This window comes from Mobula hypostoma, chromosome 24 (assembly GCF_963921235.1).
Source record: "Mobula hypostoma chromosome 24, sMobHyp1.1, whole genome shotgun sequence".
In the NCBI taxonomy this organism is placed as follows: Eukaryota; Metazoa; Chordata; class Chondrichthyes; order Myliobatiformes; family Myliobatidae; genus Mobula; species Mobula hypostoma.
In genome coordinates this window covers 17,942,432-18,086,610 of record NC_086120.1, presented here as the reverse complement: position 1 = coordinate 18,086,610, position 144,179 = coordinate 17,942,432, and the positions used below count along the sequence as shown (strand labels likewise).

At 43.7% G+C, this 144,179-nt stretch overlaps 2 protein-coding genes across 6 annotated transcripts; both read right to left on the bottom strand.

The window, feature by feature from the left end:
* Positions 1-11,027: 11,027 nt before the first annotated feature.
* Positions 11,028-38,268, bottom strand: LOC134337377 (complexin-4-like). Its single transcript, XM_063032338.1, has 3 exons — positions 38,081-38,268; positions 17,220-17,307; positions 11,028-11,246 (listed from the first exon to the last, which is right to left on the bottom strand). Exons 1-3 carry the CDS (start codon positions 38,266-38,268, stop codon positions 11,028-11,030), a joined length of 495 nt encoding a protein of 164 aa, XP_062888408.1.
* Positions 38,269-59,475: 21,207 nt separating this feature from the next.
* matk (megakaryocyte-associated tyrosine kinase) lies at positions 59,476-143,906 on the bottom strand. Of its 5 annotated transcripts, XM_063032672.1 has the most exons (14): positions 143,157-143,331; positions 121,023-121,142; positions 99,008-99,070; positions 97,529-97,642; positions 96,404-96,519; positions 94,182-94,401; positions 88,043-88,136; positions 81,426-81,491; positions 78,532-78,631; positions 73,562-73,646; positions 71,734-71,807; positions 68,298-68,493; positions 67,188-67,274; positions 59,476-61,281 (listed from the first exon to the last, which is right to left on the bottom strand). In XM_063032672.1, exons 3-14 carry the CDS (start codon positions 99,014-99,016, stop codon positions 61,099-61,101), a joined length of 1,344 nt encoding a protein of 447 aa, XP_062888742.1. In that variant the 5' UTR covers positions 99,017-99,070; positions 121,023-121,142; positions 143,157-143,331; the 3' UTR covers positions 59,476-61,098. The 5 variants fall into 5 exon arrangements, with proteins under 5 accessions (XP_062888742.1, XP_062888744.1, XP_062888745.1 ...); XM_063032674.1 differs by lacking the exons at positions 121,023-121,142; positions 143,157-143,331 and adding an exon at positions 143,856-143,906; XM_063032675.1 differs by lacking the exons at positions 121,023-121,142; positions 143,157-143,331 and adding an exon at positions 143,809-143,826.
* Positions 143,907-144,179: the final 273 nt, after the last annotated feature.

Genomic DNA, 144,179 nt, shown 5'->3' with positions numbered 1-144,179 from the left:
TTCCTTTCTGTTGCCTCCCACCCTTCTTAAATAGCAGAGTAACATTTGCAATTTTCCCATCATGCGGAACAATGCCAAAATCTATCGATCCTTGAAAGATCATCATTAATGCCTCTGCAATCTCTCTTACTACGTCCTTCAGAACCCAAGGGTGCATTCCATCAGGTCCAAGAAATTTATCCACCCTCAGACCATTAAGTTTCCTGAGCACCTTCTCAGTCGTAACTTTCACTGCACAAACTTCACTTCCCGGACACTCTTAAATGTCTGGTATACTGCAGATGTCTTCCACTGTGAAGACTGTTGCAACATACACATTCAGTTCCTCTGCCATCTCTGCATCTCTCATTACACTATGTCCAGTGTCATTTTATATTGGTCCTATATCTACCCTCAGCTATTTTTTACCGTTTATATACTTAAAAAAGCTTTTAGTATCCTCTTTGATATTAGTCACTAGCTTCCTTTCATAATTTATCATTTCCTTCTTAATGACCCCCTTAGTTTCCTTCTGCAAGTCTTTAAAAGCTTCCCAATCCTTTACCTTCCCACTAGCTTTGGCTTCCTTGTATGCCCTCTCTTTTGCTTTTTCTTTGGCTCTGACTTCACTTGTCAGCCACGGTAGTGTCCTTCTTCCCTTTGAAAATTTCTTCTTATTTGGAATATATCTGTCTTGCACTTCCCTCATTTTTTGCAGAAACTCCAGCCATTGCTGCTCTGCTGTCTTTCCTGCAAATGTCCCTTTCTAGTCAACTTTGGCCAGTTCCCCTCTCATGCCATTGTAATTTCCTTTATTCCACTGAAATACCAACACATTGGATTTTATTCTTTCCCTCTCAAATTTCCATGTGAACTCGATCAAATTGTGATCATTGTTCTCTAAGTGTTCCTTAACCTTAACTCCCTTATCACGTCCGGATCATTGCACAACACCACATCCAGCACAGCCGATCCCCTAGTGGGCTCAAGCTGTTCTAAAAAGCCATCCCTTAAACATTCTACAAGTTCTCTCTCTTGAGGTCCAGTACTGACCTGGTTTTCCCAATCCACTTCCATGTTAAAATCCCCAACAATTATCATGACATTGCCTTTCTGACACGCCTTTTCTATCTCCTGCTGTAATTTGTAATCCACATCACAGCTGCTGTTTGGAGGCCTGTATACAACTGTCATTAGGGTCCTTTTACCCTTGCCATTGCTTAACTCAACCCATAGAGACTCTACACCTTCTAATCCTATGTCATCTCTTTCTAATGATTTAATATTATTTCTTACACACAGAGCCACACCACCCCTCTGCCTACTAACCTATCTTTCTGATACACCATATATCCTTGGGTGTTCAGCTCCCAATGGCAGCCATCCTTTAGCCAAGTTTCAGAGATAGCCACAACGTCATATTTGCCAATCTGTAGCTGAATTTCAAGATTGTCCATTTTATTCCTTATGCTGCGTGCATTCAAATGTAACACTTTCAGTCCAGTATTTGTTGCTTTTTGATTTAACTGCACCACGCCTCTATTGCCCTGTAACTCATCCCACTGGCTGTGATTAAGCCTCATCTCCTGCCTGTTCTTTCTATAATCTCTGTTGTATGCTATCTTTGATTTATTTCTGTTTTCCCCTTCCTCAACCCTATCACTCCGGTTCCCATCCCCCTGCCAAATTAGTTTAAACCCTCCCTATTGGCTCTTTTAAATGTGCCGGCTAGGATATTGGATCCCTCTGGGTTCAGGTGTAACCCATCCTTTTCGTACAGGTCGTACCTCCCCCAGAAGAGGCCCCAGTGGTCCAGGAATCTGAAGCCCTGCCCCCTACACCGGTCTCTCAGCCACACATTTATACGCCCAACCATGCTATTCTTGCACTCGCTAGCACGTGGCACAGGCAGAAATCCTGAGATTACTACCCTAGAAGTCCTGCTTTTCAGTTTCCTACCTAACTCCCTGAATTCTCTCTTCAGGACCTCATCCCCTTTTCTACCTAGTCATTGGTACCAATGTGTACCAAGGCTTCTGGCTGTTCACCCTCTCCCTTCAGAATACTCTGCACCTGATCTGAGACATCAGGTATGCTGGCACCTGGGAGGCAACACACCATGCGGGTATCTCTATCAGGCTGACAGAACCTCCTGTCTGTTCCCCTCACTATGACTACCGCACTCCACATCTTCCTCTTTCCCTTCTGCAACATGGAACCAGGCTCAGTGCCAGAGACCCAATCGCCTTAGTCATGCTCTGTCAGGTCACCTCCCCTCAATAGCATCCAAAACAAGATACTGATTACTGAGGGGGATAGCCACAGGGGTCCTCTCTACTATCTGAGCTCTTCCCATCCCTTCCCTGACAGTCACCCACTTTTCTAACTCCTGCAGCCTCAGGGTGACTCACTCCCTGTAGCTCCTCTCTATCTCCGGTTCACTCTCCCAAATAAGCTGCAGGTCATTGAGCCGCAGCTCCAGATCCCTAACACGGTCTCTCAGGAGCTGCATCTCGGTGCACCTGGTGCAGGTGTGGCCGTCTGAGAGACTGGAAGATTCCCAGGATTCCCACATCCAACACTCAGAGCAAAACACTAACCCTACCAACATTAGATTAGATTAGATTAGATTATGAGGACACGCAGTCCTCTTTTATTGCCATTTAGTAACGCATGCATTAAGAAATGATACATATTCTTTTGGTGTGATATCACAAAAACACAGGACAGACCAAGACTGAAAAACTAACAAAAAACACATAATTATAACATGTAGTTACAACAGTGCAACAATACCATAACTTGATGAAGAACAGGCCATGGCACAGTAAAAAAGTTCAAAGTCTCTCGAAAGTCCCACATCTCACGCAGACGTGAGAGGGAAGAAAACTCTCCCTGCCATGCCCGACCACAGTCCGACTCTGAGTCATCCAAAAACTTCGAGCCTCCGATCAGCCCTCCGACACCGAGTACCGAGCACCATCTCTGTCTGAACGATTCGACCTCAGCCTTGGTCGCCAGCAGCAGGCAAAGCCGGGGATTTTGGGGCCTTCCCCCCAGAAGATTCTCAATCGCCCACTAACAGTGGCAGCGAAACGGCGTTTCACGTCTGTCTCCATCAAATCAGAATTGTCCACGGCCCCTATTTAACAGAGAGAATATCAGTTCACCGGAGAGCTGCGCGTGCTGCGTCACGCCGCCATCTTCTCCTCCAGCCATGCTTTCTATTCCTCAAAAAAATGCAAAGAGAAACCAAAAACGAAGATCACCTACCCACTTACCTCACCGTAGCTCACTCTCGCCAAAGCCTGAATGAGCCAAAGCCTGTCTCTTCTACTCTCACCACTGGCCTACTCCCGACAGTGACCACTCCACTTATCCCTTCTGTACTTACATTTAGTTTATCGAGCTCATTTGCTGCTGCTGATAGGCCCTGCACAATGGACTAATGCCCGCGAAGCTCTCGTTTTAAATAACCACCTCTGAACTGAGAGAAGCACTTCTTCGTCAAGCTTAGTTGCCGCCGCACAGTTTTTGAAAGTTGCCTTATGTAGGGATTGAAACCTGTTGGACCATACAAGATGAGAGCTAAAGTGTTGAAGGTGCTACATGCTGGTCATCTATGCAATAGTTCAAAACTTTGTTGGGTGGCCTGAGATACATCAGCAGATTCAGCAGCTTGCCATGTACTATTTGGGATGCCAACATGTCCAGAAGATGCCAAGAGCAGTGCCTTTCAATCCCTGGAATTGCCTGCATTGCCCTGGTAGTTCTTTATCCCAGTCATTTGCTTGCTGGGTTATGTCTTTTCACCCTGAAGCATTAACCACGGACCCAGGGAAAGTGTTCTCCGTCACTGAATAGCTCCGACTGTGCCCTCTCAAACAGCTACTGTGCTTCCCAGGCTGCTCCAACCTCTACTGCAGTTTCGACAGGAACTACCGCCAAGCCGCCACTACTCTCACCTCCCTCAGCAAATCACCTACCTCATGGAAAGCCTGGTCTGTCATTGTCCATGCTCTCAAGGTGTTCAAGAGACGTTTCACCACTGCCATCTGAAGCCCTCTGGTCCTTTTGTAGTAAAGGTGGATGCAGGGGCCATCCTTTTCCAGCAACACACCCTTGTGCCTTCTTCTCACACAGATCCAACTCTACACAGTGCCATTATATATTAGGAGACAGGGAGGTACTCACCACTAAATGGGCCTTGGAAGAATGGAGACATTAGCTGATGGGAAACACCGAGCCCTTCCTGATCTGGACTGACCACCAGAACCTCATATCCATACAACAGACCCGCCAACTCAACCCACGTCAGGCTTACTGGGCCCTCTTCTTCAAGCAATTCCACATCACCATCTCCTACTGACCCGGCTCCAAGAACACTAAGGCAGACACCCTGTCGTGACAGTTCAGCCCAGCTGAAATGGAGATCGACCCTCAGCCCATCATTCCACACTCTCAGATGCTCGTTTAGGGCCTTGAGAACCTGCTCCACCAGGCCCTATAGCATGGGCCTGCGCCGGCCGACACATCTGACAACCACATGTATGTGCTGGCGGCCATGCACTCTGGGGCACTGCAGTGAGCCCACTCTTCACCCCTCTCTGGCCATGTGGCCTGTATACCATGTGGCGCTTTAATAAAGAATAATATAAAGGAAAGCTCCAGTTGCGTGGCAACGAAGGCTGTGTGCTGTACCTGGCTGACTGGGAAGGGAATGGCCCAGATGACAGGTCTTGGCTGTCATCCAGTTTCATCAGTGATGGAGAGTCTCATCAGCTCATTAAGGAGTTCCACCAGACCCATCCAGATAATCTTGGGCTGTCAGGTGCCAGCTGTAAGAGTGAGGGTGACCTGTCAGCCCTACACAGGCAGGCACTTCTCAGTCTCCACCCAGCCAACAGGAGTCACCTGCCAGTCGTTTCCAACTCATCACCTGCAGCCTATTTAAACCCTACTCTCACCTATAGTCCTTTTTCGCCCATGGAACCAGCCAGCCTCAACCAGTTGCTTCTAGCCTTCAGATACTTTATTGCCTTGTCGTGTTAAGTATCTGCTCTCTCTTGTTTTGTTATTTTGCAGTTTATTAGTAAAACGTTGTTTACTGCTACATCGTCTCCACTGCTCTGCTTTTGGGTCAAGTCTCCTCTATATTTCATGACAACTACATGTTCTGTTGCTGCTCTACAGTGAGAAACCATAACTAGGCCATTGTTAGATTGGTTCATGGCTTCAAGGTGCTGTTTTATGAGGCAATGCCGCCAAACGAGGACTTTTTTTCTCTTTCACGCTTCTCCCTTTGCTTTCCTGAAAGTGTAAACAATTGCTGGGAGCAGGTTACACTGACTCCACACCCATGAGGTATTGGTTATGTGAGAGTTCGAACTTCAAATTTCACTGTGATATTGACAATGAGCAGCATCAAATACCGAGAGCACACAGTATGTCTGGATCATAATCTGAATTGTAGCCTTGTATTGACTATAGTCACACATATTGGACTAGGGCTGTGTAATATATGTAGATTCTTGTTATAACTGTATGTAATCTCAGGAATATAAAAAATTTCAAAGTTGAGAACTGCTAAACTTGTAAATTCCTTACCCTCCACCAAATTATGCATGAGTGCCATGACGTGGTGTCCTCGGCTTTGCTTGTTGCTTGGCGGCCGGAGCGGGTTCGAAGTGCTCGGCAGAGGATGGTGCTCGGTGCTCAGTGTCGAAGGGCTGATCGGAGACTCGAAGTTTTTGGACGGATTCAGGGTCCGCTGTGGTCGGATGCTTCCAATGGTGCTGCACCGGCAAGTTTGCAGCTCTTGGAGGTTCATGGCAGGGAGAGTTTCTCCCTTCTACCGTCTGCGTGGGATGATGAGTCTATCGGGACTTTGAGACTTTTTTTACTGTGCTCATGGTCTGCTCTTTATCAAATTACGGTATTGCTTTGCTCTGTTGTAACTATATGTTATAATTATGTGGTTTTGTCAGTTTTAGTCTTGGTTTGTCCTGTGTTTCTTGTGATATCATTCTGGAGGAACATTGTATCATTTTTTAATGCATGCATTTCTAAATGACAATAAACAAGGACTGAGTGTCCTCATAATCTAATCTAATCTAATCCAATCTAATCTAACCTGATGGCTCTGTGATATTCTTTTGTAGGAACTGGGTGATTTGCATATGCACCCTCTCTGTAACGTGTGTTTGCACCTTTCCTACATTTCACATCCAAATGTCAGATTTGTCTGGTGCTTTTAACACATGACCTATATAGGTTGTTGAAACCTTCTCTCACCTCTGTGGCTAGAGTTTTTAATTTCATTTTTATTCCAACTGCTTCTTTGCCATTCTCTCCGCAAGATTTAACTGAACTAATCTCAATCACGCTCTGCATCTTCTAGGAAACTCAACAGGAGTTTAACCATTTGTGGAATCTGATATCATTCTGGAGATTAGCCATGAGTTTGCTAATCAATGTCTTGTTAAACTAATTTCTTCATTCTTTTGAGAACTTCACTGATTTTCTTTGCACCATTTGATGTTTGATTATATGCAGAAATACTGTAGGAATAGGATTAATACCATTTTGTTTCAAAATACTCATAAAAGTCAGAATCAGATTCAGGTTTAATATCACTGGCATATGTCATGAAATTTGTTAACTTTAGCAGTACAATGAAATACATGATTAAAAAAGCAGAATTACAGTAAGTATATATATATGTCTATTAAATAGTTCAGTTAAAATAAGTAATGGCAAAAAAAACAGAAACAAAACTGTAGTGAGGTAGTGTTCACGGGTCCAATGCTCATTTAGGAATTCATATGGCTGAGGGGAAGAAGCTGTTCCTGAATCACTGAGTGTGTGCCTTCAAGCTTCTGTACCTCTTTTCTGATGGTAACAATGAGAAGAGGGCATGCCCTGTGTGGTGGGGGTCCTTAATAATGGCTGTCACCTTCCTAAGGCACTGTTCCTTGAAGATGTCTTGGATACTACGGAGGCCAGTACCCATGATGGAGCTGACAAATTTTACAAGTTTCTGTAACTTACTTTGATCCTGTGCTGTAGCCCCACCCACCCCCATACCAGAGGGTGATGCAGCCAGTCAGAATGCTGTCGTGGTATGTTTGTAGAAGTTTTTGAGTGTTCTAGTTGACAAACCAACTCTCCTCAAACTCTTAATGAAATATAGCAGCTATCTTGCCTTCTTTTTTAGCAGCATCAATATGTTGTGTCTAGCTTAGGTCCTCAGTGATGTTAATGCCCCAAGAACTTGAAATTGCTCACTCTCTCCACTTCTGATCCTTCTGTGAGGATTGGCTTGTGTTCCCTCATCTTACCCTTCTGAAGTCCACAATCAGCTGTTTGGTCTTGCTGACACTGAGTGCAAGGTTGTTACTGCTGTACTACTTAACTAACTGATAACTAACTCGCTCCTTCTGAAATTCAGCCAACAATGGTTGTATCATCACCAAATTTACAGATGGCATTTGAGCTGTGCCTAGCCACACAGTCATGGGTGTAGAGGGAGTAGAGCAGTGGGCTAAGCACACATCCCTGTAGTGTGCCAGTGTTGATTGTCAGCAAGGTGGAGATTTTAATTTCAATCCGCAAGGATTGTGGTCTTCCAGTTAGGAAGTTGAGAACCCGTGGCAGAGGGAGGTACAGAGGCCCAGGTTCTGTAGCTGTTCGATCAGGACTATAGAAATGATGGTATTAACTGCTGATGTGAAGTCAATGAACAACATCCTGACATACATATTTGCATTGTCCAGGTGATCCAAGACTCTGTGAACTGAAGTGTGAACTGTATCCTGTCTATGTTGTACCTTTCTCAGGATTGCTAACAGCACCATCTAGCTGGAGGTAATTCTGCATTTAACCAGTATTTCAGGAGTGATTGATGGTGGGAGAGAGGGAAGGGAGGGAACGTTGACTCAGACCATGAGAGGCCTGCATCAGGCATCTTTATGCCTTACAAGGCGCAGATTGGAAGTTTATGTGGGGCGCCACTCCTCGTACAGACTAGAGCGATGGTGACAATAAATATATCAACTTCTAGAGTTCAAACAGAATATACGAAACAAAACTTAGTGCTGAATAGATGTTTATTTTTTATTATTTTCACAATGGAAATTAGAGAATATTGCAAAATAAAACCCCAATCAAATGAAGAAATTTGCTGTAAATTAACCTGTACTAAAGAATTTTGTTATTCTGCAAATTCAAATCCTCTCTAGTTTCCAATTTCCCAATTTAGACTGTTTCTCCTGAGCTTGGGGTGAGAGCATTAACAGTGAATAATCTCTTCCCTATCACCTTGCCAGAATTACGTTCAGTTATTCATTGACTTTCCCCTTTTCATAACCGCTGCATGGCCAGGGCATGGGATAATGTTACTGGAGAGTCTTGTGCACACTGAATCAAATTGCTTTCTGGCCCAATTTATTGTCAATGGTAGGTCGGGGAGGAATTAAAGCACTCTGCTGCAATACCACATTACCTGATGTTCATGATTATCAATCTGATGTTCAAGCCCCATTCTGGAATGAGGGATCTCAAATGCATTCCACACATGATCCATACAGTAGTATTCAATGAAGTCAAGGCCGACAGGCCAAAGAGCAAAGCTTTCCTCAGACCCATGCAAAGATACACCATTAATGAGCAAGGGGAGATCTCCAAATTTATTTTCCCTATTGAATTTTTTATTCATGTGTGAGATGAATGTAAACATGGATAACTTCACTCACCTTCACTCTGAACTGATTCCACAGCCTTTGAAGTCATTTTCAAGGACTCTATAACTCATGTGTCAGTATTATTTATGTACTTATTTATTATTATTATTATTATTATGTGTTTTTATTTGTATTTGCACAGTTTGTCTCTTACACATTGATTGTTTACCAGTCTTTGTGTATATTTTTCATTGATTCCATTGTACTTCTTTGTTCTACTGCGAATGCCTGCAAGAAAATTAATCTCAGGGTAGTATATGGGTGACATATACACACTTTGATACTTTGATAAAAATTTTGCTTTGAACTTTGCTGGCAAGTTTAATATTTAATACCTATTTCCAAATGCTCATGAAAAGATGACGAGGAGCTGCCTTTGTGAAGGTGCTAAGGGCCTTGAGGTGAATGCAGTCCTGATGCTGATACCAGGTAGGGAGTTCCAGGATTTAGACTCAGTGATGATGAAGGGACAATCATGCATTTCCAAGTCAGCATATAACTTGTTTCTTTAATGCCCTAGTCTTTCCAGTTGGTAGAATATGTGTGTTTGGGAGTCTAGCTGCTGCAGTGCTTCCAGTCAGTATACACTGATACCACAGTGGTGGAGGTGGGGGAGGGGGGTGCGAGAAGGAGTGAGGAGGGGCTGTGTAAATGCTTGGGACAGTGATCAGGATCCACTGAAATGAGTTGCTTTCCAATGTCTGGTGTTGAATTCATGAATGTTATTGGAACTTAAGTTTGCAGGCAAATGGAGAGTTGCAACCATGGCAACCCTATTAAATATCAAGGTGAAGTCAAGAGGCCATTGCCTGACACCTTCGTGATACAAACACATTACTACCTCACATACCATGAGTAAAGATCCCTTTATGAAGTAAACTTGCTCCCTTCTCATTTTTAAATTGCTCTACTGTGCACTGAGGCATTGTTTTTATGAATTGTAGAAGCACAGATCTTATGGGAGGCAACATTGTGGGAATGATGTCTGGGGCCAGGGCCCACGATGTGGAGTACTGCCACGGTAAGAAGGCTGGGTTAATCGGAAAGATTGGTGAGGTAATCGTGAGCTGCAGTTTTAATTAACTTCTGATTTCATGTGGCATCACATCAAATTCTAAACTCATGAAGTCATTGTCTGGTTGCTGTCCAAGGTGTTTATTTTATGAAGTGATATGCCAAGTCAATCCAGGTCCCTGTTCATTTCCTTTGTCAACCTTGTATTCCACAGAAGGTTGCCTTGGTGTTGTAATGAAATGTAACAGGAGCAACTCTGAATTTTTCTAATGGGCAGCAGTCTCTTTTGTTGGCCATAGTACAATGTGATGCTGGAGAACAGACCATGATCTATATGGTCAACTGTCCTTTCTAAAGAGCTGTAAATTATCAAAGGAAATGAAAACCGAGAGACAAGCAAGTCCATAGGTTTTAAGGTCTTGGAAAAGACAGAGTTAGGGTTTGAGACAGTGGTTAATGAATCCCAACTTAAACAATGGAAATGTAAGGATGTGGTACATGTGACCAAGACACCACACACTGAAGCAAATGAGCAAGCCTTCCTTCTTGCTGAGTTAGGACTATCAATTTGAAGTGCTTATAATTACCCTCAGCCCACATGTGCTTAATTAGGATTAAAACAAAGCCCACCCATGATATCTGTAAAGAGCAGCCCTCTCACTGAAAAGTTTACTGTGTGCATTAGCTGAGCAGAGTTTTAGACTTGGCAGTGTTGCAGCCTTGCTTCTACCCCACCGAGGCCCCAAAATGCCACTGGCTGCTTCAGGAAAAATTGACTACCGTGTGGATACTACAACCAACCTTCCAGTCCGAAACTGTCGGTGTTTCTGCTGGGATTTGTTCTATCTGTATGGGAAAGTTTTACTTAAGATCCAGGGAACTGGTGCAACTTTCAATTCTGGCAAAGCAAACTCAGGCTGGGTAGAAGATGGAGTGCTCTCCTCTCTGTAACACTGGCAGTTACATCAATAGTAATATTGATAGCGTGATTGGAAGAATTTCCATTTGGTTCCACGGGTGTAGAGTGTACACTCAGACCATTTGCATGTTTCTGCTTGCCTGATAGATATGGAGATTGTGTCAACATGGGCAAGCAAAGTCCAGGGAAGTGAGATGCAGATTGGCTTAGAGATCCTCCCCAGATATCTGGAGAATAAACAACTAAAGCATAAAGACTGTACCAAGCAGTGTCAATGCCTCTGATTTCATTACTTCAATAGGCCTCATTACAAGAAACATACTGATGAGGAATTCTGATCCGATGGAGTCAGTGTCTTACAGATTTAACCAATGTTACATCACAGAACATTTCTCCTCAGCTGTCTGTTTCATCTCAGTGAACGTTTCCTGGGCCTTAACCTTGAGGGTGTCGAAGTCCATGTTTTGAATAGTCCCTAGGAATGAATTGTTAGCTTCTTCTTCTTCTTCATCCTGTTGCACCATCTTTGCCAGTTCCTCAGGCAGGTCTACCTCGCCCCCTGCCATCTGCAGCTGACTCTCATCCTTGTCGTTCTAAGTAGAAAACAAATAAAGGAAATTAAATCTTGCTAGCCCACCACATCATTTCCAGCAACCTCCTCCACCTCTTTGTCCATCCAAAGATGAAAAGATGGAGAATCATAACTGCTCATACACTTGTATTCTTCATACATGATAAATGGGGGGCCTGCACCACAACCGGAGACTGTCCCTTATCTATTGACTTATGTGAGTTGTTTGATATCGTCATCCCTCTTCTCTGAAACTTTAACTGTCATACAGACAGCACAACAACCAGCCACAATGAGATTCTCGGTCTGAGTGGCCCAGACCGAGAATCATGTTGCCAGCTGTATCGCTTTACAGGGATTTCGAGCTCAGCCGATCGCCCAAGATTGTATTTTCTAATAGAGTTAACCAGAACTCTGGCTGAGTTGTCTTTGAATTTTATGACCAGCTGTTGAGTGCTTCACTCTTTGTGACACTCAGTATTTATTTATTCTACTTAGTGACACAGTGCCGAGTAGACCCTTCTGCCCTCTTAGCGATGCTGTCTAAGCACCCTCTCAATCCCGATTTTACCCTAACCTAATCAAGGGACAATAGACAATCGCCAATCACCCTACTCGGTACGTCTTTGGACTGTGGTAGGAAACTGGAGCACTGGGAGAAAACCCACACATTCTACAGGGAGGACGTACAGACTCCTTACAGAATGGCACCGGAATTGACCTCCAAACTCCGGAATGCCCCGAAGTATAATAGCATCGTGCTAACCTCTACACTACCATGGGGCCCTTTGCTTGCTGCATGTCTACCATATTTCCTGGGCTGTACCTGTCTCCATTGGCCTTCTGTCAATATTGCGCCAATCACCATAAGTTATCTTCTGCAGAGTAATGCTTTTACTCTTTGTCACTTTTATGTGACAGTGGTCATTCGGTCATTCATCTAATGCAGGGGTCCCCAACCTTTTTTGCACCGTGGACCGGTTTAATACTAACAATATTCTTGTGGACTGGCCGACCTGGCGGGGGGTGTTAATCACGACCGGAATATAGGTGATAAGACAACTATTAGTGGCTAATACACTCAATTTTGTTTCTAAAAGGGTTTATCTAACGAATTTAATATTAAACTCACAGCGCATATTTTCCTCGCATGAATATAGTGATAAGTCAATTATAATTCATAAGGGGGTTCCTTATGTCCAGTCTATTCCACAATTTAGTTTTCGTTGCATTCATTGCAGAAAACCCCGCTTTGCAGAGATATGATGTTCGAAATGGAAGCAACGTTTTCAGTGCTTTCATGGCTATCTCAGCATATTCAGCCTTGACTTTGATCCAGAATGCCGGCACAAATGTTATGTCAAACATACTTCTCAACCCACCGTCACTTGCAAGCTCAAGGAGTTGATGAGTTGATATTCTTCCTGTGCTGACGTGGCTGATTCACTGGGGACATTCACAAATGGGTCACGGACCCATTCCTTTGCACATCTTGGGTCATTTGCGGTTGGGAAGTAACGCTCGAATTCTGTCGACAGCAAAGATAGGTGTTCGTGCATCAGCTGTGAGCCTCAGTCTCTCCCAAATTCCCAGCTAATGTTGGGAACATGTCAGATATGCCCCTGTCCACTCGCCATGCCCACAGTTCCAGTTTGGCTGTGAAAGCAGACACTTTATCTGCCAACTTGAAGACAACTGTCATTCCCCCCTGAAATTATTTCATAATTTACTGGCATAATTTACATATTACTATTTAACTATTTATGGTTCTATTACTATTTATTATTTATGGAGCAACTGTAACGAAAACCAATTTCCCCTGGGTTAATAAAGTATGACTATGACTATGAAGTGACAAATTGAGTTCATTGAACAGGTTGAAGATGTCACACAGATAAGCAAGTTTTGCTATCCACTTGTCGTCACTGAAGTGTGCTGCTAGTGGTGACTTTTTTCCTGAAAGGAATCTCTGTAGCTGCTCTCTTAGCTCAAAAACCCTGGCCAGGCCTCTCCCCCTTGATAGCCACCTGACTTCAATGTGTAGGAGAAGGCGTTTGTGCTCTGCATCCATTTCCTCGCAAAGCTGCTCAAACAGACGTGAGTTAAGGGCTTTTGCTTTGATGTGATTGATAACTTCAACAATGTCACTCAATACGCTGTTAAGATCAGGTGACATTTTTCGGCTAGCCAGCATTTCCCTGTGCGTGACACAGTGTGTAGACTGGCATTCAGGAGCAACTTCTTTGACTCGGGTAGTGAAACCAGACTCATTAAGCCGTTCCAGTAGCTGTGCTTCAATGTCCTCCGCTATGTCATCGATTCTCCTTGAAACTGTGGTAGCTGAAAGAGAAACCTGTGCCATCTTGTTAGCTGCAGCTTCTCCCAACCGTCCTTGGCAGCAGGCAGAATCAATTCTTCACCGACAGTGAAAGGCTTCTTAGCCTTAGCAATGCAGCTAGCCACTAAGTACGATGCTCTCAGAGCAGCAGCATTTGTGGAGATGGTGGCTCTCAGCACTTGCTTCCGTTCCGCTTGCTCACGTTTTTTCTGCTCAAAAAACTCAACGGGTTTGTCTTTAAGTGCAGGGTGCTTGGACTCAAGGTGCCGAAGCAGATTTGAGGGCTTCATTGCCTCATTAGACAGCTTGTCTCCACATATTATGGGGAGCAAGGACATGGCAGACCAATTGAATAATTACTTTGGTTCTGTCTTCACTAAGGAGGACATAAGTAATCTTCCAGAAATAGTAGGGGACAGAGGGTCCAGTGAGTTGGAGGAACTGAGCGAAATACATGTTAGTAGGGAAGTGGTGTTAGGTAAATTGAAGGGATTAAAGGCAGATAAATCCCCAGGGCCAGATGGTCTGCATCCTAGAGTGCTTAAGGAAGTAGCCCAAGAAATAGTGGATGCATTAGTGATAATTTTTCAAAACTCGTTAGATTCTGGACTAGTTCCTGAGGATTGGAGGGTGGCTAATGTAACTCCACTTTTTAAAAAAGGAGGGAGAGAGAAACCGGGGAATTATAGACCGTTTAGCCTAACGTCAGTGGTGGGGAAACTGCTGGAGTCAGTTATCAAGGATGTGATAACAGCACATTTGGAAAGCGGTGAAATGATCGGACAAAGTCAGCATGGATTTGTGAAAGGAAAATCATGTCTGACGAATCTCATAGAATTTTTTGAGGATGTAACTAGAAGAGTGGATAGGGGAGAACCAGTGGATGTGGTATATTTGGATTTTCAAAAGGCTTTTGACAAGGTCCCACACAGGAGATTAGTGTGCAAACTTAAAGCACACGGTATTAGGGGTAAGGTATTGGAGTGGGTGGAGAATTGGTTAGCAGACAGGAAGCAAAGAGTGGGAATAAACGGGACTTTTTCAGAATGGCAGGCGGTGACCGGTGGGGTACCGCAAGGCTCAGTGCTGGGACCCCAGTTGTTTACAATATATATTAATGACTTGGATGAGGGAATTAAATGCAGCATCTCCAAGTTTGCGGATGACACGAAGCTGGGTGGCAGTGTTAGCTGTGAAGAGGATGCTAAGAGGATGCAGGGTGACTTGGATAGGTTGGGTGAGTGGGCAAATTCACGGCAGATGCAATTTAATGTGGATAAATGTGAAGTTATCCACTTTGGTGGCAAAAATAGGAAAACAGATTATTATCTGAATGGTGGCCGATTAGGAAAAGGGGAGGTGCAACGAGACCTGGGTGTCATTATACACCAGTCATTGAAAGTGGGCATGCAGGTACAGCAGGCGGTGAAAAAGGCGAATGGTATGCTGGCATTTATAGCGAGAGGATTCGAGTACAGGAGCAGGGAGGTACTACTGCAGTTGTACAAGGCCTTGGTGAGACCACACCTGGAGTATTGTGTACAGTTTTGGTCCCCTAATCTGAGGAAAGACATTCTTGCCATAGAGGGAGTACAAAGAAGGTTCACCAGATTGATTCCTGGGATGGCAGGACTTTCATATGAAGAAAGACTGGATGAACTGGGCTTGTACTCGTTGGAATTTAGAAGATTGAGGGGGGATCTGATTGAAACGTATAAGATCCTAAAGGGATTGGACAGGCTAGATGCAGGAAGATTGTTCCCGATGTTGGGGAAGTCCAGAACGAGGGGCCACAGTTTGAGGATAGAGGGGAAGCCTTTTAGGACCGAGATTAGGAAAAACTTCTTCACACAGAGAGTGGTGAATCTGTGGAATTCTCTGCCACAGGAAACAGTTGAGGCCAGTTCATTGGCTATATTTAAGAGGGAGTTAGATATGGCCCTTGTGGCTACGGGGGTCAGGGGGTATGGAGGGAAGGCTGGGGCGGGGTTCTGAGTTGGAGGATCAGCCATGATCATAATAAATGGCGGTGCAGGCTTGAAGGGCCGAATGGCCTACTTCTGCACCTATTTTCTATGTTTTCTATGTTTCTATATCACACACAGGGGGCTTGGAGCGTGCGAGTCACCGGTCGCAATAAAGCCATATTTTATGTACAACTCGTCGTATTTTCTGTTGTAGGAAGCTTTCTTTTTTTTGCAGTCTCGCCCTCAGCTGTCTCTGTGTTATCATCATCATTAGGCCTTTTATGTTCCCTACCACAGCGGTCCCCAATCACCGGGCCGCAAAGCATGTGCTACAGGGCCACGAGGAAACAATATGATTTGGCGATATGAGTCAGCTGCTCCTTTCCTCATTCCCTGACACACCCACTGTTGAGCTTGAACGCACGCAAGGTCATTATGCACGCGTCATCCATGTCAGCGTGGGAAGGAAATCCAACATATCTCTGCAATGAATGCAACGAAAACTAAATTGCCGAATAGACTAGACATAAGGAAGCCCCTTCCAGTATCGCTGTCTCCCATCACCCCTCGATAGGACCGTCTTGTTGCAGGGAAACAAGCCCAAGGCTCCCACTGATTCAGTGATATTGGTGTGTTGCAATGATTTTATATGTTCATACGAGGAAAATATGTGCTGTGTGTTTAATATCCAAACGTTACTTAAAACGTTATGATGCTATTGACTTATAAGTGACTTATATAACCATATAACAATTACAGCATGGAAACAGGCCATCTCGGCCCTTCTAGTCCGTGCTGAACACTACTCTCACCTCGTCCCACCGACCTGCACTCAGCCCACAACCCTCCATTCCTTTCCTGTCCATATACCTATCCAATTTTTCTTTAAATGATAATATCGAACCTGCCTCTACTATTTCTACTGGATGTTCGTTCAACACTTACTTCAAGCTCCCCTAGTAAGTGACTTATCACTATATTCATGCGAGGAAAATATGCGCTGTGTGTTTAATATTACATTCGTTAGATAAACCCTTTTAGAAATGAAATTGAGTGTATTAGCCACTTATCATCTATATTCCAGTCATGATTAACACTACCCCACCCCCGAACAGAATCGCCAGAAACGATTTGTAGGAAAAAATCGGCATGTACACGTATGCACACTGGTGCCCGCGCAAGGCTTCATGGTCATGGTAGTCTTTCTCTGGGTAAACACAACGTATTTGATGGTTGCTCTTGTCCGTTGGCCGGTCCACAAGAATATTGTCAATAATAAGCCGGTCCGCAGTGCAAAAGAGGTTGGCGTCCCCTGCCCTACCACCTTTTCTAAAGAAACTCTCAAGCGACGTTTGTTTTTCACTCATCAAGTAGTTGTAGGTTAATGATCGACTGATGGCCTCGCGTGGGTAATGACCTCGCGTGCATTCAAGTTCAACAGTGTGTGACAGGGAATGAGGAAAGGTGCAGTTGACTCATATCGTTTCCTCGCGGCCCCGTAGCACATGCTTTGCGGCCCGGTACTGGTCCGCGGCCCGGTGGTTGGGGACCACTGATCTAATGTATGACACTGAGTTGATTTCCTGCACCCCTTGTGCCCTGGTTCAGTCCATGAGTCCTATTCATGACAACGATATCCATTCAAGTACCCCACCCTTGGTGTTTACTACCTGTGATCAATCACTCCTACCTGTGGTAGACGGTATTTCTCCCTCATGTGCAGTCGAACTGTTGCCCTTTCTGCTTTTCTTTGGGTAAATGCGTTGTCTCGTTCCATTCTGGAACAGGAAGAAAATTATATTTTAAGTCACTGAATCCAAAGCTTTGTTAGGTGCTCAGCTTCTTTAACCTTTTACCCGAGATTAATGCCAAGGAGATTTGGTGAGTTTGTTTTTTGGACTTTTTGGGAAGACTTGTTTGAGGATGCAGTGGGTTAGACTCTCACTGCTGGAGGCTGCTTTCATGTCAACATATTTGGCTCAAGTTAATAAAATTGCTCACAAGCTGTTACTGATCCAAAAGTGTTTGTGTTGCTGGGGTACAGATCTACCACGGAATAATCGAATGGCAACATGGCATACTCCATCTCTATGGGCAGTCATTGGGATACTCTGCACTGAGGCCATGGCTCAGTCTTAATGTAGATTTTTTTAAGTTCATTTCGATGGTTTTGGAGACAGAGGGCAGTTAGGGTTTAGAGATAGGGATGTTGGGGAGTTAAGAGGTCAGGCCGGCGTCTAGGCTCCACACTTGAAGGCCAGCGACGTGGACCAGTGATGAACAACATCTGCAGTCCAGCCCTTCAATCTACACTTAAAGGCCAGTGATGGGGACAGGTGACGAAGGACATCTGGAGTCCAGGCCTTAACTCTGTGCTGGAAAGCCAGCAATGTGGACGGCTGATGAAGGACATCTGTGAATATTGGGCCATCCCAGATCTATAGATCCCTGGGTCAGATGTCCATGTGAGCAGGAAGCACAAGGGTCGGTGAGTCTGTGAGGCTGGTGTCTGAGCCTGGAGTTCAGGGTCTTGTTACCAACTAGTTTGGGGTCAATTCTGAAGATTGAAGCCCAAACATTGTTTGGAAGTCTGGCGGTCTGCCCTAGCACATCATTAGGTTGTGTTGGGTGTTAATGTAAACAAAAAAATTCACGTAATGTTTTGATGTACACATGATAAGTAAATGAATCAATCTGGCTATAGTTGAGCCGAAGAAGAAAGTGTAAGAATTATAAGAATTAGAATTATGATTGAATGTCCTCCTGTGAATTGTCTTCTTTATTTCATTTCATATCTAGGAAAGAGCCACTTGGCAGATTCATGAGAGGTGAGGATTACTGTGAACACATACCAGTAAGTGACAATTTTACCAGGGAGGGCATCTTTCGCAGGCTGTACCTGTCACAGTTGCCCTGTTGTCAATACCGTACCGATGACTATAACAGTATTTCCTGTATTGTAATTTGTTCTTGTGTGTCAGTCACATCTTGAGCCTCAGTGTTACTGCATCAATTGCATCCATCTTACTTGTGACATCCATCTGATTTATTTCACTTCTCTTGTGAATGACAATGAGATCAAGTTCCTTTACCTTTCAAGAATGTGACGTTATTGATTCAGTGCTACTATAAACATCCAAATGAGACTGGCGACCTTCTGCAACATCCAAACTCCTAGCCAGGTCCTACAACTGGTGTAGAGCACGCGTGTCTTTATTTAATGGAAAGTCCACAAGTACATAATGATGGTGATGAGTACACCGTGTTTAGGAGACAACAGACATACCTGGAAACTGGTCTGTCTGAATACTGATCATTAGCTGTGAAAATGGCCCTGGGATGCCATAAATTGGGTGCAATAAGTTCCATATGCTGTCTGCACATTGGCTTGTAATTTTTGGGAAGAACTAGAAAACAGGATCCTGAAAGCTTATTTTGTTGACAACTTACTGCTGCCAGTTGTGGGACTAGGACAGGGCCCCAAACTCTCAAAGATTCAAAAGGTTCAAAGATTCAAAGCACATTTATATCAAAGAATGTATAAATTATACACCTTGAAATTTGCTTGCTTACAGGCAGCCACAAAGCAAGAAACTTAAATAACCCAATGAAAAACACAAAAAAACAAAAACCACTGTGCAGAGAAAGAGAGAGGGGAAAAAAGAGACAGTAGAAGCAAGCCGACAGTGTTCTGAATCAGGCTGAGTCCCAGACAAGCAGCGGAGTGGGCCAAAGCCTCAGTCCCCAGTTTTCACACCGATGTGGCAGAAACGCACAGCAACCGGATCAGTTCACAGCCTCATCACCATGGAGAAAGGAACGAATGTTCACAGGAGAGCGAGCAGAATCAGCCCGGCCCTTGCCTCCATACCCAAAACTTGGGCCTCCAATCTATGTGGGCCGATGTTTAAATTGTTCAAGCACTGGGTAGTGCCACCGTTCAGGACCCGAATCCAGGCGCCTCAGTGCTTGGGCCACCCCGCCCAAAGTTCTTTGTGATTTCACCAAATCAAGCTCCTAAATGATTCTCTCCTGCGGAGTTGGTATGTGTATCGGGCAGTGCACGTGCACAGAACAGGGAACCATCTATGTTCACTTCCTCATGCCTTGGAAAAAGTGCCAGGCCATTCATTCCACAGTCTGCCTGCAGTCTGTTTGTCCACGGATCAGTGCCTGTAGATGTATCAGTGTGCATTTTATCATTCATAGGAATACATATATACTTTTGACAGCCTGTCAATACCTGTCCCAGTAAAGGAAATACATTACCATTTTAATGTGCTGCCTTTCAGGATGTCCCAAAGTAACTTTCTACCAAGTAGTGTGGACACTTTTGAAATGTTGGAGGTGTAAGTAAGGGACATGTTATAACGTGGCTGAAGGATAAAGGTCACCCAAGATTCACCTGCTCCTTTTCAAATAGATGCCAGGGAAAACCAAACACTGATTAAAAAGGTCATCAAGAAAGTCCCTGAGAAACAGCTAACTCCGAATGCCTGGCAGCGTCAGGAGGATCAAGGATCAAGGATCAAGGAGCACAGAGCCCCCTGAACTAAAGTTATCAACCTCAAATGTCTCAGGTGCAGCTGGTTGCACTTTCACTTCTAGGGAAATGCAGGTCTCAGTTCCACTACAAGGCCTTGAGCAAAAGAATTGATTGTCATTGGGATATGGAAACTGAGAAGGTTCAACTCTGCACTTCACTGTAAGCTCAGGTGTAATCATATGGGTGAGGCCTGATTTTCTGTGGAGGACACATGAGATTACTGTGGTATTACTTGAAGAAAAGGGGAATTAGAGTGGCTTGTAGACAATCTCCATGGGCACTGCAGAACAGATGTCCATAACTTAAGGCACCTTCTTTAAAGCTTATCCCCATCAACTCTTCTAAAGGATGTTCTGGTCATTATTACATTGCTGGGCACAATTTAGCCACTGCATTTCGTATATCACAAGTGACCGTACTCAAAGATGTTGGCATAGTCACCAGGGAATAATTCTAGAGCTTCTTACTAGCATGAATTCTTAGGCAAATGCTTAATTTTAAATATATCATTGCAATATTCACAAGCAAGTGTGTTGTCCCTCATCCAAAAGAATTCTAGGCCAAGTCCAATGGGAAGTTTTGAAAGACATGAATATAACTATAAAAATGTAGTCTTATATTCATTCAAAGGATTTCATTAGAAGATCAATTGATTTCTATCTCCTGTACTGAGAGCATAATGGGTAGTTCATAGGATCTGGTGAGGAACGAAGGTATGCACAATGAGCCAGCACAAGGTATTCATTTAGTTTGATGGTTCTATGCGAGTGCAGACAGTGATAGTGTTGATGGTGGAATATATCTGGTGGTGCTGCTTACCTGGACATGCCATATACCATGAATGTCAGTGGTCTCTCGTGGTCAGAGGAGAGGGAAAGACTGAGATAAGTGGGATGGCGTATAGCAAGTTACACAATTAGATCAGCTGAACTGGTTGTCCAAAAGCTCACCGCAGGTTCGTACTGGTGTACCTCACTTCTAGCTAATAAAGGGTTCTTAATCCATTTCTGGCTCTGTTTGCTGTTTGCACTGTAGGATGGAATGTGTGGCATACCTGAATATTGATATGCGAACAAAGAGTCCAAGAATCATGCAACACAGGAACATCAATTTTGCTCATCACTTGTGCCAACCATCAAGTGCCTGTCAGTATTAATGCTAGAGATTATACGGGGATATTTACCAGCCCCTACAGAGGGGGCTCACTGTCCTCCCTCAAATACACCCAGAACAACTAACACACACTGGTTCTGGAGAAAAATACATTGGCTTGGAGATATTTTGTGAGGCGCGAGAACAGAGCATTGCTGAAACTGATCGCAGGAAGTCCAAACTCTGCAGCAGGCAAGGAGAAAATGTCTCAGAGGCCAAAGGTTTCCTAAGGTTCAGGAAGTCAGTAAACCTGCTGACTGGGAGTGTAACAACAGAATAGATGTAATCGTGTGAAAGGCAAAATGTACCACTGATACTGCTGTGGGCAAGCAGACTGTGGAATGAATGGCCTAGCACTTGTTCCAACCATGAGAGGATGAGCACAGAGCAATCTCAGCTCCATCTGCGATGCTGGGTGTAATAGACAGGGCCAACTGAAAAGGCAGGAGGAGTTGGTCGATGGTGAGAGATGTAACAGGTGAATAAAAACCGAACAAGGATGGCGTGAGCGCAGAGAAGATGAAAGGGCAAAGTGTCACCACTTAGGGGGTGAACAGGACAACATGGCAACTCAAGTACTGACAGGGATTTACGAGAAACCCGGAGCACACAATAGAGGTTTCCGTGTGTTTGGTGGCACATGATAAAATTGTACAAAGTCAGTATGTTTTCCTGAAGAGGAAATCTTCCTTGACAGATCTGATGGAGTTCTTTGAGGAGTAGCAGTCAGGATAGACAAAGGAGAGTCAGTGGATGTTGTTTACTTGTATTTTCAGAAGGCATTTGACAAGGCGCTGCACATGAGGCTGCCTAACAAGTTAAGAGCCCCTGGTATTACAGGAAAGGTGCTAGCATGGATAGAAGATTGGCTGACTAGCAGGAGGCAAAGAGTGGGAATAAAGGGGACCTTTTCTAGTTGGCTGCCAGTGACTAGTGATGTTCCACAGTGGTCAGAGTTGGGACCACTTCTTTTCAGATTATATGTCATCGATTTGGATGACAGAATTAATGGCTTTGTGGCCAGTTTTCCAATTGATAAGATGATAGGTGGGAGCAGGTATTGTTGAGGAAGCAGGGAGTCTGCAGAAGGACTTAGACAGATTAGGAGAATAGACAAAGAAGTGACAGATGGAATATAGTGTAGGGAAATAAATGGTCAAGCACTTTGGTAGAAGGAGTAAAGGCATAGAGTATTTTCTAAGCAGAGCAAATTCAGAAATCAGAGGTGCAAAGGGACTTGGGAGTCCCTGTGCAGAATTCCGTAAAGGTCGACTTGCAGGTTGAGTTGGCAGTAAGGAAGGCAAATGAAATGTTAGCATTCATTTCGAGAGGACTAGAATATAAAAGCAAGGATTTAATGCCGAGGCTTAATAAGACGTTATTCAGACCACACTTGGAATATGGTGATCAGTTTTGGGTCCCTTATCTAAGATAGGATTGCTGGCATTGGACAATGGCTCACAAAGGTGATCCCAGGAAATGGGACTACCTTAGACAGGCATCCAGGTTGGCATGGACCAGTTCTATCAAAGGGTTTGGTTTTGTGCTGTATTACTCTATGACTGTGATTCCTCTACACATCCAGCAGAAAACACAAAGGGAGCGAAAGCAGAAATTTCTGGAAACATCAAATATCATACAGTACATGTGTAAAGAAAAACTGTCAACATTCCAGGTCAGTGACTTGTCATCAGAACTGCAGTAGTGAAATAACTAGTCAGTTTTATATTGGAAGGGATGATGGGAACCTTACGGAGATTATCATGGTAGCATCCATCCATTAACTGAATGGTACCATGATCTAGATCACCTTGATCTCCATCCTAATACAGTTGTTCCCTTGCTCTCTCAGCCCATCCTTCTCTCTGCAATGGAAAACAGACCTATTTCTTCACTTTTTCAGTTCTGATAAAGGGTTGTTGACCTGAAATTTTAATTCAAGAGGAATTAATGTACCTTATCATAATTTAAACATTGAAACAACATTCCCATTTTCAATAATGAATCAGCAGAGTGATGTCAGTTTTAACTTTATCGCAGGTGAAATGAACAGTAGGCTGTGCTGATGGTAACTCCGTTATGAACTGCATGCAGCAGATTTAATAATTTTCCAAATAATTTAGAAATCTATCCGAACAGTAACTTCATAATGAAACATGGGGTGAAACAATGGCCCAGCAAGTAGTGCAGATGGTTTAAAGCTCCTGCACTACATGTTCAGTCCTGACCTCTGATGCCGTCTCTGTGAAGTTTGCTCACCCTCCCTACGACCACATGGATCTTACCTTGTACTCTGGCTTACTTCCACATCGCAAAGATGAGCTGATTGTTGGGGTAATTATATTGCCCCTAATGTGGGTAGGTGGTAAAAGGAATCAGAGTGGAGTGGATGGGCATTTGAGAGAAAATCAGTTTCAGGGAAATAAATGAGATTGACAGGGCTGCTCTGAGAACCAGCATTGACTTGATGGGCTGAATGGCCTTCAGCATTGCTAGAAAGGAAATATGAATGCGAAATACTGAAGGACTGATTCAAATAGAAAAACAGCTTGTATTATAATAGTCAACAGAAATGCCAATTAAGCTGTCTACACAGAGTGAATGATATTATGAGATAAACTTTAGCCTTAAGATTTAAACTTAAGATCAGTTGTTTAATGACCATAAGCATACGGCAAAATCACATTCAAAAACACTTAGAAAAAACAATGAAGTCTTTCTTATACTAGTATTTCAGTTCACAGTACACACATACACAACAACCTGAAACCAGTCAGGTATACTGTAGGTCTTGACAAGTGTCGCCTTCACTGAAAGGTCAGATGGAACACAAACTCAACAAGCTAGAGTAGAGTGAAGTCTAAATGAAAGTTACTTAAAGTGAGCAGGTAAAACTGTGCTATGGATGGTCCCAAGCCCAGCTGCAGGCGGAGGAGGATTGGGCATCAGGCCAGTAATGCTACCCTGTAAAAAAAGCCAGTGTTACAGAAGCTCCAAAGAGCTCCTCCCTGGGAGATGAAGGAGAAGATGAGCTATACTTTGGATAACTCAAATGATTGACTCAGGACATAGGACTCTGGCGAGCTGCTGTTGGAGGCATGTGCCCCAATAGGGTGGTGGGCTTCAGAAAATAAGTAAGAGTGGGTGAGGATAACAAGGGAGGTACACTAGGCACTGATTATAAGGGTGGCACGGAAGGAGGCTATTTGGCCCATCAAGTCTTTCCTGGCTCCCAGCAAAGAAACTCAACCAGTCCCATTCCATTCTCTCTCTGACTTCCCTGTCATCTGCTGTCTCATATCCACCCAGCCGCTTCCCCAAATCCTCCTGCATCCCTACAGGAGAGGTAATTTCACAGTAGCAGTGCGCCTTTGCGATGTGAGAGGAAACCGGAACAATTAGTATGACGCCACATGGAGAAGATACAAATGCCTGCGGTTGGAGTTAAATTGTGAGGGCATGAACTGCATCACTGTGTTGCCCCAGCAGTAGGGAGTTCTAAACACCTGCGTAAGTCTCCTAATATATCGAAGCTGTAATTGTCATACATGTCAAGAATATCTTTTTTAAAGGAAGGAAGTAGTGTGATCTATTTCCACATAAATATGCTTATGAAAGATATTTTATGTGGAGGAGTGAATCATGGTATGAATAACTTTAGCCCACGTTGTACAATTGCTACTATTGGTGCTTCCTGGAGAACACTGTAGACACTGCAAGAAGATCCCACAGGTTGAATGTGAGTTGAACTAGAAGTCAGAGGTTCAGGATGAAAGATGAAAGGGGAATCTGAGGGGAAATTTCTTCGCTCAATAGGTAGTGCGAGTATGGTAAGAACTGAAGAATTGGTAGATGGGGGTTCAGTTGAAACATTTAAGGGAAGTTTAGATAGCTACATAGTGGGAGGGGTTTGAAAGGATATATCAAGGTATTTGTAGATAGGACTAGGCAGGAAATCAGATCAGCATGGATTAGATGGGCTGAAGGGCCTGTTTCTGTTCTGTAGTGCTGCATGACGCTATGACACTAAGTGGCTCACAGACAGTCTCTAAGTTCAGTACCCAACAGAAGACTGTGATCTGAGATATTAAGGCTGTGTCCACCTCAAATTTGCAAGACTTCACGTCCAAGATTGATAGATAACCATATGATCATTTTCTGAGATTATAGTTAAAGGATTAAGCATTAAGCTGGACTTTCAGAGAATTACCCTTCTCTCTGAATTGGGTCATAGATCCACCTAAAAGCCAGACAGTGGCTCAATTAAAGAAATCATCTGAAGCAGCATCAGTTGACAGCATTTTTCCTCTGATACGGCAGGCTTGACTTCATACACAAAATGATAAACGTTTGCTGATTGAGAAAGCATGCACTGCATCTGGATAAATTGGAAATAAGAACACCAAGACTGGTTGGGTTATTCACCTAGATGCGATGAAATAATCTGTATGGACCGAGGGCAAAACAAAGTTTTTCACTGTACCTCGGAATGTGTAATAATAAACCAATTCTCCAAATTATTGGCCATTTTACATGCCTCTGTGGTTTGATGAGGTACATGTATTCTAAGACCTTTTAACCAAAATACTGGATACTCCTGCGTGGTAACACTTAGTATGTTGATACTGCAAATAAAAAAAAGATATTGCTGATGAATATATTCATAGTCTGGGCAGTTCATCTGAGGGTAGAGTTTGGCTTTATCTGTTGTCTCTCCCTCTCCTCATGCAGAGCCTGGTCATTGGCTGTGTGTCACAGGTAAATCCTGCTAAAGCTCTTTCACCCTAAGCCGTTGCTGTCAATGTTTAGCCTCAAATCCTGGATTGCACTAGTTACCTGGCTTCGTAAAGTAGAAGGTTACTTAGCCCAGTTTGCTGGCTCGATCATTACCACATTTCCTCAAATACAGGTTGCTCTTTTTGAACAAAATAATTGAAGTTGTAGATGAGATCTAAACAGGAATTAGATCCAGTTCTTCACACCGGAGAGAATCAAACCTTGAAGAGTAATGTTGTAAAATATTGCATGATATTAAACAATATTGTGTCACATTATGTCATATTGCATTATATATGGCAGCATACAGTATATGATAAATATCCCTGAAGGGAACCCTGTGCTTCCAGCTACTCTGTGTGACACTAGTGTGTGTCATCATGTTGGACTTTGTACAGAGTGCCATAAACAAGGCAGCAAATTAATGGGAACTTCCAAGTTGTGCGCCCAGAAAAAGGAACAGTTCACTCAATTACCTAACAGCATAACACCTTCATTCTCTTGTTCTCCATGGCTTTCCCACTCCTTCCCAGAAGGGAGCTAGGTAGAAAGCTGAAAAGCAGGAGCTCCAGGGTAGTAATCTCTGGATTGCTCCCTGTGTCACGCACGACTGAGGGTAGGAGGGTATAGGATGATTTGGCAGGTGCTGAGGAGGTGGTGCAGGAGGCAGGGCTTGATCTCGTCTGACCTGTACAAAAGGGATGGGTTACACCTGAACCCAAGGGGGCAGATTTGCTAGATCTGTTGAGGAAGATTTAAGTTAATTTGGTAGAGTGATGGAACCACAGTGATAGGGCTGAGGATGATGCAGCTGGTATACATAGAACATAGAACATAGAACATAGAATAGTACAGCACAGTACAGGCCCTTCAGCCCACAATGTTGTGCTGGCCCTCAAACCCTGCCTCCCATATAAGCCCCCACCTTAGATTCCTCCATATACCTGTCTAGTAGTCTCTTAAACTTCACTAGTGTATCTGCCTCCACCACTGACTCAGGCAGTGCATTCCACGCACCAACCACTCTCTGGGTAAAAAACCTTCCTCTAATAAACCCCTTGAACTTCCCACCCCTTACCTTAAAGCCATGTCCTCTTGTATTGAGCAGTGGTGCCCTGGGGAAGAGGCGCTGGCTATCCACTCTATCTATTCTTCTTATTATCTTGTACACCTCTATCATGTCTCCTCTCATCCTCCTTCTCTCCAAAGAGTAAAGCCCTAGCTCCCTTAATCTCTGATCATAATGCATACTTTCTAAACCAGGCAGCATCCTGGTAAATCTCCTCTGTACCCTTTCCAATGCTTCCACATCCTTCCTATAGTGAGGTGACCAGAACTGGACACAGTACTCCAAGTGTGGCCTAACCAGAGTTTTATAGAGCTGCATCATTACATCGTGACTATTAAACTCTATCCCTCAACTTAAGAAAGCTAACACCCCATAAGTTTTCTTAACTACCCTATCCACCTGTGAGGCAACTTTCAGGGATCTGTGGACATGTACCCCCAGATCCCTCTGCTCCTCCACACTACCAAGTATCCTGCCATTTACTTTGTACTCTGCCTTGGAGTTTGTCCTTCCAAAGTGTACCACCTCACACTTCTCTGGGTTGAACTCCATCTGCCACTTCTCAGCCCACTTCTGCATCCTATCAATGTCTCTCTGCAATCTTTGACAATTCTCTACACTATCCACAACACCACCAACCTTTGTGTCGTCTGCAAGCTTGCCAACCCACCCTTCTACCCCCACATCCAGGTCCTTAATAAAAATCACGAAAAGTAGAGGTCCCAGAACAGATCCTTGTGGGACACCACTAGTCACAATCCTCCAATCTGAATGTACTCCCTCCACCACCACCCTCTGCCTTCTGCAGGCAAGCCAATTCTGAATCCACCTGGCCAAACTTCCCTGGATCCCATGCCTTCTAACTTTCTGAATAAGCCTACCGTGTGGAACCTTGTCAAATGCCTTACTAAAATCCACATAGATCACATCCACTGCACTACCCTCATCTATATGCCTGGTCACCTCCTCAAAGAACACTATCAGACTTGTTAGACACGATCTGCCCTTCACAAAGCCATGCTGACTGTCCCTGATCAGACCATGATTCTCTAAATGCCTATAGATCCTATCTCTAAGAATCTTTTCCAACAGCTTTCCCACCACGGACGAGTAGATGAAGTGGGCATTGAGACCATCTGGAAGGACAGGCAGATGATAGGGCAAAATTGCAACCAGTGAGATCAGTTGAGATGTTACATGGGGACAAGATTGAAAGGGGTGACGAATACAGGACTGAAGGTGTTATATTTGAATGCACACAGGAAACGAGAAGGTAGGTAAGCTTGTTTTACAGTTAGAGATTGATAGGTATGATGTGGGCATCACTGAGTAGCGGCTGAAAGAAGATCAGAGTTGGAAGCTTAACATCCAAGGATACACATTGCATCGAAAGGATAGGCAGGTAGCAGAGGGCATGGGGTGGCTGTGTTGGTAAAAAAATGAAATCAATGCTTTAGAAAGAGATGATACAGGATTGGAAGACATAGAATCCTTTTGGATGGAATAAATAAACTGCAAGGGTAAAAAGACCTTGATGGGAGTTACATACATTTCTCCAAACAGTAGCCAGAATATGGGCTGCAAACTACAATGGGAAATAGAAAAAACATGTTAAAAGAACCATGTTACAATAGTCATGGGGAATTTCAACATGCAGATAGATAGGGAAAATTAAAGTGGTGCTAGGTCCCACAAAAGGGAATTTAGAGAATGCCTACTTGATAACTTTTTAGAGCAGCTTGTGGTTGAGCCCACTAGGGGAAAGGCTATTCTGGATTGAGTGTGGTATAAAGAACTGGATTTGATTAGGCAACTTAAGGTAAAGGAACCTTTAGGAAGCAGTGATCATAATATGATAGACTTCACCCTGTAATTTGAGAGGGAGAAGCTAAAGTCAGTTGTATCAGTATTAAAGTGAACTAAATGGGAATTATAGCAGCATGAGAGAAGAGCTGCCCAAAGTGGATTGGAAGGGGACACTAGCAGGGATGATAGCAGAACAGCAATGGCTGCAGTTTCTGGGAGAAATTAAGAAGACACAGGATAGATACATCCCAAAGAAGAAGTTTTGTAAAGGTAGGATGACGTAACCATGGCTGACAAGGGAAGTCAAAAACCACATAAAAACAAAAGAAAGGGGATGTAACAAAACAAAAATTAGCTGGAAGGCAGAGGATTGGGAAGTTTTTAAAAACCAACAAAAGGCAACTAAAAAAGCCAAGAGGAGGGAAAAGATGAAATATGAAAGTAAGCTAGTGAATAATATCAACGATATTTTCAGATATACAGTATAAAGACTAAAAGAGAGATGAAAGTAGATATTGGACCACTGGAAAATGACACTTAAGAGATAGTAATGAGGGACAAGGAAATAACGGATGAACTAAATAAGTATTTTGCATCCATCTTCACCGTGAAAGGCACTAGCAGTATGTCAGAATTTCGAGAGTGTCGGGGACAGAAGTGAGTACAGCTGCTATTACTAGAGAGAAGGTACTTGGGAAGCTGAAGGTCTGCAGGTAGATACGTCAGCTGGACCAGGTGGATTAGGTAGTAATGAGGGGACAAAGAAATGGCAGATTAACTTAATGGGTACTGTACTGTGCAAGACGCTAGCAGTGTGCTAGAGGTCCAGTGTGTTAGGGAGCAGGAGTGAATACCATTGGTATTACAAAGGAAAAAGTGCTAGGCTAACTCAAAGGTCTGAAGGTGGAAGATGGACTACATCCCAGAACCCTGAGAGAGGTTGCTGAAGAGATAACAGATGCATTGGTCATGATCTTTCAAGAATCACTTGATTCTGACATGGTCCCGGAAGACTGGAAAATTGCAAGTGAAACTGAACTCTTTAAGAAGGGAGGAAGGCAAAAGAAAGGAAATTAATAGGCTAGTTAGCCTAACGTCAGTGTTTGGGAAAGTGTTGAAGTCTATTATTAAGAATGAGGTTCCAGGGTAGTTGGAGACTAATGATAAAAGAAGTCAAAGTCAGCATGGTTTCTGTAAAGGGAAATCTTGCCTGGCAAATCTGCTAGAGTTCTTCGAGGAAGTAACACGTGGGGTGGACAAAGGAGAGCAGTGAATGTCATTTACTTGGATTTTCAAAAGGCATTTGATAAGGTGCCCCACATGAGACTGCTTAACAAGATAAACATAGAAACATAGAAAACCTACAGTACAATACAGGCCCTTCAGCCCACCAAGCTGTGCCGAACATGTCCTTACCTGAGAAATTACCTAGGGTTCCCATAGCCCTCTATTTTTCTGAGCTCCATATACCTGTCCAGGAGTCTCTTAAAAGACCCTATTGTATCCACCTCTACCACCGTCGCCTGCAGCCCATGGTTTTACAAGAAAGATACTGGCATTGGTAAAGGAATGGCTGACAGGCAGGAGGCAATAAGTGAGAATAAAGGGAGCCTTTTCTGGTTGGCTACCAGTAACTAGTGGTGTTCTTCAGGGGTCAGTATTGGGTCCGCTACTTTTCACATTGTTTTTCAGTGATTTAGATAATGGAAATGATGGCTTTGTGGCAAAGTTTGTAGATGATATGAAGATAGGTGGAGGGGTAGGTAATGCTGAGGAAGCAACGTGATTGCAGTAGAACTTATACAAATTGGAATAATGGACCAAAAAAAGTGGCAGATGGCATACAGTGGTGGGAAATTTATAAAAATGCATTTTGGTAAAAGGAAAAATAGATCAGACTGTTATCTAAATGGGGAAAAGGTTTAAACATCAGAGATGCAGAGGGATTTAAGAGTCCTTGTACAAGACTCCAAGAAGGTTAATTTACAGGTTGAGGCTGTGGTAAAGAAGACAAATGCAATGTTGGCATTTATTTCAAGAGGAATAGAATATAAAAGCAAGGAGATAATGCTGAGCCTTTATAAGACACTCGTCAGGGCTGTACTTGGAGTATTGTTAACAGTTTTGGGCCCCACATCTTAGAAAAGATGAGTTGTCATTGGAGAGAGTCCAGAGGATGTTCACGAGGATGATTCTGGGAATGAAGCGGTTAACATAGGAGGAGCATTTGGCAGCTTTAGGTCTGTACTCATTGGAATTTAGGGGGGGGAATCTCATTTAGTCATAGTCATACTTTATTGATCCCGGGGGAAACTGGCTTTCGTTACAGTTGCACCATAAATAATAAATAGTAATAGAACCATAAATAGTTAAATAGTAATATGTAAATTATGCCAGTAAATTATGAAATAAGTCCAGGACCAGCCTATTGGCTCAGGGTGTCCGACCCTCCAAGGGAGGAGTTGTAAAGTTTGATGGCCACAGGCAGGAATTACCTCCTATGACGCTCAGTGCTGCATCTCGGTGGAATGAGTCTCTGGCTGAATGTACTCCTGTGCCCACCCAGTACATTATGTAGTGGATGGGAGACATTGACCAAGATGGCATGCAACCTACCAAATGTTTAATGGACCAGATAGGGTAGATGTGAAGATGTTTCCTCTGGTGGGGGTATCTAGAACTAGGGGGCACTGCCTCAAAATTGAGGGGCGACCTTTTAGAATAGAGGAAAGCAGGAATTTTTTAACCAGAGAGTAGTGAATCTGAGGAATGCTCTGCCACAGACTACAGTGGAGGCCAAGTCCATGAGTATATTTAAAGCAGAAGTTGATAGTTTCCCAGTTGGTCAGGGCATCAAAGGATGTGGTGAGAAGGAAGGTGAATGGGGTTGAGTGGGATCCCGGATGAGCCATGATGGAATGTTGGAGCAGACTCGATGGGCTGAATGGCCTAATTCTGCTCCTACTTCTTATCTCTTATGGATACACCACAGGGCTCTGAAAGTGGTAGCTGAAGAGAATGTAGAGACATTAGTAATGACTTTCAAGGATCACTAGGTTCCGGCATGATTCCAGAAGACTGGAAAATAGCAAATGTTACTCCATTCTTCAAGAGGAGAGAAAGGCAGAAGAAAAGAAATTGTGAACCAGTTAGTCTGACCTCAGTGATTGGGAAGATGCTGGAGTAGATTTCAAAGGATGAGCTCTCAGAGTGCTTGGAGGCACAGTCAAAAATAGGCCAAAGTCAGCATGGTTTCCTTGAGGGAAAATTTTGCCTGACAAATGTGTTGGAATTCTTTGAGGAAATAGCAAGCAGGATAGGCAGAGGAAAATCAGTGGATGTTGTGCACTTGGATTTTCGGAAGGCCTTTGATAAGTTATCACACATAAGGCTGCTTAACAGAATAAGAACCCGTGGTATTCCACAGGAGATACTAGCATGGACAGACGATTGGCTGATTGTCAGGAGACAAAGAGTGGGAATAAAGGGAGCCTTTGCTGTTTGGCTGCTGGTATCTAGGGGTGTTCTGCAGGGATTGGTGTTGGTGTTTATGTTACCTGTCGATGATTTGGATGATGAAATTGATAGCTTTGTGGCCAAATTTGTGCATGATATGAAGATAGTTGGAGGGGCAGGTAATGTTGAGGAAGCAGAGAGCCTACAGAAGGACCTAGACAGATCTAGAAAAGTGGTAGATGGAATAGAGTCGGGAAGTGTATGGTCATGCTCTTTGGCAGAAGGAACAAAAGCATAGCTTATTTTCTAAACAGGGAGAACATTTAAAAAATCCAAGGTACAAAGAGACTTGGGAGTCTTCGTGCAGGATTCCCTAAAGGTTAACTTATAGGTTGAGTCAATGGTGAGGAAGGCAAATGTGTAAGTATTCATTTCAAGAGGACTAGAATATGCAGCAAGGAAAAATGCTGAGGCTTTATTAGGCCCTGGTGAGGCCTTACTTGGAATCTTGTGAGCAGTTTTGGGTCCTTTATCTATGAAAGGATATGCTAACATTGGATAGGGTTTAGAGGAGTTTCACAAAAAATGTTTCCAGGAATGAAAGTGTTATCATATGAGGAGCGTTTGATGGCTCTGGGCCTGTACTTGTTGGAGTTTAGACAAATATGGGAGGATTTCATTGAAACACATTGAATGTTGAAAGGCCTCGATAGAGTGGATGGGGAGAGGATGTTTCCTATATTGGGGGAGTCTAGGACTAGAGGGCACAGCCTCAGAAGAGAGGGACTTCCATTTAGAATGGAGATGAGGAGGAATTTTTTTAACCAGATGGTGGTGAATGTGTGGAATTCGTTGCCACAGGCGGCTGTGGAGGCCAGGTCTTTGGGCATATTTAAGATGGAGGTTTGCAGGTTTTTAATTACTCAGGGCATGAAAAGTTACAGTGAGAAGGCAGGAGAATAAGGTTGAGAGGGAAAATAGATCAGCCGTGATGAAATGGCAGAGCAGACTCGATGGGCCAAATGGTCTGATTATGTTCCTATCTCTTATGGTCTCTGCTCCAAGCTTGAAAAGGTAACAATTCCACGATTCGTCTCCTCTCTGGCACCAAGTCCACCCCTCAATGCCTGGACAGAGAGTGTTAGCAGACGACTTCAGCACTCTTTTCATTGTAGCTCAGCCTGCTCGGTCCTTCCTTCCACAAATGTGGCTGAACCTGCTTCCACTTCTTTCTTTTTTCTCTCTTCTGTTTCCAGTTTTGGATTGTCATCTCGACAACTTACATCTGCCCCTCAGTCCAGGCATTTCCTCTTGCTCTCTCCACTTCTCCCCACCCTGCAACTTGCCGTGATCGTTCTCTCAATTTTGTCTTTTGCTGAAGAGCCCTCGACTGGAAATATTCACTCTACTCTCAGATGCTGCTTGACACACTGAGCATTTCCAACAATTTCTGTTTTAGTTTTGTATTTCCGGAACCTATAGTGTTTTTGTTTCAGTTTTTCCTTTAACTGATGTTTGCCTATATACGGCTGTACTCAAAGGCCACACTTTTTATTCAGGATTTGAATGGGAGCCTCAAATTATCCTCACCTGAGCCACTGAGACCAGTTTGTAGAGCCCCACTTGGCACCGAGAGATAACATGGAAAATGCAGGACATTAAACTGTTTACGTAGTGATTTGTCATATTGGTGGGGTTGGAGAGGAAATTAGGGGATGTATTGGGATGTATTGCATACCGAAGCTGCATTAAATGCAATACCAAAATTTTGCAAAATGTTATGTTTTCCACATCCTTCACCAGAAAGGGATGGAAGATGCCGTTCCATAAACTTGCAGCCCAGGTGTGGGATGGGTATAGTAGGAGGAGCTATCCCAGCATTTGACAAGCAAGTCAAAGAGTCCTGTCAACCAGCAAAGCCAAAAGTTCCACTGAAATTTTCTTTCTTAGAACATAGAAACATAGAAAAACTACAGCACAATTTTTTAATTTACTCTTGCCCATTGTGTCCTCTACTTGGCAACTGCCGCTAAGAGCATACAAAACTGGAGCAGAACCGAGATGGGTTGACTGTACCTTGTCCTCCTTTCCCAGGGTCAATGGTAGATCATGTCTCATCAGCACTGTATTGTGCTCCATGCTACAAAACTAGGCTGAAGATCAACTGTGGTAGGTAGGACAGCTGTTGCAAGTCCATTACATGTTCAGAGAGTCTTCTCAAATGCTTCTACGGAGTTGACTCTGAAACATTTTTCCACCCAGACTCCAGCTCGTGTGTGTGTGCATCCACCAGCTACAGCCTGGGTCTCCCAGACCTCAGGAATGTGACCCTGGGTTTGCAGCAAAGTCCTTGTAGGCCTGATAAGTTTCCTTAATTATCAGGGACTCCAGAGAGAATCAGAGAGTCAATAACACTTAGAAAACTTGTAACACTGAAGGAAGTTATGATGGCTGAGAAAGGGCTCCCCAGTGTAATTCTGAGTTCAAACACTGGGCCTGTTACCTTGCTCCTCAGGTGCATATCCAAGTACCACTTAAGTGTGGTGGCTGTTTCTGTTTGCACTACCCAGCTCCTGACTCCTACTCCCTCATCTCACAAACTACAGTAAGCCTATGTCCCCTACCTTCTGGTATGGGACTTTCCGTTTCATCTAAATAGGACCCTCAGAATTTTAGACATCTCAATTAAGTCTTTTCTTCAGTCATAAACAATCGAGCTCAGTTTATCCAATCATTGCTCATACTTCCACAGCTACAACTTAAAAGGATTAAAAACATCATCATATATTTCCACATTTACATGTGTACTCACACAGCCCCACATCAGAGCCCAGTCAAACTCAATACAAAACCACAGAAATGTCAGCTTATAAGAAGATCTATTGCTGCTCAGTTTAAGCACTTTCCAGTTTGAGCTTAAATTAGGCAGGCTGCACTATCCAGGTTACAGCCCATTATGTAGCAATCACAGTCTGCATAAAGTTTGCAATATGTTTGCTATCGTCCAGGTAGAGGTTGATGGGAGTAGGCAGCTTAAATGGTTTGGTATGGACTAGATGGGCTGAAGGGCCTGTTTCTTTACTGTAGTTGTCTTTGATTATGACCAAGATAATACAAATATTGCTATGGTAATTCATCATTCAGGTGTCTTGCCGTTCGGCGTGGGCGATCATGTCTCTCCATCCATCACGGTCCCTGACCCTCCGAATTGTAGTTGTTGTCTCCCCTGTTTCTAACCATGATGTTATTCCATCTTTCATTTTCATTCTCTGTCTGCCTCTGCTTCTTTTTCTTTCCAGCTTTCCAGTTGTAACTAAATGTTCTAACGTCTCTCTTCGCATGATGTGTCCAAGGAATTTTGATTGCTGTTTTCTGATTTTTTTTAAGTAATGTACGTTTTGTTTTCGTTCTCTGTAGAACTTCTTCATTGGTTATCCTGTCCGTATATGATATGCATAGCATTCTTCTGAGGAACCACGGCTCTGCTGCATTGATTCTTTTTCCATTGCATTTGTGATGGTCCATGACCCGCAGCCATACATTAATATAGGAAGAATGTAGCAGCTGAGAGTTCTAAGGCAGATGTCAATTGCTATTTTCTTGTTTGTTAGGATGTTTCTCATTTCTGTAAATGCTGTTCTTGCCATTGCTACGCTTGCTTTTATGTCTGTTTCACATTTGCCATCAGATGTTACCCATCATCCAACGTACTTGAAGCTGTGAACTTGTTTCAGGATTTCATTTCCCAATACGATCCTACAGTTTGGGATGTCAGGTTTCTTTGATATTACCATTGCTTCAGTTTTCTTTTTGCTATGGTAATTACCAGACAATATTTCATCAGTGCTGTCTGACAGATAAATATTTATTAGGACTGATGGATAAATGTTCTTGGAAATAGTGCCAAAGGACTTCTTACATCCATTTGAAATGTTGAAAGTTCCACCTGAAAAACTACACTTCTGACAATGCAGCACTCCCTCTGTATTGCTGCAGCCTAGATTTTGTTCTTAGGTGCTGAAGTAGAAATTAAATCCACAGATGTCTGGCTGACAGACACCTAAATGTGCTGTTGTGTGAAGAAAAGGTTGGGTATGCTTGCATCATATGGTGTAGTTAAATGCTCTCCAGCAGATAAAGTTATTCATTGAAGGCGAGCAGTGGTTTTCATTTACTGATGAGAGATTATATTAATGTAAACATTATTGCAACTATATACAATGTGTCACCTCACTCCATTCTGTTACTTGAGGTATTTCAAAAGCACAATGACCTAGACAGTGTAACTGCGCACCTATTAAGGTAAACACATTTCTTGGGGTGTGACTACAGCTGCTGGATCATGGGTCTCTTTCTCGTGAGCAACCCCAGTTTAAGAGTGAAGGCAAGACACACAGAGGGTGCAAAGGGGAAGGGAGAGGTGAGGCTTGAAATTCCGGAAGCTATTAGAGAACTGGAAGTAAAGAAAAGGAAGGGCTGGAGAAGAGGTAGGGTTGCATAAATTTAAAAAGGTGGAAAATAATGGCTTCACAATGTAGAATAGTGGAAAAGTATGTATATTTTGGTTAAAAGGAATAATCCAAAATGCCCACTGGGTCACTGGCCATTTTAAATCTGGAATCCAGGGGCGGGGGTGGGGGGGGAGGAAATCAAAGAAGTATAGTCAATGTAAAACTGAAATGCAAAGTAAATTTACATGAAGAGAATTTGAAAAAAAGATTAACAAGACCTGATCTTCTATTTTACATTTGATAGCAGAAAGTATGCATCTTTAGAAAAACATGTCAAAGGCTTTTGCAAATTAGTCCAATTTATTAACTCCAACACAATTTATTAACCTGGATGATTTTATGATTTCTCCCCGCTTTTGTAACTAGCCATCCTCACACGCTACTCAAGCGCTCCCTGACATACAGCATCACAATGTGTCAGCTGTCCTCTAATGCCTTAACCGAATAACCTGGTATGAGGGTCATTTGGCTTTTCAACAATGACAGGCACCACAGCTGACCCCGATTCTGTCCACTCTGATGTCTGCTGTCACAACTTTTCCACTGGAGCTACTGGCAAATGGTCAGAAGTGAGAAACCCGGCTGAATCTTTCCCCTCCTCTAGCCCAGGGTCACTCCTCTCATATATACTGTAGTCTCAGTAGGGGACTGAAGCTAAGGCTGTCCTTGTGGTTCCCTTTCCTCAGCACTCTAGCTGATACATTCAGTGCTTTGGTTATTTCAATCCTGGGAAGGAATGTGGTAATCCTTGCTATACTGAATGCTTAACAGACAGTTTTCAAACAGCATGGCCTATAATGGTTGTTAACCCTCAGGAAGTATGGCTGTGTACCTTTAAGTTTGGATTGTGATATTTACAACTGAGTAGTTCCTCATTTTTGTAATTTAAAGTGTGTTTCTCTAGAGTTCATTTCAGTGGTCACTCTGTGCTAATTCTAGGAGGACATTAAGCAAACAACATTCATTCCAGTTAACAGAGTACAGCAGGCAGTCACTCTATTCCCTGCTTTCACTTTTTTTTAAAATTGCATAACTAATGATAATGTGTGCTCTCTACTCCTTACAGAGAAGGGATTCCTAAGAATTAATAGAAAAGTTTAGAATTTCATTAACACATTTAATTTTGATACTGTTCGTTTTGTGTGCACAGACTTACATTATAAAAATCATCCTAGTTTGTCTTCCCACAACTTTACACTTTCCCTTTCAATTCCTTCTACTGTGGTAGCACTCACTTTTCTTCCAAAAGTTGCCGCTGATATTCCTCAAACTCTTCCCTGGTCATTCCAGTGCTTTGCGGAGTTGGCTTTCCATCTCCCTCCGCTGCTTTCTCCTCTTCTCCTCCTCCTCCTCCTCCTCCTCCTCCTCCACCTCCAAGATCTTTTAATTTCCCACTGATCATGGTTTTGAGGAAGAATGTCATTTTGGCAGAAACTGGTCTAATTACAGGGAGGGAAAGCAAGCTGGTGTTGCCTGGAACAGAGTGCGCGTGAAGGATGGATAAGCCTTGGGTGTAATTGGTAGACATCGAGCTAAACGGCTTAAATCATTATAAGATGCCACAGTGAAGTATTGGGCTTTCTTCACTGCTCTGATCTGTTGGCCCATTTTCCCCTGTTAAAGGAGGTACAGCATTTCTGTTTGAGAAACGAATCCCACAAATAATGAGAGCTTGCTTTCACGTTTGTAAGACCTGTCCAATTGATATTTTGTGACATTAAAATGAAGCAAATAAATGCTTATTATTTGAAACAATCCATGAAATATTATTAGAGGGTACATAATAAAAATTGTTTCTATTGGAACATGGCATAGATAGAATGCACAGCTAGCATCTTTTTCTCTGAGCAAGGATGTCTCATATTGCAAGGCATTAATATATGGAGACAGAGGACAAGTCAGTGGAGATGTGCAGAGCTAATTTTTTACACAGAGTGTGGTGGGTGCCTGGAATCTGTTGCCAAGGGTGGTAGTGGTGCCATGTTCTATGTATGTGTTCCTGTATTATTCATCGAGCAATGTAACAGTGCACAAGCATGTCTGAAACAAAGTCAAGGTAGAGTGGTTTCTGTAAATCTGCAATGGAAACAGAAAATAGTCGCAGATCGGTCAGCATTTGTGAAGGGGAGAAACTGAGTTAATGCTTCGGGGCTACAACGCGTTAGTGAGGAATGCCGTTAGGGTATGTGAAGAAACAAGAAAGGGAGCAGGGAAAGATTGAAGGGAAGATAAATCTGTTATTGCTATAAACAATGGAGTAATCAAATAATATCTGTTCTGTTGTGCTTATCCGCTATTTTATATCAAAATAAACTTTATTCATAATTTTAAAATTACAAGAATAAACAGTGCAATGCTTTTTCATCCTTACATTCATAGTCAATACTTTGAGTAATGTTCTATACATTTCTTAAAACCGATGGACTGTTGCCACTCATGAGGCCCTCTGGGGTGGTGCATGTTGTTGTGTGAATGAAGTCACTGGAGAAAATTACTGGTAGATACAAAGCAGCCTCTTTATTTGATAAAACAAGGTACAGCAGGCATCATATGGGTGTTGCTTTCAGTTGAAAGGTCTGCTGGCCCAATGTGGGGCTCCATATTTTATGTGCTAAACATCAAAGGACAATTCAATATTTACAATATATGGACGATGCTTTCTTTGAAACTACGCTCAAGTTTCACACTTCCTGATTTGCATCCACACCACAGATATTTAAATGATTTTTAATCAGTATGGTCTGGTGTGGGATTCACAGTTTTTTGGAACTGCACTCCAAATTAAATTCACAAGACATATTCAGAATGAAGACTGGTAGCCCAAAGTCAATTGCTAAATGTATATGTCCTAAACCCAAAAATTGCTCTAAAATGCACTACTACAATAATTAAGGAGATTCCTCACCCCTCCCTCTCCAGTGGTGGAGAACCCCATACTGTGGTCCTTTCCCACCACTTTTCACTTTAACTGGGCACTGGATACCAGTCAGGTTGTTCTCTTGTCTATTCCTAAACTCTTGATATTCCTTGCTGAAGTGAAAAACTCATTTAATACATCTGAGCTATTTTCATACCTGTAATCTTCACTAATACCCTAATAACTCTATGCTATATCTCTTCCATCTAGCCGGCTGGTGGCGTAGTGGCATCAGCACTGGGCTTCGGAGCGAAGGCTCCCGAGTTCGAATCCAGCCGGCTCCCTTGCACGCTTTTTCCATTCGTGCTGGGTTGAGCATCGAGCTAGCAACTTGGCCTCATAAAAATAATAAAGCCTGCTATAAAAACGCCATCATTACAGCGTCCCGATGACTCCACTCGGAGTTAAGGGCTTTCTTCTTCATATCTCTTTCATTGATTTTATATCCTCCAATAGCTCCAAAGTTTACATCAGGATAAACTGAAAGAAGAGATAGTAAGAGATTTGAAAGTGGGAGGGAGAGGGGGAGATCCAAAATGATAGGAGAAGACAGGAGGGGGAGGATGGAGCTAAGAGCTGGAAAGTTGATTGGCAAAAGGGATACGAGGTTGGAGAAGGGAGAGGATCATGGGACGGGAGGCCTAGGGAGAAAGAAAGGGGGAGTTGGGCATGCACATCTGCTCTCACCCCATTCTCTTGCCACCCCACTAGGAATAGGCTGGGGTGATATACTGCGTCTGGTGCTCCCGATGCGGCCTTCTATATCTTGGCGAGACCCGACGCAGGCTGGGAGACCGTTTTGCTGAACACCTACGCTCTGTCCGCCAGAGAAAGCAGGATCTCCCAGTGGCCACACATTTTAATTCCACGTCCCATTCCCATTCTGATATGTCTATCCACGGCCTCCTCTACTGTAAAGATGAAGCCACACTCAGGTTGGAGGAACAACACCTTATATTCCATCTGGGTAGCCTCCAACCTGATAGCATGAACATTGACTTCTCAAACTTCCGTTAATGCCCCATCTCCCCTTCATACCCCATCCTCTCTTTCTTTCTTTCGTTATTTATTTATTTATCTCTCCCTTTTTTTTCTCCCTCTGTCTCTCTCACTATAACTCCTTGCCCATCCTCTGGGCTCCCCTCCCCCTTTCTTTCTCCCTAGGCCTCCCGTCCCATGATCCTCTCATATCCTTTTTGTCAATCAACTTTCCAGCTCTTAGCTCCATCCCTCCCCCTCCTGTCTTCTCCTTTCATCTTGGGTCTCCCCCTCCCCTTCCCACTTTCAAATTTCTTACTATCTCTTCTTTCAGTTAGTCCTGACGAAGGGTCTCGGCCCGAAACATCGACTGTACCTCTTCCAATAGATGCTGCCTGGCCTGCTGCGTTCACCAGCATTTTTTATGTGTGTTGCTTGAATTTCCAGCATCTGCAGATTTCCTCATGTTTGCGTTTTTAAAACTCCAAAGTTTTCCCATTTTCTGCTTTCTATTAACCTTAATCCAAAACTCTGGTGCCCATGTCCTAATCTGCACCAAATCATATCAACCTATCACACACTAAACTTCCCTGGCTCCACTGCTTAAGAACCTTCCATTAATAATCCTCACCATCAAATCCCAGTTGGCCTGACCCTCCTCTTTCTGTAATCTCATCTAGCCATGGTTTCTGAATATCACTCTCTGCCTCCAATAGTAGTAGTACTGCAGTCACTCGAGTCAAGTATGATCTTCTCCTAAGCGGTTTGCAGGATGTTAGGGTGGTTTCCATGAATGAAGAATGCCCATGCGTGACCTTGTTTAATGTGAAAAGGCTGGGCTGTATGGGCAGCCTCCATATAATCCTAGACAGAGCGGGGTCAGGGTCCCAGGACATGGAATGCAAGAGAACTGGGACCCCTCACTGCTACAACTTTATCTCCATCTTTACTGCTGTTGTGATATATCATTGTCTCTGCCAGCTCCATCAATGAGGTTGTGGTTGGATTGCACTTTGTCTAGAACCTCTCCCTTTGATCTTACCGCCATAGGTGACCTACCAGGAGCTAAGCGCCAGGTAGCTAGACTGCAGACGGCATCGCTCTCGGGGTCTCAGGAACTCACAAGGCTCTCCACCATGAAAAGGCGACAATCCTCGGAGAGGTACTTCCTCCAATACGCCTCTGGTGACCTTCCCCTGATGCCCAAAACAATGGTGTCTTACCCTACCCAATTTCCTCTCTTCCTTCAAAATCCACCTTAAAATCCATCTTTTTGATCAGCTTTCTTATCCCCTTATTTGCCTCAGTGCAATTTTTTTTGTTTCATAAACCGCTGTAAATGTCTGGTTGGGGACGAGTCCTCCAAAATGAGCTAGGAGAAGGGTAATGTTAATTACATTTATTGTGATATGGACTACTTTTGGTGGCCATAAAGAAATTTTCTGAAGTGTTTTCCCCAAATTGATCTAAATTTAATCTCAATTTGCAGTTTTCCCAGCTCATTTCAACCCCGCTTGCCAAGGTGGGAGGCAGTGTGGTGGACCAAATAAACTAACCTAAACCCAGTTTCAACAAGGGATCAGGGGGGCTGTTCCTGTTATCCTTCACACAACAGAACTAGACCATACACATCATAAAGCCTTATTCTATGTTTGGACCGTGCTGCAATAACTGAAGTCAGGCAGCAATCTGAAATAGCTTAATAAGTGAATAGGCCTGAAGGCACACACTTGGTGATTCAGGAACATCTTCTTCCCTTCTACCATCCATTTTTAAATGGACATTGAACGCATGAACACCACCTCACTGCTTTTTTATTTGTTTTTTTTTTACTCACACTATTTATTTCAACTTAACTATATAATAGACATATATATATACTGTAATTCAGTTTTACTTCTCTATATTTGTTTATCATGCATTTCATTATACTGCTGCTGTAAAGTTAACACATTTCACAACATATGGCTGGTGATACTAAACCTGATTCTGATTCTGAGCTGCTACCACTGGGCAACAGGTACAGGAACCTTAGGTCCCACACCACCAGGTTCAAGAACAGTTATTACCCTTACCCTGAAATCCCTGTTATCCTGAGCCAGGGTCACCAGTACTCTGAACTATTCCGCACCTACTGACTCTCTTTCAAGGACTCGACAACTCATGTTCTCAGTATTGTATTTTTTATTTGCACAGTTTGTCTTCTTCTGCACCATGATTGATTGCCAGTCATTGTTTACGTATAGTTTTTCCTAAATTCTATTGTATTTCTTGTAAATGGCTGCAAGAAAATGAATCTCCAGGTAGTACATAGTAACATAAACGTACTTTGATAATAAATTTACTTTGACTTTGACAATGTTATTTATCAACTAAGCAGTAAGTGTTCCCATTCCAGGTCCTGCAACAGGGAAAACTCGACAATTAAACCCCTAAAAACTGGCATAGCCAGGACCTGTGGTGCTGGACAACTACGTGTTCTGGGCTTTTATATGTCATTTCTGTCAATAAACAATACACTTTAATTTTTCTTTTGGTTACGTAGCTGTGTTAGTGCTGTGTAACCAGGTAAGTTTAACTGGAGTGGGTAAACTGGGACTTGGTGAATGGAAAAGGGAAATGGGGTGTCCTGATCAAGGGTCTCGACCCGAAATGTGGACTGTATTCTTTTCCATAGATGCTGCCTGGCCTACTGAGTTCCTCCGGCATTTAGAGTGTGTCAATGGGAACCAGGTGAGTGGGAAGAGAAAAAGTCGAACAATTCTTGGTGAGCCACTGGGATTTTTGAATTGTCAGATAGTGGATTAATGGAGTTTTACTGTACTTTCGAAATGAGTACTACGTTTGTAGATTGGAATTGAAGCTGAGTTGCCTTCCACCATTTTTTATCCATGTCATCCTCCAGAGTACTGAGCTCATTATCCAGGCTGATTCTCCGACACAGTGCTGACTGTGAACCTACCCGCTTCAGTAAGCCAAAACTCTCTCTGCTCTGAGGAACATGGGCCATCTTGCAGTGCCATTTCAACAAAGTTTAAAGTTCATTTTAGTTCTTTTACAGGTCTGCCCAATGCTTATCGAGCATCTCCAAAGTCAGATTTTAATATCTCGTTATCATAAGTGAGGCATTACTGTGCACAAAGTAGCTGTGAATTTCCTATATTAGAAGAGGGACTCACATTTCAAACTCACCTACTGAAGTGTCAAGCGACACACATCAACGTTGCTGGTGAACACAGCAGGCCAGGCAGCATCTCTAGGAAGAGGTGCAGTCGACGTTTCGGACCGAGACCCTTCGTCAGGACTAACTGAAAGAAGAGCTAGTAAGAGATTTGAAAGTGGGAGGGGGAGGGGGAGATCCAAAATGATAGGAGAAGACAGGAGGGGGAGAGATGGAGCCAAGAGCTGGACAGGTGATTGGCAAAAGGGATATGAGAGGATCATGGGACAGGAGGCTCAGGGGAAAAGAAAGGGGGAGGTGGGAAGTCCAGAGGATAGGCAAGGAGTATAGTGAGAGGGCCAGAGGGAGACATAGGAAAGCGAGAGAAAAAAAAAAATAAAATAAATAAATAATGGATGGGGTACGAGGGGGAGCTGGGGCATTAACGGAAGTTTGAGAAGTCAATGTTCATGCCAACAGGTTAGAGGCTACCCAGACGGAGTATAAGGTGTTGTTCCTCCAACCTGAGTGTGGCTTCATCTTGAATGCAGAGGAGGCCGTGGATAGACATATCAGAATGGGAATGGGATGTGGAATTAAAATGTGTGGCCACTGGGAGATCCTGCTTTCTCTGGCGGACAGAGCATAGGCGTTCAGCGAAACGATCTCCCAGTCTGCGTCGGGTCTCGCCAATATATAGAAGGCCACATCAGGAGCACTGGATGCAGTATATCACCCCAGCCGACTCACAGGTGAAGTGTCACCTCACCTGGAAGGACTGTCTGGGGCGTTGAATGATTGTGAGGGAGGAAGTGTAAGGGCATGTGTAACACTTGTTCCGCTTACAAGGATAAGTGCCAGGAGGGAGATCAATGGGAAGGGATGGGGGGGACGAATGGACAAGGGAGTCGCGTAGGGAGCGATCCCTGCGGAAAGCAGAGGCGGGGGGAGGGAAAGATGTGCTTAGTGGTGGGATCCCTTTGGAGGTGGCGGAAGTTATGGAGAATAATATGTTGGACCCAGAGGCTGGTGGGGTGGTAGGTGAGGACCAGGGGAACCCTACTCCTAGTGGGGTGACGGGAGGATGGAGTGAGAACAGATGTGCTTGAAATGGAGATGCGTTTGAGAGCAGAGTTGATGGTGGAGGAAGGGAAGCCCCTTTCTTTAAAAAAGGAGGACATCTCCCTCATCCTGGAATGAAAAGCCTCATCCTGAGAGCAGATGCGGCGGAGATGGCGGAATTGCGAGAAGGGGATGGCATTTTTGCAAGAGACAGGATGAGAAGAGGGATAGTCCAGATAGCTGTGAGAGTCAGTAGGCTTATAGTAGACATCAGTAGATAAGCTGTCTCCAGAGATAGAGACGGAAAGATCTAGAAAGGGGAGGGAGGTGTTGGAAATGGACCAGGTAAACTTGAGGGCAGGGTGAAAGTTGGAGGCAAAGTTAATGAAGTCAACGAGCTCAGCATGCGTGCAGGAAGCAATGCCAATGCAGTCGTCGATGTAGCGGAGGAAAAGTGGGGGACAGATACCAGAATAGGTTTGGAACATAGATTGTTCCACAAAGCCAACAAAAAGGCAGGCATAGCTAGGACCCATACGAGTGCCCACAGCTACACCTTTAGTTTGGAGGAAGTGGGAGGAGCCAAAGGAGAAATTATTAAGAGTAAGGACTAATTCCGCTAGACGGAGCAGAGTGGTGGTAGAGGGGAACTGGTTAGGTCTGGAATCCAAAAAGAAACGGAGAGCTTTGAGACCTTCCTGATGGGGGATGGAAGTATATAGGGACTGGAAATCCATGGTGAAAATAAAGCAGTGGGGGCCAGGGAACTTAAAATCATCAAAAAGGGGAGATAAAACCGTGTCGAGGTATGCAGAAATGAGTTCGGTGGGGCAGGAGATAGAAATGGGAAGTGCGGGGTGTGGGAACTGTAAGTTTGGTAGCAGTGGATGGGAAATCCCCTGAGTGGATAAAGTCGGTGATGGTGTGGGAGACAATGGCCTGGTTCTCCTTAGTGGGGTCACAGTCGAGGGCTAAATAAGAGGAGGTATCCGCGAGTTGTCGCTGTGCCTCGGCAAGGTAGAGGTCAGTATGCCAGACTACAACAGCACCCCCCTTATCGGCGGGTTTAATAATAAGGTTAGGATTAGTGTGGTGGGAGTGGAGAGCAGAGCGTTCTGAAGGAGTGAGGTTGGAATGGGAACAAGGTGCGGTGAAGTCGAGACGGTTGATGACCCGTCGGCAGTTAGCAATAAAGAGATCCAGAGCAGGCAGAAGACCAGAGCAGGGTGTCCATGAAGAAGAGGAGGGTTGAAGACGAGAGAAGGGGTCATCGGTGGGGGTGGAAGAGTCCTTGCCGAAGAAGTAGGCTCGGAGATGGAGACGGCGGGAGAAGAGTTCCGCGTCATGGCGAACGTGGAACTCGCTGAGGTGTGGGCGAAGGGGGACAAAGGTGAGGCCGTTACTGAGGACAGAGCGTTCTGCCTCAGACAGTTGAAGGTCAGAGGGGATGGTAAAGACCCGGCATGGATGAGAAGTGGGATCAGAGGGGGGAGGGGGGAGTCTGGGGGTGCCAGTGGGGAGGGGAGGGTTGAGGTGAAAGGAAGATGGAGCCTCTGAGGGTCCAGGAGCTGACGGTGGTATGTGAGGGAGACGGGGTTGCAGAGTGGTGGTGGGGGAAGGGGAGATGGCAGTCACGATAGCGGCACATAAAGACCCGGCCTGGAGTTCAAGGCTGGAGTTGCAGTTGGTGGTTGCTACTTAAGTGTCAAATACTTTGGGATGATACAGGGAAGTGAAATATGCACTTAAATTCATTCTTCCCTTCGTGGTGACACACCAAGCTGGAGGAACTCAGCGGGTCACAGGAAACATCTATGGAAATGAATAAACAGTCGACATCTCAGGCCAAGACTGTTCTTCAGGACTGGAAAGGAAGGGGGAAGATGACAGAATAAAAACGTGATGGGAGGGGAAGGAGGATAGTGATGGGTGAAGCCAGGTGGGTTGGTAAGGTAAAGGGCTAGAGATGAAGGAATCCATAAGAGAAAGGGAAGAAGGAGTGGACCCAGGGGGTGGTGACAGGCAGGTAGGAAGAGGTAAGTGGCCAGAATGGGTAATAGAAGAAGAGAGGAGGGAAACAGTTTTTACTGGAAGGAAAACTCGATATTCATGCCATCAGGTTGGAGGCTACCCAGATGGAACATAAGGTATTACTTCACCACTCTAAGGATAGCCTCATCATGGCACAAGAGGAGGCCATGGACTGACATGTCAGAATGAGAGTGGGGTGGGTGGAGCTGAGGTGCCCGAAAGAGCAGTTCCTCGATTTATGACAGGTCTCACAGTTGTAAAGGAGGCCACGTCGGGATCACTGGACACAATAGGCAACCCAGCAGATTTGCAGGTGAAGTGTTGCCTCTCTCGGATGGACCGTTTGCGGCCCTGATTGGAGGTAAGGGAGGAGGTGTAGCATTTTGGTTGTTTGTCGTGATGTGCCGGGAGGAGGATTAGTGGGGAGGGATGAATGAACAAGGAAATCACAGAGGGAGCGATCCCTGCAGAAAGCGGAGGAGGGGTGAGGTAAAGGTATGTTGTTTTGGTGGTAGGATCCCTTTAGAGATGGTGGAGGTTGCAGAGAACGCAACTTGTCTCCAGAGATGGATACAGAGAGATCGAGAAAGGGGAGGGAAATGTCCGAAATGGACCAGGTGAATTTAAGGGCAGGTTGGAAGTTGGAGGCAAAATTGATGAAATTGATGAACCTAGCATGGGTGCATGATGCAGTACCAATGCAGTTGTCAATATAATGAAGGAAGAGTTGGGGAGCATTACCAGGAAAGGCTTGGAACATGGTCTGTTCTACGTAGCCAAAGAAAAGGCAGGCATAGCTGGGATCCATGTGGATTCCAATCGCTATTCCTTGAGCCTGGAGAAAGTGGGAGGAGCCAAAGAAAAACTGTTGCGGGTGCGGACCAGTTCTGCCAGATGGAGGAGGGTGGTGGTAGAGGAAAACTGGTTGGTTATTTTATTGGGAAATAAGTGGAGAGCTTTAAGGCCTTCTTGATGGAGGATAGAAGTGCACAGGGACTGGCGAAAATGAGGCGGTCAGGGCCAGGTAATTAAAAGTTAGTGAGGAGATCAAGAGCATGAGAAGTGTCACGGTTGTAGGTGGGAAGGAACTGAATGATGAGGGATAGAATGGAATCGAGCTATGAGAACATGTCTTTTGTGGATCTTGAGTAGGAGGTAGAAGTGAGCAGTTTGGGGAAAGGTAACTATGAGTTTGGTGGCAGTGGATGGCAGCTGCCCAGAGTTGAAGAGGTTAGTGATTGTGTTGGAGACAGTTTTTTGATGGTCCGGTGTGGGGTCCTCTTAAATGGGTAGATATGAGGAGGTACCTGAGACTTGTCATCTGGCCTCAGCGCAGTAGAGGTCAGTTTGCCACACTACAACATTATCCCCTTAATGTTCACATGAAGGTGACCATTCTGGCAAGAAACTCTGCCATAGTCATCATAAAGACAAGAGATCCTGTAGATGCTGGAAATTGCCGCGGCCCAAAACATGGGCTGCTTATTCCTCTCCATTAATGCTGCCTGACCTGCTGAGTTCCTCCAGCATTTTGTGTGTGTTTCTCTGCCATACTCATCTCTTGTTTAAGATAGCAAGTCACAGCTATCATTTTCAATCCAAGAAGTTATTAAATGGTTACAAGGCCCTGTGGTATCCAAACCACCCACAAACCGATGAAGATAAAGAAGGCTATTGTCATGGCTTCTACCTGGGCTTACTGCATAGCAAAAAAAAGGCAGCAGTGTGGCAGGCTTGGACGCTCAAAGTGCATTCCTGTCTGAGTTCAGCCAACTCAGCAAAGACTGGCTTGTAGTCCCAGAGCCTTTCTGATGTTAATATCATATCGAAGTTTTCCACTAATAGAACCACTGCAACTGACCGGTACTGTGTAATCCTACCATTTGCATACTGTGTTAATGGGTTGTCGTAGTTTAAAATGATTTGATAGTAGTATGGCCTAGATTCTTCATGTTGAGCTCAGTGGATATGGAACTGGAGGAAAAATAGTTGGATTCTCCCAGATTTTTAAACTTCAATGAAAAGAAATGATGTGATCATTGCAAATAAATCAGCAGCTACATTTCCTACAGACTATATCTCAAAAGTCTGAAAATGGAAAAAGGTTGCATTCAACTGTGGTATCTTCTTTACATCTGTCAAAATGTAATTGATTACAATGAGTACAAGCAAATCAGCAATCTCAATGAAGAAAATCAGAAATAAAAACTCTCTTTCTCTGACGCAGGCAATGTGAAATCCCAGGGCAGAAAGGTGTACACAAAGACACCTCTCAAGTCCTACGAGGCCCAATGACAGATGAGCAATAGAGGAGCTTGGGAAATGTTACTGTAAAGTGTCAACTCAGAAGACTAGTTCGACTCTAGAGATCTGCTCTTTTATCTTATCTTGGTAAGATTCAGATTGGGACTATGTTTAAGGCTTTGATCCAAGTTTCTTCTAAATGAAAGCCTGCTTAGATACTCAAACGTGATCTGAGAGCCACCAAGTTGAGCCTGAACTGTGAATGGCTATTCCAAACTCAACCTAACCACAGGCCATTCCAAACTCAACCTGACCAGGGCCATTCCAAACTCAACTTGATTACAGTCATTCCAAACTCAACTGGACCACGGCCACTCTAAACTCAACTGGATCACGGCCATTCCAAACTCAACTGGACCATGGATCTTCCAAATTCACCCTGACAATGTCTGTCCCTAACTCAACCAGACCATGGCCATCAAAACTCAGGCTGACCACAGCCAATACAAACTCAACCTGCCAGTGGCACTCCAAAAGTAAATAGATCGTGGCCATTCCAAACTCAAACTGACCAAAACCAATCTAAACTCAATCTGTATTAGCCACTACAAATGTGACTTAACCCAGCCCAATCACAGTCGACCTGAACCTGAGCAGGGAACAGGCAATTCAAACCTCAGCCAAGCATGACCAATCTAAATGTGACGTAACCACAGCCAACTCTAACCTAATTTTTTGAATACTTGACTCAAATGTATTAACATTATAAACATAACAACCTTAGACATGCCCTTGATCTGCTTGACAATGAAAGACCAAATGTTGATGAAGAACAGAGGATACTCATTACTAACTAGTCCATGCTGAGCTGGATAAAAAGTCCTGAACTAGCCAGCACACCATGGCCTGATGCCACTCACGCATATATTTATGTCCTGCTGGTCTTGGGTCGAGTAGCCAAGCCTTTTTTCAAAGGCTTATTATAACTCATCATGTGAAGTGAACAAAGCTGTACATGGTACTCTAATTGAGATTGACCACCTTATTCACGGACACAAGTGCAATCTTTGTTTAAGGATCAATTGTCCTTTTGACTACAGTTAATGCTCGTGAAGCTTTAGAGAAATACCCAGATTCCCACCTGCTTAAAAGCAATATGCACATTTGACTTTAACTTACATGCAGAATTTATTCCATGTTAATCACCATTCTGCTCATCATGATTCTTTTGGCAACAAATGTAAATGTTCTATTATTTTTCACCATTCTGTAGTAATTTTTCATTATTTCACTATCTACATTTTTGCACATTGAATAATTTTAAGGTCAAACAAATAAGGAATAAAATAGACACTAAGGGATAAAAAACAATTTTGGCTTAAAAAGCTACTCAATAGCCCAGATGGGTTTCCATGGTGATGTCAGTGTTGGAACTGGCCAGCTGCAGTTCCCAGTCTGGCCATGTTTTTGATGCTGTTAGCTAGTCTCATTGCCTTTAATCCTATGCAGAGTTCCAGGTTTTGAATGGCTGGGACGTTAATATATGAGACAGTTCCTCAGCCAATCATATCCAGCTGCAAGGTGTTTGTTTTGGAGGAGATGGAGGAGATGGAGGAGAAGTAAAAAATGATTTGAAAAGATTTGAAGTTTCAAAATGAGACAAGTTTCAGTGCATGGGAGTACAGTGAATGAGCTGGAAGGTGAACTCAAAGCCGAATAAAGAGCAAAAATTAAGGGCAAAAGAGGATGAAATTCATGGGAAGAATGCAATTGAATATTTTTTATCTCTTATGTGCTGTATTTGCAATATTAGGATCAGCATTCTTAAAGATTAACCCATTCTTTGTGTCTGAGGAGATTGATACTTTAATGTCAAAAGGCTTGAGCTGAATCATAACAAGACCATAAAACATAGAAGCAGAATTCAGCCTTTCGGACTATCAAGTCTACTCTGCTACTTCATCATGGCTGATCCATTTCCCTCTTAACTCCATTCCCCTGCCTTCTCCCCATAACCTTTTACACCCTGACTAATCAAGAATCTATCAACTGCCATCCTAAATGCACCCAATGACCTGGCCTCCACGGCCACCTGTGGCAGCAAATTCTACAGATTTTCCACCCTCTGACTAAAGAAATTATTCCTCATCTCCATTCTAAATGGAAATCACTCTATTCTGAAGCTGTGCCCTCTGGTCCTAGGCTCCTCCACCAAAGGAAACATCCTCTTCACATCCACTCTTTCTAGGCCTTATGATGAGATCACCCCTCATTCTTCAAAATTCCAGTGAGTAAAGACCCAGAGCTTTCAAGGGTCCAGATGTATGAGTATTTGGATAGACATGGACTCATTAGGAATAGTCAGCATGGCTTTCTGTGTGGTAAGTCATGTCTGATCAATCTTATAGAGTTTTTTGATGAAATAACCAGTAAAGTTGATGAAGGAGAGGCATTGGATTTTGTTTACATGGACTTTAGCAAGGCATTTGACAAGGTCCCACTTGGGAGGTTGGCTGCCATTCAAGATGACATAGTAAATTGGATTAGACATTGACTTTGTGGGAGAAGCCAGAGTGGTACTAAATGGTTGCCTGACTACTGGAGTGCTGCAGTGATCAGTACTGGGTCCATTGTTTTTTTGTCATTTATATCAATGCATTGGATGATAATGTGGTTAACTGAATCAGCAAGTTTGCAGATGACACCAAGATTGGGGTGTAGTAAACAATGAGGAAGACTTTCAGAGCTTGCAGCTGGAGCTGAAAAATGGGCCGAAAAATGGCAGATGGAATTTAATGCAGACAAGTGTGAAGAGTTGCACTTTGGTAAGACCAACCAAGGTAGGTCTTACAGAGTGAATGGTAGGACAGTGAGGAGTGCAGTAGAACAACGGAATCTGGGAATACAGGTCCATAATTCTTTGAAAGTGTTGTCACAGGTAGATAGGGTCGTAAAGAGAACTCTTGCCGCTTCATAAATCTAAGTATTGAGTACAAGAGACGAGATGTAATGGTGAAGTTGTAGAAGATGTTGCTGAGGCCTAATGTGGAGTATTGTGTGCAGGTTTGGTCACCTACTTACTAGAAGGATATAAATGTTGAAAGAGTACAGAGAAATTTTACAAGGATTTTGTTCTCTAATCCTGATTTATAAGGAAAGTTTGAATAGGTTAGGACTTTATTGCTGGGAACATAGAATGTTGAAGGGAGATTTGATAGAGGCATACAAAATTATGAAGGGTATAGCTAGGGTAAATGCAAGTAGGCTTTTTCCACTGAGGTCGGGTGGGACTACGACTGGAGGTCATGGATAAAGGTGAAAGGTGACAAATTTAAGGGGAACATGAGGGAAAACTTCTTCACTCAGAGGGTGGTGAGAGTGTGGAACGAGCTGCCAGCGCAAGTGGTTAATGTGAGCTCAATTTAAAGGTTTAAGAAAAGATTGGACTGGTACATTTTCGTTAGGGGTATGGAGGACTCTGGTCTGGATGCAGGTCAATGGGAGTAGGCAATTTAAATGGTTCAGCATGGACTAGATGGGCTGAAGGGTCTGTTTCTGTGCTGTATATTTCTGTGACTGTCTGACTCTATTCCCTAGTGCGCTCATCCACAAGCTGCTCCAAAAAGCCATCTTGGAGGCATTCCACAAATTCTCTCAAAATCCATGGAGTCAGAAATTTCTGTAAAACTTAAAGTTCAAATTATGTTAAAACAAGTGGATGGATATTCCATTACAAATTGTAGAGATAAGTAACATGCTCATTATACTTGGTCTGACTCGCTCCTTAACACACAAAATCTCTCTCATTGTTTGGTTACCTCTCTACGCTAAAGCCTCTGCAGATTTCCAACACTGCCCATTAACCCCAGGCCCTGTTACTTCTTCCTGAACATCCCTCCAAGAGCTTTACTAACTTGTTTCCTTCTCTATACTATTTTGCCTGCATCTTGCCCCTATCCTAATTAACCAACAATGCCATTTCATCTTTCTCTGCTTAGTGAAGAATCTTGTGACAGTTTATTGCATTTAGTAAGTCAGTAACCCAAGGAAAGAATTTTAAATCATGGAATTGTATTCCAGAGGGACATCCCATCACTTAGCGAGCTTTATGCTTATATTCAAAGAGTTTTTGCATTGTATAGCACATAGGCAGACTCCTAGGCTCACCACCTACTACCTATTGAATGCTGGTAAACCTGTAGCCTTCAATATCTTGTTGATTCAAGTTCTTATCTAAACTCTTCCTAAATGTTATGAGAGAACCTGCTTCACCATAAACTCATTGCAGAAAGATTCTGGAAGTGCGAAGGAAGTGGATTCAATAAGAAACTTCCAAAGATTTTTGAGGATGAGGAACCTACAGGTTACTGGCAAAACCTGCTAATATGGATATAACCTCAACTGTTCTCTCAATGAGCCAGCCGAGGTACGCCAGCTGTTCACTGGTTTCTGAGCTGTAAATTTTAGAGATTCTATTTCATGATTCCAAATATAATGTACAAATTTACATGCTTGAATAATTACCAGTAAGTACATATTATATATTTTTCTGAGTTAATACAGGCCATGATCTGGATGAAAAGAACAAACTGAGTTACTATAAAATAGTTAATTGCTTTCTAGGGTCATGCTGTGGTTCAGCTGAGACAACGGGAATAAAAGGAATTTTATAGAGAGGTAGCAAGGCTCAGTAGAAACAGTGTAAGCGGAGAGGAGTAATACAGGGATTAGACACAAACTCAATCATTCGAATAGCTGAGATGAATACGAGTACTGATTGGAATCTAAGCTCTTGTCGCACTAATCCTTGCGCATAAAGAATACAAGATTGTTTTCAATGAAAGCGCAAGGAGGGCTTATTTGACCGGTTATATTATTTTATTATCAAATTAAATCACTAGATAGTGGTATTGGATTGCTGATTGCAGACCCTAATTGCAGTCAATGTTCAAGGAAGTTAAAAAGTACTTCTATTTAATTGTGAGTCTCCCAGCGCTCCCACAGCCCAGGAAAGAGGCACTATTAGTTCAGGGAAGTAGTGCAAAGTGTGTACTGCCAACCTTTCATAGTGTGAAACTTTATAATAATGCTGCAGTTTCTGCATCAATGGAAAATTACTTCAGTTTTCAAAGGGGCAGATGTGGCAGTGTAACTGTGCTATTTTGTTATTGGTTCAAGGGCAAGTTGACGTGTTTGGGAGCATGTAATCTCCTCAAAGCGCTGGCCTCACAACCATTTTGCTCCACGCCAGCTGGAACGTAATTTTTGTACAAATTTTCTCCAGCTCCTCTGCTGATGTCCCCCAATTTCACTGGGATGTAGGGTCCTCAGGAGCCTCCCACAGGCATCCACTCTCCAGCTGCAGTGGGAAACCAAGGGTGCACAACTTAGCTCCGTAGTAAAATGGAGACACAAGTGACTGCAGGTGCTGGAATCGGGAGCAACAATCAACTGGAGGAACTCCAGTTCATTCCCAATGGAAACTGGAGATATTTTCAATATGGCAAAACTCTGATAATCTGACACCCTCTGGGACTTTGGTGGTGTCATCCCAGCAAGTATTCCAGACTATTGGAAATGCTCCTACCAATAGCCAGACACACTTATTTAACTTGTTTTTGACACAGTATATTATAAAATAATAAACTTGATGAGATTAAAGAGCATAAGACAAGAGCAGAATTAGGCCATTCAGCCCATCGAATCTGCTCTGTTATTCGATCATGGCTGGTTTATTTTCACTCTAAACTCTATTCCCCTGCCTTCTCCCCATAGTCTTTGATACACTTACCAATCAATAATCTATCAACTTCCACTTTAAATATACCCAATGACTTGATCTCCACAGAAACACCCTCTCCATGGTTTCTCCATTTAGACCATTCGATATTCAGTAAGTTTTAGTGAGATCTCCCCTCATTCTTCTCCCTCTCCAAGCCAACACATCCTTTTTTCAGTATGGGGCCCAATATACTCCACATGTGGTCTGAGTAATGCCTTACAAACCCTCTGCACCCCAGCGCATATCCCTGACTCCTGGTGTTCCCGATCCGGACTTGACTCTTGTTGCCGACTCGGGCAGAATTCCAGACCCCACCCCACCCACAGTTCTCCTGCACACCCTGCTCACATTCTGGATGCCTGGCTCACATTCCAGACTAAAGAGGGAGCCAGGTATCAGACCACCAGGATTTCCAAACAATCGGATGCTGGATCACTGGATTTTGACTGTACCTCATTGTTTGATGCGCATTGTCTAGAGCTCTCAGGCACTCTAGTCAAAGACAACTAACATGAAGATGTACAGAGCACTCAGACTGATGAGGAATTTAGGCTTACATAAAAATGCCATGGTATTGTAGCCTTGTGGGTAATGGTGAAAAGAGGGTTCAAAGGAAGTTCATGAAAATGATTCAGGAGTAAACAACTTGTCATATGAAGAGCGTTTGATGGCTCTGGGCCTATATTCACTGGAATTCCGCAGAATGAGGGGTGACCTAATTAAAACCTATCAAATGGTGAAAGGCCATGACAGAGTGGATGTTTCCTATAGTGGGAGTGTCTAAGACCAAAGGACACAGCTTCAAATAGGAGGCATCCTTTTAGAACAGAGATGAGGAGGAATTCCTTTAGCCAGAGAGTGGTGATTCTGTGGAATTCGTTGCCACGGGCCAAGTAGAGGCCAAGTCTTTATGTATATTTAATGCCGAGGTTGATAAGATTCTTGATTGGCCAGGGCATGAAGCCATGGGGGGTGGGAGGGGGAGAAGGCAGAAGATTGAGGCTGAGAGGAAAAACAGATCAGCCACGATGAAATGGTGGAGTAAACTCGATGCGCCAAATGGCCTGATTCTGCTCCTATATCTTATGGTCATATGGTAATGCAACCAAGGGAACTCCACTACCCCAATCCCCAGCCAGTGTGAACATACACAGTACATCATTCCTGGCCATTATGCCCCAATTCTGCAGCAGTCCACCACATTATTTGCAAATTAAACTACAGAGGGCCTATTTGATTAGAACATCATCTACTGACACCATGGATATTGACACCATACATGCACGAGGCAAATTCCTGCACAAAAGCCACTCAGCCAGAGGAAGTATAAAGAAGTTATTTGACTTACTGAATGATGTTTACGATGCCAGTTCCTAGTTGGAGGAACCATTTATCAATAAGCAGTAATGTGTCAACTCTCAGAGGATCTATCCTGGGCTCAACACATTGATGCAATCATGAAGAAGGCATGGCAGTGGATATACTTCATTAAGCATTGAAGAGATTTGGCATGTCACTAAAGACTCCAGCAAGTTCCTACAGATGTTCTGTGGAGAGCATTCTGACTGGTATGGAGGCTCTAATGCACAGGATTGAAAACCATTGCTGGGGATGGTAAGCTCGGCCAGCTCCATCAAGGGCACTAAGCTTTCCCTCCATTGTGAACACCTCCAAAATGGGGTGCTTCAGAAAGGTGGCGTCCATCATTAAAGACACTCACCGTCTAGGGCATGTCCTCTTCTCTTTATGCCCATCATGGAGGAGGTTCTGAAGCCTGAAGACTCACTCTTAACATTTTAGGAACAGCTTCTTTCCCTCCACTATCAGATTTCTGAACAGTCCATGAAGCCATGAACACTACCTCCCTCATTTGCGCTCTTTTTGTACTACTAATTTATTTAATTTTATATTCCTCATTGTAACCTATAGTCATTTTAATTGCACTGTCCTGCTACTTCAAAGCACTAAATTTCATGACATTTGAACATTGAAAACCAAAATGCCAACGCACTGAGTTTTTGCTGCGGCCTTACGTTGGGGGGTTCTACACGTGTTGCAACAGAGGGACTGGGTCATTGGCTGCTGCACCCTCCATCAAGGTGAATTTCACAGTTCAGCCACTGAAGTTGCCCTCCGGCTTTTAAACCCTGCACAAGCCCTTTGCAAAGCTGGTGCCAGACCATTCCACACTTCCTGACATAGCGTGCAAGCTTTCAAACATGTAGATCTTGCTGGTCAAACTTCTGAACCGCTTGTCCCAAAGAAGGGCCCATTCAGTTCTCAGCAGCACAGTATTAGCCCTCTGTGATTAGTACTGTTTACATACACTCGCTGAGTGTATATTTGTAGTCCTCTGCTGCTGTGGCCTGTCCACTTCATGGTCAATGTTCAGAGACGCTCTTCTGCACACCACTGTTGTAACTCATGATTACTTGAGTTACTGTCGCCATCCTGTCAGCTTGAACCAGTTTGGCCATTCTCCTCTGACCTCTCTCATTAACAAGGCATTTTCACACACAGAACTGCCTTTCACTGGACTGGATGTTTTTTTTTTAAGCTTCCCACACCATTCTCTGTAAACCCTAAAGACTGTTGTGTGTGAAAATTGCTGATCAGTGGTTTACGAACATACTCAAACCATAGGTCTGGCACCAACAATTATTCAATGGTCAAAGTTACTTGGATCACATTTCTTCCCCGTTCTGATGTTTGGTCTGAACATCAGCTGAACTTTTTGACTACTTCTGCATGCTTTTATGCATAGTGTTGCTGCCACACGATTGGCTGATTAGATATTTGTATTAACCAGCAGGTGTACATAATAAAGTGGCCATTGAGTGTAGTTTGAGGAGTGAGGTGACTTCACTGCTAACAGAGGAATAATACAGTGGCCGCTGTATACATCAATCACTTAAATTCAAATACAGCAGGACGATTTAGGAATTTCAATCCTTTCTTCCCCTCCTTTGTTGAGTCCATCTCTCTTGTATGGAGCTTTTATAATCAATCAATGGCACTCTCAACACAGCTATTACTGCTACTGTTGACAGCTAAACAGGTCTTATAGCATGTTATTATTATAAAAGGGCTACCAAGTAAAAACTGATCATGTTTTTTTAAATTCAAAAGGAATTAATACCACCTTCTCAGGTTGAGAACCTCTGTTCTAGACATATAATCACTCATTAGCATTGGCAAGGCTTGCGCATGTGCCAGTTAAGGCCATTTTGATTGTCCCAACCACCCCAGTCAATATGACTACGGTTGATCTCCCACACTGTGCACAGAGTTTCCAGGGTAACCAGCTGCCATTTTGTCCTGGCCCTTTGCTTACAGTGGCACAGTCCCTGCCAGGGAACCATCACACAAATGTTGACAACACACACAAAATGCTGGAGGGAGTCGGCAGGTCAGGTAACATCTACGGAAATGAATAAACGGTCTAAGTCTGGTGTTCCGGCAACTGCAGAATTACCTGTGTTAATGCAAATGTTGATATTTCTCCTGTGCTTTTTGTTCAATTACTTTTGTTTCTTAAGATGCAGTGTTTACTATGGACAGGCTGAAGTTATACCAAGTTGTGCCAGCTTCTAGTTTCATTCCATTAGCTTTTCTCACACTCATCAGCAAACTGAAAAACATCTTTATTCATCGTGTTTTCTTTGTTGATTTTCTCTCCGTCTATGATGCTGCTGCAATTACTTCACTGTATCTGTACCTCATCACACATGCACATATAACAATAAACTCATCTTAATTTGTAAGATAGAACATAGAACAGTACAGCTCAGTACAGGCCCTTCAGCCCACAATGTTGTGCCGACCCTTAAACCCTGCCTTCCATATGACCTCCACCTGAAATTCCTCCACATACCTGTCTAGTAGTCTCTTAAATTTCACTAGTGTACCTGCCTCCACCACTGACTCAGGCAGTGCATTCCACGCACCGACCACTCTCTGAGTAAAAAACCTTCTTCTAATATCCCCCTTGAACTTCCCATCCCTTATATTAAAGCCATGTCCTCTTGTATTGAGCAGTGGTGCCCTGGGGAAGAGGCGCTGGCTATCCACTCTATCTATTCCTCTTATTATCTTGTACGCCTCTATCATGTCTCCTCTCATCCTCCTTCTCTCCAAAGAGTAAAGCCCTAGCTCCCTTAATCTCTGATCATAATCCATACTCTCTAAGCCAGGCAGCATCCTGGTAAATCTCCGCTGTACCCTGTCCAATGCTTCCACATCCTTCCTATAGTGAGGTGACCAGCAATGGACACAGTATTCCAAGTGTGGCCTAACCAGAGTTTTATAGAGCTGCATCATTACCCTGTGACTCTTAAACTCTAGATATCTACAGAAGCATGGTTTTACATGCAGCCAATGCAGACTTTATAGATAAACACAAAGACAGCTGCTAGAACATGGGAAGTTATTTTACTGAACCCATTAATTCTCCTGCTTGTGACTAATTGTGCACATTCTGTGCATACATCCCTTATTCACATACTGTACACTACATTCATGGATAATTAGGCTCACATCTAAGATTGTAAAACTAAAATCTGTGACAGTGAGGATGGGATTAGGGGCAGGGAAACTAAAGGTCTAGGAAAATAACATTAATATGCAGGACTGTATGACTGGGCGCTCAGGATAGCAAAATGGAAATCGAGCCCTGTGAAGTTGGGCTCGGGATCATCAAACTGCGGTCAGCAATATGGGTCAACGACCTCCAGAAACAAAAACTAAGGCTGAAAATGAAAGGCAAGAGTTGACTTAAAGCATAATGTCCTCACTGGGGTATGTGAGTCAGTGCAACTTGCTCCCGCAATTTGGAGAGCTCTGTGTTAAGGCAGTTGGCAGATGGCACACGTCATTCTCCTGCTAAATATGCAGAGTCTGTGGAATCTGTTGGGGGAAAGGAATTAGCAACGTTTCATGTTGAAATCCTTCATCAGGACTGAGAGTCCTGAGAATGGGTGCAAGAGGACTTAGAGTCCTGAGCCTCCTCAGTCTGGGTGCAGGGCCTTGACTGGAAACATTAATAATTTCTCTGCTACCCCACCTCCCCTCCAAACACAGATGCTGCTCGACCCGTTGAGTTCCTCCAGCATATTGCTTGCCGCTCCAGATTACAGCTTCTGCGGTCTCTTGTGTCTCTTATGAACAACTACAATGTAAATGGGCTGATAATTGGGTTTTACAGTTGTGCCTGCAACAGAGCAATGGATGGATGACTGTAATGAAATGACCCGTTGAGAACAAAAAAAAGGGTTGAAACAATGGAACAGTGCCAACTTTAACAAAGTGTTGGAGTGTCAGTCATAGCAAGATGGTTAGTTCAATGTTGTCTGTAATGGGCTGTTACCAGATTGGTTAGTACTGTCTGTAATGGACTGAGGTTGGGACAAACTTTGTTGGGCTACTCATGAGGTAGTGAAATGCTTACTTTTATAGACTGGTGCAGTTGTGATGTAAGAGGCTGGTGCATTGCTACCTGTAACAGATCATTACACTGCTGACACCGCAGACCGCTGCTTTTCCGACTACAACAAATGACTGCAATTCTGGCTGTTATAGGAAGGTGCAGTGCTACCTGCGATGGCAGGTGTCCGGCCAACAGCAGCAGAGGCGGGTTGCTGACTGCCACGCCCATTGTGGACTGATTGCAACAACTTGAGGTGGTTGGGTCCACTGGTGAGGAATCTTTAGCGAATCACTGCAGCTGCAGGCTCACACCTGCTTACAGAGCCCCTGCCGGTCCCCAGACTTCCGACCTCACATGAGAGTAATGTTTTCCCAAGACCAGCACAGAGAGAATTTGAGCAAGTTCTCAAAGGACAAAGATACAATTAAACAAATATGAGAACCATCAATCTGTGAATTCTAGAATCTAGCAGGCACAAGGCATTTTCATTTATCTCTTTTTATATATATATACATAAAATCAATAACTAATTATCCTGTATCATTGCTCAGTTGAACCAACAGTCTTGAAAGCAACCCATTTTGGAATGTTAGTTCAATAAAAACTATGAAGGCAATTTAACAATTCCAAATTGTCCTTCATATTGTCTTTACATCAAACATATTCTGATTTCCTTCCTTCTTTTTCCAGTTTGTCTTTGAGTTTTTTAAAGGTGGGACGTTTCCCGGGATCGTGTTCCCAGCAGGATTTCATCATATCGTACACTGGGGTGGGGCACTTATCTGGTGATTCCATCCGGTACCCCTTCTCCACTTTTTCCGACACATCGGTCAGTGACTAGGAGGAAACAGAGAGAGCATTTTGTTATCTTGTTTCAGGAAACCAGGTCCACATTATAGACCTTAAATAGTCAATAGTCATACTTTATTGATCCCGGGGGAAATTGGTTTTTGTTACAGTTGCACCATAGATAATAAATAGTAATAGAAATAGTATTAGTAATATTACTATTAGTAAATAGTAATAGTCATAGAAATAATAAATAGTAATAGAATAGTAATAGAAAATAGTAATAAATAGTTAAATAGTAATATGTAAATTATGCCAGTAAATTATGAAATAAGTCCAGGACCAGCCTATTGGCTCAGGGTGTCTGACCCTCCAAGGGAGGAGTTGTAAAGTTTGATGGCCACAGGCAGGAATGACTTCCTATGACGCTCTGTGCTGCACCTCGGTGGAATGAGTCTCTGGCTGAATGTACTCCTGTGCCCACCCAGTACATTATGTCGTGGATGGGAGACATTGACCAAGATGGCATGCAACTTAGACAGCATCCTCTTTTCAGACACCAACGTGAGAGAGTCCAGTTCCATCCCCACAACATCACTGGCTTTACGAATGAGTTTGTTGATTCTGTTGGCGTCTGCTACCCTCACCCTGCTGCCCCAGCACACAACAGCAAACATGATAGCACTGGCCACCATAGACTCGTAGAACATCCTCAGCATCGTCCGGCAGATGTTAAAGGTCCTCAGTCTCCTCAGGAAATAGAGACGGCTCTGACCCTTCTTGTAGACAGCCTCAGTGTTCTTAGACCAGTCCAGTTTATTGTCAGTTCGTATCCCCAGGTACTTGTAATCTTCCACCATGTCCACACTGACCCCCTGGATGGAAACAGGGGTCACCAGTACCTTAGCTCTCCTCAGGTCTACCACTAGCTCCTTAGTCTTTTTCACATTAAGCTGCAGATAATTCTGCTCACACCATGTGACAAAGTTTCCTAGCATAGACCTGTACTCAGCCTCATTTCCCTTGCTGATGCATCCAACTAAAGACAGCACCGGTGCCTGGGTAAGTGATGGGCAGCATGAAGAAGATGGACTGAAGGGTCTGACTCAGTGTTGATGACTCTGACACACGAATGGCTTGGAATTTCATAAGGAAATAATGACTTGTGGTGAACTGAGACAATTAGAATATCCCAGCAGAAGAGACGGGCATTTCTTGAAAAAAAAGTTAACTTGAGCTTTTCCTGTGTGATGCAATATGCCAGTGATGCTGCTGCGGGTAAGTTTTTCAATGCACCCATGCATTGACACACCAATGCATATGACAATAAACTGGTCTTTGGCTTTGACTCAGTCCAAAAAGCCCATTGCAATTTTCATAGGTAGTGAGCGTGTTGTGCTTATCTGTACATTGATATCTTGTTGTGGGTGTGAGAGGGAGATTTGGAACGTTATGGCTTTGGGAAATTCAGAGATGTTTTGGGGTTGGGGAATTGGGAATCAGGGAAGTATTTCAGTGGGCTGGAGTCTGAGTCAGTTGGGAGCTGGGCAAGTGAAATCAGTGTGGGAGGGTGTTGTTAGACTTTGGGATTTGTCCTGCAGAACTTCCCAAATGGAAGTCTAAGGCTGAAGAAGCATTATGAAAATGTTGTAGAATAACTAATGATGAAGACTCATTGGAACAAGGTTGGAAAAGGATATTTAGAACACTCCAAAAGACTTGTTCCAAAGGGAATGAAGACTCCTGACCTAGTGCAGAAATCCATCAGGTTTGCAAACTGACACCCAGTCAGTTTCCAGGTTGATGCAAAACAATTTGGAAAAGGGCGTGAAAAATAAATGTTAAAATGCTGCAGATGCTGGAAATCCAAAATAAAACAGAAAATACTAGAAATACACAGCAGGTCAGGCAGCGGAAAGAGAAACAGATTAATATTTTAGGTTGGAGATCACTCATCAGAATTAGGAAGGGGAGAAAAGAGCTTGCTTGTTAAACTGGAGCGAGTGTCTCTGACAGCAGAAAACTGGTGTGACTGTGGTGATAAGACTGATGGGTGAAGGAGTGGAACAGGAGCCTTTAGAGTGAGAACATAAGTAGAAGAGAATAGACAAAAGGAGGCAAGGGTTATAAAGTAAAGAGTAGAAAGAATACAGTTTCCTAAAGCTAGAAAATAGTTTGAACTCTTTTAATTTAATGCAGTGTTATTTGGATGGAACAGCAATTGGAATGCTTCAAGTTTTAGTCATGCAGTCTTACAGCATGCAAACAGGCCCTTTGGCCCAACTCACCCAGGCTGAAAGTGTTACCCAACGAGATGGTCCTATATTGCAGTGTTTGCGCCATAACCCCCCAAATACCTCCACGTACCTGTCCAGATAGTTTCTAAACGCTGCTAATGAGCCGGCCTCAGCCACTATTCCGGGCAGTTCATTCCAAACATGCACCACCCTTTGCGTGAAGAAACTGCCCCTAACGTCCCTTTTAAATGTCTCACCTCCGATCTTAAACCTATGCCCTCTTGTGTTAAGCAGCTTCTCCCTGAGAGAAAGAATATGTATTTTCAGCCTGTCTATGCTCTTCATGATTTAAAATACCTCTATCTGGTCACCAACCCCACTCTCCTATGTTCCAGGGAATAAAGTCCTAATCTATGGAACCTTTCCTTGTACCTCAGTCCCCCAAATCCAGGCAACAGTTATGCATTAGTATTATACATTAATACATTAAGTACTTATACATTAATATTTATACATTATGCACGTTATATATTAATGCATTCAGCAGATATGGGTGAGAAGAGCCAATGAGTATGGTTCCTTTTAAAAATGACGAGAAATAAAAGCCTTGGGCAGGACAGCCAGGTAGGATGGTCTCCAGCTCTCCAGCGTGATTCCTTCTGAGTAACACATTAACCTCTAGTTGCGATTCTGGAAAGAGCAGTTCCAATTTAGCAAGTAATTAAGTGTCACATGAGGATAAAGAGAGGGGGCTTGCAGGTGGGGGAGGATAATAGGGATTACAGGCAGGAAGTTTTAATTCCATAGCAGCAGTGCTGCCAAGAGCACTCTGAGCTGAGAGCAGGCACTAAACAGGCAGCGAAGCTGAAACACATTCACCGCAGTTTGGTTTTTAACTCATCAAAAACACCCTGTATTTGACAAACGATTCAGGGATTGAGGTGGAGGTACAAGGAGCTTTGCATAGGCTCTTGCATTTGGTTACATTATTTTTCTGCCTGATACTACTTAGTGCCATAGTCGCTTATTTGGACCTTTCGGCCCATCACATCCATGCTGACCCTTTTGCCCAGCGACACTAATCCCATTAGCCTGCATCAGGGCCATGTCCTCCTATACCTTGCCTATTTAAATGTCCATCTAAATGCATCTTACATGTAGGGATTGTATCTGATTCCACCAACTCCTCTTCAGCCTATTCCAGATATCAATGGATCACTGTGTAAGCCACTCCCTACATCTACTTGTAAAGATGGAAATGAAAAAGAGAGTGTAAATATCTATATATCTGAAATAAGACAACTAATCGTGGAAAGTCTGAGATCTGAAATGAGTCAATTTTGAGATTAATCTCTTAATTAAAAGCCACACAGGACACATGAACCCCAACTTCATCATTCAAACAGTATGAAGAGTTGAAGAAGGAGTAAACTTCAATGTAACACTAATGTGCTAGTTACATTTCCCCCTATATTGAGAATTACTGCATGGTAAATTTGCGCTGGAAGTGTTTGGTTTTATGAAGACCAGATTTGTCACCTCTGTCCAAACAGAATGATTTTCTTCAACAATGTGAGGCTGAGTGGTCATCCAGAACATGAGCCCTAGCTTTCTGTGCAGATGTAACACACCTGGCAGGAACGGGCAGGTTAGGGACAACTACTTTATACACTGTTCAATTTAAACACCAAGTATGAACTTCAGGTGATGGGTGAAGCTTAGAGGCAGAGGGATGAAGTGGAGTTGGGAAGTTGACTAGTGAAAGAGACAGAAGGCCATGAAAGAAAGGAAAAGTTGAGGGAGGGAGGGGGAGACAATGGGCGGGCAAGGAGATAAAATAAGAGAGGGAAAAGGGGATAGGAAATGGTGGGGGGTGGGAGGCATTACTTGAAGTTTGAGAAATAGATGTTCTTTCTTTTTTCCGTAGCCTTCTGTCTCTTTCACCAATCAACTTCCCAGCTCTTTGCTACATCCCTCATCTGTTGCCTGGTGTTTTTCTCTGCCTTCCCCCCACTTTCAAATCTACTCCTCAGCTTTATTTTCCTCCAGTCCTGCCAAAGGGTTTCAGCCCAAATTGTCACCTGTGCTTTTTTCCACAGATGCTGCCTGGCCTGCTGAGTTCCTCCAGCATTTTGTGTGTGTCACTTGGATTTCCAGCATCTGTAGATTGTCTCTTGTCTGTGATAGTATAAATGTCATAGGGTGAAAAATGAGCGATTGACTAGAAACCCCTCCCTCATTCCTGTGGCTGGGTTAGTTTAAAATCAGTGCCTTTAAAACAGAAAGTGCTGGAAAACTCAGCAGGTCAGGCAGCATCAGTGGAAAAAAGAGTCAGTTCTACTCAGCAGTAAGTTCTCAACCTATTGTTCTGCTTCCCCCTCTTCCTCGAGATATCAAACGTGCTTGAAACTCTCATCCCATTCCACCCTGACTATTCCCGTCCTCCGCCTATCTCAGCTGTGCTCTTCATCCGTCCCTTATTCCACACAACATTCGCTTGGCTAATCACTTATCAGTATCATCTTCCTGTGCTGGTAAATAGGAAGATTCCCATTCCTGCTCAGAGTAGACTATGTTGTCCAAGGATCAAGGACCAACTTTATTCGCTGTATACATTTACATGTATTAGGAATCTGCTGTGGTGTGATGGTGTGACATGCAACTAAAACATCATTCAGCAACTATAATAAAGATTTATATAAAAAGTAAACTTAGAGGTTAAAGTATGGATATGCAATAAAATATACATATCTGTGGAATGCTCTGCCAGAGACTGCAGTGGAGGCCAAGTCCATAGGTATATTTCAAGTGGAAGTTGATAGCTTCCTGATTGGTCAGGGCATCAAAGGATATGTTATTTTCACTGGTAGGTGAGACTACAACTAGGGGACACAGCCTCAAGATTCGGGGGAGTAGATTTAGGATGGAGATGAGGAGGAACTGCTTTTCCCAGATAGTGGTGAATCTGTGGAATTCTCTGCCCAATGAAGCAGTGGAGGCTGCCTCAGTAAATGTATTTGAGACAAGGATGGCTAGATTTTTGCATACTAGGGGTATTAAGGGTTATGGGGAAAAGGCAGGTAGGCAGAGAGGAGTCCATACCCAGATCAGCCATGATCTTATTGAATGACAGAGCATGTTCAATGGGCCAGATGGCCGAGTCCTTCTCCTATTTCTTATGTTCTTATGGAGAGAAGGCACATGTATGGATTGAGTGGGATCTGGGATCAGCCATGATGGAATGGTGGAGCAGACTTGATGGGCTGAATGGCCTAATTCTGCTTCTACATTTTATGGTCTAAATACATCAATACCAGCATTATGTAAACAGCATTATAAGAGGTAGTTTAAACTGCAGTGACTGAGGTAATAGACCACCACAGGTGAATAGATTTCCCTCTTACTGCTGCTTAGTGTCTGCACCCAGTCACGAAGAATTTCAGTCCAACCAGCAGGTCCATCTGACACGCAGACCCGTTCTTTCCTTTCAGCTGCTGACGAGGATCTACAACTAGACCTTTGCAACTGAAGGAAGATTCTGTTTGATGCTGCCCGCATACTGATCAGGAAGTGGGGAGTGGCTTTGGGAGAAAACACAGGCAGCTGTTTGCCCTCCAGTGTGCTCCAGTAAATGAGTTAACAATGATTTCGGAGAGAACAGCATCCTGTGTGGATACTAAAATCTGGCTCATCATAAAGCAGACGGAGTAGGCTCACCAGCTTCGGGTAGGGTGCTCGCCCGTATGAAAACAGCTCCCAAAGAAGAATTCCGTAACTCCAGACATCTGATTTGGTGGAGAATTTCTATTTGAAGGAATCAGAAAAGTTATTATGGATATTACCGCCCTCTTGATAATTACAAGTGAAATATTGTTAAAATCTTAGTCTAGGAAACAAGCCAGTGGGCCCTTCATTCGCTCTCAGATTGGACACATTCAAGGACGAAGCCCTGTGGGGCTTAAGTGTACAATTCAATCAGGGGAACGGATAGAGTTACCAGGGTCCCGGCAGCTGTCACTCCATTTGCTCTGTGTGCGCCCAGACCAATCTCTCCACACACAATAGATGAATGGAGCGCAGTTCAGAAAGAAGGGGAGAGGGACAGGCGAAGAGTTAGAATATTCCACGCCTGACTGTAATTTAGAGGAAATCCTAGATGAAGGCTGTTGAAAGGACGCTGGCAGGTTTGAAAAGATTGAGGTGCAACCATTGTAAGGTTAAGTGTCACTATTGAAACTCCCAGGTGCTACACTTAAGGAGGAATTTTCTCATTGATTATTGGAGAGTCTTGTTTTGCTACGCAACACCACATGGATCTAAGGTGGAACCTAGTGCTGTGTAGGGACAAAGGATGATTTGCCTGACAATTTATGCCTGCTGCCTCCACAAGTCAGATATAACTTTCTCAGGACACTGCATTTTGCCCAGTGCACGAACGCACGTGTGCGCATATGCGTGTGCGTGTGTGTGTTGGCATGCATGTGTGTGAGCGAGCGTTGGTGTGTGTGCAACACACATTCATGAATGGCATCCCCTGCACATGAGTGTTTGCATACATATACAGGGATTTCTTTGCTGTGCCTCTCCACCCCCCCCCACCCCACCTACAGCTCAGTAATCAGTCGTTATTCGCTGGCTAGGCTTGTGTGTGAAAAGGTCAAAGAAATGAGGTACGAGAGCTCAGTTCATTGATCTCAGAGTAAAGAGGGGTGGGAATATGTAGGAAGAGTCTATTCCTGCACTGACAGGCCATGTGTAGCAGGGGGCTCCATCCACCCACTGACCAGTCTACAAGCTTTGACTGCGGACTCGCCCTCCCGTCCTTACGTGATGCTTCAATGCTTCTGGCGCCGTCCACTTCACCGGCAGCTTCGCCTGGTCCTGAGTGCTGGACACCCCTTTGGCCAGTCCAAAGTCACTCACTTTGGCAATGTTTTCCTTTGAGACAAGAATGTTCCGAGCTGCCAAGTCTCGGTGGACAAGCTTTTTCGATTCCAAGTACTCCATCCCTTCACAGACGTCACTGGCCATAAGGAAGAAATGGGAGGGGGAGAGAGAGAGTGCACACATTTCAGTTACTGAAGGGCTACCACAGCTTTTAGTGTCATCAGGAAAGCTGGAGATTAATTCTTAACACTGCACTCTCCGCTCTGACATCCATGCACTGACACTTGGCATCTGGGCTGATGTGGTTACGAACTAGATAAAACCCACAGATTTCTGTTTGTTAGTTTTAGTCAGATTAGTTGCAAATTCTGAGGTTAGCTTGACCCTAGAGAGAAAATGATGGCTTGAATTCAATCCAGTCTCTGATCCGTAACTCCTGTTACACACTGGGCACACCCATAGCTGCCAGTTGTCTGGACGTTCACAGGAGGAGTTAACAATGGGGAAGGCAGATCCCCATGGACCAAACTTCATTGAAGATCCCTGCCTCTTGATATTAAGTGAGAGAAGAAAGTGGAATTCGTCTCAAGGCCAGGAGGGAAACACCTAAAGCCATCTCATTAGGATGTCAATGTTTTGCCATAGGCTGAACTTTGACCTCCATGTGTTGACTATTGGCCTCTGTGGACTGGCCAGCAGCTGCCAGAAATGCCACCACGAAGCAAGGGTTGTGGAATGATATGAAACGTGGAATTGGGAGGGGAATTGTAAGAGACTTCAGATGGATACAGAGGGGCTGGTGCGAAGGATGGATGCGTACCACAAGGGATTGCACATAGAGCAGCACAATGCTTAGAAGGGCTTCCTATACTTAAAAGCACAATTCTAAAAGGGGTAATGAAAGACGGGTCTGGTGTATATCACATAAATTGTTGAAAGTGGCAAGAGAGATTGAGAAAATGGTTATAAAATATAGTTTTGTATCTTGGGCAGAAAGCAACAGATAGGAAGTCCCGACAAACTTTTACTAAACACCAGTTTACTCGCAAATGAAGCATGTGACCAGTTCTGGGAGCTACAGTTTAGGAAAGATATAAAGACTTTGGAAGCAGACATCCATCCTAATATTCCATCAGTGTGGGACTTTGGTTACGGTACATGAATAAATGGGAGAAGCTGGGCTTATACTGGTTAGAACAGGGGAAGCTGAGAGTTAAATCTGACAGAAGTATCTAACATCATGAAAGATCAAGACGGGAAGAAAATGTTCACATGGATAGATAGATTTGGAACCAAAGGAAATAAGATTGGCAAAAGAACAGAAATCATATGAAGGTTTTTTTTTATTCCCTTATGTGATGTTTCAGTGCTCTGGTGTGATCCTCTTTATTGGGGAATGGTGGAGGCAGATTCAAGTGCGGTGTTCAAGAGAGAATTGGACAGCACATACTCAATCAGTCAAGTTACCTCTTTGACTGGGATACTTTTTGTGATTCATCTTCCAGTCGCAGCTTTCACCATCCAGGCAAAATCCATTGAGGTAGTTTTGAAGTTGTACATTTTTATTTTCTTTAATTACATTTGTATATTCATTATAAGTAGTATTGAAGAAGAGACAATGTTTGATTGTGTGGGGTCAGGTGGTAGAACTACCAGGAATATGTCATAATCATACCTTTTCCTAAACTGGAAATTCATTCATCGATAAAAGATCTAATTCCCAAAGAGGGTGCATGAAAACAATCTTAAACCAGCTGTTATTTCTAATTAGCCAGAACGAGGAGAAGGCAAAGTTAGGAAGATAACCTTCATCAACTGCCTGCTGAGTAGGTTCAGTGGCTCTTGATTACTGCTCAGGCAAAGAACCCTTTCCCTGGATGCAGGGAGCTACCTCCTACCAGCAATCCAAGTAACAAGGGCAATGGTGTCTTCTGTTAACACACTTCAGCACACTTGCAGTTCTGGGCATCTTCAGGAGATTCCCAGAGGAAATGAGCGCTCTTTAGAAATTGTTGCCATAGTTTGCTGTGGTAATGAAGATTTTTAAGGTAATGAGGCAATTGGTTGCTTTCCATTAAGGCCCACAAAGTTACAGTCACCATTAAATAATCCACTAATTCTGCAGTCAACTAATGTTCTGTTTAATCCCAGTCTATTTCTGAACCACAATATTGAATTCATATAGTTATAATCATCAGTTGTTGATAGTTGGACCATGGCAATTGCGGACAAATGAGATTTGATCCGATAGGCAGTCTGGTTGGAATGGAGGTGTTGGGCTAAATGGCTTGTTTCCAAGCTGGATGACTCTGTGACTATTTGAGCAAAATTCAACTATGGTTCAGTCAAGTCCAACTACAGAGACTTGTGCACAAACCCTAGGCTGACAGTCCAGCTTTTCCTCAGTACTTCACTAGGTATCAAAGATGCTGTTTTGAGAAGAAGAAAACAAAAACAAGACTCTCTGAGGTAGATGTAAAAGATCTCAATCTTCCTTTGGTGTCCACCAAAGTATCCTGATCAATATTTATTGTGTGACAATATTATAATTATTTGGTGATTGCAATGATGCTATTTATGGAACTTGCTGTTGGCAAATGAGCTGTCACATTTTTTACCCAGTGACTACCTTTCATTTTATTGGCTGTGAAGTACTTGGGAAGTCATGAGTTTGTTAACGCACTATAAAAAGTGCATTATCAGAGGAACACAGGAGCAAAAGTGAGCCATCTGGCCTCTGTAACATGCCTAACATTCAATGTGATCGTGGCTGACTTACCCCAGATCATAACGCCTCCTCTTTATTTTATCCATGTCCACTTCAAATATATCCAAAGATCTGCTTGCACAATTCTCTGAGCAAGAGAATTCTAGAAATTCTGTCTTTCTAAGAATTCAGATTTAAATGCCCAGCCTCTATCTTGTCCTTAAATCCATTGAGACGAATCTCTAACGATCATCTTTCATGTGATTTATTGGTACTCTTTGAATAACACTGGACTTTCTCTGCATCCTTTAATGCCAGCAGTAGCCCAACCAATAATTCCCACACATTGTATGTTTTTACCGGAGATTTACCAATTCACATCTACACACTGATTCATAAGTTTATTTCAGGCCTTGTAATGCCATCATCAATGGGGATGGTCCATTTTATTGGTTTGTGCTCCTTTGGAAACATTAGTGTTGGCATTTCCAAATTGATGGACTCCAATCAAATCCACCTTAACCGATGTGCCTATACCATGGCAGTCTAGGCATAGACCCGTGGGAGATGGTGTTTATGAAATTGCCTTAAATCAATCAGTGTCTGAGCAGAGGAGAGAACGCAGAGAAGGAATGAGGAAAGTGGAGCAAAATAGAATTTGGAACTCACAGCCCAAATTGGATCAGCTCTTTAGTTCTGATGACCGACCTTCCTCTGGTTCTCAAGTAGTTGACAAGGTTACCCTGGACAAAAGTAGAGAAAAGAATTTTTACAGATGTTGAAACTTTCCCACTGGACATTTGGTTCATTGCTCCTTGGAGCATCCTGTATGCAGACAGGTGGCCACATGTCCTTGTATTACCTACACTGACTTTTAAATATATTCTACTGGCTATGAAGCACCTTTGGGCATGAAAAATGAGATTAAAATCCAAATATTTACACTATTGAAAAATCTAAGCACTGTTTACCTCAGCACTGAAGTTTAAGCAGGGCCTTGGATGAAAGTCCTACTAAGGAGTAAATCTGATTGCAATGCAGTGACCATTTCTGTGGATAAGAGCTGCATTTCAACATCTGAGCCCATATACCCATCTAATGTTGCTGATATACTAATCAAACTCTGTTCTTTCACCAGGTTAAAGGCCAAGATTATGAATCTAGTTACTGCTCATAAATGTGCTGTGATACACGTTGAACCCTTCCTGTTTACCATTGTAACCAGAAAGATCATCACCAAAAGGTTATTCTAACTACTTGGTAAAAAGATAACTTATAGACCTGGTACCTTGTTTGATAAGCACCAAATAAGGTTAGATTTTTTTTTCCTACTTAAGGGGTGAATGGCAAATCAACAGATTTGTAATTTTCAGACAAACAAAAAAAAAATCACAAAATCGTTGAATTTAGAATTTGAAACTAGCAGAAAGGTCAGTAATGGAGACACAAGAGATTGCAGATGCTGGAAATCTACAACAACACACTCAGGCAGTACTGGTGTAAAGAAATGGATAGTCAACATTAAAAGATGATAAATGAGGCTAATTCAGGAAGTCAATAACAAACAGTCCGCAAGAGGAACTCAGCAGGCCCCATGGCCTCTGTAGGGGAAAGGAATTTCCTATGATTCGTGCCTTCCAGCAGGTTGTTTGTTGCTCTAGATGCCAGCATCTACAGTCTTCTGTGTCTCCAAAGGAAGATCAGTTTGATGTGGATCTAGTACTGGGCTGAACTCCAGAGCTGCTAAATTCTGGAGTTTATTTTGGGGTTTGTAACATCCTCAAAGTATGGGGTAAATCCACACATGAAAGAGTGAGTTTTCAAGACACTATCTGAATCAGAATCAGGTTTAATATCACTGACATATGTTGCGGAATTTATTGATGTTTTGTGACAGCTGTACAGTGCAATACCTAAAAATTCTATAAATTACAATAAGAAATATACTATGTGTGTGTGTATATATACAGACTATTTCATATATATATATATATAATAATTAGTACAAAAAGAGAAGAAAAATAGTGAAGTAGTATTCATGGGTTGATTCATTGTCCATTCAGAAATCTGGTGGCAGAGAGGAAGAAGCTGTTCCTAAAACATTGTGTGTGCACCTTCACACCCATTGGTTGATGTTTGACTGGAAAACATGAAGTTTTTGATTCCAAGGATAATGTTTCAATGTTGGATTTTCTTTAAGAAAATAGAACAGACTTGATAGGAGTGGGTAACATTTAAGGCACTTTCAGAGATTTGAGGAAGAGAAATTGGCAGAATGATGGTTTTTCAAAATCCTTTCAGGAAACTTGCATAGGATAGTCTCTCATCTGCATTAATTATCTGGATCTAATATTCTCACAATAAATCTCTTCCTGACAGATTCCAAGTTACAGTGTGGGGCAATAGAATATTTTAAAAAACTACACTGTCTTTATATGACAAGGCGATGGTAATCAAAATGGGATGTAGACATGAGAGTAGAATAAAGAAGTCATACCTTGCTCATGAACTCAGTCACGATGTACAACCCATTGTCCACGATAACTCCTAATAATTTCACCAGGTTCTTGTGCTGCAGTTTACTGTTAAAATAGGAAGTGAAATGAGATTGTAAAATCTTCCTCTGCTGGGTCTGTTCTCTGACAAGTTGTTTTATGTCAGGGAGAAGGAAGAATAAAACACAAGCTTTCTGTTCCTGGTCTTTATTCGGTGTATGAACAAATAGAAGAAAGGCTGGGAGAAAGTTAGGGCTACAGATGTTGTTACTTCTCAATCACTACAGCTTATCTACCAGATGGCTTTTGCATTTATTTAATATCAAATTGTTGGGAGTGAACATGCAACACTGGTCTAATTAGGCTTTCGTCATATGCACAAGTACCTGTATGCGTATGTAGATGCAATGAAAAAAATTGCAACAACATAACAGGCACATAACATTAGCGGCACAATATTCAGAAGAAAAACATAATTAACATCTCTTATGTAAATTATACAAGAAAGAACACAATTAGAAGCAAAAAATAAACCATTGTAGTGCACAGTGGCCAAAATAGTTAAAGTGCTATTGTACTGAGGTGCCCTCACAATGTGCTGTGACTGGATGTAAATGAGGTAAGTTCATTATAGGAGCAAGATGTCCCTGTACTGTGAGACCTGTTCTGATGGACGTTCATTAATCTGAAGCGTTATCTCTGTTTGTCTCTCCACAGTTGTTGCCTGACCTGCTTGTCTTTTCTATAGCACTTTGCTGCCGGTGGAATTGTGACATGTTAGCCAGTAACTCCATACACTAGGGTCCTTCCATTCCAGATTCCAGGTTGCGTAGGAAGCAGCAGCATCCCACTGAGGTGGGCACATTGCTTTGAGATGCAGAGAAAGCATTCGGAGAGGAAGAGGAATGGAACTGTGATAATAGTGCCAGGTTGGATGGTCCCTTGCAAGGCATAGGGAAGGCTGGATCCAGCCTCATGGAACTTTCAACCTAGACAACTATTCACTGATTGTGACGCTGGAACAAATATAAGCATTCCCAAAAATGATTGCACAGTGATTTCTTCTTCTTAGGCAGTACAAGGTGGTAAGAGGCGTAGATCGAGTGGACAGCCAGAGACTTTTTCCCAGGGTGGAAATGTCTAATTTGAGGGTGCAAAATTTAAGGTGATTGGAGGAAAGTTAAGGGGAGAAGTCAGAGGCAGATTTTCACACAGAGAGTGGCGAGTGCATGGAAACCCTGCCAGGGTGATGGTAGATGCAGATATATTAGGGACATTTAAGAAAGTCTTAGATAGGCTTGTAGGTGATAGAAAAATGGAGGGCTATGTAGGAGGAAAGAGTTAGATTGATCTTAGAGTAGGTTGTAAGGTTGGCATAACATCGTGGCCTGTAGGGCTCATACTGTGCTATAGTGCTCATCAGAGAAGAGATAACTTGTTTTCACTTTGGTTCTGAAGATACTGGAGTGGTTGATGAGTTCAATCTGGGGTCTCGGTTTCTGCCACCAGGAGGCATTTGGGGTGCAGGTCAGTGGGTCACACGGGAAGTGTAAGCTGCCAACTATGTGCTGTTTCTCCATTTACCGATGTCATGCCAAATGTTTCTTCTCTGTTTTGAGCGTCGATGGACCACGAATCACCTAATGATATGTAACCATGGTGCCTGTGATGGTGGATTCAGGGTAGCCCACTACAGACACAGGTTGCCTGTGAGGCACTGTCTGATAATGGGGCCTTTGTAAGGTTCTTAAGAGCTTCAGCACTGATCTCCCTGCAACGACACTTCCGCTGGTGCTGATGTCTCAGACCAACTTGGTGGAGATAACAGAGGAAACAAGATGGTGGCTGGTCCAATGATCATTGATCCTGTTATATCACAGGAGATGCAGACTTCCCATTGGTTACTCAGTCAGACTATTGTAATAACCTTTAGGTTTCAGCGCTTGGACTGGGGTACAATAAGATGTCTTTGTGCTTGTCCCTCTGATGAAACAGTGTATTGGTTATGACAAGGCTAATCTCCAAGCACTTTGTTAAGAGAAGAACCTTGTTGAAGTTGGCCTGCTCTACTTCTCCCTGCTGACGAAGCCTTGCATTTTTGTCACCCTGACTCTGAAGTCACTGAGGAGGATCAGTTTGAAAAACCCCACTCTGCATTCCAGAGGAAGCCAAAATTAGATTGGAAGACCTTAGCATCCTCTGTGGTGAGCATGCATTTGTACATTTTTAGAGCAGAAGCTCCAAACCATTGTTCACTTGCAGATAAAAGGATGGCTGATACACTCAACATCTGCAAGACCAAAGTCCTTTACCAATCTGACCCTGCACCACCTCACTGTCCATTGACTATAAAGATTCACTGTGGAGACCCTGGGAAAACATGGACTTCTGCATAAAGCCAGAAGCTATCTCTCAGCATTGCGTTCAATGTGCTAGCATAGTCCTCGGTCAACTGAGCAAAAGAGAACTTGGTCAAGACCTCAGATTTAGCACAAAATTCACAGTATATAACGTCTACACTTCTATTTCGTTCTAAGATCTGGATTACCTGAAGCAGTCATCCCAGAATACTAGAAAAATACCAATGCCATCTCTGCAAACTTCTGCAAATTCACTCGTAGGATTTTGGAGGCCAACACCAGCAGTACTGAGCTCCACTCACTCTAAGTCAGTTGTATGCCCAACACCAGATTCCCAAAACAGACACTTTATTCTGAGCTCTGTCACAGGTGGAGAAAGGAAAATCTTCAAGGATGTGAGGAAGACTTCCTTGAAAATATATATTTTTGTATGAGATGCAAAGAGGCATAAAGTGAACAGCCAGTGCCTTTTTCCCATGGTGGAAATCGCTTACTATGAGAGGTCATAATTTTAAGGTGATTGGAGGAAAGTATAGGGGGAGATCAGATGTTTTTTTTTATATGGAGAGTGATGGGTGTGTGGAACGAGCCACCAGAAGTGGTGGCAGAGGCAGATACATTAGAGATACTTAAGAGTCTATTAGTTAGGCACATGAATGAAAAAATGGAGGGGTACGAGGAGGGAAGGGTTTTTTGGGGTAGGTTAAAAGGTTGACATAATGTTGTAGGCTGAAGGATCTGTACTGTGCCATACTGTTCTATGTTCTAAAATATGCAGCATCCCCACTGATTCTCGGATAAGCTGGCTCAAGCCCGCTCATTGCAGACAAACGCTTGGGTCACTGTGATAATCGTGAATCTATGCCTGGAAGCACAGAGGGCCCCTGCATAAATTGTAGAAGGTAGAGCAGCACCTCATCAACAAGCAACTTGCCCACCAGGTCTGGCACATTCAGCCCTGACATGCTCCCGCTCCTGTTGGAACATTGGCCACAGTGTGGAAGCAAGTCAGCCTTAATCCTGACAACAACAGAAGAAGACATAACACTGGGGTACTGATACTCAGCACGTGGGGCTTTGGGTGAATACTGTGACTACTGCTCCACCTAGTGGCCATATCCCAGAACTCATAACCGCACAGCCACCATCCAGAACTTGAAAATTCAGTTTTTCATCATAACTACACTACTTTTGTATTTTTTTTACTGTTTAAGAAAAATTAAAATGACCCCACTACCACTTTATTAACTATGCAATTTTGCCTCTTTTTTAACACTAAGCACAGCTCCATAGCTAGTATTAAGCACGTGTTCCATGCTGTCACATCACTGACATTGGGGTCGCTGGAGCCATGGGGCAATAACCCACCATCACACTTGTTGAGGTAGGCACACTGCCACTGAAGTGTATCCAGTCACATTCAACCAGCCCCACCTCACCCCTCAAAGTATCACCACCCGTACTTTAAAACAAACAGATACTTCATTTCTTTTTCCTGAGTCAGTTGGCACAATGTGAATCTTGGTAAAGTTTAGAAATTGAAGTCCCACATCTCAGGATCCCTGATCATCTCAGGAGGAGAAGATGGCGGCGCGACGCAGTTCCCAGCGGCCACTCCAGTGGTGACATCTGTTATTTGTCAAGTAGGGTGCCGTGCACAATCCTGATTTGATGGAGACGGACGTGAGAGCACGGAGGAACATCTGGTGAAACTTCTGAAATTCCTGCTTCGCTGCTGCTGCTACTGTGTGGTCCAGAATCTCCAGAGGAGAAGGCCCTGAGTCTTCAGCTTTACTTGTTGCTCGGCGGCCGGGGCAGGGTCGAAGCGCTTGGCAGAGGATGGTGCTTGGAGAGGCTGTGTCAGAGGGGCTGGTCAGAGGCTCGAAGTTTTTGGACAGACTCAGAGTCCACTGGGGTCGGGTGCTTCCAATGGTGCTGCATCGGCGAGTTGGCGGTGCTTGGAGTTTCATGGCAGGGAGAGTCCTCTCCCTTCTGCTGCCTGCGTGAGATGATGAGTCTATCAGGACCTTGAGACTTTTTTTTTTACTGTGCCCATGGTCTGCTCTTTATCAAATTATGGTATTGCTTTGCACTGTTGTAACTATATGCTATAATTATGTGGTTTTGTCAGTTTTAGTCTTGATTTGTCCTGTGTTTTCTTGTGATATCATTCTGGAGGAATCTTGTATCATTTTTTAATGCATGCATTTCTAAATGATAATAAATGAGGACTGAGTGTCCTCATAATCTAAAGGATTGTGTTTCATAACCTTAAGGGGAAAAAAAACTCTTATGCTTTCCTCTTTAAAATACAACTTGTTAACACATTAGAAAGAAAATGTACTCTGTGTCCAGTGGTGGTCAGTCACAACATAAAGTCACTGGGCAAAGAATGACCTCACTCAGGGTGTTAACTGGACTGATATCACTGGCATTCCATCCCTGATATAACAATTCTCAGTCAGAACTCTGTCTCATGAATATTATCCCGCACTGAAACCTTCAATGGGTGATTGATAAATAAGCTACAAAGGCAGCCAGAGAACTATAACACAGCAGACGTCAGCATTCACAGGAAAGGCAAGGATGGAAGGAGTGAAAGCCACACTTACGTCATGACAGAAGTTTCCTCCAAGAAGGACTGAGCCATGACATCGCATTTGATGTTCTTTACAGCCACCTTCTCCCCGATGTATTCCGCTTGAAACACAGCTACGTGAATACAAAGTGCAGATTAGACTGCGCTCCTCTGAAGAACTTGCAGACATATTTGGGAATAGTTTCAGAAATTTAACTCAATGATTCACAATGGAAGTAAACAGTATTTGTCTGATGACTTGTACAGGAGAGCCTGAGACACTTACAGGGGACCTTTTAAAAGCAGAAGTAGAATCAGAGAAACCAGGAAATAATACTAAGTGATTGCCTGAAATAAACTATAATTAAGTTTCTTAAAGGAGGAAAGATATGAAACTGTCGGAAGTTTAGAGAAATACATTCAGTGGTCACTCTATTATGTACCTTCTGTACCTAATAAAGTGGCCACTGAGTGTGTGTTCATGGTCTTCTGCTGCTGTAGTCCATCCACTTCAAGGTTCGATGCATTATGCATTCAATGATGCTCTTCTGCACACCACTGTTGTAACATGTAGCTATTTGTCACCTTCCAGTCAGACGTTCTCCTCTGACCCCTCTCACTAACAAGGCATTTTTGCCACAGAACTGCCACTCACTAGATGTGTTTTTGGTTCTCGCACCATCCTCTGTAAAATCTAGAGACCATTGTGTGTGAATATCCCAGGAGATCCGCAGTTTCTGAAATACTCAAACCTCCCCATCTGTCACCAACAATCATTCACAGTGGAAGTCACTTAGATCACATTTATTCCCTATTCTAATGTTTGGTCTGAACAAGCACTGAACTTCTTGACCATGTCTGCATGCTTTTAGGCATTGAGTTTCTGCCACATGACTGGCTGATAAGATATTTGCATTAATGAGCAGGTGTACAAGTGTACCTAATAAAGTGGCCACTCTGTAATTTGAGAGAGTGAGGGTGAGCTAAATGCTAATAGAGGAATAAAGGGACGGGTTTAAAGACAAAGATTAAAGTTTCATTTTGAGGTTTTTCTGTGCTGGGAGCCAGACCAGGTAGGGAGAAGTGAACTGCTATGGTTAAACTTGGTGAAGAGGAAAATACAGTAGCCAAGTTTTAAATACACTGACGACGACGGAAGGTGGAGTTGGTGACAATAGCCACAGTGTCTTTCTAGCATTTATTTCTGAGCACTGGGGCAGTAGTGGTAATGAAGCCACAAGGTCACAGGGTTGAATGGTTTGTTCAAGCTGTGTGCAATCTGGTTAAAAATTAGGTCACAATCAAGGAGAATTAAGAAACCATGAAAGAGCTTGCAGCAGAATCATATGATGATGACTTTGATCTTCTTGATATTAAGGCAAGTGTGGATATTGGACAAAGATTCTAGTGGAGATATCAGAGGGGTCAAGACAGCAGTGAAGTTATAGAGCCATGTGTCATGCTGCCAGTCAGGTACATGTGGTGGGGCAAGGGAACAGCCCAACGATGGATCCTGAGGAAGTAAAAACAGATCGCTTAAGTAAATCCAGTGGATCAAGCAGCTTCTATTGTCTCGGCTGAGACCCTGCAATGTGACTACACGGGAACGTGGCTGGTTACACTAGTGTGCCTGGCAGGAGGACCTGTTCCTGGTGATGGTAGATTTTGCCCAAACAATAGCCCTGGGGTGGGACAGAAAACCTGCCACATTTAAAAAATGAATTTAGTTTGTTTAAGAAGTGATTTTTTAAGGAGGAGGAGGCCCTCTACAGGTCAGCATTGGCCATAGATGTTGAATCCACAGGAACAGCAGAGACTGATATAGTTTGGCACCAGTGGTGTTGGAGGAGTTGCCGGCCAGCGTTAAAAATCAATGTCGGGTTGCTTTATTGGGACTAGGTTTTGGGACAGTGAAGAGTGGGCTTTGTTCTATGGCTAAACCAGGTTGCAACTTCCATGGGGCGTAGTGCAGATGGAATTGTTTTCCATTAGTGCTCAAAGTTAGCCTCACCCCCATGGTGAGTTTGTTGGGGCTGAGGTGGAACGTTACAATGAGAAAAGATTAAGGGAAGCGTTTCCCCAATGACGCAGAAACTTTTGACACCAGCCTTCAGTGCAATAGTGTAACGTTGTGGAAGGAAGACGAATATAATTGTCCGAGCCAGCAAAGTTGAGGCCGCTGTTACACAGTCTGTCTCGACGGATGGGCAAAGTTTTAGTAAGGTTCAGAAAAGGCCAAATGTGGTGGTTGGTGCTGGTCCCCACCCACTGGAAAGATGAGTGAATCACAGTCAGTGCCCTCTTCCTGGAAAATATAGGCCCTAGTTATGGTCTGTCAGTTATGTTGAATACCTCATATTGTACACATGCCTGTCTAGACTCACAGTCAATCCACCCCAGGCAGCATCGGGGGTGAGAAGTCACCGGGTGGAGTGAGAAAACAACTCAAGGAGGTACACAAATGTCTCCTTAAAGAAACGCAACATGACTTATTACCATTCAGGGAGGAGAAGGATTATTCGGGATAACATTGAGAATCTCAAAGCCATGCACCAGGACCACATTGAGGTCTTGCATAAGTAGCAGAAACTAACTATCTGCCTACTCCATCAGCTACCTCCTGCCCCTCTTTGGAGGAATCTACAGTCACCCCATTAGCTTCAACAGCCACTTCAGAGCTCACGAGACTGAACGTTACATACCACAAAATGCTGGAGGAACTCGTGGGTCAGGCAACAAGATGACCAGTTGATGTTTTGGGCCGAGACAGGGTGTGATAAAAGGTCTCAACCCGAAAAGTCGATTATTCATTTTCCTGCCTGACCCACTGAATTCCTCTAATATTTTGTGTGTTGATCAAGATTTCCAGTATCTGCAGAATCTCCACAATTAAAAGAATAGAAATTCATTCGTTAATCATTTACTCACCTCCAAACTCCCCTTCTCCTATCTGATCTCCTATGTTAAGTTGCTCCATATTAAGTATCCAGCCAGCTGAAACAAAGCAGGGGCAGAGTCAAGAGAAGGGAAAGTTTACCCAGTGCGGTTTGAACAAAGTCTCATAGTTTGTGATTTATTTTATTTTCCAATGGGAGTCTTTCCTGAAAAGACTTAAAGACATCTCAAACGACCATTGAGAAGGACAACCTTTCAGAACCTTACAGAGGTGGTAGGAGATGTACGCCCACAAGGTGTGGAGTCCCAGGATGGTGATCTGCTGAAGGAACACATGTACATTTCTCAGTCAGGCTGTCTTGTGACCTGGAAGGGAAATTGAATGTAACATTCATAGTCATAGCCATAGTCATAGTCATAGTCATAGTCATACTTTATTGATCCCAGGGGAAATTGGTTTTCATTACAGTTGCACCATGAATAATAAATAGTAATAAAACCATAAATAGTTAAATAATAAAATGTAATTTATGCCAGGAAATAAGCCCAGGACCAGCCTATTGGCTCAGGGTGTCTGACCCTCCAGGGGAGGAGTTGTAAAGTTTGATGGCCACAGGCAGGAATGGCTTCCTATGACGCTCTGTGTTGCATCTCAGTGGAATGAGTCTCTGGCTGAATGTACTCCTGTGCCCACCCAGTACATTATGTAGTGGATGGGAGACATTGTCCAAGATGGCATGCAACTTGGACAGCATCCTCTTTTCAGACACCACCGTCAGAGAGTCCAGTTCCAACCCCACAACATCACTGGCCTTACGAATGAGTTTGTTGATTCTGTTGGTGTCTGCTACCCTCAGCCTGCTGCCCCAGCACACAACAGCAAACATGATCGCACTGGCCACCACAGACTCGTAGAACATCCTCAGCATCGTCCGGCAGATGTTAAAGGACCTCAGTCTCCTCAGGAAATGGAGGGGGCTCTGACCCTTCTTGTAGACAGCCTCAGTGTTCTTTGACCCGTCCAGTTTATTGTCAATTCGTATACCCAGATACTTGTAATTCTCCACCATGTCCACACTGACACCCTGGATGGAAACAGGGGTCACTGGTACCTTAGCTCTCCTCAGGTCTACCACCAACTCCTTAGTCTTTTTCACATTAAGCTGCAGATAATTCTGCTCACACCATGTGACAAAGTTTCCTACTCAGCCTCATCTCCCTCGCTGATGCATCCAACTGTGGCAGAGTCATCCGAAAACTTCTGAAGATGACAAGACTCTGTGCAGTAGTTAGTCCGAGGTGTAAATGGTGAAGAGAAAGGGAGACAAGACAGTCCCCTGTGGAGCCCCAGTGCTGCTGATCACTCTGTCGGACACACAGTGTTGCAAGCACACGTACTGTGGTCTGCCAGTCAGGTAACCAAGAATCCATGACACCAGGAAAGCATCCACCTGCATTGCTGTCAGCTTCTCCCCCAGCAGAGCAGGGCGGATGGTGTTGAACGCATTGGAGAAGTCAAAAAACATGACCCTCACAGTGCTCACTGGCTTGTCCAGGTGGGCGTAGACACAGTTCAGCAGGTAGACGATGGCATCCTCAACTCCTAGTTGGGGCTGGTAGGCGAACTGGAGGGGATCTAAGTGTGGCCTGACCATAGGCCGGAGCAGTTCCAGAACAAGTCTCTCCAGGGTCTTCATGATGTGGGAGGTCAATGCCACCGGTCTGTAGTCATTGAGGCCGTTGGGGCGCGGCGTCTTCGGCACAGGGACGAGGCAGGACGTCTTCCACAGCACAGGAACCCTCCGGAGCCTCAGGCTCAGGTTGAATACATGGCGAAGTACTCCACATAGCTGAGGGGCACAGGCTTTGAGCACCCTGGTACTGACACCATCCGGTCCTGCAGCCTTGCTTGGGTTGAGACGTTTCAGCTGTCTTCTCACCTGTTCAGCTGTGAACCCCACCATGGTGGTTTTGTGTGGGGAAGGTTTTATAGTCATGAGAGCAGGGTGGGGGACTGTGAGGAGGGGTAGGAGGGCAGAGTGGAATATGTGTTGGTTGGGGGCCGACAACAGATGGCTCATGTGGGGGATGGGCAGGGGCCACAATGTCAAATCTGTTAAAGAACAGGTTAAGTTCATTGGCCCTGTCCACACTGCCTTCAGCTCCTCTGTTGCTAGTTTGCCGGAACCCAGTGATGGCCCTCATCCCCCTCCAGACCTCTCTCATGCTGTTCTGCTGGAGTTTCCACTCAAGCTTCCTCCTGTACCTGTCTTCAGCCTCCCTGATCCTGGCTTTCAGGTCCCTCTGTATTGCCCTCAGTTCCTCCCTATTTCCATCTCTGAACGTCCTATTTTTAGCGTTCAGGATGTCCTTAATGTCCTTTATTAGCCATAGCTTGTTATTTGGATAACAAAGGACAGTTCTTGTCGGAACATTCCTCTACCTCTGCTGCCTTTGTGCTTCTGTGCAAGGCTGCTGAAGGGACTTGGCAAACTCAGTGAGACACTTTCTCAGTGAGACACACGTTAACTACACCAACACACACAAAATGCTGGAGGAACTCCGCAGGCTAGGACTTCAAGGCTTCTTCAGAAGGGTCTTGGCCCGAAATGTCAACTGCTTACTCTTTTCCACAGACACTGCCTGACCTGCTGAATTCCTCCAGCATTTTGATTGTATTGCTTTGAATCCCTGGCAACTGCAGATTTTCTCTTTTGTGTTTGTCATACTGTAACCACAATCTACCACATGAAGAGGGAACAAAGACTACGAGTGGGGAAGGTTGGGCACATAAAACAGTTGTTTTGTTCCACACCTGCTATATAATTCGTTCCCTGTAGACTTCTCTTTAAAGCATTAGACTCCAACCACAGAAAGTGGGGCTATGTCTGCAAATAGTTAATGGTTCCTTTAAATAGCACTGGTGGTGGTAGGGGTGGGAGGAAGGAGGCCCCTTCTCACTCATGTTGCTCGCTCAGCTGTACAAGGTGAGCATTAGCTGCAACACTGAGCTCCAATTTAGCCACTTGATAGTAAATCAGTGGCAAAGCTCCTTGTCTTTATGTTGTCCTGCATTGCATGCCTCCAGCTTTGGTATCATACCAGCACCCTTGCCCAAGTGTGGCAGGTGTGAATCACGAAGCCAATGTGTGAATTCTCATCCGTTACTTCAGTGGAAATGATTTAGCGCCTGTCAAACAATGGAGGCAAGGGAGTCAGGGAATGTAGCCATTGTGTATAGAGCTGTCAACCACAGTCAAAGCCCAGTGGATTATGTACACTCAGTCATAGTCCTCATTCAGAGGTGGAATGCATCATTTATATAGTTCACTGCAGTAACTTACCAAAGCTTCATCAACAGTATATCCCAAACCCACAGCCTCAAATACCTGGAAGGACAAGAGCAGCAGACACCAGGAATTTCGGGAATATTGGAGCTTGCATGTTCTCCTCCAAGTCATATTGTGATTCTACTTTGGGAATATGTCTTTGATTATTCATTACCACTGGCTCAGTTTCCTGAAAATCTGTACTCTATATCTCCAGGGGAGTACGTTCATTACAAGGACTCCAGCAGTTCAAAAAATCCAACTCACACAATCTTCTCTATTATCTTGGCCTTGTCAACAATGCCCACTGACCGGAAATGAGACAAAACATGGCGAGAGAACATGCTCTTAGAATTTTGTTTCCTTTAAAAATAACACTACAGCAATGTAATTTCAATGAGGGCAGAGTAAAAGTTGAAAGTAGAGGAGAAATGAGAAGAGGAAGAAAATTAGTGAACCAGGGCCTTCTGGTTTAAGATGGCATCTCCAAATGCACTGGACAGCTCACTGGTAGTTCAAAACGCAAGAAATTTGACAAAAACATTACTAATAACACATTTTCTGAAGTAAATCGTGATGAACTATCACTGCAAACAATGAAGAAGCAAGTGGAGGTGAAGTTGATTTGAAGGTGCATCGCAAAGTCAAGGCACAATGTGTTCAAGACGGGGTCGCTGACGGAGCTGGTATCGCTGTTGGAGTTGGAGTGAGCAATTTGGAGAGGAGTCAGTGTGGAAGAGTTTCACTGCCCGTCCACCTAACCAGGGTGCGAGGTTGGATCACTCCAAGCGCCGAGCCAATTTGGAGAGATCAAGAATGGCTTCGGGCTGTGTGGTCCAAGCATGTCACTGTACCAGGATCTGGGTTCCAGAGCGAGGTGCTACCTGGTGCTTGGACAATTTAAATGCCGGCCTAGATAGACTGGAAAGCCTGAGTGTTGGGACCGGAGGTGAGGATCAGGCTGATTTTGCTCGCTCTCACGCGATGTTCATTCCTCTCTCTGCAGCGCCGAGGCTGTGAGCTGCTCCGATGGCTGTCACCTCTGCAGGTTTTGTGGCCTTTTCAACCCTCTAATATGATGAACTGAGATCGAGGCTTGGGCCTACTCTGGCGGGACTCAGTCTGCTTTGAAATACTGGGGTGGGTGTGTGCGCGCGTTTTCCCTCTTTCTCAGCGCAGTAGTGTTATGGTCTTTCTTTTTTCTTAATTAGGTTCTTCTGGTCTTTTGCTTTGTGGCTGCCTGCAAGCAAACAGACCTTAAGGTGTATAACTTATACATTCTTTGATAATAAACATACTTTAAATCTTTGAAATAATCCACGGCCAGAAGGGCAAAAGGGGAAGGTCTGGTGAGGAAAACTTAATGGTTAAAGGAGCGATATCATGGAGTAGAAGTTTGGATAGGTGAGAGTGGGTGGGGGAGTGAAGTATTCACTAGCTGAAGCAGGGCAACCAGGCAAGGAGTAATGCTGCAAGAGGGAGTGATCTCAAATGTGTGCTTCAGTGTTAGGGTACGTCCACACTACGCCGGGATAATTTTGAAAACAAAGGTTTGTCTCTTCGTTTTGACCTTCTGTCCACACTGAACCGACGTTTTCAACCCCCGAAAACGGAGAATTTCAGCAACGATCTCCAGAGTGAATAAATCTGCAAACGCCTAATATCTGTTGTAGTGTATACGGGGTAACCGGAGAGATTTAAAAACGCTGTCATGACAACACCACAACAACAATGCTTTTTCTGCTTCTGCTTGGTACTGCGCAAGCTGTTATAACGCGCAGTCGATGTGAACGGCGTGAGAGTTAAATTGTAAAGTCAGCTTTTTTGACTATTTAAAAATGCTGTCATGACCTGCCGGAACAGATGTTCGTTGTTTTCTTGAACGCCACCACCTAACAATTTCAGAACAGACGGCAACGAGACTGAAGCCAGAAGGGTTAGAAATGTACTCATCAAATACTTTGACCCATAGCTTACTGAATAAATAAGTATACTCACTTTGCCCTGTTTTCTGTCCTTGCTTGTATGAAGGTGGTTTACCTATTTATGCAAGTACTTCTCTGACAATAGATGTGTAACAGCCTAATGTAACATTGTATGGAAATAGAAGATAACACTGATGCAGGCGTTTTATACATTTAACAAGGTGAGTTAGTCAGTTTTTCAATGTTCGTTGTCAGCTGGGTCATACTGTCCATGAACTCCCTGTCGGTTGCCTCCATACGCTCCAGTATTTGGTTTTTTTTAAGTTTTAAGTCCTCCTGCGCGACAGCCAAGAGCAAGTCCTTTTAAGTTTTTCTAGTCTGTACTGTAACTGGACAAACACGCACCAAGTATACCGTTTCCTCTTCGCTTGTTTTCTGTGTGTCCTGCGCGTGCCCAGTAGGAGGAGATTCGCCCAAATATCCGTCTAATGTGGACGGAGATATTTTGAAAAATGCTTAGTGTGGACGCCTGTTGTTTTTACTCGAAACCGACGTTTTCGAAATTATCCGGTGTAGTGTGGACGTAGGATTAGTCTGCTATATTGGCACCTTTTGTGTTATTACCTGTTTTGTTAAGATGCAAGCCCACAGCCAGAAAGCATGATGGGAAAGCTTCAGTGAGAGGGCCCATGAAAAGGTTGTGTTGTTCTGTGAAGGGTGTATCTGCATGGATTTGCAAGCACAGAAAGACAGAGGAAATGGTTGGGAAATCACCAGCTTATAGAGAAGGAACTTGTATTTGAGGAAGTGTGAATGCCAAACGCCTTCAGAGATGGCACACTCAGACAGTAGGAAGGGGTCGACATACTGAATCATGAGGAGGCCCTGAGTGAGCAAAGGGTGCCCATAATCTAGGCTCTGGTGACTATATATCATGAGGCATGAACACAAGGAGAAGGGCCACACAACATTATTGACATAATTAGAGAAGACTAAACCCCAGGGGACTCGGGTGAAAGAAAGGAAACCTTGGACACAAATCTTGCTGTGTACTTACTGTCTTTATTGAAGGTTTACTGTGTTTATCTCTGTAATACTCAATAAACTCTCTAACTTAAGTAAAGAAATTGAGTTTGGACCTTGCAGGCCACAATTTGACAATAAAATGAGCTAAAATGGATTTGTTCTTTTCTCTTTCTCACTCAGGTTGATTTATCGAAGAATACAAAGAAAAACATTGGTGCTAGGATTACAATTCCTAAAACACTAATCAATATCCATTGGCTCCAGCCTCCTGATGTGGATGCAATCATTCTGGGAAGCACCAGTGTGGCACATGGTATAGGACAGAACATGAAACTTGTATAAATGTGACTGACCCATGCACAGTATTTACCTTTTGACAATTCCTCCGCGGCTGACCTTGTGCCCTCCTTAAGTTTAGGTTTTGTTAACCTAGTGATGAGCCCAGATGCATCTTTCGTGTAATACTAAATAGAATAAAACAGACAAAAATAATAGGTCAGACCTCTTCATCCTTCACTTCTTGATGAGATATTTATCACACTGAGTGGAATCGACCAGAGGATCTTGAAACTGTGTCCTCGCCAAGAACCAGCACTGCAACATTACCACCAACGTCCTGAACATTTACTGTCAACTATTTTGCTCTTTGCAAGCCACAGAAACTGGTGCAAGCCTGTTTAAGTGTTCAATATTAGTGAGCCAATTTAAGGTACAGAATAATGTCTTTCCTGCCCATCTGTACAATGTACCTTACCACTAACCTACTTACCCATTTCCTTTCTTCCTATTTTTAGCAATACAGCGTAGAACAAACCCTTCCATTCCAATGAACTGCACTGTCCAACAACCCACCTATTTAACCCTAGCCTAATCACAGGACAATTTACAGTGACCAATTGACCTACTGACTGGTACGTCTTTGGAATGCGATAGGAAACCGGAGCTTCTGGAGGAAACCCACACATTCATGGGGAGGACATGTAAACTCCTCCTAGACAGCGTTGGAATTGAACTCTGAACTCCAGTGCCCCAAGCTGTAAAAGTATTGTGCTAACTGCTACGTTACTGTGCGCACCCCCCCCCGACCCCCAGCCAGTAGCTTGTACCCTCTTGTACAACCTGCCCTACGTTTGTTTACAGAACAGCTCTGAGTACTACATATCCGAGCCTGGTTGAAGAGAATGTGGTTTGGTTCTTGTAAGGCAGACCCGCATTCTTCATTTCTTTGAAGGTCCTCTAGGCTGTTTCTCACAACGCCCATCAAAAATCCACAGATGTAGGTACCTGTCACCTCTCAAGGGTTCTGCAACACTGGCAGCATTTCGACAAGGGTCGCTATCAGTGTAATCCTGCGCTTCAGGGACGAGCCAAATCCACTTTCCCCAGCTGCCTTTGAAAGTTAATTTGCCTGCTCATGTCATCAAAATCAGCCCTTAAATATCCAAAGGCACAGCATGGACCTTAACCTCCCTCTGAAACAGATGAAGGTCAGTCCATAAAACTCTGGCAGGACAGGCATCTTTCTCTTAAGCGTGATACGGTCTCATGCATCGGACTTTAGTACGATATTCAGAATTAGTAACCCAATGCTACCTTCATCCTGCAGCTAATAGTACAGTGTCTGGCAGGGGTTGGTGGGTCATGATCGGGGCTGAAACCTGACAGCTTTGTCTTCATCTTTTTTCCCCAGCCTAATAACACATGTAAGTGTGATTTCTATTCAGCCATTATTGTTATCTATAATACCTAAATCAGCTACCACGGGTGGGATGTACAAATGTACTTCTGTAACGTGGGTATGCAAGGGTATCAAATTTTGCATTCAACATCTAAAATCGTGACTAACTACTTCTGCACCCTGAGCAAGCTGGCACCTGTGGCTAACCCATATGACGTTCAATCAAATCTGAGAATTATAACCATTAACCACAGCTTCAGATGTTTTCATTTCATCATGCTTATAATCATTTAACAATTACAGCACGCAAACAGGCCATCTCGGCCCTTCTAGTCCATGCCGAACTCTTACTCTCACCTAGTCCCACCGACCTGCACTCAGCCTATAACCCTCCATTCCTTTCCTGTCCATATAGCTATCCAATTTAACTTTAAATGACAACATCGAACCTGCCTCAACCACTTCTGCTGGAAGCTCGTTCCACACAGCTACCACTCTCTGAGTAAAGAAGTTCCCCCTCATGTTACCCCTAAACTTTTGCCCTTTAACTCTCAACTCATGTCCTCTTGTTTGAATCTCCCCCACTCTCAACGGAAAAAGCCTATCCACGTCAACTCTATCTATCCCCCTCATAATTTTAAATACCTCTATCAAGTCCCCCCTCAACCTTCTACGCTCCAAAGAATAAAGACCTAACTTGTTCAACCTTTCTCTGTAACTTAGGAGATGAAACCCAGGCAACATTTCAGTAAATCTCCTCTGTACTCTCTCAATTTTATTGACATCTTTCCTATAATTTGGTGACCAGAACTGTACACAATACTCCAAGTATGGCCTCACCAATGCCTTATACAATTTCAACATTACATCCCAACTCCTATACTCAATGCTCTGATTTATAAAGGCCAGCATACCAAAAGCTTTCTTCACCAACCTATCCACATGAGATTCCACCTTCAGCGAGCTATGCCCCATTATTCCTAGATCCCTCTGTTCTACTGCATTCTTCAATGCCCTACCATTTACCATGCATGTCCTATTTTGATTAGTCCTACCAAAACGTAGCACCCCACATTTATCAGCATTAACCTCCATCTGCCATCTTTCAGCCCACTCTTCTAACTAGCCTAAATCCCTCTGCAAGCTTTGAAAACCTACTTCATTATCCACAACTCCACCTATCTTAGTATACTTACCAATCCAATTTACCACCCCATTATCCAGATCATTGATATATATGACAAACAACATTGGACCCAGTACAGATCCCTGAGGCACACCACTAGACACCGTCCTCCAATCTGACACACAGTTATCCACCACTACTCTCTGGCGTCTCCCATCCAGCCACCGCTGAATCCATTTTACTACTTCGATATTACTGCCTAACTATTGAAGCTTCCTAACTAACCTTCCCTGTGGAACCTTGTCAAAGGCCTTACTGAAGTCCATATAGACAACATCCACCACTTTACCCTCGTCAACTTTCCTAGTAACCTCATCAAAAAATTAAATAAGATTTGTCAAACATGACCTTCCACGCTCAAATCCACGTTGACTGTTCCTAATCAGACCCTGTCTATCCAGATAATTATATATACCATCTCTAAGAATACTTTCCATTAATTTATCCACCACTGATATCAAACTCACAGGCCGATAACTGCTAGGTTATTCTATCAGAGTGCGCTTTCTTCACTGTGAACTTCCTGCCTCGATCTAGAGCCGTCATCCGAACTTTTATTATTTCCATGAAATTCTGTCACTGCTGCCTATCCCCTTTTACACTGCTCCTTGACAAAATGAGGTTATCCGAAACTCACATAATCCATATCCTCTATCACAACATTGTCTTCATCCATTGCCATTGTGTTGCTAAGATACATTGAGAAATAATTTGACCTTAAAAGAAGCATCTGCTTTTTCTTTCCGAAAACTTCAAAGACTTTGTCTCTCTTCTTCAGCCTTTCAACTCACAAGGGAGCATAGGCCATCAGCAACCTCATTCCAGTTCAGCCTGTCTTGTGAATGTCTCTCCAGCTGTGACCATGTCATTCCCACTCTCCTGGCGTCGGTTAACACTTCCCTCCTCCGTGTGGACTTGAGCCTCCCTCGATTCCCCTCAGGATTCCATGTGGGAGCTTGTCCGGTGATACTATTCAGGGGCTTCCTCAACGTGTGTCGTATCCAGCACCAGTTCCTTCTCTTGATCTCTGCCTCAGTTGGTGTCTGGTTGGTCCTTTGCCATAATTCTGTAGTGTTCACGTAATCTGTCCATACAGGCCTTTCAGCCCACAATGTTGTACCAACCTTTCAACCTAATCCAAGAACATTCTACTGCTTTTCTCCCACACAGTATTCCATTTTCTATTCTTCCTTGTGCCTATCCAAGAGTCTCCTAAATGTCCCTAATGTATCTGCCTCTACCACCACCCCGGCAGTGTAAAAAAATAACTACCTTTGACATCCCCCTGTACATTCCTCTAATCACCTTAAAAATATACCCTCCCATATTGTCCATTGCCACCCTAGTAAAAAGACATCGGGTGTCCACTGATATTCCATCTTTGATTGCCATGACTTCAGTGGCCTGCACCTTAAACTTTGGAAACCTGTTCCTAAAGCGTTCTATCTCTCTATTTACATCCCTCTCCACAGAACCTACAAACCTCCCTCTGAATCTAACTCCTCTACAACATAGTTTCTGCGATGGGAAACAAGTCCATTCATAGTTTATCAGGTGCAATGCTGTAATTATTCCCTACGCCATTTTCTTGTCTTTGGAAAATCTTTTTCCCAACAGGCTGGACCCCTGAGTGAACAGGGAAACCTATAAAGGTAAAATGATTAAGTAAAAACAGAGGATGATGTCAATTCTCAGCAGGTCAGACAGCATTTGTGGAGAGAGAAACAGATTGAACAGCCCAATCAGGAAGCCATCATCAGAATTGGAAGGATCCCCGACCTAAAGCATTCACTGTTTCTCTTACCGGAGACATGTCCTGACTGACTGAGCCTTTCCAACATTCTATGCTGTTATTAATGCAGTGCCAGCTTTGCTAAATGTAACAATAGAGGAAATATATTTCCACATTTTTCCCCTGCATGAGCATCCTAGTTTTACTACATCAGCTTTAAAAAGTCTGTTAGAAGACAACTTATCTTCCCTTTTCATAGCCCAGAAAACCACAGCCCCCTTTCTCTTTATTTAATTTTGCTGAATGATGCTTCACTGAATTTAAACTTCCTCTGGGTTGCTTTATTTCATGAATTTCACAACACTACTTCTCAATACTTACACTCTGACACTATTAATGTTTCCATTACATTCTTTGTGACAAATTTAGACTGTTTAAATTTAGAGACAGGAGATGTTCATAATATTTAAACCACAGTGGTCTAATTAGCATTGTAAATAAAGAAAACATGCCTCTCCTCTTGTGACCCACAAATTGGTGCCTTGGGTATGTAAGGTAATTGTGTGGAGGTTAATTACAGTGAGGTTCCTCCGCCTACAGTACAACTGTTCTCTGTGGCTTAAAACAAGCAGAATATTTCCACCCAGGCAACATTGGTATATGACCATCATCAGATCAGTCAGTCATTACAGAGTTCCATTGACTTGCATATGAATTGTTCTCAAAAAGAGGAGTTTCCTTCATAGTTCTCAGATCCAGCAAGTCGAAGGAAAGAGTCATATTCTGGTGCACAATCCTTATCTCATCTTCAAGCTCCAGTTTCTCTCTTTAAGGGTTGTGTTTTAAGGGAGTTATAGAGTCATAGAACACTGCAGCACAAAAAGAGGGCCTTTGGCCCATCTAGTCCATGCTGAACTATTACTCTGCCTAGTCCCATCGACCTGCACCCGGACTACAGCCCTCCCATCCATGTACCCGTCCAAATTTTCCCTAAACCTGCATCCACTACTTCTGCTGCAGCACCACAGTCTCACCACCCTCTGAGTAAAGAAGTTCTCCTGAAATATTTCGCCTTTCACCCTTAACCTGTGACCTCTAATTCTAGTCTCGCCCAACCCCGGTGGAAAAAGCCTCCTTGCATTTACCCTTCTATTCTCTCCTTACATCTGTTCATTGTACTTCTTTCTATGAGTATTCTTGTGCGTTATAATCTTCAGAGATAACACCCTCTTCCTTCTCCATGAATCCACCATATCCACCATATCACAATGCTGTCTCTCCGATACATCTGTCCAGGGGATCTTCTCCCCACCCTTCACCTGCTTCTGGGACCTTTAGCCCTTTAAAGTCCAAGATTGCCAAAAACTCTAAGGACAGTAAAGATTATCTCCGTGACCAGTAATTTACAAAATCACTATAAATGTTTTAACCACTTCACTTTAAGGATTCAGTTTAAACTGAATGTTTCTTGTAAAGTAACTTTGAAATATTGCATAATAGCTTGAAATAAAATGATGATCAGATTGAGTTTCAGCCCAAGATTAAATCAATCACTCAGCAGAAGGTAATGTGTTTGACCCCAAGTTCTGACGCAATGACCTTGGATAGAGTAGGACGTCATATCAGGATTAAGGAACGAGATCAATTGGGGATCCTATTCCTCACTGCCAGATACTGACTATTGCTGGAGATGATGACTGGATCTGGCATGACAGTGATGCGTGATTTCATTGGTTAGCCTGCCTAGTGAAGACAAACTACTAGAGTAAACTCTTGCACAGTGCTGTATTCCTTGCTGCACAGCATGAGGCAGAGAAGAAGTGTTACTTCATGCACATTTCCTCAAATATCTTGCTGTCATAATCTTACATTGTGCAATGCAAAGAGGCAGCATGGACAATTGGATAACCTACCTCAATGAGTTCAATCAGGTTGTAAAAATAGTTTTCTTCATCGATTGTTAATTTATTGTCTTGATAGATAACACGGTAGTGACTGACTTCCTCCTTTGTGCTCACACAAAGCACATAGTCACCAGGATGTCGAATGGACTCCCGCACCAAGAAGAGGCCATCTTCTGCGGGCTGAAGCACCTTCACTGCATCTTCGCCACTGATCTTCCCATGGAACCACCTCACAAAGAGTGAACAAGCAAGTGTAAGCCAGGAACCCAAATCTTCTGTCAACTGTCTCTTATGTAGCTTAGCACCACATTTCCCCATGAAACAGATTGAGGACTTTGCCTGACAACTGAATGCATCCTGTTGCTACTACACAGTGGAAAATGGAAAGAGTAGATGGTCCAGACTCCATCTACCAAAGACAAGGCTCAATGAAAGGACATGAATAGAATCTCATAATTAGAGGGTACAAGAGTGAAGTAGGTAACCTTAGACCACAACTTGGGACCAGTCCATATTCTCTTGTTTACAGAGTTACAGATACATGAGATAGACAAACCAGCAGCTGATATTGGGTAGACCGAAAATAATTTTGGAGATATCCGCATGTAGGTATATTTAAATGTAATTTTAAGATTGATGCTGTCATCTTACAATAAGAAGGTGAATCTTATGGCTAACTTGGTAACATTTATGTGTCATGCTTCATCTCAGTTTAAAGACAACTGGCATGATAAAGATGCTCCAGAAGCAGGTGAGTTTATACTTTATTCCCCAGTACAAATGCAAGAAAAACCCAGTGGGCTGCAAATAAAACAGGCCAGCTAAAATAACTGACAGGAATGCTACTATGAGAAACTCAGCTGTTCAGAGTATGAAGATTCTTTGATTAATGTAGAAAATGCTGAAGAATCATACATTCTTGAATCATGAAGGGAACTTATTTGTCGCACTGTGGATATGCCAGTGCTTTGAAAGACCTGTCCAGTCCTCCCGCTCTTACTTCTGGTGATGTGAATTTTATCATTATAATTATCAGCTCTACTTTGAACATTACTACCGAATCCAGTTACACCAATCGTTTATGCAGTGCATTCCAGATTGTAATATTACTATCATAATAATTGTCCGAGTAGAATATTTTCTCTTTGACTTTTATGCCGATGTTTTCCTAAATCTGTGTCCCTGTTTATCAGAGTTTTATTTCAAGACTGTGAAGGAGACAGCAGCCTCAATTAAAACACTTCATACAGCTTTGGGATCCTTGATTAGAGAACAAGTTCACAAAGGGGAACTTTCCTTAAAGAACTCACTTGAATTCAAGGAGGCTCTCTGAAATAGGCTGTCACTCAACCCCTGAACCAAGCAGAGTTTTCAAGCCCAGCGACATTGAGTTGTCACTAGAGAATATCAATCCTTCCACTCAGTTGAAGATAATTGGATCTTCCAGGTGAAAGAGCAGTTCACTTAGAGATGTTTCAATTTTGTTAAACTTGATAACTGTTGTCAGTGTTATGCTCTCTTCAATGGGGAGATCCATCTCTATTCACTTTACAAGAATAATCCCTAGCTTCAGGTCACCAGTTTTTTTAATCCTCCTTCTGACCTTCACTCAGAGGCCTCAGCTCAGGCCTGCTGCACTGTTCTAAGGAAGCTCAATGGAAGATCTAGGAAAGGGGTGGACCCCTTTTGATTGGCCGCATTACAGCATTCTGGACTCAGCATTAAGATCAAAAAGTTTTTTTTTTTGTTATTTGTTAGGCAAATGAGGCTGAGGCTGCTTTAGAAATTTCTCTTAGCCCATACAGAATTTCTTCATGCATCTGATGATCTGCTTTTGCTTCCCCTTCACATTATTGATCTTCTATTTTTATTTTTTCTTCTCCTCTCTCTTTTTCCTGAATGTTCTAAACTCTGTCACAGCTTGTTCCTTTTTCAGTTCTAATGAATATATTCATGCAAACCTCTGTTTCTCTCCGCTGGTTTCCTGCTCTACCAGCTGGGTAAGCAGGAGGAAGTGTCCTGGTGCCCCGTGCTCTGAAGAGGAACATGTTTAGCTAATGTAACCCAGTCTGTATGGAGGGAAAACTTCCCGGGCAGTGCATGGGATGGAGATCCACGTTCCTGTTAGTTTTTCCATAGTACTATTGGATGAAGAAGGGAAGAATTCTCCTGACCTTCAGACTAATTCTTAACCTACCATACCCAAGCTAGTAAGCGGAAGAGGTACTTACGGCATGAGGCTGATTTTGGGGTCAACCCGAATGGCTTCACGCTCACGCAATTTGTTTCTGGATATCAGCCCTTCCTCCTGGGTCTTGTTATTCTTTGCCCGAAACAAACCCTTATTCTGCTCAAAATAAATGGAATACTCCCAGTGAACTAATGAAATCAGATATGGTACATTTAGTTCCTTCCTGTCACTCATATCCTTTGAAAACCATCATTACTTTTGTCACCTCTCCCCTTCCTTTCCAGTCCTGAAGCAGTGTCTTGCCCCAAAATGTCGACTGTTTATTCATTTCCAAAGATGCTGCCTGACCTGCTGGGTTCCTCCAGCATTTTGGTTGTGTTGCTTTGGATTTCCAGCATCTGCAGAATCTCTGTGCTTAGCATTTCTGTAATCCTATCTCAACCACCCATTGGTGTTGGACATTTCCATGTGTTCATTCTAAACTCTCAAGATCCAGGTTGGACTCTTCTCCACCTTCCTACATGTCCACAGTTTTGAAATCATTGCCTCTATTTTTTAAAAAAACTTGTTATTTCCCAGTAGCTCCTCACTTTTCCCATCATCTGGCAATCCTTTGATTCGATTCGGATGTGCAAATAGGAGAGCTGGCTCAAACAACTGGAGTTGGGATCTCCGAACAGGGATGAGAGTGCAGAGCTCATTGGAATGAATGGGGTATTTGACAGGGATCTATGAATGGGAAAGTTGATGGGATGTGGGAAAGGAAGAGTTGATGGGGAGGCATGATTGGGAGGGATGCACAGATTCTCTTTGGAGTATTCGGCTTATTTTGAGAGGAGGCCGGGCTGGAGTTAGGGAAGAGGAAGGTATGATAAATAAAAGATCTCCACAACCATTTTCTTGAGGTGGATCTCTACAAAACAAAGAGAACATGCTCAAAAAATGCAAAGCATTAAGCAAATGTTCCATTCTCAGTGCATCTCAGTCAGCACTCTTTACATCCCAAAAACCTTTCCGAACTGAATGCAAAGTTCCAATTCCCTTCCCTTAGATGCCATTTGAACCATTGAATATTTCCAGTATTTTCTCTATTTCAGATTTCTATCATCTGCAACACATGGATTTAGTATTGGAGAAGAATGCTCTTTGGTTAACACATACTCACATTAACAACCTCAATAATTGTCAGGATATCTCCTTTGCAAAATGATAGCTCATCTTTCTTAGAAGTTTTGTGATCACATTTAGCTATACATTGTGTGCCACGATCCCAGCCTTTCTGCAAAAATAAAAAGATAATTAAAAAACAGAATTATTGACTGTATCGAAAAGGAAAATGCACCACAGCTCATCCTGATTGTATTCCTTGGATGCAAGCAACTTCTGGGAAGGCCTAACACCAGGATTAAAACTTCACATGCCAAAATTTACCATCATGTGCGGGGAAATCTGTGACTCTGAGCCAAACTGCTCCTTCAACACTGGGTGAGAGAATAAACTTGTCTAAACTGCTTCTTCCAATTGTTATTCAAAACAAAATACTTGCGTATGGGCATCTGCAGTGATGTTTCCAGGTTGATAATGTGGTAAACTGGATGAGCAAAGTTACAGGTGGCAACTTTAGGGGTGTAGTGGACAGTGAGGGAGACTATCTAAGCTTGCAATCAGATCTGGACCAGCTGGAAAAGTGGGCTGAAAAATGGCAGATGGGATTTAAAGCAGACAGGTATGAAGTGTTGCACTTTGGGAGAACCAACCATAGTAGGACTTACGCAGTGAAAAGTAGAGCACTGAGGAGTGTGATAGACCAGAAGGAACTGGGAATATTGATCCATAATTCCTTGAAAGTAGATAAGGTCGTAAAGGGAGCTCTTGGCACATTGGCCTTCAAAAGTCAGAATACTGAGTTGGGATGTTATGCTGAAATGTATAAGACTTTGGAGAGGGAAAATTTGTAGTACTGTGTGCGGGTCTGGTCACCCCTACCTACAGGAAATGTATCAATAAAATTGAAAGTGTACAAAGAAAACTTAGAAGGATGTTGCTGGGACTTGAGGATCGGAATTATAAGGAAAGATTATTTTTATTTCCTCCTGGAGCGTAGGAGAATGAAGGGAGATTTGATAAAGCTATATAAAATTATGAGGGCTCTCGATAGGGTAAATGCAAACAGGCTTTTCCCTCTGAGGCTGGGTGAGATTACAACTGGCTGTCATAAGGGAGAAGGGGAAGTAGTTAAGATGAGTGGGATCATCTTCACTCAGAGGATGGTGCCAGTGTGGAAGTGGTGGATACAGGTTCAGCTGCAAAACCTGAGAGAAATTTGGATAGGTACGTGGATAGGAGAGGTATGGAAGGCTATGGTCCAATTGCAGGTCAGTGGGAACAGACAGAACAACAGTTTGGCATAGACTAGATGGGCTGAAGGACAGGTTTCTGCAATGACTCTACTTATGTGATAGTTAATCAGAGGGAAGTTAAAGGAACATTTCACAAATTAGTGCTGGACACAAAGGATATTATAGCACACAGTCCTGTTTTCCCCAACCTTTCACACACACATACATTCCGAATGCTCCAGACCAGCTCCTTTCACAGGTTCAGAGTCGATCAACAGAGAGGATACTGCAGAACTCCAACTTACCACAGACATTTCACTCCACCTGTCTCCTCATGGACCAGCTCAAAGCACAGACAAATTATTTTCCTGAGGGAACAAATGAGAAAATAAATGTGATCTACGTACATTGATTTATCTCTAATTATATTAGCTGTTAAGTGAAGCTGTTATTTTAAAATTTGTGACCACTAGCTTGAGAAACTGTGCTACTCTGTGATATAATCTGAAATATTGTTAGCATCACAAGTCAGCAAATAGTTTGCATTGTCTCCCCTCTTGCTGTGAAACAGGGACATCTCTTTTTCCCTTATTAGGTGAAATTACCAGGTGAACGAGTAGTCCTTGGGGTACTGCAAGTCTGTGTCTTTATTGATGCTTTGCTGCATGCTTGGGTGCTCCGTGGAGTGTGCTGATGCTTTTTTGCTGGTAGAGGTGGGGGGGGGGTCATTGCCTTGATGCTGCTAGTGTATGGGAGGGGGGTGACGTTCTAACGTTTCAACTGTCATTCACTCTTTGGGGCGCTCCTCTGTTTTTGTGGATGTTTGCAAAGAAAAAGAATTTCAGGATGTATATTGTATACGTTTCTGACATTAAATGTACCTATTGAGACTTATTGAATAATGGAACATTGATCAGCTACTGCAATAAACATCAACATTTCTTTAGAATTCTTAGTCTAAGTGACTTATGTAATACCAGGGAATCTCAACATAAGGAAAAACAACTTAATACAAATTCTCCCATAGCTTTTAAAAATATTTTTTGAAGACAACAACAATAATAATAATAAAACATTTCATTGTGTTCCTTAATGACCGGATCAGAATCAGAATCAGGTCTATTATCACTGACTTGCGGCATGATCATCGTTTTGCAGCAGCAGTACAGTGCAAGACATAAAAGTTATAAGTTATAATAAATAAATATTGCAAAATGAGGTTATGTTCCTCCATCATTCAGAAATCTGATGGCAGAGGGGAAGAAGCGCTGAATGTGGGTCTTCAGGCTCCTAAAGGTGGTAATGAGATGGGGGCATGTTCCAGATGTTGAGGGTCCTTAATGATGGATGCCACTTTGTTGAAGCATTGCCTTTTGAAGATATGGTACATAGTCCACTTGCTTAATCTTGGATGGTGTTAGAGTGAATATTCATGGAAATAAAAGAATTATAAAAAGTGGAAGTAAAGCAATGCAATATGGATAGCTATAAAGAAATGGATGTTTCTGACTTGTGGACCAAACGGCAAAATTTCCTAAGCACAAAATAATCTGCAGATGCTGGGGTCAAAGCAATACTCACTACACGCTGGAGGAACTCAGCAGGTCGGGCAGCATCCGTGGAAAAGATCGGTCAACGTTTTGGGCCGAGACCCTTCATCAGGACTGAAGAGGGAAGGGGCAGAGGCCCTATAAAGAAGGTGGGAGAGGGTGGGAAGGAGAAGGCTGGTAGGTTCCAGGTGAAAAATCAGTAAGGGGAAAGATAAAGGGGTGGGGGAGGGGAAGCAGGGAGGTGATAGGCAGGAAAGATGAAGAAGGAATAGGGGAAAACACAATGGGTAGTAGAAGGAGGTGGAACCAAGAGGGAGGTGGTAGGCAGCTGGGGTGGGGGGGGGGCACAGTGACATAGGGATAGGGGAAGGGAGGGGGAGGGAATTACCGGAAGTTGGAAAATTCTATGTTCATACCAAGGGGCTGGACACTACCTAGACGGTATATGAGGTGTTGCTCCTCCAACATGAGTTTAGCCTCATCATGGCCGTAGAGGAGGCCATGTATGGACATATCTGAATGGGAGTGGGAAGCAGAATTGAAGTGGGTGGCTACTGGGAGATCCTGTCTGTTTTGGCGGACGGAGCGGAGGTGCTCGACGAAGCGGTCCCCCAGTCTGCGTCGGGTTTCACCGATGTAGAGGAGGCCACATCGGGAGCACCGGATGCAATAGATGACCCCAACAGACTCACAAGTGAAGTGTTGCCTCACCTGGAAGCGCTGTTTGGGGCCCTGAATGGTGGCAAGAGAGGAGGTGTAGGGACAGCTACCGCCCCACCAGCCTCCGGATCCAGCACATTATCCTCCACAACTCCCGCCACCTTCAACCGGACCCCACCACTAAGCACATCTTTCCCTCTCCACCCCTCTCCACTTTCCGCAGGGATCGGTCCCTCCGCGACTCCCTGGTCCACACCTCCCTCCCCACAGATCTCCCACCTGGCACTTATCCCTGTAAGCCCTACACCTCCTCTCTTGCCACCATTCAGGGCCCCAAACAGCACTTCCAAATGAGGCAACACTTCACTTGTGAGTCTCTTGGGGTCATCTATTGCATCCGGTGCTCCCGATGTGGCCTCCTCTACATCGGTGAAACCCGACGCAGACTGGGGGACCGCTTCGTCGAGCACCTCCGCTCCGTCCGCCAAAACAGACAGGATCTCCCAGTAGCCACCCACTTCAATTCTGCTTCCCACTCCCATTCAGATATGTCCATACATGGCCTCCTCTACGGCCATGATGAGGCTAAACTCATGTTGGAGGAGCAACACCTCATATACCGTCTAGGTAGTGTCCAGCCCCTTGGTATGAACATAGAATTTTCCAACTTCCGGTAATTCCCTCCCCCTCCCTTCCCCTATCCCTATGTCACTGTGCCCCCCCCCCACCCCAGCTGCCTACCACCTCCCTCTTGGTTCCACCTCCTTCTACTACCCATTGTGTTTTCCCCTATTCCTTCTTCATCTTTCCTGCCTATCACCTCCCTGCTTCCCCTCCCCCACCCCTTTATCTTTCCCCTTACTGATTTTTCACCTGGAACCTACCAGCCTTCTCCTTCCCACCCTCCCCCCACCTTCTTTATAGGGCCTCTGCCCCTTCCCTCTTCAGTCCTGATGAAGGGTCTCGGCCCAAAACGTTGACCGATCTTTTCCACGGATGCTGCCCGACCTGCTGAGTTCCTCCAGCGTGTTGTGAGTATGGCAAAATTTCCTTCTCCATCCATAATTGCCCGTTGGCTCATTTTCCACTTCTTCCTCCGCTGTTTGGCACTTCCTCTGCCTGCATTGATGTCTTGTGCCTGCTTTATCCTCTGATCTCTGCATCACTGATTACATCAACTTCTGTGTGGACTGCCATGTTCCGACAAGAACTGTCCTTTGTTATTCAAATAACAAGCCATGGGTAACAAAGGACATTAAGGACATCCTGAACGCTTAAAAAGTGGGCGTTTAGAGATGGGAATAGGGAGGAGCTGAGGGCGATACAGAGGGACCTGAAAGCCAGGATCAGGGAGGCTGAAGACAGGTACAGGAGGAAGCTTGAGTGGAAACTCCAGCAGAACAGCATGAGAGAGGTCTGGAGGGGGATGAGGACCATCACTGGGTTCCGGCAAACCAGCAACAGAGAGCTGAAGGCAGTGTGGACAGGGCCAACGAACTTAACCTGTTCTTTAACAGATTTGACATTGTGGCCCCTGCCCATCCCCCACATGAGTCATCTGTTGTCGGCCCCCAACCAACACATATTCCACTCTCCACTCCTACCCCTCCTCACAGTCCCCCACCCTGCTCTCTTGACTATACCCCTTCCCCATACAAAACCACCACGGTGGGCTTCACAGTTGAAACGTCTCAACCCAAGTAAAGCTGCAGGACCGGATGGTGTCAGTACCAGGGTGCTCAAAGCCTGTGCCCCTCAGCTATGTGGAGTACTTCGCCATGTATTCAACCTGAGCCTGAGGCTCCGGAGGGTTCCTGTACTGTGGAAGACATCCTGCCTCGTCCCTGTGCCGAAGACGCCACGCCCCAACGGCCTCAATGACTACAGACCAGTGGCATTGACCTCCCACATCATGAAGACCCTGGAGAGACTTGTTCTGGAGCTGCTCTGGCCTATGGTCAGGCCACACTTAGATCCCCTTCAGTTTGCCTACCAGCCCTGACTAGGAGTTGAGGATGCCATCGTCTACCTGCTGAACCGTGTCTATGCCCACCTGGACAAGCCAGCGAGCACTGTGAGGGTCATGTTTTTTGACTTCTCCAGTGCGTTCAACACCATCCGCCCTGCTCTGCTGGGGGAGAAGCTGACAGCAATGCAGGTGGATGCTTCCCTGGTGTCATGGATTCTTGATTACCTGACTGGCAGACCACAGTACGTGTGCTTGCAACACTGTGTCCGACAGAGTGATCAGCAGCACTGGGGCTCCACAGGGGACTGTCTTGTCTCCCTTTCTCTTCACCATTTACACCTCGGACTTCAACTAATGCACAGAGTCTTGTCATCTTCAGAAGTTTTCGGATGACTCTGCCATAGTTGGATGCATCAGCAAGGGAGATGAGGCTGAGTACAGGGCTACGGTAGGAAACTTTGTCACATGGTGTGAGCAGAATTATCTGCAGCTTAATGTGAAAAAGGCTAAGGAGCTGGTGGTAGACCTGAGGAGAGCTAAGGTACGGGTGACCGCTGTTTCCATCCATGGGGTCAGTGTGGACATGGTGGAGGATTACAGATACCTGGGGATACGAATTGACAATAAACTGGACTGGTCAAAGAACACTGAGGCTGTCTACAAGAAGGGTCAGAGCCATCTCTATTTCCTGAGGAGACTGAGGTCCTTTAACATCTGCCGGACGATGCTGAGGGTATTCTACGAGTCTGTGGTGGCCAGAGCGATCATGTTTGCTGTTGTGTGCTGGAGCAGCAGGCTGAGGGTAGCAGACACCAACAGAATCAACAAACTCATTCGTAAGGCCAGTGATGTTGTGGGGATGGAACTGGACTCTCTGACGGTGGTGTCTGAAAAGAGGATGCTGTCCAAGTTGCATGCCATCTTAGACAATGTCTCCCATCCACTACATAATGTACTGGTTGGGCACAGGAGTACATTCAGCCAGAGACTCATTCCACCGAGATGCAACACAGAGCGTCATAGGAAGTCATTCCTGCCTGTGGCCATCAAACTTTACAACTCCTCCCTTGGAGGGTCAGACACCCTGAGCCAATAGGCTGGTCCTGGACTTATTTCCCGGCATAATTTACATATTACTAGTTAACTATTTATGATTTTATTACTATTTAATTATTTATGGTGCAACTGTAATGAAAACCAATTTTCCTTAGGATCAATAAAGTATGACTATGACTATGATGAGGAGAGGTTGCTGGCACCTGCTCACTACCCTGCCCTTTTCGTTCTGTTCCTTTTATTCTTGGCAGCCCATTGTCTCCTGAATAGTGTCTTCTGAGACTTCTTCCTCTTCACCAGCCACCATTCTCCTTCTTGTCTCTCTGCCCTCCACAGACTTCTCCTTGACTCCTGGAGGGTCCTGGATATTTTCAGCTGGGGGTTGGGAACTCGAGGTGGTTGGGCTTTCCAAAGTCGCAGACTGTGTTTTGGTGTTGACTGAGGCCTCTGTATTGGTGGTGGGTGTGTTGGCACTTGCCTAGGCATTATCAGTGCCAGCTTTCCCTTTTATTGCTTGTGTGTAGGTACCAGCATCTTTTAGGCAGATTTTGTAGAGGTGGCCTGCCTCTCCACAGCACTTACTACCCTAGCAGTCCAAATGGTTCAGAGGAGAAGACCACGGCAGATTTAAAACAATCATTATAATTGGAATGTCAATGCTGCAGAAGGCTCCTCAATAATGGGGAAAGACACCCACAGGTACAACTTCGGCCCTATCCACTGCATTACTGTGCACGCTGTCCAAAAAACAGGAGCACAGATGAGTGGCAAATTTGCTCAGAGGGAACACACACAAAATGCTGGAGGAACTCAAGAGGTCAAGGCAGCATCTGTGGAAAAGTAACAACAGCTGACATTTCAGGCCAAGACTCTTCATCGCATTTGACAATCTATTCCTTTCCATAGAGGCTGCCTGACCTGCTGAATCCCTCCAGGTGCGTGTGTGTTGCTTGGATTTCCAGCATCTGCAGATTTTCTCCTGTTCGCTCAGACGGATACCAAGCTGCAACAAATTAAATAAAATAGGCATGCAGCATCAGGTGATGTGTCGCAGCTACATGATATAGGAGCTGGTGGACCCCATTATAGTTCCTGGTGACTATGTCCACAGTAAGTGTTGTTTGCTCGAGGAACTCAAGCTCAAACTTGATGACCTGGAATCTGAACTTCAGACTCTGTGATGTATCATGGATGGTAAATTTAGGAGGACACTGTGTTTCAGGAGGTAGTCGCACCTATTAGATTAACTTCTACATATTCATTTTGTGGCCATGGACAAGATGGTGTGATGGCTAGTGAAGGAGGTAGACAGATCCATAAGGGAGTGCTGGAGGAGCCTCAGCCCTTGAGCTTGTCAAACAGGCTGGAGATTATTGCTTTCTGTAACAATGCAAGTGGGGCTACAGAAAGGATGAGCAACTGAACCATGGCATTGTGATTCAGGGAGCCATTCAAGAGGGTGGACAGAAGATAAATGCAGTTTAATTGAGGATAGTATAGTCAGGGAATAGATTCAATTTTCAGTCACAAGAATCAAGAGTCCCAAAGATTGTGTTACCTGCCTGGTCCCCAGGTTCAAGACATCTCATCTGACCTGCAGAGAAATTTGGACTGGGAGGAGGCGAAAGATCCAATTGTCATGGTCCATAAATAGGACTGTGGATCAGACTTTAAAACTAAATAGTGGGGGTGGGGGGGGGGGAATTTTTCCACAGCTTGGAGAAGTAAAAGAGAAGGAGAGCTTACATTAATCTCTGGAATAAATAATAAGACAAAGTCGAGAAAGAAATAAGAATTTAACTTCAGGCAACATAGAATCAAAATTGAAAAGGGTGGTGAATACAGGACTCACAGTACCATATTTGAATGCACACAGTACAGTACAAGTAAGAAGTAAGATAATCTTGTAGTGCAGTCAGAAATTAGAAGGTATGATATTGCGGTGAATCTGAGTCATAGTTGAAGAAAGATCACAGCTGAGAACTTAACACTGAACCAAAACGACCCTGATGGGAGTAATAGATAGTACCCTGAACAGTAACCAAGATGTACCATACAAATTACAACAGGAAGTTAAAAAAATGTAAGAAAGAGGCAATATTACGATGGTCTTGTGAGATTTCAAGATGCAAGTAATTGGGATTATCAGATTGGTTTTGGAACCCCATAGAAGGAATTTGTAGAATGGTCAAGAGATGGCTTTTTCAGCTTGTAATTAAGCCCACTAGGGAAAAGGAAATTCTGGATTGGGTGTTGTGTAATAAACCAGATTTGATTAAGGAGCTTAAGGTAAACACTGACATTCGGTTTTCATCAGCTATATCATTTGCTCCAAAATACTGTTCAATTCATTCAGTATACATCACTCAGTTATCCGTTGTGCAATTGAACACATCTATCTTTCTGGTATAGCCAGCCATTTCTGCATTTTTAAATATGTATTATTATTATGATTTGGCACTCAAGGTTTATGAACCTGTAGCTGTACTTGTTGCTTGTTAATTTCATCTGTTTTCTGCCTTTATTTTAATTCGAACATCTCTCTCCCCTTCCAAAGAATAACATGCTGTACTTCAACAGGTAGGTAGTTGCATTGTGGTTGTCTTGAAACTTCCTTGTCAGCAGTGTTATTTTTTGTATCTCCAGAAACTAATAGAAAGAAAAACATGGGAGCCTGTATATTTGGCAACTGTGTTTTTCCTTCCCTTTAAGTGAGGCACTCACATATAACATGGTTTCATAATGACATATGTAATTCACGTAATTCCTAAATATAACCCATAGTGTATTATGTAAACAAAGAATGCTTAATCAAACTATATATTTACAATATTACTCAAATATTACTGAAATTTTGAATACACTACAGGAAGGAATTATCAAAAGTTATAAAAATCGATGTTCTTGCTGTCAGGTTGGAGGCTACCCAGAAAGAATATGAGATGTTACTCTCCAACCTGAGAGTGACCTCATCGTGACAGTAGAAGAGGGCATGGAACAACATGTCAGAAAGGGAATGGGAAGTCGCATTGAAATGGGAGGCCACCCGTAAAACCCGTGCTTTGTGGTGGACAGAAAATAGGTGCTCAACAAAGCAGTCCCCCAATCTACATCGGGTTAGGTTGATGTACAAGAAGCTTCACTGGGAACACCTAATACAGTAGACAATACCAAAAGACTCACAGGTTAACTGTCGACTCACGTAGAAGGAACGTTCGGGACCCTGAAGGGTGGTGAGGGAGGAAGTGTAGCACTTGTTGTGCTTGCAGGGGTAAAGCACCTGGAGAGAGATCAGTAGGGAGGGACAAGTGGACAAAGGAGAGTGGCAGTGAGGGAAAGATGTGGACAAGTTAAATTGGCAATCACCAGCCAGAAGATACCTTCAAGGATGGTTTTGAACCAGACTAGTTTGCTATAATCTCTGTAAGATGAATGTTTTATAACTATAATATGTGAAGCTAATTGCGTAACATATTACCTTCTCTTATCCATTGATTTGATTAAGGAATGGATAATTACAACAGAAATCTTTTTTTAATTGAAATAGTGTGCTTCTAAAGTAGACTTTCAATTGGTAACTAAGCTGTTTTTTCTAATAATATCTGAGGCATCTGGAAGAGAGCGTTTTCTGAGTCAAAGAGCCACGGTCAGCAGGGAAACAGACCGTTCAGCCCAGTGTCCAACCTTACTGAAGATGATGGGCTAAGGTGCCGAGAATTGGACATAACTAATGGCAAAATGAACGGGAGAGTAGGTAAAAAGCAAGAAGTGGTCCTTATTAATGGAAGCTGGAGAGGAAGGAAGCTGAGGAGGCAAAGTGTTTCATGTATGTAACTGCGACAGCATTTGGAGAATCTGAGATTCCAAACAATAGACGTACTGAAAGGCCGTGAAAGAAAGCAAAGTGAATTCTGAGGTGATCTACCATTTGTGGAAGCTTCATTCAGTCAACAAGACTAGTGTCTCTATCAGAACGACAAGGGCTCTGGTTCCACTCCATCAAACCTATGTTGATGATTCAGGGAAGTACCAAGAGGATTTATTACTGCTGGAGATTCTGACTTTAAGCTAAGATCTCATCTGCTCCATCAGATAGATTGGTTTGATGAGCGGTATTGTTAGCCCTGGTGTCTGGGTTAATGTATATGCCTTACTTTTTTTATTTATTCATTTACCGGATGTGGGCGTTGCCAGCATTTATTGGCCATCCCTAGTTGCCCTTGAGAAGGTGGTGATCAGCTGCCTTCCTGAACCACTGCAGTCCCCGAGGTGTAGGGACACCCACAGTGCTGTTAGGGAGGGATTTCCATGATCTTGACCTAGTGACAATGAAGGAATGGTGATGTTTCCAAGTCAAGGATGCTGAGTGACTTGGAGGAGGATTTCCAAGTGGTGGTGTTCCCAGGTGCCTACTGTTCTCGTCCATCTAGATGGTAGTGGTCGTGGGTCTGGAAGGTGCTGCCTTAGGAACTTTGGTGTGTTGTTGCGGTGCTTTAACAGATTAACTCTTTGTGGGAGCTTGCTTTGATCAAATAAACTGTCGCATTTCCTACACTACAACAGCAACTTCAGAAACAGTCTGAAGTCATTATTGAAATATTGGAATTGCAACAGTTTAAATACATAGGAGTTTTGGAGTGTCCTATATAGGTTGTAAAAAGTATATAAATCAGTATCTTAGTATATAGAGAGCTTATTAACTCTGAATAGTTAGCTCACTCTTGCTTACTCTCAATCAGGTCAGCAGCCTTTCAAAGAAACTGAAAATAGTAATTGAAAAAAATCTAATCATGGGTGGATGAAGGAAGTTAAAAAACAATGTTAATTGCTTTCCTTAATGCTGTCTAATGAGCCTTTTATGTTTCCTGCATGCCGTGAAAATTACGTGCTGTTACAGCGGTAGGACCAAACCACCCAGTATGAATGTGGCTCCAAAAAGTGATGTTATCTCCCTCTTGAAAGCTGGACACACACAGAAGTTTGTTAGCAAAGCTTCCTAGGGACAAAATTACCTCCAAGAGCAGAACTTGGTATCAGATTCAAAGATTTATCTCACAGTACCAAAATATCGTAGCAATCACTAAGAAGGATGCCCAAAAGAGGGCCTGCTATGAAGGAAAACAGGAAGAACAAGACATCTAAAGTTAAACACTGAAGGGGCACCATGGGAAGAGGGATGTACAGATTCTGAAGGGTTCAAGCTGTTCAAAATGTGAGTCTGCCTTCAATATACTGCCGTTGTGGGCTGTGTATTCCCACCTTTTCTGAATACATTTCACTTGCAAGATATGCACTGCTGGAGTGGGTCCTTTCAGGTGTTCCAGCTGCAAGATGTGTCAATGTTGTCTACTTGTTCCAAGGTGAAGGAGGCACAACTTCTGTATTTTTCAATGAGGTGAATCTAGGAAGCCAAGGAGCCACTTTGGCTTTACTATCTCACCCTAGTAAACTCCTAAAACATTTTACATTCTGCTTCTCTCCAAGCCGCCCTGCATGTTGAAAGTTTAACTCACCACACAGTCTCCTACTTGAGATATCAAAACTGTGGAAATACTTCAGCAGTTCACCTTTCAAACAGTGGGCCCTTTTACAAACAACAGGCACTTAAAATACCACAGCTTCCTGATATTTTTTTTTAATCCAGCACGAAAAGATTTCACATTTAAAAAGCAGAAGCAGGTCAATCGTTTCATAAGAGATAGATTTTCAAAAGATACTTGAATATGGGCTTTGGGTAGCTCTGTGGCACAGCTAACAGAACTGCTAGCTCACAGCTCCAGTGACCCAGGTTCCAATCTGACATTCGGTGCCGCCTGTGTGGAGTTTGCATGTTCCCCCGTGGCCAAGTGGGTGCCCCTGAAGGTGCTCTGGTTTCCTCTCACATCCCAAGGCAGGATGGTAGGTTAACTGGAGTAAATTTCCTCAACTATGTAATTAAGTGGCAGAATCCTGAGGGAACTGATGGGGAAAGTTAGGAGAGCAGATTACATGGAAAATTAGTGGGAATAGATTGCTCTATGAGCTGGCATAGCCTGGATAGTCGGAAACATATGTCCTAAGAAAATATATTTATTATATGGTGTGGTAAAACAAGAGCAGGTTATTATCTTGAAAGCACAATGGAAGATATAGTAGATTTCTAGCTCAAAATAGCATTGCTTTTTTGAAAAGAGAAAAATAGAAATAACTTGAATTTATGAACTGCCTTTTAGGAGATCTCAAGATGCCTGAGAGCCAGTAATACATTTTTGACATCTAATCACAACGATATAGACCTTTTACACTTAGTAAGGTTTCAGAACAGCAAGTTATACTGAGCGGCAAATCCTACAGAAGGCAGTGAATTCGGCCCGTACAGCACGAGTAAAGCCCTCCCAACCAATGAGCACATCGACATGAAACACTGTCGTAGAAGTGCTGCACCCATCATCAAAGATCCTCACCACTCAGGCCGTGCTCTTTTCTCACTGCTGCCATCAGGTAGAAGGTACAAGAGCCTCAGCACTCGTACCGCCAGGTTCAAGAACAGTTACTATCCCTCAACCATCAGGCTCTTGAACAAAAGAGGGGGACTACACTCATCTATTGAGACGTTCTCACAACCAATGATCTCACTTTAAAGACTCTTTATCTTCTTATTTCATGCTCATATTATTTATTGCTCTTTATGTATTGTTGCATTTACACAGTTTGTCTTCTATGCTCTTGATCTTGTTTACAGTGACTGTTCTATAGATTTACCAAGAAAGAATCTCAAGGTTATATGTGGTAACACATATATACTCTGATAATAAATTTTACTTTGAACTTTGAACTAACTACTTGTTAATCAGCTCCAATAACTGAGAGATTGAGAGATAAGTAGAGGGCAGTAAATCTTTCTTCTCTTTGAACATTACACACTTTGTTCTTGAACATTTGAACATTACGTCCATCTGAGAAAACAGCATAAAGTATCACCGGAAACCACCCCAGACACCTTCAAAGACAGTCCCTGCCTTCTCTTTGCCGCAGCTTCTGTGCTTTGCTTGTACTGCAAGGGAACCACGTGCTCTGACCATATACCCCAGCACATGTCCAATTTTCCGCAACTTAAATCAATTGCAAAAGCTGAGCAAGCTGTTGTAAAAAAAGGGTAAATTTTGTTTTCGAGTCACAGTGGCTGTTATCTATTAGGGTGGGCTTGAAGTGTGATCATTCTGCCTATCCATGAAGCACAATTAATGTCTGAGTCTTACTGATGGAGTTTCTAGATGCCACGCTTTAAATTCATCTTTTCAGGAGTGAGTATTACTGGCAAAGCCAGCATTCATTTCCCATCCCTAACCCCCCTTGGGAAAAAGTTGGTGAGCTACCTCCTTGAACAAACGAAGGGCAGTAATTCTTTCTTCCTTTTCAACATTACGTACACAGAAGCTTTATGTCTATCTGGCAAAACAGAATAAAGTACGACCTGAAACCACCTCTGGCACCTTCAAATATAGTCGCTCCTTCTGTGACATCACAGAAGGTGCTCCTAATGTAAACGTAATTTTGCTGGATCAAATAACAACAGCACAAAAAGATTGTTACTTATCTTTCCACCTGTTTATTTCTTTGAGCTCAGCCGGCGAGTGAACTTGGACCCGACATCAGGAAGAGAACCTTTCTCATCTCCCCGGCGGTTCTACAAGTTCACTGCCCAATGTCAGAATTGTCAGAAGTTATAAAGCTACCGATACAAAAGAACAATCAGATTGATAACCATTCCGGTCAAGTCAATGGACTATTGATACAGAGAACAATTGGTTTGATAACCATTCCAGTCAAGTCAATGGACAACTGATAGAGAGAACAATCAGTTTGATAACTACTCCGGTCAAGTCAATGGACTATTGATACAAAAGTGCAATCAATTTGTTCAACACTCCAGCCACCTTAATTAAAGAAAAGAATGTCCTACCTGGTTTGCTGGAGCCACAACTTAATTACAAAGATAAGAACATCCAACTAATTTATGCTTTAATTAAGAAAGGAATGTTCTGTCTAATTTCCATCAGGTACTGCTTTTGTCAAAACCAAAAGGTGTGAAAAGCCCAGAGACATCTGATGTGGATCTGGACAAACTTTAATTATCTTGCTCAAAAGAAGGCAGCTGTGAGACATCACTCAAACACACTGCAGTCACAGACATAGTCAGTACTGAATCCATTGTTTACAGGAATCTTGAGAATCCCCCTTTCCTTTAAACTTTATCACTACGGTGCAATTTGGTTGGGAGTTCCAGGATTCAGACTCGGTAACAGTGAAGGTACAGGGAAACATTTCCAAGTAAGGACGGGAAAATCAGCAAGTGGTGATGTTTCCAAGCTCCTGCTTCCCTTGTCCCTCTTGCTACTAGAAGTCATGGGTTAAGGAGACTCGGTCATTGTAAGCTACACGAGTAATTTTAGCAGGTTCTGCACATGTACCCACTGCAGTGGGAATTTAGAACATGAAAGTTTATCACAGTGGATCTGGTGTAAATTAAATGAGTTGCTTTGTCCTCAATGGTGTTGAAGTTTCACTCATTCACACAAGTGGAGAGCATTCTATCCTCGTTTGCCTCATAGATGGCAGAAAGTGTTTGAGGCATCAGGATGTAAGTCTATTGCCCCAGGAAACCAAGCTTCTGACCCCCTCTCATACCAACACGAGACTGCTCCAATTGATTGTCCATCAATGGGGACCATCACACCGCCAGATGTTAATGTGGGGAATTGACAATGGTCATGCCATTGAATCTCAAGGGTAACCTTCTTCTGTTAGACATCATTGCCTAGTAGCTTGTGACATTTAGGGCCTCATGTTGGCCTATGCCAGACATAATGTCAAACTGCATGCTGATACATTGCTACATTCACTGAGGATATAAATGTACACTGCACAATGCACCTTACCACATGATGGGAGAAGGGTCATTGATGAACTAGCTGAAGATGGCAGGGCCTTGGACACTGTTCTGAGGAACTCTGATGCCCTTAGACTGGAATATTCTGCCAACAGACACAACCATCTTCCTCTATGAGGCAGGACCCCAACCATTAGAGCATTTTCTCCTTCTGACCTCCTCACCAATAATGGTGCTAGTTCACTTTTCCTGGCCAACTGTCCTTTCCCTTGGTCTAAATACACCACTGTGTAACTGGGTGTTGGACAAACTTCAGATAGTCAGGGTGTACAACCACACCTCCCTCCCTATCATCCTCAGAATGTATGCCCCAACAGAGCTGTGTGTTGACCCAGTTGGTGGATACTCTGTTCACTCATAACTCCAGGAGGAGAAGATGGCGACGCGACGCAGCACGCGCGGCCTCTCCGGTGAATGATATCGGTATTTGTCAAGTAGGATGCCGTGCACAATCCTGATTTGATGGAGACAGCCGTGAGAAGCACGGAGGAACATCTGGAGAAACTTCTGAAATGCCCGCTTCGCCGCCACTGCTACTGTGCGATCGAGAATCTCCGGAGGGGAAGGTCCCAAATCCTCGGTTTTGCCTGGTGCTTGGCAGCCGGGGCCGGGGTCGAAGCGCTCGGCAGAGATGGTGCTCAGTGCTTGGTGTTGGAGGGCTGGTCGGAGGCTCAAAGTTTTTGGACGGACTCAAGAGTGGGCTGTGGTCGGGTGTTTCCAGAGTGCTGCATCGGCAAGTTTGCGGCACTGGAGGCTCATGGCAGGGAGAGTTTTCTTGCTTCTACCGTCTGCGTGAGATGATGGGACTTTCGAGACTTTGAGACTTTTTTTTCTCCGTGTCCATGGTCTGTGGTCTGTTCTTTATCAAATTACAGTATTGCTTTGCACTGTGGTTAACTATATATGTTATAATTATGTGGTTTTTGTCAGTTTTTTAGTCTTGGTCTGTCTTGTGTTTCTGCGATAAGATACTGGAGGAACATTGTATCATTTCTTAATGCATGCATTACTAAATGACAATAAACGAGGACTGCGCGTCCTCATAATCTAATCTATAATAATCGAACAGCATGACCAAACACCCAAGTAATCACATTGTCAAATTTGCCGATGACACACCTGTGGTTGGGCTCGTCACCAACAACAATCAGACGGCAGGTTGGAGGAGCTCAGGAACAGGTTCCAGGCAGATAACCTCCTCCTCAATGTCAACAACCCAAAGGAGATGGATATTGACTTCAGGAGAACTTGCACTGTCCACAACCTTCTTTATATCAGCAGCACAGCAGTGGAAACTGTGAGCAGCTTCAAACTCCTGGGAGTGCACATCTTGCACAACTTCTCAAGGTTCCAGAACGCTTTCTACAGAACCAAGAAAGCTCACCAATGCCTCTACTTTCTGAAGAGAGTTGGTCTATGCACATCTATACTCATTCTGCAGATGCACAGTAGAGAGCATCCTAACAAGCCACATCACCGCATGGTACAGAAACTGCACAATGGCAAACAGGGAGGCTCTACAATGGGTAGTCAAAACAGCCCAACGCATCACCAGCACCAGCCTACACGCTATGAAGGACATATATACAGGAACGTACTGGAAAAGGGCCAGGAACGTCATTAGGGATCCCTGCTCATGCACTGTTTGTCCCACTCCCATCAAGGAGGAGGCTACATAGCATCCACGCCAGGACCACCTGACTCAAAAACAGCCACTTTCCCCAAGCAGAATGGCTGATCAACACCTCCACCCACTATCTCATCCCTCCACAACTCAACCACCACTAATTCATCATTCTACTGTCAGTCACATTACGCACAGACACTCCTGGGCCTAGGGTCACCTTATGGGCATATATTCAATCTATGTATATAAGCAATCTTTTTTTAATATTTATTGCATTGTTTTTATGATTGTGCTCTTTATCTTATCGTTTTTTTTGCGCAGAGTGACAATTATTTTGTTCTCCTTTAAACGTGTGTACTGGAAACGACACGAAACAATCTTGAATCAGGTCTCTTCGATAGCACACTCAGTGAAGTTTTGCTTTAATGTCAGTGCAGTCACTCCCCATGGTCTGTTTGCAGCCATGAGGTCAGTCACCCAAAACGGACATGGTATGCAGGTTATTGGTAAGAAAATGCACTTTATTGCATTGTTGGTGATACCTTCCATCACGTTTGGTAAATGAGAGTCTACTAATTAGACAGTATTTAGTTAAGCTGATACAGTGTTGAAACTTTAATAGGACAACTTGGCTGGAGGGACAACTAGTTCCTGATCATTCTACTTCAGTCCCACATTTGAGATGTTGTCTGGATTCACAGTTTTTGCTGCATCTCAAGAGGAAGCAGTGATGAAGCATTTATTCTGCACTTCTAGCTGAACATGGCTGCTGTTTTGCTGTTATATACTGCGCTCTGCCACCATGTGACCACTACAGCCTGGCAAAAGTCACAACTAGTTGCCGAGCGCTGGTCTTCAGTACCGCAGATGGGCTGTATCCAGAGCTCTCAGCCTGTCCTTATCTCACATGGCTGAGACTGACCTCTGTGATGGAGAGAATTGCAGGAGGAAGCAGAAATTAATCAGCTTCTTTGGCATTTCTGGTTTACACGGTTGCAAACACTTCGCTCTTGATGGTAGCACCACTATTGTTGAAGGTGTTAGCTGTTTACTTGTCCACCACACTCCTGGACTGACGAGCATTGATCTGCTCCATTTTTTGCAACAGCTCTGCCTATAACGTGCAGCTTTTGCTGATGAGCATTCACGTACATCAGGGATGCAGCTTTATGAGAACGGTACCTCATTAGTTAAGGGGTCCTGGTGCTATCCATCTGCACTCGTCATTGATCAAGGGCTGATTCCCTGGCTTGAAACACACGGCAGACTGAGGGCTACACTGAGCCAAAAGGTCACACGTTGTGGTGGAGAACATTTCTGCTGCTGGCGACGAATCATAGCACTTCAAGGATGTCCCGTTTTAACCTGTTCTGAATCTGTGTCATGTAGCACAGTAACCGTGACTCACAGTATGATAAGAAGCTGGGACTTTGTCATCTCAAGGACTGCGTGGTTACTTCTACCCTTGTAGAGCAGACATACTTTCCACAGGTGGGCTGATGAGTAAAAGATGAAGCTGATTTTTCCTCGTGGCGATTTGCTCACTGTCTGCTTTAGACCCAGCTCTTGGTTAATGAGGAATGCTGAAAGACAGCACTAGGGCCCAGTCTGGCAGCAATGTCTTTCAGAAATCAGGCACCTCTACTCAGAACTCTACCTATGCCTCTTATACACCTCTATCTCGTCCTCCTTTGCTCCAAAGAGAAAAGCCCAAGATTGCTCAGTATTTCCTTGAAAGATATGCTCTCTAATCCAGGCAGCATCCTGATGAATCTCCTCTGCACCCTCAGAGGAAAGGTGAGATAGGGGTCAATGGTTGATCATGGAGGAGCAACGGACTGGTACTCTTATTCAAAGCAGAGCTGGCAAGGTATATCACATACTGGGTTAACCATCACACATTGGTGAAAGGGGGCAGGCCATGATACCCCAGTGCGCTCACCAATCACAGTGTGGATTCCAAGCTTTGAGAGTCACACTGCACAACTCTAAAGAGCAGAACTGTCATCTTTGCATGGCTATTTTTGATCATCAGTTGGGAAGGAATGTGAAACGCCTCCTCAGTTTCAACTGCCCACAGAAGTTCATCAGCCAATCTCAATGAAGGCTGGTTTTATACAAGGGTGTCTCTGCCCCCATACTTTTCTTAGACTTTGACATCATAATGTAATGCCTCACCTACAAACAACCTCCTGTCATCTTCAGAACTAATGGGAAGCGGTTTTTTTGGCTATGCTCCACACCCAAGCTCACTTGAATATCAGGATGCCAGAATGCGGGCTCTTGGTTTTTCTTCATGTTTTGATACTGAAATCCAACTCATCACCTCAAGTATATGAGAGTATAGGCATTACACCCAACATCTATAAGACAATGGTTCCCTCCCAGCATGCCCCTCCTGTATCAGACTGCCTTCAGACAATAAAAGTGCATGGCAAGATCCTGGAAAATGTGGACCATTTCCCACCTCTCAGCTAAGGTGGACACTCAATAAGACGCCTGTTATAGGAGTCATACTGGACACACTGGAGGCTGTGGTAGAACAAGGAAACCTATTTGAATATCCTGGCAATTCCAGACAATGTTTCTCACCCTCTGCATGTCACCTTGGCTGAGCAGTGGAGCACTTTTAGTCATAGACTTAAGACAACTGCGCTATATAGGGTCATTTTTACCCTCGGCCATTAGGCTCTATAATGAGTCAACCTATAGCCAGGGAAGTGATGACCCCCTCCTGTTAGACTGTTTGTGGTAACTTATTTTTTTATTTTTTCTACGTCTCTCCGAATATTTATGTCTGTGCGTTTGCAATGCTACTGTCCCACTGTAATTTCCTTTGGGATCAATAAAGTATCTATCTTACCTATCAAATGAAATTGTTGCCAGTAATGAATATTGCCTTCAATGTATTAACTCAACTGTGATCAATTGAGGCAAAGACTATTTGAAGATCAAGACCTCAGACTTGGTAAAATCTCATTGCCCAGTGGGCAGCAGTGATCTCTGTCCTACATGTTCCTGAACTGGAGAGATACCACCACTGTCTATGCAGGATCCTTCAAATTCACCAGAAGGAGAAATGATCCAACATCAGCATCTGCTCCCAGGAGAACACCTCCACTGCTAAAATTAAATCAGTTTTCCTTCCAGTGAATTTGCAGGATTCTGCATAGACAGTGGTGGCTTCTTTCTAGTTCTAAAGACTTTGTCAGCCATAGCATTCGCATGCTCACGCCAGGCTCCCACAATAGACATGTTATTTTGAGCTCTGCGATGGGAAAATACGGGTGGGCAAAGCAAAAGATTCAAGCATGCGCTAAAAGCCTCTCTGAGGAAATGAACCTTCCCTCGGCTGCTGTGAATCTCTGACCCACGAGCTCTCAGGATGCTGTTGGGAACCCTGAAGTCATGCATTAGGAGCCTACAGAAGCCTTGTGTAAATGCTGGAAGCAGCATAGCAGTTCAGAGATCATCTCTTCAGCTGTCCCATTAGGTACAGCCTGTTCCTTATATGGACAAGACCACAGTTCTCACAGTGGCCTCACCAACCACCTCAGAACCAACAAAACTAGAATGGAAACAAATCACTCCTCAATCTCAAGAGACTACTGTTGAAGAAGACTTTGAATCTAACAAACATGCTTGCATAAGCACCACAGATCTCTTTAGCAACAAGAAGTCCTACGCAACAATGGTGAGGAAGTAGACTTGAGATACAGGATCAATTACAATCTTACTAAACACTGAGATTTGAAGAGACGCATGATTTTCTTATGGTCTCGTGCAGAAGGATTGAATGGACAAAGCTTCCAAATAATGCTTTCGATCAGATGATCAGAAATCACAAGTAAATTGATACTTTGACAGAGGAGATCAAGCTTTGGTGAAATGTTATCGGACTAGATCTCAAAGCTCTGTGAAATTTGAAGCTGGTCTAACAATTTTCCTGATAATTGATTGAGGTTGGATAAGCTGGGTTCTGGCAGGCTACCCCTCCAACTCTCTCTGAATAGGGTGCTATGTGCAGAGTGACCCTACAATTGTGTAGAGAGGAAAGAGGTGGGGAATTCCTCAGCGTAAAATGGAAGTATGTCTATAGAGCACCGTTGTGGATCCAGATTTATATTTGATGGTACTTCCAAATGATTCATCCCTAGTTAGGTAGATTGTCAGGATATCAAAGTAGAGACACGAGAACATGGAACATAAGAAAATAGGAGCAGTAGGCTACTTGGCCCCTCAATCCTGTCCCAGCATTCAATACGATCATGGCCGATCTGCTTCTGTGCTCCTTCCCCACAGCCCTCAAGTCCCTGATTTTTCAAAAATATATCGACTCCCACTTTAAAGATACCCAGTGATGCCGGCTTCACAACCCTCCAGGACAGAGTGTTCCGGAAAAGCACTAGCTTCTGCACAGAGTTACTATGCTCCTCAATTTGAAATGGCTGCCTCCGAATCCTGTATCTATGTCCCTCATTTGAGGTTTCCTAGTAGAGGAAACAAAAGTCATTTTCTAATTCAGGAAAATGAAGTCCTACTAAACTACATCACTTTAAAGGTCAGACTATACAAATAGGTAAACATTAGGGATAATAGTCCATGAAACAATTGTAGAAATATCAAATAACAGGAAGATGTAGAAACTCAGGTATTTGGATTTCATAAGCAATACTTCTCTAATTTTCCATCCCTTGCTTATATTGCCTGATATTGTTCCTTCATTTGTACATTGTGCAGATTACCTGATTGTCACACTTCCTCAAATATTGCATTGATTTATCTCTGGAGTTTTTCACCTTCATTGCTCTCCTCTCCTCCAATAACATTAGACTTCTAAAATTCTCAGAGTGGCTAATCCGAATTCACCACCGACTGACATGGTTACCACGTGTAATAATATCTTCATTCATAGAGTCTAGGTCTCATAACAAAATAACCTATTATTTGAGGCAGCTAAAGGAAATGACAATACAGAGACATCGGTACATGGATAGCACGAGAATACTGAAGAAAAGTATAATGTAAAAAAAAAAGCCAAGGGTCAGCTTATGTGGGAAGGTGAAACATGATGATGATAGGACATGCTGACTACAGAATGCAAGCCTTCACAAAGAACACAAAAAAGGCTGCACGATTCTTTCAATCTGACCATTTGGGAATCTCCTTCCTATCATTGGACACTCACCTCATTGGACTGGACTGTGCAGAATTAGATAACTACAGGAACAGACATGATCACGCAGTATCAGGAGTTTTATTGTTCAAGTGTCACGTTGCAAGAATTTGCTGTTACAGTATTTGTCCTTTGGAAATAGACTATCAGGAAGTTCTCTCATTAGTACTAAAGCTATACATGAGCGACCATCTGAAGAATACAGACATATCATCAAGTCAAACTGTAAAATGCAATTTATCTAATGAGTTATTGCATAGTACTGTAGTAATCTTACATATTGCACTATACTGCTGCCACACACACACAAAAAAACAAATTTCATGACATATGTGAGTAATGATAAGCCTGATTCTGATTTTGTGGGCTGAGAGGGGATCATGGTTGGGAAAAGGGGAAGCAAGAGAGGAAGGAGTGGGAAGCACCAGAGGGACATTCTGTAATGACCAATAAACCATATACTTGGAATCAAATGATCTTGCCTGGTGTCTCAGGGCTGGGTGTGTCTGCACCCATGCCACCCTCACTCCTGGCCCCCCTCCTCTGCCATCTGTCCCACACCTTCCCACAGCACCCTATCCTTAGGCAGATATACATACAGTGTGTGCCTAAGACTTGCACAGGACTGTAAAAGTTCCTGAACTACCATGCAATTCATTGCTATCCTGCACTGCCAGATTACTGGAGACATTTAATGGTGGTTCCAATTGTTGTCCTCTTCATTGTCAGCAGAACCTGGCTTTGTACATCCAGGGCTGCACTGTGAGAAAGCCACATCACTAGAAGTGCCAACTTTGGTTTGAGACATTAAACCAAGCATTTGCCTGCCACCCTGGGAAAGACCCATGGTACTATTTTGAAGAAGGTGCAAAGGATCTTTCCCTCAAGTCTTAGCTTACGTTTATTCTTCATTATTTTAACACCATCTATCCTCAGTCTTTATTTCACCGCTCCTTTTGAGCGGACTCTGCCAAATGGCCTTCACTGGAAAATAACATTCTAAATCTTCCAAAGATGGGTCACAAATGCCACGTGAATCCAGATTTCCTCCTTTCAACAAATGTACATGTAGATTTGGTATCTGGGATGAAGGGGGGCATATCCTTGCAAGGTTCAGAGAAGGGGGATAGGTGTCAGAGGAATTGATGCACAGTAGCAGATTTACACTGCTGGTAGCTTTAGACTACTGCTCTGGTTGCAAGTCCTTTGGCATGCTTGAATTTGTAGAAGGAAGTAACCGTGAAAAGCAACTGCAAAGAATATCTCTCTCTTGTGGCTTCCTACACAGAAAGGCATTGGGGTTCTTTAGCACAGTATATCTATTTGAATTTAAAGATAAATAACAGCACTCACAGGCTTAGATCAGAGTCGGTGGATTTTGGATTCTGGATTCCTGCAGCGATGTGGTCAGCTTCCTCACATTTCACTCCAGCAGCCTGCAAACCTCCTGCTAATCCATCTCAGCTTAATTTACTCAAATTAGAAGAGAGTTCTGTTACAAAGCAGGAAGTGCTTAAGAGCAGACAGATTGAGCACATGATTGATATACATGCGCAAACTCATAAGGCACAGAAGAAAAGCACTTTTGTTCTGACACAGCCTGCTGTCCATATTTCATACATTCCATTCATTAGACTCAGGATATTTTCTATCCCTGATCAGCCCATCTACAACTCCAGTTGAAGAGGTGCACTTAGTCATTTGCAACTTCGTTGAAGCTTTTCTTATTCTTGATGGAGACTACATATTTCCAACCTAGAATATAGAAAAACTTAAAGAAATTGAATTGTCCCATCTAGTTTGTCCCTCCAGAAAGAGGCCATACTGTCTCCAACACAACGTCCATTATTTTTAAAATAAATTGCAAGTCTCCTGTTTCCACTCAGAATTCCAACCTACACGCTGTTCACTACCTGGAGAATATCCTAACCTCGATCCTGGACATGCGTTCTGCCAATATCAATGTATTGCATTCATTTGATTATTATACTTTGTTTTGAAGAAATGCTTCACATCTATACCTTACTTTATACTTCATACTTTATTGTCGCCAAACAATTGATACTAGAACGTACAATCATCACAGCGATATTTGATTCTGCACTTCCCACTCCCTGGATTACAAATAGTAAATATTAAAAATAGTAAAAATTAGTAAATATAAAAATTTAAATTATAAATCATAAATAGAAAATAGAAAAATGGAAAGTAAGGTAGTGCAAAAAAACTGAGAGGCAGGTCCGGATATTTGGAGGGTACGGCCCAGATCCGGGTCAGGATCCGTTCAGCAGTCTTATCACAGTTGGAAAGAAGTTGTTCCCAAACTGTGATAAAAGTTTAGTTTATATAGCTAGGGAGCTTAAGACTTTTGCACAGTACTGTAGTAATCTTATATATACTTCTGTCACACAAAAAAAAATCATGACATACGTGAATGATGACAAACCTGATTTTGATATGTGTCTCTATTGTGAAGTGAAAGTGGGAAGGAGGCAAGGAGAGGAGAATCATGGTTGGGAAAAAGGAGAGGGAAGAGTAGAGGGAGTGGGAAGCATCAGAGAGACATTCTGTAATGATCAATAAACCAATTGTTTGGAATCAAATGATCTTGCCTGTTGTCTCAGGGCTGGGTGCATCTGCATCTGCACCCACACCACACCATGCCCTGGCACTCCTCCTCTACCACCTGTCCCGCACCCCTCCCACGGTGCTCCATCCTTGCTATACCAAGCATCCTTTGCTCCTGATAGGTTTACAAACTTGCTCTCCACTCCACGTTGACAAATACAGCACTGTGCAAATGTCTTAAGCACCCTAGCAATATATGTGCCTAAGATTTTTGTACAGTACTATTTGTTTTCTGTATCTCATACCCTACAAATAGAAAAGTTGCCAGAACATTAACGTACGATATTTTCTGCATTAATTTCAAAGCATTGCACTTAAAAAGAAAAAATAAATAGGCAGGGTTGAAGGAGACCAAGGTTGATTAGTAGTCAGTGGAGGTCATGATGAAATGAAACTGTGGTCTCATAAGATCATATCTTTAGTACTATATTCACTTCTGCTTACCAAGTTTCTTAATGGTTAGTATGGATTCAATAAGCTGAATGGTCTGTCTCCAAATTGTATGTCTATATGACTCTATAAAAATGGCAATCAGCATCAAGACTTCATTATCAAGTGTCTTGTTATTCGAGAAGGTTGGAAAAACCTGCGTTTGCAGCATTGAATTTAGGTGACTTTGTGAAGATACTACAATGGACCAAAAAGTAACTCTTGCTAAATTAAAGGAGTAGATCAAAGACTCACAATTTCTAACTGGTAATAAGGTTTGATACAAAGTTTGATTCGCACATGATTAATTACTTTTCTTTAAGTACAGGACCACATGCAGAGGATCCAAGCTGAAGCTAGCTGCTTCCCAACTAATCACATATTGTTCAGGAAATGAGTGCGGCACTGGTAAACCAAAGCTCCTGAGGGATATCAGACCAAAGGATTGGCGTGATAGAGATATCATCATTAAGAACATTATTCTTTTTGGTTCTGCAGATCAAATTTTATCTGTGTGAAGTTATTAAAAAATTCGAGGAGCCAAATGTAGAAACATAAAATATATGAATATTTCTCAAGACTTTTCTGCTGACTGCTGCAACTTTCAGTAGAAACACAAATTACACATGTAAATTGGTTCCCCCAAACTTTTTCCAGGAAAATTCCAAGAAGTAGAAACAATGTAGAAACAAAAGACTTTTAATTCCCAACTCACATAGGTCTAACAATGCACACTGAAGTTACCGGGTCTAGGTACAGTAGCGAATCTATAAATAAAGGATTCCTTCCAAACAAATAATATGATTCACTTGATTACATCCACTGCATATCACACCTAAAGTCTTTATAGTGATGGAAATGATTGTACGCATGTTGAATATAAGTTCAGTAAAGAGGCTTCAGAAGTTGTAAGTTTTACTTTGGACAAGAGAATACTTAAGGTCAGCTAAATGAAGTTTTCAAAATTCTGAAGCAACTGGTAGTCCAGGAAAATTAACCTCCATTGTAAAATATAAACAAAGTAGTAAATTTTGAACTGAGGACAAAGGAGTAAAAAGTCTTAATCAGAAGGGTAAACAGAACATGCTGAAATTTTTGAGCAGGTCAGAGGAGCAAATGGAGGTTCATGACACTTCAGCAGAACTGGAAATGTTAAGGAATAAATAGTTTCTATAAAGTTGGAAAAGAATATTTGAGATGGACAGTGGTTTAATTGGGTGGTGTGGTTGAGATGCATCTCTACTAAAGGAGGTGTAAAGTGCGCCTTCCCTCCGCTAGCCTGCAGGTCACCCTCAGGAAAGGTGTAGCACTGGCTTCGACCCCCGATCAGGGTCACGTGAAGCCATGGGATGGTCATATGAGCAGCTGATGCACATCACAAGTTCTGGTAATGCAACCACTGACGTCAGGCAGACAATCTCTGAAGAGTATTGATAATAGCTGGGGTCGCCTGTCTTGTAAAGACACTGCCCAGAAGAAAGCACTGGCAAACCACCTTGGTGGAAAATTTTCCAAGAACGATCATGGTTATGGAACCATGATCACCCACATCATAGGATACAGCACATGATGACTGACTGTAAAAGCTTTTATAGATATGTAAAAAGGAAAAGACTGGTAAAGACAAATGTAGGTCCCCTACAGACAGAAACAGGTGAATTGATTATGGGGAGCAAGGACATGGCAGACCAATTGAATAATTACTTTGGTTCTGTCTTCACTAAGGAGGACATAAATAATCTTCCAGAAATAGTAGGGGACAGAGGGTCCAGTGAGATGGAGGAACTGAGCGAAATACATGTTAGTAGGGAAGTGGTGTTAGGTAAATTGAAGGGATTGAAGGCAGATAAATCCCCAGGGCCAGATGGTCTGCATCCCAGCGTGCTTAAGGAAGTAGCCCAAGAAATAGTGGATGCATTAGTGATAATTTTTCAAAACTCTTTAGATTCTGGACTAGTTCCTGAGGATTGGAGGGTGGCTAATGTAACTCCACTTTTTAAAAAAGGAGGGAGAGAGAAACCGGGGAATTATAGACTGGTTAGCCTAACGTCGGTGGTGGTGAAACTTCTGGAGTCAGTTATCAAAGATGTGATAACAGCACATTTGGAAAGCAGTGAAATCATCGGACAAAGTCAGCATGGATTTGTGAAAGGAAAATCATGTCTGATGAACCTCATAGAATTTTTTGAGGATGTAACTAGTAGAGTGGATAGGGGAGAACCAGTGGATGTGGTATATTTGGATTTTCAAAAGGCTTTTGACAAGGTCCCACACAGGAGATTAGTGTGCAAACTTAAAGCACACAGTATTGGGGGTAAGGTATTGATGTGGATAGAGAATTGGTTAGTAGACAGGAAGCAAAGAGTGGGAATAAACGGGACCTTTTCAGAATGGCAGGCGGTGACTAGTGGGGTACCGCAAGGCTCAGTGCTGGGACCCCAGTTGTTTACAATATATATTAATGACTTGGATGAGGGAATTAAATGCAGCATCTCCAAGTTTGTGGATGACACGAAGCTGGGTGGCAGTGTTAGCTGTGAGGAGGATGCTAAGAGGATGCAGAGTGACTTGGATAGGTTGGGTGAGTGGGTAAATTCATGGCAGATGCAATTTAATGTGGATAAATGTGAAGTTATCCACTTTGGTGGCAAAAATAGGAAAACAGATTATTATCTGAATGGTGGCCGATTAGGAAAAGGGGAGGTGCAACGAGACCTGGGTGTGATTATACACCAGTCATTGAAAGTGGGCATGCAGGTACAGCAGGCGGTGAAAAAGGCAAATGGTATGCTGGCATTTATAGCGAGAGGATTCGAGTACAGGAGCAGGGAGGTACTACTGCAGTTGTACAAGGCCTTGGTGAGACCACACCTGGAGCATTGTGTGCAGTTTTGGTCCCCTAATCTGAGGAAAGACATCCTTGCCATAGAGGGAGTACAAAGAAGGTTCACCAGATTGATTCCTGGGATGGTAGGACTTTCATATGAAGAAAGACTGGATGAACTGGGCTTGTACTCATTGGAATTTAGAAGGTTGAGGGGGGATCTGATTGAAACGTATAAGATCCTAAAGGGATTGGACAGGCTAGATGCAGGAAGATTGTTCCCAATGTTGGGGAAGTCCAGAACGAGGGGTCACAGTTTGAGGATAAAGGGGAAGCCTTGTAGGACCGAGATTAGGAAAAACTTCACACAGAGAGTGGTGAATCTGTGGAATTCTCTGCCACAGGAAATAGTTGAGGCCAGTTCATTGGCTATATTTAAGAGGGAGTTAGATATGGCCCTTGTGGCTACGGGGATCAGGGGGTATGGAGGGAAGGCTGGGGCGGGGTTCTGAGTTGGATGATCAGCCATGATCATAATAAATGGCGGTGCAGGTTCGAAGGGCCGAAAGGCCTACTCCTGCACCTATTTTCTATGTTTCTATGATGATGATGATGATGATGATGATGATGATGAGTGGCTTAATATAAAAGTAGGTAACTGTCACAATATGGGCTGGCAATGTTGGAACCCAAGTGGAGAGGAAATACAGACTCCAGTGTAGAGATTGTGACCAGAGTTTATTCATAACAACAGAACATTAGTCAGCTTGGCCGTGCGACACCACAACACATAACATTCTCAAAACTCAGACCCACAATCAGCGATAATCAGATATTCACTTAAATAATACAAGTAACATGAAATCCCCAAGCCTATCAAAATAAACTTAACAAGTTTAAACAGAAGGCACCAGGAGACAACATTACAAAGAGCGATTCACTCGAGAAAAGTACAAGCAAATCTAAACGATTAACAACTCTTGTTAAACTCCATTATAGCGCAATGCAGAGTTGAACCTGCGCGAAAAGAAGGCACAAGGGTGAGTCTTTCTGTCCAGTCCTCGCTGGGAGAGGATGGCCCCAGCACCCATGTGTCCACCTCTACCATGAGAATGAGAGTGGTGGTGAAACGTCTCTTGAGCTCCTTGAAAGCGCAGTCTGCGGCAGCAGACCAGGTTATCCATGAGGTAGGTGATTTGGTGATGGAGGTGAGAGGAGCAGCAATTTGGCTGTAGTCCCTGATGAAACGGTGGTGGAAGCTGGAGAAGCGCAAGAAGTGCTGTAGCTGTTTGAGCGATCATGGTCAGACTTATTCGAAGATGGCGTGCACTTTCTCCGGGTCCATGGTTATATCTTGAGTTGAAAGGATGTAACCCAGGAAGAAAATGACTGGAGTGTGGAAATGGCATTTTTCTAACTTGCATTCCAGCTGGTTTCTGAGGAGATGCTGAAAGACTGAACGGACCTGTCCTTGGAGAAGATGAAGATGTCATCGACCTAGATGAACACATACCTGTGTAGCATGTCTAGGAGGGTCTCAGATCACCTGGTGAGTGCAGATCAGAGCACACGCACTCCAGGTACCACAGAGTTTTTTGAAAATGCTATCCTTCAAAGGGAGAGCATGGCAGTTCTTAACAGTGATTCTGTGGAGTCAATGGTAGTCAATACAGTGACAAAGAGCCTTATCTTTCTTTCTGACAAAGAAGAATCCTGCACCGTCCGGCGACTGAGATGGACGAATGAAGCCATGATGTAGTGCTTCAGAGATGTAGTCATTTATGGCTTGGATCTCAGGAGGTGAGAGAGAGAGCAGACAGCCTTGGGGAGGAGCGGTGCCCAGGAGGAGGTCAATCACCCAGTTGTGTGATCTGTCAGGTAGCTGGGTGCTGCCTTCCCTCCTATTGAAGGCATCGGCTAAGTCAAGGTATTCTTGTGGGAGTTTGGTTTTCCTCCGACTTCATGGACTTATGGGGTGAATTCAACTGAGTTTGCAGGCAGGTGGGTCCGCTAACTCAGCAGTGAACTGGATCAACGGGTGAGGTGAGGGCTGTGAATGGAGAGCAAGGGGGTAACCCAAGATGAGAGGAGCACTGATTGAATCGATAAGGAGGAATTGGGTAGACTCGTGGTGCTCTCCAATACACATGTGCATAGGGTGTGTGCACGCAATCTGACCATGTCAGGGCCGGAGGGACATCCGTGAAAGGCAGTGATGCAGAGGATTCAGAGAATGTTGCCACCAGAGCCTCTTGTGAAGGTAGAGCTGTCAGGTGGGTGGAGGACAGAAAGAGTGAGCTGGGCTATGGTGCTGGGATGAGAGTGCAGGGTGATTTACCAGATAGAAGACTCCTTGGCTCTAACTGGTGGTGCTATTTTCCTGGACGGAGTGGGCATTTGAAGAGTGGGTGATTGGCAGGCCGACCATAAGCACACAAGTTGTTTCCCCACCAACGCTCATGCTCTTAAGGGGTTAACAAAGCTCTCCCTACTTGTATGAGCTCTGGAGGCATTGATGAGGAGGGTTCTGCAACCTGAAATGGTTCTGGGATCAGAAGTGAGGCTCTGGCTGATTAACTGGAAGTTTGTTCCTTAGACACACATCCACTTGATGAGGCTTTCTTTGTTTTTGGAGTAGAGTTATGTCATTTGGTTCATCAGGGCCAGCTCAGCCATTCCATCATGGCTGATTTATTATCCCTCTCAACACCATTCCTCTACCTTCTCCATGTAACTTTTGACACCCTGATTAATCAAGAACCTATCAACCTCTGTCTTAAATATAACCAATGACTTGGCCTGCACATCTCTTTATGGCAATGAACTCCACAGATTTACCACTCTCTGGCTAAAGATTTTTTTCCTCATCTCTGTTCTAAATGGACGTCCCTCTATTCTGAGGCTGTGCCCTCTGGACCTAGACTCCCCCTCTATAGGAATCCTCCTCTCCACATTAATCGAATTTCGCCTTTCAGTATTCAATACATTTCAATGAAATTCCTCCTCGCCCCATTATTCCCAACCCCAATGAGTACAGGCCGAAAACCATCAAAATCTCTTCATTTGTTAACCCTTTACTTCCAGGGATCATTTTTGTGAACCTCCTCTGGACCCTTTCAAATGCCAGAGTATTATTATAAATTACTATGATTGCACATTGCGCATTTAGATAGAGGCGTAACATAAAGATTTTCACTCCTCATGTATGTGAAGAATGTAAGAAATAAAGTCAATTCAATTCAAAGATAAGGAGCCCCAGACTGCTCACCATACTCCAATTGCAGTCTGGCCAATGTCTTATAAAGCCTTTGCTTTTGTATTCTAGTCCTCTCAAAATTAATGCTAACGTTGCATTTGCCTTCCTTACCACTGACTTAACGTACAAAAATTAACCTTTAAGGAATCCTCCACGAGAATTCCCAAGTCCCTTTGCACGTCTTGAATTTTCTTCCCATTTAGAAAATAGTCCACAACTTTATTCTTTCTACCAAAGCACATAACCATGCACTTCCCTACACTATAATCCATCTGCCCTTCTTTGCCTATTATCCCAATCTGTTTAAAACTACCTCCAAATATCTTCGTATCATTGGCAAACTCAACCACAAAGCCATCAATTCCGTCACCCACATCAGTGCCATGTAATGTGAAAAGAAGCGGTCCCAACACCAACCCCTGTGGAACACCACCAGTCTTTGGCAGCTAACTATAAAAGATTTCCTTTATTCCCACTCTTGCCTTCTATCAGTCAGCCAATCTTCTATCCATGCTGGTATCTTTCCTGTAATACCATGGGCTCTTATCTTGTCAAACAGCCTGATATATGACACCTTGTCAAGCAGCATCATGTGCAGCACCTTGTCAAAGGCCTTCTGAAAATCCAAGTAAACAACATCCACTGACTCTCCTTTGTCTATCCCGCCAGTTATTTCCTGAAAGAATTCCAACAGATTCCTCAGGCAAGATTTCCCCTTAAGGAAGCCAAGCTGACTTCAGCCTATTTTGTCATGTGCCTCCAAGTACTCCAAAACTTCATCCTTAATAATAGACTCCAACATCTTTCCAACCACTGAACTCAGGCTGACTAGTCTATAATTTCCTTTCTCCTGCCTCCCTCCCGTCTTAAAGAGTGGAATGAAATTAGCAATTTTCCTGTCCTCCAGAACAATACAGAATCTAGTGAATCTTGAAAGATCATTACTAACACCTCTACAATCTCTATAGTTACCTCCTTCTGAGCACTGAGGTGTAGTCCATGTGGTCCAGGTGTCTTATCAACCTTCAGACTTTTCAGCTTCTCAAACACCCTCTCCCTAGTAATAGCAATGACACTCACTTCTGCCCCCTAACACTCCTGCTTTTCTGGCATTTTGCTAGTGTCTTCCAAAGTGACGACTGACACAAAATACTTAAGTTCATCTGCGTTTCGAGTTCGGTGGGCATTTGCCGGGTAGACAGGTAACACACATCAAAGATGCTGGTGAACACAGCAGGCCAGGCAGCATCTCTAGGAAGAGGTGCAGTCGACGTTTCGGGCCGAGACCCTTCGTCAGGACTAACTGAAGGAAGAGCTAGTAAGAGATTTGAAAGTGGGAGGGGAGGGGGAGATCCAAAATGATAGGAGAAGACAGGAGAGGGAGGGATGGAGCCAAGAGCTGGACAGGTGATTGGCAAAAGGGATATGAGAGGATCATGGGACGAGGCCCAGGGAGAAGGAAAAGGGGGAGGGGGGAAAAAAACCCAGAGGATGGGCAAGGGGTATAGTCAGAGGGATAGAGGGAGAAAAAGGAGAGAGAAAGAAAGAATACGTGTATATAAATAAATAACAGATGGGGTACAAGGGGGAGGTGGGGCATTAGCAGAAGTTAGAGAAGTCAATGTTCATGCCATCAGGTTGGAGGCTACCCAGACAGAGTATAAGGTGTTGTTCCTTCAACCTGAGTGTGGCTTCATCTTTACAGCAGAGGAGGCCATGGATAGACATATCAGAATGGGAATGGGATGTGGAATTAAAATGTGTGGAAGATCCTGCTTTCTCTGGCGGACAGAACGTAGGTGTTCATCAAAACGGTCTCCCAGTCTGCGTCGGGTCTCACCAATATATAGAAGGCCACATCAGGAGCACCGGACGCAGTATATCACCCCAGCTGACTCACAAATGAAGTGTCGCCTCACCTGGAAGGACTGTCTGGGGCCCTGAATGGTGGTGAGGAAGGAAGCGTGAAGGCAGGTGTAGCACTTGTTCTGCTTACAAGAATAAGTGCCAGGAGGGAGATCGGTGGGAAGGGATGGGGGGCCGGGGAAACAAATGTACAAGGGAGTCACGTAGGGAGCGATCCCTGTGGAAAGCAGGAAGTGGGGGGGGGGTGAGAGGGAAAGCTGTGCTTAGTGGTGGGATCCCGTGGAGGTGGCGGAAGTTATGGAGAATAATATGTTGGACCCAGAGGCTGGTGGGGTGGTAGGTGAGGACCAGGGGAACCCTACTCCTAGTGGGGTGACGGGAGGATGGAGTGAGAACAGATGTGCTTGAAATGGAGATGCGTTTGAGAGCAGAGTTGATGGTGGAGGAAGGGAAGCCCCTTTCTTTAACAAAGGAGGACATCTCTCTCAACCTGGAATGAAAAGCCTCATCCTGAGAGCAGATGTGGCGGAGAGGGAGGAATAGCGAGAAGGGAATAGCATTTTTGCAAGAGACAGGGTGAGAAGAGGAATAATCCAGATAGCTGTGAGAGTCAGTAGGCTTATAGTAGACATCAGTAGATAAACTGTCTCCAGAGACAGAGACAGAAAGATCTAGAAAGGGGAGGGAGGTGTCGGAAATGGACCAGGTAAACTTGAGGGCAGGGTGAAAATTGGAGGCAAAGTTAATAAAGTCAATGAGCTCAGCATGCGTGCAGGAAGCAGCGCCAATGCAGTCATCAATGTAGCGAAGGAAAAGTGGGGGACAGATACCAGAATAGGTTTGGAACATAGATTGTTCCACAAAGCCAACAAAAAAGCAGGCATAAATAGGACCCATACGGGTGCCCATAGCTACACCTTTAGTTTGGAGGAAGTGGGAGGAGCCAAAGGAGAAATTATTAAGAGTAAGGACTAATTCCGCTAGACAGAGCAGAGTGGTGGGAGAGGGGAACTGATTAGGTCTGGAATCCAAAAAGTAGCGGAAAGCTTTGAGACCTTCCTGATGTTGGACAGAAGTATATAGGGACTGGACATCCATGGCTAAAATAAAGCGAAAGGGCCAGGGAACTTAAAATCATCGAAAATTTTAAGAGCGTGAGAAGTGTCACGAAGATAGGTAGGAAGGGATTGAACAAGGGGGGATAAAACCGTGTCGAGGTATGCAGAAATGAGTTCGGTGGGGCAGGAGCAAGCTGAGACAATAGGTCGGCCAGGACAGGCAGGTTTGTGGATCTTGGGTAGGAGGTAGAAACGGGAAGTGCAGGGTGTGGGAACTATAAGGTTGGTAGCAGTGGATGGGAGATCCCCTAAGCGGTTAAAGTTGGTGATGGTGTGGGAGACATTGGCCTGGTGCTCCTTAGTGGGGTCACGATCGAGGGGTAAATAAGAGGAGGTATCCGCGAGTTGTCGCTGTGCCTCGGCAAGGTAGAGGTCAGTACGCCAGACTTCAAGCAGTGCAAGAGGCTGTGATGGTAGTGGGCCAGCAGAGCTTCCACATTCAAGTGGCACTCCGCCACAGGAGGTTTGACCCAAATGGAGAGCAGCGGAGATGAATTAGCGGCGAGGAATAACCTTTGTAATTAACTGCAAAATAACAAACCACAAGGAGCCGCAAAACAGGAGAGAAGACAAGGCAACAAAGTAACAGAAGGCTGGGAGTAACTGGTTGAGGCTGGCTAGTTCGACGGGTAAACAAGGGCTGGCAGTGTTTAAATGGGGTGCAGACGATGAGTTGGAAACGAGTGGCAAGTAACTCCTGATAGCTGGTTGGAGACTGGGGGTGGGCCTGGCCCAAGGTTCATAGGACACATCCAGCGCCTTCATGTAAAGTATGGCTTAGGTACCAAGAAAGGCACCTTCCATCTACCCCCAAGAAACATGCTGGTTGAAGTGCAATATAGATTGAATACCAGCCACATTTTAGTATCAGAGACGGATTTCAATTGTCCCTACTGTTCGTTATTCTATTCAAATAGCACTTCTGGTGAAAAGTCTAAAATGACAAGTTAAACATTTCTTCACTCACTTATTCCCAGGTGGTGAAGACTTGTTGCAACAATGCACATTATAATCAAATGACAAGAATTAATGGCAGAAATACTACTCAGAAGGTAGGTTGCAGCATTCTTATTTTAACCAAAAACTTGTGGTTCTTCAATCAATTTCCTCCCTGTTGAGTTTAAGAACATAACACATGCAGGTGTAAATAACCACGTCTTTTTTCCAGTGCTTTGTCAAAGTTTAGTCACCCAATTCAGTTTAGTGCAAAATTAATACTTCTTCTTTCATAAGCAAGGTGCCATCGGCACCAGAAATGAGAAATAAAACAGAAAATGCTAAAAACATCTTGAGGTCAGATAGTATCGATCGAGAAAGAAACAGATTTATGACTGTCAAATCCAATAAAAATAATCAATCTGAAATATTTCCTCTGATGTTCAGATGCTTGAATATTTCTGACTTGCTGAATATGTCCAGTATTTTAAGCTTTAATTCATTCTTTGCAGTTTTTTAACCATCTGGTTTACCCAAGTTTGTCCAAAAATTGCTTTACTTTCAATTATTTGGCTCATTTTAGTCTCTTAGAGAAAATACCAGTTGTAGAAATTTACCCTGAAGTGTAAAAAGGACAAAGCTGGATTGACATTGCATGTCACTGCCCAGTAACCTGTCACCTTTTAGCTTGCTTGAACACTTGAGATGAAAAGTGTCTTTATTATCAGCTGCTCGGATCTATTCTTCTCAAATAGAACCTCAGTAAAGTTTGTACAGCATCTTGACATCAAAGGCCCCATAAAAGCAGAGAGTAGTTCGGCTAACAGAAATGCAATAGTAATGCTGCAAGTGGTCTTCGCCTCTGCAAAAATGTTCTGAGACAGGAGCATCTAACTGATGGGTGCGCATGTTGTTATTGAAGAATCAAAGGTTTCCTTCTAGCTTGGCAGATACATAAGAGACTGCATGAGCTGTAAATTGGAGCAGAGAATTAGCTGCTGGAAGAACTCAGTGGGTCATGCAGTGTCTTTGGAGGTGAAGAGATGGTCCACATTTCTGGTCTAGATCCTACATCTGGTGTCCTAAGTAACAGAAATGTTGGGAAATTGAAATCAGGTTCCACTCACCACCATGTGGAGACAAATGCATTAGAAAGCCTACAGAACAGGATGCTGGAATGATTCCAGTGTAGAGAGCAACTTACAGTAAGGAGGCAAACACGAGGAAATCTGCAGATGCTGGAATTTCAAGCAACACACATAAAAGTTACTGGTAAACTTACTAGCTCTTCTTTCAGTTAGCCCTGACGAAGGGTCTCGGCCCGAAACGTCGACTGTACGTCTTCCTAGGGATGCTGCCTGGTCTGCTGCGTTCACCAGCAACTTTTATGTGTGCTGCAGTAAGGAGTCTATCTATTTCTAGGGAAGATCATCCCTTCCTGCTGCCTTGAGCCTGCAAAGAGGAGCAGTGGTGGGAAGAGGCAGAGGTTTCACCAGAACAGCTTCAGTCAGGTCATTAGTTCATTAGTGGTCTTGTTCTTCTCTGCTGCTGCAGCCCAGTCAGTCTCAAAGCAAGAGTGGTCTCTATTGAAATGGGTGACTTGGCCGCCAACAGTTAGGGGCAAAAAGGCTGGCTCACTTTTCCCCTATTCAGCCGTTGCATTGCGATCAGCAATGGGAGTCCTGGTTTTGCTGGGGTTACCCTGGTCATAAAGGTAACGTGAAGGCAGCAGAAGGGATCCGAACTCACTTGTAGAACCGGTTCGGATGGAGCTAGGATGCAGCCAAGGGCAGAAAACACCGATGCAAGTAAGTGATAGCAATCACAGTGTTAGACCAGAACAACAGGAAAGCACGTAGACAAGCAATGCAATATGAATGGAGAACATTAGTTTCTGATAAGTAGTTCAAACGAACGCAAGTAATTATTTATTTATTCAGAAGTGCACCACATCACCCAATTACACCTGTGTGACCACGCAATCTCAGAGATGGTGCACAAATCCCTCAGAGACAGTGTTGGAACTGAACGCTGGTCACGGTCACTGTCACTGTAATTGTATTACGCTAACTGCTATGCTTACTGTGCCACTCCTCGCCGAGAGAGAATAACTCCCAGGCTACAATTGGAACAATGTTTCTTGAACAATATATTGTAAATTGAAAAGGGAGCAGATTATTTTAAATCTAGAATTGAATTATAAATACAAACTAATTATCAGTTTCATAGTACAGAATCCCCTCGGATCAAGGGCGATAGTGTAATGCAATTTCATATTGTTAGAGGGCAATGCTGCTAATTGAAATATAGCCCTGAGTTAAAGGCAATCATAAATTTAGTTACCACAAATTGAGGATGCAGATTAAGAGGTACGGTAATAAAAAAAAAACATACACATTTAAACACAAACAAGAGAAAATCCAGCCCTGTATCTCTTTCACCAATCAACTTCCCAACTCTTTACTTCACCACTCCCCAACTCTTTACTTCACCACTCCCCATCCTCCCAGTTCACCCATCACTTTGTGTTTCTTGCTCCCCTCCCCTCACCTTCTTTTCTCCAGTCCTGATGAAAGGCATCAGCCCAAAATGTCAACAATATTCTTTTCCATAGATGCTGCCTGGCTTGCTGAGTTCCTCCAGCATTTGGTGTGTGTTACACATTTAATTAAATGTATTTTTTTAGTTTGCAATAAATTCCCTTCAGGAATAAAGACTCTACTGAACAAGTGGCACAGCTATTATGACCAGAGAGATTTCAATTAGAATAAAAGCACACAATATGGACAAAAGCCTGCAGATTGGACAATTTTTGAAAAATAAGAAAGCAAAGATGGCGCTAAGTGGCAACTCCTTTGCTTGCATCTTTGGAAACAGTTCTATTTCTATCTTTGATATCTCTTTTCTCACTTTTCAAGGTTCTTTTGAAGTCTCTGACCTGGATTACACTCTGACATCGGTTCTTTGTGGGAATGGGACCCACTCTCAGGGCCTCACGACCGGCCGCTTTTTGATATCCCAAGGATGCGGCCTGGAAGACCAGCGCGCCTTCAGGGTTCCAGATTTTCGTGGCTCTGGAGACGGGCTGAGTCAAGGCCAGCGCTCCTGACTGAGGCGTCGCGGGAGAACACGGAACATTGGGAGCAGCGGGTTAGGTGCTGGCTGGTTGTCCAGAGACCTGAGCCTTTCCGGGGCCAATTCTCTGGGCACAGAGCTTGGAAAACGCGACGCAACAGACTTTTATCACCATAAATCAGCGAGTTGTTTGTTATGTCTCCCCTCACGCTGTGAAACGGGGACACCTCTTTTTCCCTTACTGGGGGGGAGAGGGAGAGAGGGAGAGAGGGAGAGAGGGAGAGAGGGAGAGAGGGAGAGAGGGAGAGAGGGAGAGAGGGAGAGAGGGAGAGAGGGAGAGAGGGAGAGAGGGAGAGAGGGAGAGAGGGAGAGAGGGAGAGAGGGAGAGACTGTGGTATGTTGAATTAGTACTGTAGTCTTTGGGGTACTGCAAGTCTGTGTCTTTATTGATACTTTGCTGCATGCATGAGAGTTCAGTGGAGGGCACCAATGCTTTTTTGCTGGTGGGGGTGGGGATCAGGATTGTTGCCTTGCTGCTGTTTATGTGTGGGAGGGGGAATTGGGGGGGGCTTTGGGGTTCTAACATTTTACTGTCATTCATTCGTCGGGGCGCTCCTCTGTTTTTGAGGATGTTTGCGTAGAAAAAGCATTTCAGGATGTATATTGTATACATTTCTCTGACATTAAATATATCTATTGAAATGATGAAATATAACATGAGAGTAAACTAAATGTATAAACTAATTGTAAGAACTATTACAAATATGCGAAAAGGGACTGGTAAAAGTAAACCTCTACATTTTTGAGACACTTGGGATAAATTATAATGGAGAATAGGGAGACAGCAGAAATACTAATTATTTTTGAGTTTGTCTTTCACAGATGGTCACAAAGGATGGGAAATGTGATACAGAAATTAGACGAAGAATTGAGATTGCAAGATCAACGTTCTGGAGCCTGAGTGATGTGCTATGTGGCAAGAGGTTGGACTTTGGGCTGTGTTGTAGAATTTGGAAATGCTACGTTTGGAGCAGTCTGTTGTATGGAGTGGAATCGTGGACCTTATGCAAGGAAGTGCAACGACGACTGGAGGCATTTGAAATGTGGTGTTTAAGGAGAATGCAGGAAATTAGATGGGTGATGAAGGTCAGTAATATGGAAGTGTTGAAGAGAGCGAGGAGAGAAAAGGAGTTTCTGAAGAATGTGCAGAAAAGGAAGCTGGAATATGCTGGGCACTTGTTAAGAGGTGGTGGACTGCAGAAATTGTTATTGGAAGGAATGATAGAAGGAAAGAAGGAAAGAGGAAGGCAGTGAACCACTTGGTATGATAATATGAGGCAATGGACTGGGCTGAGTTATGCTGAGGCCAGAAAAAGAGCGCAAGATCGAAGAAGATGGAGTTGCATAGCCAAACCCCGGATTCGGGACGGCATCCACTGACTGACTGACTTTCACAGAAGAGAAACAAAAACATGCTGGATATTGTGGAGAACACCTGGGGGGGGGGGAGGGGGGGGGAGAGAGAGAAGGGGAAGAGAGAAAAGCATGGAATACCAAAGGGGAGAAAAGCTGAAAAATCCTCATACATCTAAAACCAAAGCAGAAAATGCTGGGAATGCTCAGTATGTCAGGCCTATCTGTGGGAAGAGACAGAGTCAGTGTTTCAGAGGAAGATCTTTCATCAGAAAGGAAAATGAAACTAAGTAAGTTTGTAGAGCTGCAGGGAGATGGGGGTGGGGATATGTCTCTGGTAGGGTTAAACTGGGATGACTATGGGGATAATCTATAAACAAGGTTACAAGATCATAAGATATAGGAGTAGAATTAGGCCATTTGGCCCATTGAGTCTGCTCTGCCATTTCATCACGGCTGATATTATTCCTCTCAGCCCCAATCTCCTGCCTTCTCCCTGTATCCCTTCAGTCAATGAGTGAATAGGAGCACTTGGTGAGACAATAGACAAAAGTACCAGGCGTTCAGGATGACCTAATATGTGTTTAGTTTCTTCAGTATGGAGGAGACACATTGTGAGCACTGATGCAGTGGAAGAAGCTTCATCTGGGAGGATTGTTTGAGTGCCAGGTTGGAGGGAAGAGATAATATAAGGGGACGGGTGTTGCATGGGAAAGACGCTGTGAGACAGGAGATGCTTAGTGTGGATGGAAGAGTGAACCAGGGAGTTGCGAAAGAAAGGGTTCTTTCTGAACGCTAATACACAAGCGGAAAGGGTACAATCTGATTGGTGGTTGGATTTTACTGAAGATGGCAGAAATTGCAAATATGATCCATTGAATGCAGAAACTGCTGGGATGGAGAGTACGGACCAAGATAACTCTATCCTTCCTTTGTCCAGGAGTAGACAGGGGTGAGAGCAGCAGTGTGGAAAAACAAAGTCAATGAGATACGGCCATGGCCTCTGTTCTTCCACAGTAAACAGGAAGCCATGGCTCAGAAAGAAGAAAGGTCTCTCAGAAAAACCTGTGTGGATGTTCTTTTCATCGGAAAACAGAAGAACTGGAAAAATGGAATGGAGTCCTCACGGGAGGTAGGTGGGAGAAAGTATCAAGATGACTGTGGAAGTTTGTGAGAACTATGGGGGTCTGAGCATCTGAATCAAGTTTATTATCACTGAATTATGTGATGTCAGATTTGTTGTATGCAGTATGGTGCAAGGACATGAAATTACTATAAAAGTTACAAAAACAGAGTTTGTGCAAAAATTAGAAAAAAGAATAACAAGGTAGAGAATTTATGGAACATTCAGAAATCTGATGGCTTAGCAGAAGCTGTTTCTGAATTGTTGATAGTAGTCATAGTCATACTTTATTGATCCCGGGGGAAATTGGTTTTCATTACAGTTGCACCATAAATAATAAATAGTAATAAACCATAAATAGTTAAATAGTAATATGTAAATTATGCCAGGAAATAAGTCCAGGACCAGCTTATTGCCTCAGGGTGTCTGACCCTCCAAGGGAGGAGTTGTAAAGTTTGATGGCCACAGGCAGGAATGACTTCCTATGACGCTCTGTGTTGCATCTCGGTGGAATGAGTCTCTCGCTGAATGTACTCCTGTGCCCACCCAGTACATTATGTAGTGGATGGGAGACGTTGTCCAAGATGGCATGCGATTTGGACAGCATCCTCTTTTCAGACACCACCGTCAGAGAGTCCAGTTCCATCCCCACAACATCACTGGCCTTACAAATGAGTTTGTTGATTCTGTTGGTGTCTGCTACCCTCAGCCTGCTACCCCAGCACACAACAGCAAACATGATCGCACTGGCCGCCACAGACTCGTAGAACATCCTCAGCATCGTCCGGCAGATGTTAAAGGACCTCAGTCTCCTCAGGAAATAGAGACGGCTCTGACCCTTCTTGTAGACAGCCTCAGTGTTCTTTGACCAGTCCAGTTTATTGTCAACTCGTATCCCTAGGTATTTGTAATCCTCCACCACGTCCACACTGACCCCCTGGATGGAAAAAGGGGTCACCAGTACCTTAGCTCTCCTCAGGTCTACACCAGCTCCTTAGTCTTTTTCACATTAAGCTGCAGATAATTCTGCTCACACCATGTGACAAAGTTTCCTACCGTAGACCTGTACTCAGCCTCATCTCCCTTGCTGATGCATCCAACTATGGCAGAGGCATCAGAAAACTTCTGAAGATGACAAGACTCTGTGCAGTAGTTAGTCCGAGGTGTAAGTGGTGAAGAGAAAGGGAGACAAGACAGTCCCCTGTGGAGCCCCAGTGCTGCTGATCACTCTGTTGGACACACAGTGTTGCAAGCACACGTACTGTGGTCTGCCAGTCAGGTAATCAAGAATCCATGACACCAGGGAAGCATCCACCTGCATCGCTGTCAGCTTCTCCCCCAGCAGAGCAGGGCGGATGGTGTTGAACGCACTGGAGAAGTCAAAAAACATGACCCTCACAGTGCTCGCTGACTTGTCCAGGTGGGCGTAGACACGGTTCAGCAGGTAGATGATGGCATCCTCAACTTCTAGTTGGGGCTGGTAGGTGAACTGGAGGGGATCTAAGTGTGGCCTGACCATAGGCCGGAGCAGCTCCAGAACAAGTCGCTCCAGGGTCTTCATGATGTGGGAGGTCAATGCCACCGGTCTGTAGTCATTGAGGCCGCTGGGGCACGGCGTCTTCGGCACAGGGACGAGGCAGGACGTCTTCCACAGCACAGGAACCCTCCGGAGCCTCAGGCTCAGGTTGAATACATAGCGAAGTACTCCACATAGCTGAGGGGCACAGGCTTTGAGCACCCTGGTACTGACACCATCCGGTCCTGCAGCCTTGCTTGGGTTGAGACATTTCAGCTGTCTTCTCACCCGTTCAGCTGTGAGACCCACCGTGGTGGTTTCGTGTGGGGAAGGGGTATAGTCATGAGAGCAGGGTGGGGGACTGTGAGGAGGGGTAGGAGTGGAGAGTGGAATATGTGTTGGTTGGGGGCCGACAACAGATGGCTCACGTGGGGGATGGGCAGGGGCCACAATGTCAAATCTGTTAAAGAACAGGTTAAGTTCGTTGGCCCTGTCCACACTGCCTTCTGCTCCTCTGTTGCTAGTTTGCTGGAACCCAGTGATGGTCCTCATCCCCCTCCAGACCTCTCTCATGCTGTTCTGCTGGAGTTTCCACTCAAGCTTCCTCCTGTACCTGTCTTTAGCCTCCCTGATCCTGGCTTTCAGGTCCCTCTGTATCGCCCTCAGCTCCTCCCTATTTGCATCTCTAAACGCCCTCTTTTTAGCGTTCAGGATGTCCTTAATGTCCTTTGTTACCCATGGCTTGTTATTTGAATAACAAAGGACAGTTCTTGTCGGAACATGGCAGTCCACACAGAAGTTGATGTAATCAGTGATGCACTCTGTGAGCCCATCAATATCCTCTCCATGTGGCTCACAGAGTGCCTGCCAGTCTGTCACCTCAAAACAACCCTGGAGCGCCTCATAAGCCTCCTCCAACCATTTCCTCACTGTCCTCGAGGTTGCAGGTTTACTCTTCACCAGAGGCACGTAGCAGGGTTTTAGATGCACCAGGTTGTGATCTGACCTTCCCAGTGGGGGGAGGGGAGAGGAGCTGTATGCATCCTTAACGTTAGCGTACATCAAATCCAGAGTCCTCTCCCCTCTGGTTGTACAGCTCATATATTGCGTGAAGTTGGGCAGTGTTCTAGCCATGGTAACCTGGTTGAAGTCACCCGAGATGGTAATGAGGGCACTCGGGTGCTGGATTTGTAATCTGGCTGTGACGCTGTAAATGATGTTACACGCCGACATTGGATTGGCAGAGGGAGGGATGTACACAACAACCACAATTGCATGCGAGATTTCCCTTGGCAAATAATATGGCCGGAGTCCAACAGCAAAAAGTTCAATATCCGGGCTACAAACATGTTCCTTGATCGTAATATGCCCAGGATTGCACCATCTGAAGACCTGGGTATAGGTCTTCAGGCTCCTGTACCACCTCCTTGATGAGAAGAGAGCATGTCCCAAATGGTGAAGGAACTTAATGACGGGTGTAACTTTCCTAAGGCTCCTCTTGAAGATGTCCTCAAAGGTGAGGCTAGAAGTTGTGCCCATGATGAAGCACAATAACAAATGAATTGGTTACACGCTTTCAGAATTCCATGGATTCTAAAATATCCATGGATTGGAAGAGAGTGAACAAGAAAGAAAGGAGAAATGGGAACGGAGGCAAGTTAAGCTGCCGTCAGTTCAGACGGCTGTGTGGAAGCTTCTATGGGATATCTATCCGTTTCTCATTCTTTCCCCTCCTCTTTTAAGATTAAACTGATGTTTACCTCAAATTGAATGGATCCCAGAAGAGTTTATTTCATGAGCTCCCATCTTCATTCACCTTGGTCCTACTACCTAATATTTTAATTACTAACAAACAAGGGAGTTAATACAAAAATGAAAGAAGGATGCCTGCATTGTTCCCCACCCCCCAATAAATTTCTTTTGGGCTACTTGTCTGTCTAGAAAATTAACTCTTAATTTCTGGAGTCCTTTGGGACTATGGTGGATCTACAACCCCCAAAATGAACTCTATTAAATTGAAGTGATCAACCTGGGCCCTGCACACCACTACTAGTATCAATTTGAAACTGCTGATAAATTTGCACACACTTTTGTCCCCTCTGCAGTGGCTGGAAGTCACTAAACGCCAGTCCCACTGTGTTTTACTTTAGTTCTGCTGATAAAATATCCATGATGCTTTTGTTCCTTTGTGCAGTTATCTCCCTGAAAACATTGCTTCTGTAGAGATGGTATTTGTCACTCCACAAATCCAGCACACTGGGTCAACACTCAATCATTCTCCAAGCACCAAGATGACTTGCCAGCCATTAATTAGCCACATGTAATCTTCCAAATGTAGTTTTTTTTTCACAAATGACCATGAACATTGCAATGACAGACTAGTTTTCTGAGTTCTGTTCTAATATTTCTCAATAGCTGAAATACTTGTATTGGCTTTATCCAGCTGACAATCTGGCCAAACTGCACAACCCATATCTGCTGAATTGGACATTTTCAAACCCTGAAATAATTTTCGTCTTGCTTTAAAAATACAAGTTTAAAATGTCGATCCATTAAGTAATAGGCCATTTTACCCCAGCAGTTCACCATCATTTACAAGCTGCCTGTGAGCTGGATACCAAACAAGGCTAAACATCTCAAGTTACAAACAATCTCCAAAAATCTGCAGGAATAATTCGGCAGGTCAGGCAGCAACTGTGGAGGGTGAGGGGCAGGGAAGGAATTGACAACGCATTAGGTCGAAACCCAGAAACAGGACTTAAAACAGCAACAATTCCTTTCCTCTTCGACCAGCTGAGTTCCTCCAGTAAACTATCTGTTGCTCCAGATTTCAGCACCTGCGCTCTCTTGTGTCTCCATTTTAAACTGTCTGATTTAAGTGCAATACTCTAGGCACAGGAGGATTACAATATTCGCCTCTTGTCACCTTTCCCGAGATTTTAAAACCGTAGAACTGATAACTTTCTCGGGTCTTCCCCTCTCTGAATTCTTTATAAATCGATGCCTAGCACTGTATAACAATATCTTTCTAATTTACGTCAGTGACATTTTGACACTCCTAGCTCACAATTTATTTTATGTTGCGAAGTAACACTCATTTCAAGAGTTGGGCCCCTCCCCCATTTGCCAGTCGACTACACAATGGAAAGAACTGAAATCCTTATGACAGCAGCTTCGGCAAAGACAAGCTTACAAAAAGTTTGTTTCTGTTATTAATCTCAAAGCAACCTTCTTTTAATCAGCTAATCGAAAAACACGGAGATTACCATCAACAAGTGAAATTAAATGTGTGAAATTACTTACGGCAGGAGGTTTTTTTTGGGAGAACTAGCGATGAGAAATTCAGCACTGAAAACTGCTGGCATCCCGAGAAAGCATTTCGCCGCTTATTCTGTGCTGTAGCACTCTTGAGCAACAGCCAGGACGGCAAAAACTGTGCAGAATTTCTATCGTTTCATAAGAACTCGCATCAATGCCTTCTCTGAGGCACACAGCTAATTAGCATTTCAACACTACATTTACCCAAGAAGTATTCTTCCTATTGGTCGCCGATCAGCTAGATCACTTCTGCTCTTGAGCGCCAGGCCCTCCAGCAATGAGGGATATTTTTGAATTTATCACAGGAATGCTGGCATGCTTCGCATATAAACATTTGTCAGAGGCATTGACTCAAACAGATTGATCTGAGATTACTGCCTCTACCTAACGCAGAGCAAGCTTACCAACATGACTCTTGCAGGGCAATATTTCAATGATCACACTGGGTTTAAGTTCCTTGCATTCCCAGAAAGCTGTTAGTCTGATTTAAATTCCCCGTGTGTGTGTGTGTGTGTGTGTGTGAGAAATTTTGAGTTTACCAGCAATATTCCCTGTGGACCTATTTCCCCTGCAACAAACCATGCCCATCTATTCTATAATTAGCATTACCTTCCTGCCCGCTCTGAAATTTAGTCACCTCTGTCGTGCTTCTGAGAATAAAGCATATCCTCGCACAATGCCCACCTGAGCAGGCTGCCGTCTTAACGTTGCAACTCCTGTCATACTGTAGCACCCTCTCACACTGCACTGATATCAGAACCTACAAATAGCAGCATGACATTTCATAAGGCGTAGACATTTTTTTAAGTCCTTTGCAGGAACCAACAGAATTCTCCACTGGTGGGCTCAGAGGTAATGAAACAAGTACGTCACTGAGTCAAAAATACTTGGATTTTTTAAGTAATATTTCTCTCTCCTTCACTTTCTTAATTGGGAGTGGTCATTGGATGTAATGAACCTTTAGGCTATGGCGCTTTCTCCAATTGATATTTATCTTCTGTAGGCTGA

Coding starts and splice junctions, on each gene's coding strand:
- matk (XM_063032674.1), bottom strand. Junction 71,808..73,561: donor TGACTGAGTTCATGAGCAAG/GTATGACTTCTT, acceptor ACTTTTGTCCAG/GGTAACCTTGTCAACTACTT. Junction 67,275..68,297: donor CAGAAGCATTGAAGCATCAC/GTAAGGACGGGA, acceptor TCCTTCAAATAG/AAATTCTCCACCAAATCAGA.
- LOC134337377 (XM_063032338.1), bottom strand. CDS start 38,268: ATGACATTCTTCCTCAAAACCATGATCAGTGGGAAATTAAAAGATCTT. Junction 17,308..38,080: donor CGGCAACTTTTGGAAGAAAA/GTGAGTGCTACC, acceptor TTCCTGTTCCAG/AATGGAACGAGACAACGCAT. Junction 11,247..17,219: donor AGAAATACCGTCTACCACAG/GTAGGAGTGATT, acceptor TTTTCTACTTAG/AACGACAAGGATGAGAGTCA.